At 37.3% G+C, this 122,879-nt stretch overlaps 8 protein-coding genes and 1 pseudogene across 19 annotated transcripts; 4 read left to right on the top strand and 5 right to left on the bottom strand.

The window, feature by feature from the left end:
- Positions 1-2,391: 2,391 nt before the first annotated feature.
- On the top strand, positions 2,392-93,995 carry LOC143452423 (uncharacterized). Its single transcript, XM_076953386.1, has 20 exons — positions 2,392-2,758; positions 3,095-3,550; positions 3,634-3,881; positions 4,192-4,377; positions 4,520-4,660; positions 4,969-5,067; positions 5,342-5,431; positions 5,595-5,789; positions 6,288-6,437; positions 6,604-6,684; positions 38,420-38,503; positions 40,992-41,069; positions 42,302-42,526; positions 88,733-89,095; positions 89,275-89,406; positions 91,377-91,707; positions 91,856-91,926; positions 92,698-92,796; positions 93,083-93,163; positions 93,395-93,995. The coding sequence occupies exons 1-20, from the start codon at positions 2,535-2,537 to the stop codon at positions 93,541-93,543; spliced, it is 3,483 nt and encodes a 1,160-aa protein (XP_076809501.1). The 5' UTR covers positions 2,392-2,534; the 3' UTR covers positions 93,544-93,995.
- Positions 33,388-70,556, top strand: LOC143452429 (uncharacterized). Of its 12 annotated transcripts, none has more exons than XM_076953405.1 (15): positions 57,104-58,447; positions 60,280-60,467; positions 61,280-61,436; positions 61,976-62,437; positions 62,594-62,841; positions 63,126-63,311; positions 63,961-64,059; positions 64,306-64,395; positions 64,486-64,611; positions 64,950-65,030; positions 65,513-65,617; positions 67,581-67,805; positions 67,885-68,247; positions 68,422-68,553; positions 69,754-70,556. In XM_076953405.1, the coding sequence occupies exons 3-15, from the start codon at positions 61,417-61,419 to the stop codon at positions 70,086-70,088; spliced, it is 2,472 nt and encodes an 823-aa protein (XP_076809520.1). In that variant the 5' UTR covers positions 57,104-58,447; positions 60,280-60,467; positions 61,280-61,416; the 3' UTR covers positions 70,089-70,556. The 12 variants fall into 12 exon arrangements, with proteins under 12 accessions (XP_076809518.1, XP_076809520.1, XP_076809515.1 ...); XM_076953400.1 differs by having other exon boundaries at positions 57,105-58,447; positions 61,194-61,436; XM_076953402.1 differs by lacking the exon at positions 57,104-58,447 and adding an exon at positions 58,469-58,817 and having other exon boundaries at positions 61,194-61,436.
- Positions 47,990-55,080, bottom strand: LOC143451685 (alpha-tectorin-like). Its single transcript, XM_076952401.1, has 9 exons — positions 55,076-55,080; positions 54,622-54,784; positions 54,354-54,514; positions 54,102-54,273; positions 53,914-53,987; positions 48,949-49,132; positions 48,737-48,844; positions 48,570-48,672; positions 47,990-48,510 (listed from the first exon to the last, which is right to left on the bottom strand). The coding sequence occupies exons 1-9, from the start codon at positions 55,078-55,080 to the stop codon at positions 48,362-48,364; spliced, it is 1,119 nt and encodes a 372-aa protein (XP_076808516.1). The 3' UTR covers positions 47,990-48,361.
- LOC143451689 (uncharacterized) lies at positions 53,078-53,901 on the bottom strand. The gene is made up of 4 exons (XM_076952404.1): positions 53,661-53,901; positions 53,450-53,557; positions 53,286-53,388; positions 53,078-53,226 (listed from the first exon to the last, which is right to left on the bottom strand). Exons 1-4 carry the CDS (start codon positions 53,784-53,786, stop codon positions 53,078-53,080), a joined length of 486 nt encoding a protein of 161 aa, XP_076808519.1. The 5' UTR covers positions 53,787-53,901.
- LOC143451929 (tetratricopeptide repeat protein 36-like) lies at positions 73,145-76,362 on the bottom strand. The gene is made up of 4 exons (XM_076952715.1): positions 76,181-76,362; positions 75,213-75,407; positions 74,913-75,085; positions 73,145-74,463 (listed from the first exon to the last, which is right to left on the bottom strand). Exons 1-4 carry the CDS (start codon positions 76,281-76,283, stop codon positions 74,374-74,376), a joined length of 561 nt encoding a protein of 186 aa, XP_076808830.1. The 5' UTR covers positions 76,284-76,362; the 3' UTR covers positions 73,145-74,373.
- LOC143451684 (zinc finger MYM-type protein 1-like) lies at positions 83,626-85,531 on the top strand (annotated as a pseudogene).
- Positions 93,996-94,144: 149 nt separating the features above from the next.
- Positions 94,145-108,952, top strand: LOC143452304 (uncharacterized). Its single transcript, XM_076953217.1, has 15 exons — positions 94,145-94,418; positions 96,263-96,324; positions 96,392-96,511; positions 96,584-96,703; positions 96,962-97,056; positions 98,452-98,607; positions 98,698-98,936; positions 100,929-101,215; positions 101,827-102,006; positions 102,127-102,214; positions 105,221-105,355; positions 105,508-105,555; positions 105,672-105,761; positions 106,005-106,111; positions 107,765-108,952. Exons 1-15 carry the CDS (start codon positions 94,298-94,300, stop codon positions 107,951-107,953), a joined length of 2,037 nt encoding a protein of 678 aa, XP_076809332.1. The 5' UTR covers positions 94,145-94,297; the 3' UTR covers positions 107,954-108,952.
- Positions 108,953-113,212: 4,260 nt separating this feature from the next.
- On the bottom strand, positions 113,213-115,431 carry LOC143453079 (alpha-tectorin-like). Its single transcript, XM_076954227.1, has 10 exons — positions 115,200-115,431; positions 115,060-115,138; positions 114,751-114,913; positions 114,483-114,643; positions 114,250-114,421; positions 114,062-114,135; positions 113,809-113,992; positions 113,597-113,704; positions 113,430-113,532; positions 113,213-113,370 (listed from the first exon to the last, which is right to left on the bottom strand). The coding sequence occupies exons 1-10, from the start codon at positions 115,354-115,356 to the stop codon at positions 113,213-113,215; spliced, it is 1,359 nt and encodes a 452-aa protein (XP_076810342.1). The 5' UTR covers positions 115,357-115,431.
- A 54-nt stretch (positions 115,432-115,485) lies between these two features.
- LOC143453237 (uncharacterized) lies at positions 115,486-117,632 on the bottom strand. The gene is made up of 3 exons (XM_076954430.1): positions 117,389-117,632; positions 117,080-117,242; positions 115,486-115,849 (listed from the first exon to the last, which is right to left on the bottom strand). The coding sequence occupies exons 1-3, from the start codon at positions 117,611-117,613 to the stop codon at positions 115,584-115,586; spliced, it is 654 nt and encodes a 217-aa protein (XP_076810545.1). The 5' UTR covers positions 117,614-117,632; the 3' UTR covers positions 115,486-115,583.
- Positions 117,633-122,879: the final 5,247 nt, after the last annotated feature.

Below are 122,879 nucleotides of genomic sequence, written 5' to 3'. Positions count from 1 at the left end.
GCAGAGAAAACACTGTAATTGCCCAATTAAAGTCTTTTGAAAACACAAAGCAATGAAAATAAAAACGTCGAAGACCAAACGTTCTCAGGAATGACGTAACATAGCTGTAGGATAGTCTTGTCGAAAGTTATTTCTAACCAATCATGAACCTTTTGTGCATGTTCTGGTTGTCATAAATTTTTATTTCTTTTGTTATTTTTTAATCGAATTTAGAATTGTTCATCAGATGCAAGCGTCGTTAATTCCTTGCCCTAGGACATTACAACGGTTTATCGCATCCTGGTATCGAACACGGAACACAACCCGCATTATTGCAAGCCAAGTTCTCCAACCAACCACTCAGCTACCGAGCCGACAAATCATAAAAGGTTATTTCCCTGTGACGCTACCATTGTTTATGTTTACATGAAAACATGGTAAGGATAGAGTACCGGTAAAGTTTTGGCTGATTTTTACTTTCCCGTTTTAAATCTTATCAACCGTGGCTACATACAACTCTCTTGGCATGTTAACAAGTCCAACTGACAGGTTGTCGATTAAAATTTCATTTGGATATGCTCATCACTATAATTGTCTGCATTAAAAACGTACAAACTCCAATGTCATAACAGAGTCTTTGTGCGGACAGTATTATAGACTCTGTATATATAGACCTAGCTTATGTATCGTAGCCTAGCTTATATAAAGACTGTGGTCAAAATATGACAGTGGTTAATTCTAACAGAATATAGATCAGTTGTTAATGATGTCTATCATTTTACTCTTTTGAGGCGAACTTCTGTTTGCTTAACAAGTTAAAGATTAATCCAAGGCTGTAATATATCAGAGTTCAGTGTGACGCCCTTCACAAATAGGCTGCGTTACCTTACATTTGCTATATTGTAACGAATTAGATAGCGATATACGGCTCAGGTTATATTCCAGATAGGAAAATTAGCTAGGCCAAGTGGTGCTAAGTGCTAAGCGGAGGATTAAGATTAATTGGGGATATAATGGTTGTTGTTTCACCTTGTTTGCTTGGGGATTTCTCACCCAAAAACAGCAAACTTTCCAATCTGGCCGATATTTTTATGAAGTAACAAAGTCTAGTACCGATAATGCTTGAAGCTAAGGTCATCTATGAAAGTCTTTGAAGTTTAGTTGTTAGTGTTTTACACAGCTTACAATCCATTATTATTAAAATGCTTTTCATGGACAGTCATTGAAAATTTTCCTTTACTTATGCTAGTTTGTATTTCTTATTTTTTGTGTAAACTTTTGCGGATTCTTTTTCTTATCTTAATTCATATATTTTTGTGTCTGCTTGCAGGGAAGATGTTTTACATTGGTCAATGAAGCTTTTGTCACCGTACAGCAGAGTACGATAGTTTTCGCCAAGATATCAGGTGTGAAGAAGCAAAATTACGTTGCGCTTTGCACAAAAAATGCGATGTCTTCTCCTGACCTGCATTTAGTGGCAGCTGCACCCCAGGGATAGGTTTCAAGTAGGCCTAAACTTTTTACACGTTTAACTTTGTACAAGCTTTAATTTTGGAGCCAAATATGTAGCCGCTTAGTAAGTCTAACTTTGCTTTTTCATTTGAATGTTAATTAATTTTTAGCCGCGACTTTGCGTTTGTGGTACCTACAAAAGTGAGATACTATAACGCTTTGCACAGAAAACAAACTTAAGTTTAGTTTGTTAAACAAACTTAAACAAACAGCTTAGTTTTGAATGAGAATCAATGAAGATTTATCCGGCCTCAGGAGATTAGATAAATGTGCAGTTGCAAGTGTTAGCCGAGATATGCACTGGAGAAAGATTAAATAGGTGGATACTTGGCTAGGCATTGCACACCTGAGTTAAAGGGTCTGTACACACTAGAGCTCGGTTGATTTAGCCCATTAATGCACTAACATGCAATGCCGACAAATTTCCGAGTGTGCATCTGCCATACTATGCCGTCTAATTTTATGATATACTTTTTAGGTTTACTTCTACAAACCTAAGGTTACACAGAAAAGCTTGTGTTACATCTTTGTGTGTTGTTTGTTTGCAGCTGTTTTGTGTTTTTAACCTCCAGTACAAAGTTTGTATTCATGATGCACTTGATTCTTCTGTGACAAATTGATGTATTTGCTAATTCAACAAAATTATTGACTCGATTGTAAGCTGCCCTTGAACATAAGATGATCTGTAAGCCTCAGCAACATAGATAACATAGGTACACAATTACCAAACTCGTATCACACCTCCATCCTACATGTGTTGATCTGTTTGTGAAAATCGCGAAGAAAACAGAATAGAGAAGAATAGAGAACATAACATAATAGAGAACAAGAATAGAGAAGAAAACATAACTAGAGGTTGATAAAATCAACAGCAGTCAACAAAAAAAAGCCTAATATAAAATTTAAGCCATCCATGAGATTCATCCAACTAATATATCCATAAGCTCGTCAGCTAATTTCTAAGTTTTATGATGTAGTAAAAATTTTAAGTATGTAAATTTTGGAATACTTCTAAATATTGAAGAATTCTGAATTATCCAAACATGGCTCAAGTTTTGAGTGCTACGAAACAAAAAACAAAAGTGACTACGTCATTTCAATCTTACAAAGCATCCAGTTTGAAGACGAGTTGGGATAAAGAGGATTTATTGGGCAGAGGAAGTTTTGCTACAGCTAGAAGATGCATCCATGATCAACTGGGAAGAGTCGTTGCTAAATGTTTTAAAGTTGAAGGACTTTCCAAAGAGATGGAAAAAGTTATGAAAAAGTAAGAAGAAACAACTTTATTTTACATTAATACGGTTACGTAACAGAATCTAACAAAATGACTTGTTGACTTGGCATATAATGCAGTCAGTTCTGAAAAATTTTCAAGAAAATGCAAAAAGTAAACAGTATATTCCTGTAGATCACAACGTACACTTTAAGGGATTTGAAATAAACAAGGATATGAAACAATAACCTGATTAGACTTGATTCATTCAAACTCAATTTGATTACAACTATAGTTGTAGTTGGATGTCTATGTGCATAAGTTACAGGCTATGCTCACCTTATATATAACATTTATCGGCACTTAGCTTTAACCTTTTCATATTTTCAGTGTTGAGAGAGAAATGAAAGTTCTTTATCGACTCGAACACATTGTTGCTATTCATGGCATCACAGAATGGAACAATTGTGTTGGAATCATCATGGAATATGTTGAAGCTGGCAACTTGGATGATTGTCTGTGGCTCCAAGGAGATATAGCGGACATTCCATTGCTCCTACAGCTCCGATTTGCCCATCAAATAAGTGACGGCTTAGGTTACTTGCACCACCATGATAAGAAGAGATCCTACGTACATTGTGACCTGAAACCAGAAAACATTTTGCTCACACCAGACCTGATGCTGAAGATTGCAGATTTTGGCTCCGTTGCTATTACCACGGCAACAGGAGTTACCGGAGGATCTTTTACGATAACTTCAACTACTCAGCATACTCCATTCTACACTGCACCAGAGCTTTTGGGAAACATACAAAGTGATAAAAAGCCAAGTATGGATGTGTATAGGTGGGAAAAAGTTTTCTTATTTTTGTGAATGAAACAGTGAAGTAAAAGTAAAACAACAGCATTTCTTGTATTTTATATGTTAGCTATGGGATGGTGCTCTATGCAATCCTCACCAGGCATCCTGCATTTTCTTCTGATGAACCTGTCAACCCTGGTATAATTATCAACCTAATTATCCATCGTGGCCAAAAGCCAAACCAAAAATATCTTGATGACGTTGAGTCATCATTGAAAGATAAACCTGAAGATCTTGAGATATTTAAGTTCTTAAAAGATATCATGGTTCGATGCTGGGATTTCGAGGCGAAGAATCGACCAGATATACAACAAGGTAAATAGCACGTATTAAGTATGCTATCATATTATTCCTAAATACAAAGCATGTCATATAACTATATTGCCGTTATGTTTAGTATTAAGTACCAGTTACAATTGAAAGTAAATTTGGATGATTGTGTTGTTCTTTATTTGTTGTTATTAATGCAATGTTTTTTTGTTTTCATGATTTTCAGTTTATGATGAAATTGATAATTTTATGATGAATTGATAAAGCACTATTTAAATTTGAATGTAAATTTGGATAAAATGTGTTTTTTTTTTCTTTATTTGTCGTCGTCATTTTTGTGTTTTGTGATTTCCAGTCTATGATGAAATTGATGAAAAGCTGCGTTCGTTGAACAAATCTGACATCACCTACCACATATCTGATCTTAAAAAGAATGAGGAGCCTGAACCAACACCAAGCAGTGTGAAAATAGAGCTGAGTGAATTCTCATCTCCGTTTGAAGTAGGACCACAACCATCTACTGCTTATTTGCCAACATCAGGTGTTCCGGTTGCTTCAATGTTTGACTTTTTAATCAAATGTTGCAATCTTATTATATTGTAAAGTTTTAAACACAAACAATTTATAAGCTTAGTATTTATTCATTAAAAATTTTTTCAAAGTTTTATTCTCAAAACCAACAGAGCAATCTTCCTCAACGTCTGTTACATCCATCCAGGATGAAGTAAATGCAGGTCCCTCTAGTCTCACAACCCGGGAATCCCCAGCTATGAAACAAGCAACATCCCCTGATCAAATTAGTTTGGTGGAAAATGTTCAAACTGGTATATGATTTATTATCAATTATATGATTTGTACCTATCAACCTACACTATATACATTTCCAACAGTACACTACTATACTACATATGCTATGCCAACCTATACCCTTAACAACCAATACCAATTATCCACCAAGATCAGGTTTTTTCGGTTGTTATTACCTATTTAACATATATTATGTTGTTCATTTGTTTAACGTTTTGAAACAAACCGTTCCTCTTAACTTTAAAGGTTTATTCATTGAACTATGTCCAACATAAGTGTAATGATACAGATTTTTATTGTTTACTCTTCCTTGTTTCATCTACAGAGCAATCAACTTCTGCCACGTCCATCCAGGATGAAGTAAATGAAGGTTTCTCCACTCTCACAATCTGGGAATCCCCAATTCAAAAGCAAATTATACCAAGTCAGTATTTCGTTTAAGTATTTATTTGTATTTTTTTTATTCAAGTGCTTTTACAAAAGTCTACAATAGAAGTTGATTGCTTAACCGTTTCATCATCGTTAGTTTTCAAGTTACCAACTTTAGATAGATAAAAGTTAAACCCATGATTGCTCTTCACACCCCAGAAATAACAACCTAACAAGTTTAGAGACTGAAGTAGATGTGAGCTTAAAACAAGACGCACAATTTACTGTGAATTCTTTTCGTAATCGATTTATTTTAAAATCATTTCTAGATCTTCATGCTGTCACAAAAATAAAACCAAAAAATGAGCCAGCAGATGGAGCTGGTGGGACTGCAAGTGATGTTGCCAAAATATCTTCAGGTAAATAGAGAAATTCAGAGAAAAACATCTAAGTAATTAAAAATAGTGAAAAAATAAAAACATTATGTTTGCTTGTGCTCTTCCTTGACAGTTACATCCGACATATGCAATTATGCATGTTGACACATATTTTCATCCCTGACTTTACTTGTTTAACCAACAGAGAAATCTTCCTCAACCTCTTCCACATCCATCCAGGATGAAGTAAATGCAGGTTCTTCTACTCTCACAACCCGGGAATCCCCAGATGTAAAAGAAGAAATTTCTGGGCATTTAAAATCTATTCCAGCTGCTGAGACTGTAAAAGACTTCAAGCAGAATAATGAACCAGCAGATGGTGATGACGAAATATTTCAAGGTAAGCGGAAAATGCTGGCGAAGTAAGCAACAATGCTCTTATATTGGTAGTATAGTTTGCAACAATCATGTTTGGAAGAAATTTCAATAGAAGATAAATGATTAGATATTAGAGTTAGGAACAAACTGTTGGACACCAGTTGGTTGTGAAAAATAAATACTAAAGTCAAGGAACTAGCAACCGTTTTATTTGAGTTTGTTTTTACTTGTTTTTGTTTAATCTTAAATCGATATTAAACATCAGGCTAACAACATTTTAACATTTTAACAACAGGCTAACAACATACGTCATATGTGACCATCCTCGATTACTAGAAATTATTTTTTCTAGCATTTGACTTTTGTTTTAACAAAAACATTTCTAATTTTCCAAAATGCGTTGCCAGTTTCAATACAAGTTTTTTCTTCTGCTCTTGTACAGAGAAATTTGCATCATATACTGCTCCTACACAGCTGAAATTTTAGTTGATATGATTTTTCTCATCCATGTTATTTCTAGAGCAAACAACGTCGACTATAAAATCGTCGACTGGAAGAACATCAGTCAAAGATCGCATCAAATTATTTGAAGCATCATCGGGTCAATCTAAAACGATGCCTGGATTTCCAAAGCGCTCAGTTGTATGGAACACACCCAATACACGTGCAGGTCTAACTTTTCACATGTGTCTAAGTTGTCTCTCTGTAAACACGAGACTTTGCAAGTGTCTCTTTAGTGTTAGTGCTTATCATAATTAATTGTTCACCATAATTTGGTCTTTGTACTATTTCTATTTTTTATTTTTATGTCAGTTTATTCTGAAATTCATTTCCAGCTGCTCCTAACGCAGAACTGACAAGAAAGGAACCAGCAGATGGAGCTGGTGAGACTTCAAGTGATGTTAAAACGTCTTCAGGTAAAAGGGGAAAGCTGTTAAAGTAAGAAAAATATCTGGAAAATTGCAGATAAGGAATAAAATATGATTATGTTTCCTTGTGCTCTTCCATGAAATGATGATGTGCTCTTCCGTGATGCACTTATCGTCATATAACGCACAATTGGCACAGTTGTTGCATTTTACGATTGTTAGTTTTTCGATATGTGTTTACCACAGCACACTTTTACACACACACACACACTTTCCCGCTGGAGCCGAAAGAACTGGATTTTTTTCTGCATGACACAAACTTTTACTCTCTTTTTTCAACTCTTTTCTTTTCCAACCTTGGTGTACTTCAACAAGTGTACTTTGTTTTTCGAGCTTGGTGTGTTTTAGCACTGGTAGCTGCAGTGCTGTATGTCTGAACCACTGCTGGGGAGGAAGTTATGGAGCACATTCCATCTTTTGGCTTGCAAAGTTCTTCTATGAGCTCAAGCAAAAACTGTCTCCTTGATATCTTCAATTTCGTTGTTAGACAGTATTTGATGTAAGCATTTATGCAGGCACAGTCGAGTATGTTGAAAAACACAGCAACCGGCCACCGTCTGGTGGAACTTTTGCTGGTGTGGTATCAAGCCATCTGGTCCACGCCTACCTTGGATTTGTTATAGTACTGTCTCTGGAAGTTTCTTTCTGTGGCCTTCATCGACGTTTACATTTTTGTGCATTGAACTGAGGGTGTACACAAGTTTGTTTTTCTTAGCTTTGTATATTGTCAAGTTAAAATCGGATGGTAAAGAAAAGATCTCAGAAGCATGTAATGACTTGTCTTTTATTACCAGGTCACCGTTTGGCACCTCTCGTCATTGTTTTCGTATAGTGCCTAGAATTATTGTTTTTCTCTGCTTGATTTCTTCCGCTAGTTTTAAACTGGAAAAATAGTTGTCAGTTGTTACATGGTAGCCCTTTTCGTAATGTGGCTGTAAAGTGTCAAGCACACATCACCCGGAAGATCGTTACATCTGCTTCAGCGAGCATCTTTTCCTAAATACAATTTTCCGTTACACAGGTATTTTATCTGAGTGTCGGCCAAAAGCCAGAACTTCATTCCAAATTTATCAAGCTTGTTAGCCATATATTGTATAAAAGGGCATCTGGCTTTACATGGGAAAAGTTGTTCATCAATAGCCAAATCGAAGCTTGTCACGTAGCATTTCTGACAATTTTCTATAAATTAATTCCACACCTGGGAAATCAAGCAAAACTTGTCAGTTTGTCTCGTTCGTCATCATTGAAAAAAATTATTGAATCTCAAATACTTCATAATTTTGTTGAACCTATCACGGCTCATGGTATTTCCAAAGATTGGTTGTCCCAATCCCTTGCTCCAAAGTTGCTTTCCTTGCATATTCTTCCCAATCAACATGCCTCGAGTAACTTGGAAACCTCACGCACCTTAGAGACCTATAAAACTTTCCAGGCTCATCGAGGGATCAATCAAAATTGTCATCATCCTTCTTTCCGTGGTTGATGCTTTTGGACTCTCCTGAACATTTCTTTATCTATAAACAGATAAAAAGCACTGTGACTACCGTTCACAACAAATCTGTGACAATAAGACGTTGAGCCAGGACGTTCTGAAAACACATTAGCCGCACAAACTCTTCCCACAGCTGGAACACCCGTTATGTTCTTCAACACAGTTCCGCTTCGTGCTGTCAAGTGCCCGAAAGTATTTTGAGATGCAGATTTATCACTTCCAGAAGGAATATTTACAGAAACTGAGCTTTTCTCATTGTCACCGCTGTCTGAATCACTGGCAGAACTTTCTACTTCAGCATTGCGAGTAGGAACAAACTCCTCATCTTGCAATTAAATTTATTCATCCTCATCACAAGAGTCATCAAGCTGATTGGTTTGCAACTGTTGAAGTACTTGTCGGACGATACGATACTTATGATAGTTGCCACGATCTATGATAGGAACAGAACGTAACAAATAACACGTAATAAATAATTTACTCTCAATCGTAGTATTGTGCGCCATCTTGCGGTAATCGTAGTTAGTAGTTTAAATCGTAGTTAGCTCCAAACAATGGTTGACAATGACATTACTGTCCAAACTATACCGTAGCACAGCGCAGTGAAAAACCAGACTATCTACTCCGATTCTATCTACTTTTTGAGGTTTATTCATTGAATCATGCCTCACATGTAATGATTATGTATTTAATAATTATCTACAGATCAAAGTCCATGTGTTGTTTTTAGATAAGTTTAAACTATTTCTGTAAACAGGTAACTTATCAATGATAAGTTATCATGAATCATATTCACGTGCACGCTTATCATAAACACCACTACACTTATGATTTCATCGTTTATTTTGTTCTTAATCTTATTTCTAGCTGCCCAGACTGTCACAGAAGCAATGCCAGAGGATAAACCAGCAGATGGAGCTAGTGATGATGATGGAAGGTCTCAAGGTAAATAAATAATCTTGTTAGAGTAAGAAACATTGCTAGGACATTTCCTTTGATAAATGAGTGGTATATAGCAATTCCCATTATACGACACAAAGCTGCTGGGAACGGATTTCTTCCTATGATGCATTTTACCCATTTAATCCGGAAACCCCGCTGTCCGACTCCGAAACAAATGTTTTGGAACAAATGTGCAAATAAATAGCAATAAAATCCGATAAACCGGATTATTAAGAGTGAAGCGAAAATGATTCACGATTGTCCTAGATACAGTAGTTAGTTAATGAAAATAATAACCCATTAACTACGCATAATAATGTTGCAATTTCACTCTTTAAACTTCTCCAACAGTCTTTATTGATTTGAAATTTGTTTTAGTGTCAAGCAGTGCAACACAGCATTGGGCTTTGTAAATAAAATTTAGTTGTGGAGATAACTTCGTGATTAGAGCATTCGTCTTTAATACGGTAGTTCTGTGGTTCGACACTGGGTTGAATCATACAAAAAAATATAATTTTGTTTTATTTGCTGTCCAGCCGGAAACTCGGTACTTAGAATTGGAGTAAGATGCATACTGCTTTTTAAACACGGAGCTGCATTTGCTAGATTGATCAATTTTTTGCTTTCCGATAATCCAGATACCCCGCTAAAGCGACACTTTATGACGAAACAAAGTGGTCCGGATGAACGAGGTCTGACTTATATGAAGGATATGTGATTGCAGGCAATAGACCTAAGGTGGCCAAAGTTAAGAAATGCAAGAAACACAATTAGCAAATCAAAAATGTTCCAAAGCCAAAACATTTGCAACGAAAACAATAAACCTAAGAGAATTATATAATAACAAATGATGCTTTTCGCTCGTTTTTTCGAAAACGTTTTAAAGTTATTTTTGCGTTTGCAACTTATCCAATGTGAATGGCAAAAAGTAACATCACGAAAATTATTTCATTCTGACAACTCTCAAATCCCCAACGACAAGTTTAATCAGTTTCGGCTTACGTCCGGGACTTTCACTAATATAATCCAACTGTTATCTTTAGTTAAGACCTTGCTTATGACGTCACTAACAATAAAATCGGCCTGTTCAGATAAAGGATAATTTTATTACAGAGATGTAACATGCCTATTTCTCATCGCTGTATAATACAGAGCAAAAAATTATATTTAAAGCATCGATATTAAAACATGGTTAAAAATTGATTATTTGAAAGTAAATCTTTTGATTCCTTTTCAATGCAGGGTTGGAAATTATGAGTGGAAAAATCTCATCCATAAATGATCTGATTTCAAATCAAAAAATAGACGAAGCACTGACGGTTTGTGAAAGTTTAATTTCCACCATCAAGAGCACTTCTTTAACCGGAAAAGACGCGTTCGATGTCGGAAATGACATCATCGATCTCATGTCGACTCTGAGTCATGAGAAATATTCATCGACAATATTGACACTTCTGTTGCTTGCAGGTGATCTTACTCAAACGTTAAACATTCTTAAGCACTGAACAAACTCAAGTAAGATTACTCAAACTTGTATTGTGCGCAGGTGATCTTCACAAACAGATTGATGATCCTACTGAGAAAGTGAAACTGATGGGGAGATGCGCATTTGAATGTCACCAATTTATATTCCGATACAAAAAACTGCAACGAACCACATGTCGTCCTGTGATTTCACATATGACTGACTTCGTTCAATCCATCCAATCAGTGAAAGTCGATGATGAAAAGTTGGCGGCAATATCGAAAGTTCAATGTTGGATGATCATCGCATTGTGCCGTTGTTATCGTTCTGAATACTCGCACGCAATCGAAGTTCTCCAACCGGCCATCACCACATTGGAATCCACATTCGGCGATGAATGTAGGAAGATGTGGTTGTACTCAACATGCTGCCATAATATAGGTTCGTATGTTAATTTACAACTTCGTGGCCAAATAGCAATTTATGTTTTAAAATAACAATTAATTCATTGTTGGTTTATGAATTGATGATTATGACGTCATTGTTGATTATGATTGACAATCAATTTTTTAAATTTTAAAATATTTTATCATATAATCATTGATTTATAATTATTTAGGTGTTTTTTACAAACGCAACAAACAACACGAGGAAGCTGAGACGTTTTTCATCAAATCATTTCACGCAAAGCAGGAAGTGGAAGGTGAGAGCGAGCAATTGAAGATGAAAGAGATTCACAGCGCAATTAATAGTAAGAAATAAAAATACTTGTTGTCTATGTTTGAACTTGGATGCTATTGTCATTTATTACGTCATAGATATATACGTAATTGAACCCAATTCCTCCCATTGAACATTTCAGGAAATGACATCACTATGACACAATTGCAATATAAATTCTTACGTTTTATTAAATTATGTTGCAAAGTATCTGCACAGCGCGTCATATCCGTTTCTTTATTTTCTACATATTACGTAATAAATAAAATCTTAGCGTTACGATTGTCTCGTCTTAATTACGTCATAATAAGCAAATCAAACATGCGACCTGTAAAACCAGCGGTTCCCAAACTTTTTTGAGCTCGACCCAAGTTCGAGTTTGATGAACATTTCGCGGTCCAAGCTTCAAACAACGCATTTTTAGACGAAAAAATAGCGATTGCATAACCTAACAGTTGCTAAGTTCGTTTGCAATGTCAGCAATCTACTCTTTTCTCAACTAGCTATGGGCCTACGCTACAGACATACAGACAAGCATTGGTGATTTGATCCACTCACTATGGAACAATGTATTTTATTACAAACATAGGTTTGCATCGCCTTGGTGCGACCCATTATTTGACGCTTCGCGACCCTTGTTTGGGAACCAACATGTTGTTTATTTGTGTTAGCGACCCATACTTTAGCAACCGCTGTGTTAGACTGTTGCAATCGCTTGAAAGTGGCAATTTGTTCTCTTTTGGACATATTTGTGTATATTATGACGTCACCTTTGTTTAATCGCGCTCTACTTAACTGGATGACTTGTTTTGTTCATTGTTTTGCGAACAATAGTGGAGAAAAAGTTTTGTTTGATGTACCCGCACCCACTTTCTTGCGTTCCCTCACGGTCTAGACCAGTGGTTCTCAAAGTTTTTTTTCGATTCCTCCCTTAACAACCCAAACACCGTCAATTCCCCCCCCAAAAAAAGTCTGTTTCTTGGCATTTTGAGTTTAAAATACTCTACAGTCTACGTATATATTTGAGTATTGCTTTCGCACTGCTGAAAAGTAAAAGCGAAGTATCTGTAATAAGTACTTAACATTAGGAAAGCAATTATTACTCGTTACTGTTGAGTTTTGTTAAAAACTACTGTCCATTAGAAAAAATTAGCTAGCAGTCTATTTCTTCCCCTTTTTGAATGCTGCAGCCATTTACACAATGAAAGCGAAGCAATTTAAATGTAACCAATCTAATAAACCTCCTAATCCTGATCTATCTAATCTACTGTACCTTACCTACTAGCTAGTGCTATACGTACCTTACTAACAATAAAGAGAAAACAACAGCCATTATGAACCAAACAGACACGTTTATAACGTCAGTCACTGCAGTTAAGCTTGTCCTCACGCACTATTGCAGACATCTATCTAAACAACCTCTTCGTGCGGATTTTTCTGTTACAAATAAAATTAAAAGATTATGGTTTTTTTCATCTTCAGTTTTTCCTCCCCAATTCCTCCCTAGTGCAAATTTCCTTCCTGGAACTCAAAATTCCCCCTTTAGTGAGCCAAGTGGCCCGGTTTGAGAAGCACTGGTCTACACTTTTTGAATCTCGCCTTTTTCTGTTACGTTACTTTTTCGTCTTGAATTAACACGGCAAGTAATAAATTACTTGTGGTGAGTTAGCAACTTTAAAGTAAGTGTTGGATGGAGTCAGGGTTTTCTAAAACGTCATGAACTCTCAATTCGTCGTCGCACCCACATAGCCCAGAAACTACCGTCCGATTTCGAACATGAGCTAGGACAATTCCAGCGGTTCATAATCAAACGACGTGCCGAGAAGAAATACGATTTCTCTCAAATTGGAAACGCTGACCAGACCTCGGTGACCTTCGATATTCCACATCAACCAACACTCAATTTCAAGGGTGGAAAATCTGTCCACATAAGAACGACAGGCAATGATAAAAATCATTTTACTGTGATGCTTCCGGTAACTGGTGACGGCGCAAAACTGCCACCTTGTGTTGTTTTCAAGCGGAAAAGCGAAAGAGAAGCTACCAACCGGCATTGATGTACGAGTGAACGAAAAAGGTGGTTCGATCCCAGTCTAACACGTGATTGGATTGAAACTGTTTGAGCAGACGACCAGGAGGGCTACGTAAGCAACGATCGTTGTTTGTTTTGCTTCCGATGCCACCGATAAAGCGAGGTCAAAGATCAGTTAAAGAAAATGAAAACCGACTTTGCAATTATTCCCGGGGACATGACACGTATGTTACAACCACTGGACGTTAGTTTAAACAAATCTTTAAGTCGAAATTGCGTGAACAGTGGAATCGGTGGATAGCGGAAGGCCAAAAAAGTGTTACAAAGAATTAGTTAGTTAGTTAGAATTAGCGAGTTATTTTTTTCTCTGTTGTAAATATTTTTGTATATTGTGACGTCACGTTTGTTACTGAACCCTATTCTAACTAGGCTTGGCTTCTCCCGCACACAGTCATAGCAAAACGTGACGTACAGTTGCATTGTTTGCTGTAGAAACTTGAAATTTGGTGACTTTTCTTAAAAAATGTTCAGCTATCTGTCCATGTTTGTTTGATAAAGTTGGATTTTGTAATTTTTAAGATATTGCGATGTTTTCATAATTTTCCTCTGCTTTGCTCTGCTCTCCGCATTGAAGCGTATTACTCATTTACGCACCAATAACTTGACTAACTATTCTCTTTCGTTCTCTTCTCGCGGTCAGCTGGTTTTCCGCACAGCGGGGGCGCGGCGTAACAAGAAGAATTTCTAGAAATGTATTACTTTTAGAAATACTGAATTTACACTAAATTCACTTTCTTTAGTTTTACAATTATGATGTATACAGGAAGCCAGATGATTTTTCTACTAACGTGTCAAAATCTCATCAGTCTACGACGCATAGTTTTCTAGTAATTAACGATTGAAAATGTGTGTGCGGGGTCGGCCACACCTAATTTTTTAGTAAACTCGTAAGCCTGGTTAGGATAGGGTTAACTGAATGTCCTTGCAAAACACATGTTATGACGTACCAGGCTGAGACGGGAAGCATCTGGAGAAATCGCCACTAATTTGCAGTTAACAACGAGATAATCTTTACTTGTGTCAATAACCTGAATGATTTCTGACTGTAGCGATCTTTATCTCGCGAGTAAACTTTGTTCTTATTGCACGTGCTCAGTTATTTATTATGGAAAATGACAGGCACCATGTCTATATGTGGTTAATTGTTAAATTTTTTCGTATTTTTCATTCGACTAAATTATCTGTTTAATTATTTCAGTTGTTACGTCAGAATATATTTATTGTGACGTCAACATGCATTTGGACACCTTTGTCCCAGCTATACAAGCTTTTGGATAAATTACTTTTCATCAATATTAGCTTTGTATAATTGTGACTATAATTGTTTTTGTTTCATAGATTTGTGCGACTTGTACCAAGACCATCCAACCGTGACGAGGAAGAAAAAAAGTGACGTTTACAACTTCCTTCAAAAACAAAAGCACTTGACGGGACTTCCCCGCTTCTGGAACATGTTATCAAGCTTACGATTGATGATTCTTCTCAATCTGGATGGTGACATCAAATCTATCTGCAATGAACTCGTCACCATGGCAACGAGCTTATCACCACCAACTGATGAACGCAATGACTTATGCTTTAGTCTCATAGCAGCCGCCGAACTTTTATTTTCTAAGAATGATGAAGAATCAGCAAAGTCTTTACTAGAATGTGTGGATAAATTTAAAAAGTGATTTGAATGTAACCACCACATTACGTCAATATTACGTCATTATTATCATGAAATATGTGTGTGAGTCTTTGATTGTTGTACAAACATATTCAGCGTCATCATGAGTTTCATTATGAGCGTTATTACGTCATTATTACGTGTGTATTTGAGCTGTTTGATTTTTAATGACGTTATTTTAAGTTACTCAAGTGCTGGCTGCTTCCTACCACGTAGCAAGGAAAGAAACTACAAGAACTTTTTATTCCTTCCAGAGTTTCTAAAACTATGTCACATGCGCACTGCTGTTATATTGTGATGTATCTATTACGTAAATAATGATGATTGTTTAATGACGTAACACCATCGATTCTTTGCTATCTTATGTCAACAATTGTGAAATAATATTTAATAAGGGTTATGTGAATTTATTAGTTTTCATTGTGACGTAATAATCGTCGAATAATCAATGAGAGTATCTTGACTATTCCTACTCTATAGTTAGAAGTTTCATTACAGAAGCATATACGTCATCATTTCCGTTATATTTCAGCATTTTTTGGTCCCAACAACCATGTATTGCCTTTATAAAGCTTGAGGCGTTTATTTTGTTTTAAATAACTCGTTGGCCACCGGTTAAATTTAAAATTTATTTGTTGCTCCTGGTGGTTCCGACTCCTTTGGTAGAAACCTGGTCTTCCCAGGCAGCACTTTCTGTCGTTTGCCTCGAACTGACAAAATAGTCGACTCAGAGATGTTGAGTCTAGAACGTGTACCGCCTGTGACGGCATCAGCGGTAGAATGATTTGTCACCACAGCAAGGTTTGTGTCCGTACTGTTGAACAACCTTTCTTGAGGTTTGCCTTAGTCTTTACAAAACGTTAATTTGAAAAGTTCAGTGTGATGTGGCGATTGTAATAAGTTATATAATTGGCATTTTAATAAGCGATTGTGTGTTCTCCAGTTAGATGAAACGTAATATTTAGTAAGTTCTATTGTCCTTGGTTAAACATGTTATTCAAACAGTGAATCCCTAAACCGACATATTGACGTAGCATATGAGTGTTTTTAAGTAGCGTCACATTTTAAAGTGTATGAAGTTAGATGGTACTGGTGGTAAAGAACCTCGGTGACATAGAAAATGTTAGATTTTAGTTATTATTGTAAAAATACGATCTATTCGTAATCGCTCTCTTCAGTCTTTTATGTTTTTCCCTTCTCGCTTATTCATTATTCAATTCAAGTGATAGCTCTATTCGGAATAGAAAATTGATATGAAATTGTTTCTGATGTGACTACGACTATACTTTGGAATATAACAATTTAGACTTTATGAATGTTGTGCTAATTTGAAGAAACGAGCAGAGATAGCATATGCAACAGGGTCGAAGATAAAATAGTCAAAGAGTTCTAAAAGGAAGACTAAAGCCTTTGGTTTTAGGCCAACCTAAAACAATCAACATCGCCATCCCCACATTTATGGTGACCCGACTTTCTTGTACACAGAACATAAACACTGCACTTCTGAAAAAATCGATTTATGAAAGGTATTTTTCTAAAAAGTGCAAATTGGAATCAGATAAGGATCGCGATACAAATTGCGTTTAACCGTTTGTTAACGAGCGACTTGCGGCAGAAATTTCAAAAAATTCTCGAAGTATCCAGTTGAAAGAATTTTTGCTGACGAACGATGACTGTCATGCTACTGGCGTTATGGATTACGGCTGATGACAATACTGGCCAACACCAGCAAGCTGCAAGCATAGCTCAAAGGAAGAATGGAAGACAAATTCATCAAGAAAAACGAAGCTATCAATCAGTGTGGACATCTCTACAACGTTTTGGATCGGCTTCCGATTAATTATTATTATCAGCCGGTAAAGTGCATTACTAATTTCTGAATAAATCGTAGCTCATTCTTGGTGTTAGTGTATATCAGCGCACATATTTCATGATAATATTAACATGATAAGACGCGGTTGTCATTGTCTTACAATTTGTGATTTTTTAATTATGCATCTATTTTATTTACCGCGGTTTTATTGCATAAGGTCATACTTGCTTTGATTCTGATTGTTCTTTCCGTTTTGTGATAATTTCAAAGCGAAATTGTACATCGCAAGAAGGAAATAGGCCTACAGTAGTAGAAAAATAATCATAGGGGCAATTTTGATCCAGAACTCCTAAAAAGAGGTGATTTCACAACAAAGGTTGAAGACCACTGGTTTAAAATAATCAACTAGAAGTAAATACAAGCCAAATTATTACATTCAAACGCGCCGTCCAATCAATCACACAATCTAATACCCAGAACATTTGTCGTTTAAAAATGAACCAAAGCTGTGGGTCGACAATTTCCGTTCCAAGTACGGACGATAGAAAAAATCTTGCCACCCAGACAGTAACTCGGAAAGGGTCTATTGCGTCACAGTTGAACTGACCGATCACCAAATCTACTGATCTTAAACTCAACCTAAATTTTGCGGACTTTCGAAACGTTGAACCAATTAAATTCTTTTGCAGGTAGCACAGCGTTCCCTAGTAGTAGTGGTTACCATTATTACCATTATTACGTAACATGTGTCGTAGAATAGACATTAGCCCACGAGTCTGTAGCATCTATTTATCACCTGCTAGTACTAAACTAGAGTTTTTATATATATTTATTATTTACAAAAAGATCCTGACATAAAAAGACTTCGTACTAAACTAATAGCATAAGACTGCAACACAATGTATGTACAATGCTACAGCTATTATTGCAACGTACAAGTGAATTTGGTCATTAATCAATCGATGTAAATATGCAGTTTGAAGTCGAGTGACAGAGAAGCAAGGAAACGTGTTATAAAAAGTCAAATAAAAGCGGGGAAACGCAGTTCCTGTTCCTTTCCACTTCCACTTCAAGAGGAACGAAAACAATTAAGGGCGTACTGTTACGAAAACACGTCCGTTTGGTCGCTCATCCAAACGTGGAATGAATTCCAACGCACTTGCGCACCAGACACAGGGATAGAACACGCACAGAAGCGGCAATTGCCTGAGGAGTGACGCACGAACACAAACAAAGTGAATTATCAAGAGCAACGAGGACAAACACGCAGCGCATAATTGGAAATATTTGCAGATTTCTCACAGAAACACATCAACGATGCAACCATAAAAACCGTCCAAAATGCATAAAACGTGATTCTAATCAATCCGCTAATATAAAATCTATAGATTAGTGGTGGCAGCGAATAAAAATATGTGATATCCAAACATAAAACTTCATATTTATAAAGTAAAAGCGATTGAATACTGGAACAAATTATTAAAATAATGCACATCATCACTAATACTGCATTACTTGTATTACTGTTCATACTTGTCATTACCGTATATTACAGTATTGTGTTACTTTTATGATAGTTAGAGTGTGTGTTCTTTTTTCGTCACACTAGCTATGTGCTACTATGCTATACTCTGTCAACAGCTTGTTAATAGCTGATGATTATCAAAACTCGTGCCCGCTCGTATCTATCGCCTGCACGTACAACACCATCACATGTGGTGTTGGCAAAAACAGCATTGATACGTCCCCCTCTCGCATTAGGTGATTTCCCTTTCACACGCTTATTTTTGAAATACTGAAAAAAAGCAACCACCTTAGTCCCTGGATATTTTTTTTTCAAAATAATTTCTTCTGCTGCACACCTGTCAATCAAACTATGCTGTCAATCAACCACCGAGTAGTTCATAACGCTGCCAATATAACTAAGCTAATACTTAGAAAATGTATTGGCACAGAATATCATGGAATCTGTGCTTAAAAACTCTACTTAGTTTGTTGTAAAATATGGTGCGATTTAATTTGGCAAACTTGGAAAAACATTGTTGTCGTCATTTTTTCTTTTTCTGGTAATTCGGTTCTGGTTATTAAATAAAACAATTCAGCTCTAATCTCGAGTTATGTGATGAATACATCACCAATATACTGTACTGACAAGACATTACCTGGTAGCTGTATGATGTCAAGTTAGACTAACCAAATATTTCTTCAGCAAAATGCCGGTTAATCTTCAATACAGCTGTAAAGTCTGCAAATTGAATCAGCAAAATTGCTAACCTCAAAGATATTAAGGTCATATTTAGGGTTTGACAAAACGATTGTGTAATCGGTTGTGACGTCAATATTGTGCTTCTATTACAAAACGATTATGCAACAAAGCGATTATTAACGCAGATATTTGTGAGTGCTGCAGGATCAAAACTATAGTCATTGAGTGTGTAAATAACTTAAGTTACTTTATCACACCAGTCCATTAGGTTACCAACAATTATGTCGTTTTCTTGGCTTGTTTATAGCGAGATGAATTTCGTTTAACAGTTCTCTAATTTTTTTCAAAATGAATGGATTAGTGTTAGTGTTAGTGGTACTTCTGCACATCAGTTGCATCGGTAAATGTAGTTCCTGTGGTTGTGGGGTTTTATGATATTTTTATAACATTGCCCGAATTTAAAACCGTCCACTTTGTCCACTGAACATAAGCAAGTGCCGTTCTTGCCTTGTATGTAAAAGATTAAACAGTTGTTTCAGGTTTCACGTCGCCATTCGAATATGAAACCATCTCAAAATTTTAAGGTACAATTTGAATTTCGTGTTTAACAATGAACTACAAGTGTAATAAAATTAATAAGAGTAGTCTATATATATCAAACACGTTGTTTCTCCATAGTCATAGGAGGCTGTACTATACTGTATATTCTATATACATGTACATTCTATATAGTATATACTGTATATTCCATATACTGTAGATTCTACTGTATATACATGTTCATTCCATATAATGTATATTCTATATACCGTACATTTCATATACTGTATATTCTATATACTGTCTATTCTATATACATGTACATTTTATGTACATCTGTATATTCTATTCTATACTGTAGTTACAAGAGACTTTGTAGTTCGTTTGTTTTAACTGCATTGTTACGTCATAATCGCTTCATCCAGGGACAGGATAATCGAATATACCGGTTACACGAGGTACGGACATTTGAGGAAGCTTTATATTACGGGAAATTATTTCTAGAACATTCTTTGGAGAAGTCAGGCTTCGGCTACAAAACGTTAAAGCTGACGATTGACAATCACATTATCACAATCAAAGCTCAATGCGATGCAAATCACGCAATAACAGCCCCACTGCTCAGTATAAAAATCTGTTGACCACTTGGTGTTGATAGAGCGTAATTGAGACAGCATTCTACACCCGATGGATCAGATTACCTCAACGTCGCATATTTTCGGTTTCGCACACACGCATAAATTATACACAACGTCATTTAACAGACGCACTGACAAGGCAAACCACGCACAAGTGCTGCGCGTAGCTCTAAAGCACTCTCTGTATAGAAACGTGGATGCTTTCCTGAATTCCTGATCAATCAGGTCTCCTTATGTGTTTCGTCACAACTTGTCCTCTCCAATACATTGTTATACTTATATATGAATATACGTAAGTGTATCGTATATGTATCGTAGATGATGTATACCGTGCTGTTAATGGCGAGACAGATGAAATGATGTGACAAGCCGTAGTTTGAAGACACCTGGCATAGACAAAACAACTTGCGACAGAGACTGGATTATCAAGTAACGATAGGAATGCTTCCCACAAATCACATCAACATGTTAACTGTCACACAAGCACCTAATTCCTTTTCACTGCGAATAACTGTCATAAATTGTCTTCTTCAATACATTGTTATATGTATATGACGTAATTCGGGCTGGTGATGCTGGCTGGTGAAAAGCTTCATTGTGATGTCACCTAATTCACTATTCTTGTTCCCTTCTTCCTGTTTACGCTGGCGACTTTAACCGCCATATCGTTAACTTGTGATATAACTACATTAAATAGAAGGTACAAAAGTTAATCTGAAAGCTTCATCGTGATGTCACCTAATTGGTGTCACCTAAGTCGTTGCCTCTGTTCCCTTCTTCCTGTTTACGCTGGCGACTTTATCTACCATCGTGGTAGCTTGAGAATATATCTTCACCGACACTGATGGAGAATGCCCCGAGAATGCTTCCTGGGCAGCCAACCACAACCTGGTGTTTCTCCTCAGCCAAGAGGAAGAAATCATCAGCGGAGCAAATCATGCAACGGACTGGAATATGATGTTTTATAAATTCGTTAAAAAATTTTGGGCCAATCATACTAAAGAAAGGTCGGAGTGGGTTACCGGGTTCGCTTTCACTGTGCCATAGATTTGCTCAGGGCAAGACCAACTAAGTGTGTAAAAAATGTATCTCGGTCGATTTAGCTTTTAATGTCACAGATTATTTTATCTTCACGTATTATGATAGAATGATTTTTCTTCGATCCTGATTGCGGACTGGACTGGATTGCGTTAAATCTACTTGCTGTGAAGGTGACTAATGGACTTCTTTATGACGAAATTGAGACGGGAGTAGATGTCTTAACGTTTGACTTCATATTTCGTGATATTTGATTTAAGTTGTTGAAGTTGGTTGTAGTTGGTCGGTAATAACGGATTTATTTGTATTTGATTTATTTATATGTCGCTTGTCTCTCAATACCGGTAAGTTTGGTGTCAACTGTCAAGAGCGGAAGATTTGTCTGACAAGTGTTGTTTGTTTTGTGGGAAGGAGGAGAGTGTTACACTTGTTTTTGCGCTGTATTTATTGTGTTTCCCCCTTGCGGCCGATTGCGCTTTTCGTGCTTAATTAAGCACATGTGTCTTTTTTCGATTTGTGTTCGACAGATAGTTGCACGGTCAGTTTTATATTGGAGCTCCTGAAATGAGCTGTGTCAATGAAAATTAACTAAACTGTTTTTAAATAAAAGATGAGCCTGTAAATCTGTAAATCTAAGAGTGAGGACAACAAAACGTCACAATAACATTGAATGGAATTTTTAAAGCGGTTCGTTATTGGGTGCTTGTCAAATCATAAGGTCAGGTGCTTGGAAATCACAGTAAGCCTGATGTTTATAATCAACATGCTATAAACGCATTATGATTGAATCAGTCCAGTACCAACTGTCCAGTCCGGTCATTTCCATGTTCACTTGACCATGAGGTCGTTTGACTTACAGTTGCCGGTGCTTCGTTATTTTTGAAGATGAAAGCAACCGGGTTCCAGCTTCTCCATCCAGAGTCACCCTGCAATAAACCAGAAGCACTGGGCTGTGAAATCAAACAAAAATGGTATGTGGAGGTCTACACCGGTTTTGCTGATGATGAAACTGAACGTTTTGTCGTTCTTAAAGAAATCTGCTCATGCGTACTAGTCGTACATTAGTCGTTGTTGACATGTATCGTTTATGTTCGGATGACCACGTCACAAAAGTGGCGATGATTTTAATATCGACGAAACATAGAACATACATTCCAACGTGCGCTTTCTTTCTTGTATAATATACATTTTCACCTTTGTATTGTGGAACAAAACATTGTTTAAAGTATTTAAAAGAACTAATAAAAACACGTTGAATTACTAGAATTATTATTCTCGGAAGAAGATTTTAGTCTTTGCACGACTTAAACTGAGCGATGAATTCTCACAAATCCACCCCCGGTTGCCCGTTATTGAGCTTCTCTGTTTGGCTCAATGGTCGGATAATGAACTTTTAGCGATGTGCTTATATGTTCACATACTGTACTCTGTACTTGACTTTGTATTTATTTGATTTCGATGTTGCTATAGCGATTTTATATTCAACGGTGTCGACATACGCTTAACAACGTTTATTCATGCTTTACCTACAAGGAACAGACGTTTCTTATGTGTGCACGGTTGACTGATAAAACTCCGAATCTGTTTGCGTTCTGTTGCGCTTTTCTGCTTACGATGCAAGCGCACAAGTTGTTTACAGCAACCAGACAGCCTTAAGGAGTCTATACAGCAGCCAGGAGCACCATGTGCTTTATTTTATTGTTTGCGCTGTAGGAAACGTCTAATTAAGGGAGTCCCGATTTGAGACACGAGGTTTTATTTCGTTAAGTTTACATTGCAATGCAGTTTACATTGCATTCAGCTTTGTCAAATTCAATGAGCAAAGCATTCGGGAATTTTTATTAAGATTTTTTATTTATGTCCTAGTTGTTGCGTTCGCTCAAAAGTTGTCTGTGACAGGCGGCAAGATGGCGGGTTGCAAATACATTTAATTATGGATTCAAGTATTCCAATTACCAATTGGATTAAAGATATATAGGTAATAGATTGGTAGCCCATAGCGCATAATTATTAACAAATGAGCTACAAGTAGGCCTATAAACGATTTGTCTAGGGTCCATAATGTGTAAACGACGTCAGTTAACAAGCTATATGTTTTCAGTACAAAATCAGTTATGTTTATTGTGTCGTATTTTGGATATAACTCATCTCAGTTCAGTGCAACGTGTCCTTTGAAATTGTACAACTGTATGTACAGCACAGTGCGTAATTGTAATGCAAAACGATAAGTTTTTTCGTTTAAAACAGTGCGTTGTCGTTTGATTCGGTTGAGTCGTCGACTACAATAGTTCACGAAGTGTTTTAATATAACCGAGTGCCCTATTCTGTTGCATATTCGTTTGACGTTCTGACTAGGGAGTTCGTGCAGTAAGAAATTGACGCTTGATTAATGTCTCTGTGACAAACACGAAAATTTAAAACAGTTTTTTCAACATTTATCGCACACTGACCCAAAATGACGCAACAAATCCTTTACAAGAAGGTCGACTCAAACAAATGCGTCGTTGTTGAATACAAAAAGTAAACGATGATAATATCCTGAACAAAAACATCAATATGGTTTGATAAACGCTGAAAGTCTTTTAAGCTTTAATGATTGCGTAGGTTCGGTTGAATGGGCTTTTAAGCAAAGTAAACAGTGCGGCTATTCAGTGCCATCAGAGATGACGACGACAAGCCCATATTCTCCTATTATATCCACTGACTCGCAAGATCGTTTAAACTCTGAATAATCTAAGATCCAGAATTCCACTAGATAATCGGTGACGAATGCGATAGAGTTTAAATGATGTTTAAAATAATTTTTGTTATGTTGTTGTACAGAATAAGAGACTCGCTTGCCGCTCGCCCGCTATCACTATAAAAAGATGTCACAAAAGGCAAAGTCTTCGCAGCTTAGAAATATGTACACTCGAAAAATTGTTAATATCCATTAAGGTGTCAGTTATGTTGCTTTGGATATTATCGAGTGGCAGGCGAGCCCAATTGCTATAGATGGTGAGACTGGATGAGCTGCACCCGCAACTTTTCTCTCTTATCTTCCACACTCTCATTGCGCTTTTCAAAAGCACTCATCTCTCTCTACTCTAGACCCAGCCAGCCGGGAATATCTGCAGTCAAACGCCGGAGAACATGCCCTTCGAAAGGGAGAAGATGAGCCCCGGTTACCGAGCTAGCCCTTGTGCATGTTCCGATCCCGCACGTTTTGTATTTGTTTTTTTGTTATTATTTCAATCTAATTGCCCGAATCTAGAACTACCCACTGAACAGGAGCATCTGTTTCATTAATTCCTTTCCCAAGAGCATTATAACGGTAGCGCGAAACACGAGCCGCATTATTTCGATTCCTGCGCTTGAACCACTTGCCACCGAGCTCACTTCATTTCGTTTTCTTGCACAAGCCGCCATGTTCCAGTAAACTTGATTTGGCGCCTGAAAATGGAGACTGGCTTCTGGCTGTTTTTTTGTTTTGGTCATCTGCGAGTGTTGGGCTGAGTTGGTCGCCAGATTTGAGGTTTAGTTGCATCGCTGTAGCCTGCAGGCCTAGTGTGGTCTTGTTTCTCAAGCACATTCTGGAAACGGCGCTATGTGTTGGAGATTGCTGGTACTAAGTAATATATAAGTACGGTGTACACTGTACAGCATATGCTAAGCCTAGTTTGGGCTTGTAGAGGTTGCTAGTTTGTCGAGGTTGTTGGAATGCAGAGGTTGATGCCGACAGATGCAGATGCAGAGTTTATCGATCTTATCTTACGTTATTGACTTTAGTTAACCTACTACATTAATATCTGACTCTATTGTTGCGTGCGGTTAGAATTCTCTAACCTTATTGACAGCCGAACTTTCTTATTATTTTATAACAAATACAGTTTACCAGAAAAGGCTTTTATTGTAGGTGCTGTACACTTTCTCAATTTACGCATAACCAGAAGTATAGCAAAACCACTGCTATTAAGATGTCTATTGATTTGCAATCACCACGGCTACCGTAGTACGGTATTACATCTGTCTATAACTTTACGTCTGCGCTATCTTGCACAGAAGTTCGAGCTTATAAAACATTGTGCGATGTGCCGGAAATATATGACAAAAAAGGCATGAACATTTCAAAGCGTGTGAACGAGAAAAACAGTGCGTTTGCAATGCAATTTACATTCGGTTAAAGCTGGAAACAGTTTCTTGGAAGCGACTTGGTAACGTACAAGAAGGAGTTTTCACACGAAGTTATTCAGAGCAAGTTTCCAAATATTCCAACGATAATTGCAGTGTTTATGAAAGCTAGTTCATTAACTCAAATAAGTAACTGGAAAACACATTTCCAAGAATGATGTGGCGGAACTGAAAGTTTAAAAACTCCAATTGTTAACTGGAAAACACGTTTCCAAGAATGACGTAATGGTATTACAAAAGCCACCCAGGCCGCCACATTCCTCCCCCGCTACGGAAGGAAAAAGATAACAAGTAAAATGTAACATACTGAAGATGGCAATGGCGAGGCAAGCACAAACAACAAAATGAAGTTATATACAAATGAATGAACTCTTACAGATGGTAAAATAACTACATAACAGAGGGTACCTCCGAGAGCAACAGGGTATGCAAATATAGTTTGAACAGGTCGTACAGCAGAAGTTTATCTGAAATTCTGCCTGCTTTGTCGTTAAGCGTCTCCAGCAAGTTGACAGAATGGACAGCAGGTGTGGGTTGAGACAGCTAAACTCATGCGCGGGAATAGTGAACATGCAAGAAGGCTGGACCATTGAAAACGATACAAGCACAGGAATAAGCTACTAAGCATGCAACGAAGCAAAACAGTTACAAAATTGAAAGCGGCGACAAGGGAAAACGGCAAAAAGGTACATGCACAAGACATTAACGGTATTGAAAAGCAAGGTGATACACATAGTGAAACTTAAAGTGTGTGGGTGTTTGCGAAATCATCACGAGAAGATGAAGCGGGTGGTGCGTCATCCGAAGATCCAGACGGAGACGGTTCATCACGAGAACGCCGAGGCAAGGGCAACGGTCGTGGTAGCTGTGGACTTGCAACTGGCGCCTGCTGTTGGTGGCGCCAAGCGTGGATACGGGATACAAGGGATCTGGCATACTGCAAATGGTGCGGAGTCGATCGGATAAACCCGATGGTATGGAAGAGGGCCCACATCATGGCAAGGAGTTGCAGGATGAATATAAGGGCTGAGAGAAATGGATTCGTAATCTGCGACAGAGCAAGGAGTAACGTTTGTTTCGCGGCGTGTGCGAATGTGTCTGCGACGTAGGATCCGTTGATCATAGTTTCATCAGTAGTAGTAAGGCTTGTCATGACATGTCGCATTTGTTCCTTGAGAAGGTTGGCTTCAGACATAGAGCTGAGCAGCGATTGTAGATCAGTAAACGAGTCAGAGTCAGTTAGCTCGTTGAGAATTTTCTCGTAGTCGGGTGCCTTGTAGTTGACGTGTATAGGCGACAAAGGTAAGTTGAGTTGGTGCACCTGCACATGTTCGTGCGATAGAGTATAGTTGTGATAAAGGACAGTGTGTCCCAGAACTCGGAAGACAAAACTTCTTGCTGGTCGATACGATTCCAGCAGGTGTACTCCCGGTAGGACAATGTTGTCTGAAATGAGTTGGCCGTATTGACTGTGGCCGTTTTGATCGCGATATTTGATGAGAGGACGTTGGCTGAATGCGTTTCGGTACGCAAGTGACGGTAAGACGGTACCGTTGATAGAGTGACATGCTGCTCTGGACATAAAATCTCCAAGGCTGGAACCCATGGTTTGATGTCCAAGAGTAGTAGTGAGTATCTCAGTAGGGAAGATCTTCCCAATTGCTTTGTAGAGTGTGCCAATTAGCTTCGTGAGTTGGCAATGTAGGAACTTGTTCTCTTCGTTGAAGGTAGTGAGAACTTCTGAAATAAGGTCGTCCTGTTGTGTGTCGAAGGTTGCAAAAAGTCGCTCGAATTGAGAGTATTGCGTGTGAGAAGGTCCACGCCTTAGCCGGTTAGGACGAAAAAGAGCGAGTCTGTCGAGCTCTGTACATTGTTGGTAGCGAAAGATAAAGTTGTTGTTGTCGCAGTGAATATGTTTGCCATAGCAGGTTTTCGCACGAGAGGAGCATTTCCTCCAGTGATGTACCGAGATCCCGAGATCAGGTAAGGAAACTCTATATAAGGACGTAGAGTTGTAATGGAGGAGCATCTTGTGAGACCCAAGAGGCTTGGTTGGTGGGCAGTTGATATGCGAAGGTACTCGCCATATAAACATACGATTGCCCGTTAAGCAGTATCCACGCTCGATTGAGCACGATGCAAGAGATCCAAGAGACGACGTCATCGTGTCCGTGACGTAATCGTAGTAAATTGTAGTGTGAAACAAGAAGTCGTTGGTTACTGTTCCAGAAGCTGAAGTCGGCCAGACAAACTTATAATGGACTGCATTGCGTGTTGAGTACGCCGCAGGGTTAGACAGGATCAGTGGGCCATGTGATGAAACTTTGGTTTCATTCCACGATGAACATTCTGGGTTGTACGGTGGGTGTGCGTCAAAGGTGTTGGCCGATTTTTGATAACCCCCAAAAAAGAAGTAAGTTGTGCTCCAGGAAGTAATCTGTGAAGTGCAAACTGTTGCAGGAATCTTCTGGAGATGCAGATCTGGAGCAAACACGGTAGCAGAGCAGTTATGTATGTAGAAGGGTGTCTGCGTTTGACAATGTATGTCGTCATCAAAGGTATATAACCCAAGAGAATGCGAACGCTGACATAACAGAAATTTCTGTGTGTCCGGATGAAGATTCGTCTGAGCGGCGGATGTGAACAAAAAGAAACACGTAAGCAGCAGACAAACGAACATGTTGTGTTTTCAGTCAGAGAAACGTTTCGGTAGAATGATTTTGCGACCGGTCCGAGAAGTCTTTACAACTTCAGGCGGTTTTATAGAATCAGGAGCAGTGACAGTAGGTGGTGTCGTTTGCTGTTTCGCTGAAGTAGCGGAGACTGACTGAGGAGCAGGATGTCGAGTTTGCAAAGAAAAATTTTGTTGATGCGAGGAGGATGATGGTGAGGGAGCATCAATATCAATTGTATAGCTAGGTTTGAGACGGTCAAGTGAGACGCGATCCGGTTTGCCATGGCGGGATATTACAAAATATTTTTCGTATCTTTCCAATACTGGAAAAGGACCAACATAAGGGCGTTCTAACGCACGTTTGACATGATCGCATCTAACATAAACGCGGTCACAATGTTTCAAATCCGGATGCACGTAGGACTGCATGAATTTTGTATGAGCTGTCGTTGGAGTAAACTGAAGGTCGTTGATGAAGTCTCGGTAGGCACCGAGGTAGCTGGATGTAGGAACTGCAGAGGTAAGCTTGGAATCAGAAAAGAAACCACCTGGGAGCCGTAAAGTGTGTCCAAAAGCTAACTCAGCAGGTGTACATTTCAAATCCTGAAGATAGCGATTACGCAGGGCCAAGACAATAAAACCCAATTTGTGAAACCAACGTTCAGGTTCGTCTGAACACTTGATGGCGCGCTTGATTTCTGCATTTGCACGTTCTGTAATTCCATTGGAAGTGGGGTGGTAAGCTGTAGTCAGATTGTGTTGAATACCAAGCGAGCGCATAATTTCCGCCCAAGCGGAACTTATGAAACATGGTCCACGATCACTTGTGAGGATGATTGGAACACCGACCAAGGAACACCAGTGATTTACAAAGTAAGCGGCGACGGTTTCCGTGGTGGCATCAGGGATTGGTATGGCTTGAACGAAACGCGTATATCGGTCTATACACGTAAGGATGTATTTGTAACCGTGTGAGGTTGGAAGTGGTCCAATCAAGTCAATTGCAACATCAGAAAATCGTCCGTAGGGAATTTTAAATGTCCCTGGTGCGGTTTTTGTGTGGCGGAAAATTTTTCCTTTCTGGCAGTTTGGGCATTGTTGAACCCAGGTAGCGATTTGCTTGCACATCCCTATCCATATAAATCTTTCCTTGATGAGCTTAATTGTGGCTTTTTTTCCAGGATGCGATAAATTATGTAAGTGCAGAAAGACTTGACGTTGGAAAGAGGAAGGAACCAGAACACGCTCTGCGTCAGTGGACACGTTACAAAGAATAGTAAAGTCATTATTGGGCAGCTTGCAGTCTTGCAGTTTGAGTGATGTTGTTGCGGTGCGTAGTCTTTGAATAGCAGGATCATTGGCTTGTGCTTGTGCTATTTTCTCATACTCTAAAGGAGGCGGAAGAACGGAGAGAGTATTAATGTTGGGTGCCGAAGGTTGAGACCTTGACAAGAGGTCCGCCACAACATTGGCAGAGCCTTTGATGTGCTCAATGGTTGTTGTATATTCTGAAACGAACAACAATTGTCGGAACTGTCTTGGAGAGTAATGTTCAGAGAGCTTACTGAGACTAGAAACCAGAGGGAGGTGGTCTGTACGCAAAGTGAATTGTCGGCCTGTCAAGAAGTAGCGGAAATGACGTATTGACTTGTAAGCGGCCAACAGCTCTCGGTCAAAGCAACTGTATTTACGTTGACTAGCGTTCAGCTGTCTTGAAAAGAAGGCCAAAGGAACAAGTTGATTTCCTTGCAATTGCTCTAATGTCGCTCCAATACCGGTCAATGAAGCGTCTACTGTTAGATAAGTTGGAGCATGGAGTTTCGGAAACGCTAATGTGCTAGCATTTGCAATAGCTTGTTTGCTGTTGGCGAAGGCGCGTTCGGCTTCGACATTCCATGTTAAAGGGGCCGCGCGCTTGCTGCGACTGTTCGGAACCAGCTTGTAAAGCGGTTGTAAGGTTGTGGAACAATGCTTCAGAAAACGAAAATAATAGCAATAAATTCCCAAGTAACGTTTCAGCTGTTTGCAGGTTTGTGGCTGTGGGTAATCAAGAATGGCCTGCACTTTTTCTTGAGTAGGTCGTATACCTTCAGAATTTATGTGATGGCCAAGGTAGTCAAGAGACTTGCGGTTGAATTCACTTTTGTCTAAATTCAGCGTTAAGCCAAATTCCTCAAGACGTTGAAAAAGCAGCTTAAGATGTTCAAGATGTTCTGACAGGTTACTACTTCCAATGATGATATCATCGAGGTAAGCAAAGATTCCAAGGTGCTGAAGGGGACGTACCACTTCTTCTATGAGTCTGGAAAACGTCCGTGGGGCGCCGGACAAACCGAACGGAAGTCTTGTATATTCAAATTGTCCAAGAGGGCAAACAAACGCCGTTTTATGGACGTCTTCTGGAGCCACTTTTATTTGATGAAATGCAGCTTGAAGATCGCACTTAGAGAAGACAGTTTTACCATACAAAACATCGGAAAAACTATGTAAGAACGGAAGAGGATAACAGCTGTCGATTGTTTGTTTATTGACTAATTTATAATCAACGACAAGACGATATTTATTGCCAGAAGAGCCTTTAGGAACGAGCAAAGCCGGACTTCCATAAGGAGAATCACTGTAGCGGATAATTTCACGTTCCAGCAAGCTGTCAATTTCTTTCTTCAAGATCTGCATTGTTTCTGGGCTATATCGACGTGGACGCGCACGTACAGGAGAACCTGTGGTATGGATGTGGTGAACAATGGAATGCTTCACCGGTTTAACAGCTGACATGGGTTTTTGCAAGTCCGGAAATTGATGTAAAAGGTCTGCAACAGGATCTATTTGGCTGAGAATGGATATGTGAACAGGATCACTTTCAACAGGCTCTAACGTATATTGCTGTTGGTTTGGTACATCGATCAGATGCTTGGCTTTAAGATCCAAAACAAAGTTGTATTCAGTGAGAAAGTCCAACCCCAATATGCAGAAAGGTGTGTCCGCAAGCACAAATTCAAAGGGATAAGAAAAACGAGGGTGAAGAGAAACATTAAGTTGTGTAGTGCCATACGTAGTAATTGGCGTGCTGTTAGCGGCGAAAAGCGGAGTTTGCGGTTTGCGGTTTGATACGTCAGCTAAACTAGCGGACAAAAGCGAAGTTGCTGCCGCGCTATCTACATAAAAGTGAATACTATTTGCGTGATCATATACAGTTAACAAGGGGCAGCCTCTTTTTATAGTTGATGCGACCGACGGGACTGACGGGGTTAACGTTGCGTCGATCGCCACGCGTTTTTTGTTGGGCGGGATTGGTTCTGCCACATGCTACAAGTTGGGTGACAGCGGCGCGCATCTCTACCGAAGCGGGCGTGGTAATAACATAAGCCATTAGAAGCATCAGACGCGCAAGGGTAATTGCTACGTTGGTAGTCTGGTTTCTGAAATGTGGGGGATGAATGTGAAAAATTATATTGGCGTTTATTAGGAAAAGAAGAACCATTTTGTCGGCGATCATCTCGATTAAAACCGTTGTTGCTGTATGATTTGTGAAACTGTCCCTTGTTTGTGCGTGGTGAACGTTGTTGCCATGTTGAGTTAAATGAATTTCGTTGGTTTGGTGAATTATGATTTGTGAAATTTGTATTTCCTTGTCCGGAACTCTTTGTTGCATTGTTAGCGTTAGATCGTGTATAATGCGGTGGTTCAGACAATTGAATTTGCTGTATTTGTGGTTGCATTGGGTAATCAATGTCATCCGTATCAGTGATAGCAAGAGAAAGGCTGTGAGAAGAAGTTTTTGGTTGTTTAAGCAGCAAGATTTCGTGGGCTTTGCTTGCAAGGTTCTGGAGATCTTGGTTTTCCACGCTGGCTAACGCAATTGCGACGTCTGGTGGTAACGCTTTAAGAAACTTAGCACGAATTAGTTTGACGACTGGCGGAGTAAGATTCTCTTGACCTACCGCACTCATTAATTCGCGCATTAAATGTTTGGGGGACTGATCGTGCAGCGTCAGGTCTGCCAACAAAAAATCTAAATGGTCCTCACGTTTATCAAAGTTTCTCAAGATTTCATTAATCAATATGTCGTAGCAGTTTTGTGCCGACGCAGAAGGTAACCGAAGCAGCGCGAGGCTTGTCGCAGGGATTGCCTCTACCGCTAACAAGTAACGATTAGTTTGAGAAGTGATTTGATAAAGAGAAAATTTATGTTCAAGGTGAGAAATCCACGCTTCGGGATTGAATTTCCAAAAGGTAGGAAGTTTAACGTGTGAAAACAAATCGTTTCGCAAAGTATTGTTATGTGGTTGCGCGTTTGTTGGTAATTGGTTACTAGTACCCAGACCAGACGGTCCAGCGGTGTCATTATCGGGAGGATTTGCAGATTCCTCCCCGTTTTCGTTCGACATAGTTGTATTATTAATTGACTCGTTGGAACGGTCGGTTGATCGTGTGCTCATGTGGAATTCTGTCTTAGCTCTGCCAGTCACCGAAGTAACTTTTCGTTGTGTCGGCGTGGGGTGTGACATTTATCAAAACCGATGAAAAATGTTTTAGGCGGCGCACCGCAAAAATTGTTCACAATTGAACCAAAAAATATTTTACAACAAGAAAACTTTTATTTCAAACTGCAGCACAATGCAGCACAATAAGAATAGCCTAAGCTAAGTTAATAAGGTACAGGCCGATGAGCATGCATTACAAGCTATGGTTGCAACTAGTTGCATAAAAAGTGAAAAATCCACTTACCAGTGAAGAGCGGCTGTAAGGATTGGAACGCGTCGTTTTTGACACAAGAACGTCGGTGGTCACTGGGAATGTCGGTGGCTATTAGAACGTCGGTGGTCACTAGAAATGTCGGAACGTCGGGTTGTCACCAGAAATGTAGAGGTTGCTAGTTTGTCGAGGTTGTTGGAATGCAGAGGTTGATGCCGACAGATGCAGATGCAGAGTTTATCGATCTTATCTTACGTTATTGACTTTAGTTAACCTACTACATTAATATCTGACTCTATTGTTGCGTGCGGTTAGAATTCTCTAACCTTATTGACAGCCGAACTTTCTTATTATTTTATAACAAATACAGTTTACCAGAAAAGGCTTTTATTGTAGGTGCTGTACACTTTCTCAATTTACGCATAACCAGAAGTATAGCAAAACCACTGCTATTAAGATGTCTATTGATTTGCAATCACCACGGCTACCGTAGTACGGTATTACATCTGTCTATAACTTTACGTCTGCGCTATCTTGCACAGAAGTTCGAGCTTATAAAACATTGTGCGATGTGCCGGAAATATATGACAAAAAAGGCATGAACATTTCAAAGCGTGTGAACGAGAAAAACAGTGCGTTTGCAATGCAATTTACATTCGGTTAAAGCTGGAAACAGTTTCTTGGAAGCGACTTGGTAACGTACAAGAAGGAGTTTTCACACGAAGTTATTCAGAGCAAGTTTCCAAATATTCCAACGATAATTGCAGTGTTTATGAAAGCTAGTTCATTAACTCAAATAAGTAACTGGAAAACACATTTCCAAGAATGATGTGGCGGAACTGAAAGTTTAAAAACTCCAATTGTTAACTGGAAAACACGTTTCCAAGAATGACGTAATGGTATTACAAAAGCCACCCAGGCCGCCACAGGCTTGGCTTTCTAGTCAAGACTGCATGATGTCTGATTAATGACCGTTCTAAGGCTTTTCCTACGGTATGTTCCGATTAATGATTTAAAGACCGTTTTTAACTTATTGCTATTTATTTTAGGCCATGTACTGTGTTTGTAGCGCTGAGCTGGCGTGGGAAAAAGTTTGTTTTTCTTCCCTATGAAGTATGTCACAAGTTGCATGTTTGGTTGGTGTGCGGCACAAATTTTTTAATAATATTTATTGGTGCAATTATATCCGGCGTGCTGGAAGTAAACTTTCCAGTAGGGTCTTTAGCCTGTACTTTGTTATGCAACTAATACTTTATCTACTTAAGTAGTTGGCGGCTGATAAAGTAGTTACTTATTTCACTGGCTGCTGAAGGCTAGGCTATGGCTATACTATACCGGCTAGGGCTATACCGCTACTTTTTCATGCAACTATGCCTAATACTTTATCTACTGCGGCAGTCATCTACTGGTGAAGTAGATATTTATTTTACAGGTGGCTGAAGTTTTTTTCCCAAATTTTCCACCTAAAATGACATAGAATAGCCTACTAGGCTACATTATAGCTTGTACTTAGTTAATTTAAAACTTATTTCCTCAAACCAAACTCTCACCCTACTGGAAAGTTTGTTTAAAAAACTCTTAAATAGTAAAACCAACTTTTTGCATACCCATTCTCCTAACCAATGTTCCCTCTAATTTTTCACGAGTCTGAGCAAACACGCTAACTCCCTGAGAGGTCCCTTGGACCACTGTGAGCAGCATCAGACGTGCGCACTGCGGCCATTATTATGCGTTTATTTTATTTTCAATTCAGGTTGGAATTTTTTCTTGTGCGCAGAGACTGTGTCAGCGCATTTGCGCACGCACACAGTTTAGAGGGAACAGTGCTCCTAACCTAACCTCTTACCTTTAACAACTGGCTGCGTGACCTAAAAACGTTGAAATAGTCACTCTCCAAATTAAATGAATGCGCTTAGAGTCTGCTTCCTATTTCGTATCTATCTTTTATTTTCTTTCATTTTTAACAAAGTATTAGTGTTTCAAAGTAATAAAATATCTTATTTTGTTCAATGTTGAATCTATCTAGATTAACAGTAAAATGATTTAATTTTGTGAAAGCTTCAATTAAGTTATTTTGCTAAACATGTGTTTGCTCGATTTGTTCTCGTAGATAAGGTCGTTTACCATTGTTGTGTCGGGTGTTCACAAGTTGTGGGTGGCTCTTTCGCATGGCTCAAGTTTTGAGTGCCAGGAAATACAATTCAAGAATTACGTCAACATGTCAATCTTACGAGGCATCCAGTTTGAAGACGAGTTGGGATAAAGAGGATTTATTGGGCAGAGGAAGTTTTGCTACAGCTAGAAGATGCATCCACGATCAACTGGGAAGAGTCGTTACTAAATGTTTCAAAGTTGAAGGACTTTCCAAAGACAAAGATAAAGCCATAATGAAGTAAGTTTAACTTATCATACATTAGATTATTTTTATACAGTCGAAACCGGTTAATCGCATAGTCAATTTTCCAAGCTATTTTATGCGATTAACCGTTATAAACAGTAGCCTAAGTGTTGTCAGAAGTTCTTCTTAAACATTAGCTTGAAAGCAGATTGCTAAAGTCATTAACTGCTCACGCCATCATCTTTTACTATTCAAAACACATGTAATCGAAGTGTACTGCATATGATAATGAGGCATCTTGTATTTTCAGTGTTGAGAGAGAGATGAAAGTTCTTTATCGACTCAAACATCAACACATTGTTGCTGTTCATGGCATCACAGAATGGAGCAATTGTGTTGGAATCATCATGGAATATGTTGAAGCTGGCAACTTGGATGATTTTCTGTGGCTACAAGGAGATATAGCGGACATTCCATTGCTCCTACAGCTCCGATTTGCCCATCAAATAAGTGACGGCTTACGTTACTTGCACCACCATGATAAGAAAAGGTCCTACGTACATTGTGACCTGAAACCAGAAAACATTTTGCTCACACCAAACCTGATGGTGAAGATTGCAGATTTTGGCTCTGTTGCTATTGCCACGGCAACAGGAGTTACAGGAGGATCTTTTACAATAACTTCAACTACTCAGCATACTCCATTCTACACTGCACCAGAGCTTTTGGGAGACATGCTAAGTGATAAAAAGCCAAGTATGGATGTGTACAGGTGAGTACATTAATGGTTGTAATAGCAGTACTTCCCGGCATGAAGCTCAGTACATTTGTACTGGTGTCGTATTTTTTTCAAGAAAATTACGTTCACAACTATAATTACTACAACCAGCAGTTTTCTGTATTTTTTAAAGCTATGGGGTGGTGCTCTATGCAATCCTCACCAGGCATCCTGCATTTTCATCTGATGAACCTGTCAACCTTGGTATAATTATTAACGTAATAATTCATCGTGGCCAAAAACCAAAACAAAAATATCTTGATGACGTTGAGTCATCATTAAAGGACAAACCTGAAGATCTTGATATCTTTAAGTTCTTAAAAGATATCATGGTTCGATGCTGGGATTTCGAGGCGAAGAATCGACCAGATATACACGAAGGTATGTATAGCATGCATCAATACATCGAGTCGAAACATCGACCAGATTTATGTGAAGATAAGTAGCAAACTATAATTTATTTCCAAATTACATAATTACAGCATATACTGTATTTAATTTGCCATACTATTATGCGCACCACTGGATGGTTTGTAATCATGAGTTATCCACTTATCATAGCTGGTGATTGGAGGCTGCACTATTAGTTGAAGTAAATATAAACAGCTTAAATTTTTGTTTGCTTCTGTTTCGATTTTTTTATGATTTCCAGTTTATGACGAGATTGATGAAAAGTTGAATTCTTTGAACAAATCTGACGTCACCTACCACATATCTGATCTTAAAAAGAACGAGGAACCTGAACCAACACCAAGCAGTGTGAAAATAGACCTGAGTGAATTCTCGTTTCCGTTTGAAGTAGGACCACAACCATCTACTGCATATTTGCCAACATCAGGTTTTTTGGTTACTTTTGTCTATTTGGCTTCATTAATGAAATGTTGGGCAGTTGTTTTAAGTTTTTCAGCTTCATTAACTTTTACCTTCATGGATTAACGTTTTGAAACAAACCATTCCTTAAGCTCATTTATTTTTAAAGGCTTATTCATGGAGCTATATCTAACATAAATATGATGATAAAAATTGTACATGTACTGTAGAACTCTTTCGGTTAAGTCGTCAGTTCGCCAAAGCCGCCGCCTATTGCTTGGTCCCGGCAGAAAGCCTATTGTAGTGTCAAGTTTGGCGAAGTCATCTTTTCCTAACTCGTCTATTCGTTTAACTCGCCACCGTTCTTGTTACTATGACCAAAATAATTCGCATAAGTAGTCAGACCTTGAAACGTTTGTCAGCATGATTACAAACTTAATCTGCTACGACTACACTACAGCTGTATCGCCCAGCTGTCTGCGATCCTTGTTAACAGCACAACTTTATTACAATGTACATTTATGAAGGACCCGGAAACCTTGTCATTGTAGACTGTTTTATCAATTTTAGTTTGTCTTTCGGTTAGCCACAGAACTACAGTCAGGTAAAGCGGTTTAGCCAGAGATTACAGAATAACGATGAGAATGAGACTAGCTATATTACATAGGTAATTTCGTTTTATAGTGCAGTTTTGCTTTTGCTATCGAGTGTATGGCTGTTAGATACAAGGTAGTGCCTGTTAAGTAGATTTTGGCTTTTTATGGAAGCTATTCTATGTACAAAATTAAAATCTTAAAATGTCGACAAGCATTAAGTTTTAACCAAAAAAATTTACGGAGTTTTTAATCTAAATGTAATACCCAAAAAATGCAATAAAAAATTTGATTTTGTGTTGTTTACGTAAGTCACCACTTTTTCTGTTCCTTTTAAGATGGCGACTTAAGCAAATTTTACTTTAAATAAATTTTCTCTTGTTTCATCTACAGAGCAATCAACTTCTGCCACGCCCATCCAGGATGAAGTGAATGAAGGTCTCCCTGCTCTCGAAATCCAAGAGCCTTTTGATACAGAACAAGTGACATCAGGTTCAATGTTTGTTTTTTTGAAGTAAAATCCATTAAACTTTAAGTTGATTAGTCAAGACCAGCTTTGGTGACAAATTTTTATGCGTTTTAAATGATTTTATTTGGAAAATCAAACAAGTTTAAAGAAGGAAGTAGATGTGAGCATAAATCAGTGCGTGTTCAGTTTACTGTAAACACTCATCACATTCAATCACTACTTTTTATGATTTTAACAGTTGTTTTGATCTTAAACTCATTTTCAGCAGCTCACACTGTCACAGAAATGAAACCAAAAAGTGAACCAGCAGATGGAGCTGGTGAGACTGCAAGTGAGTTTGCCAAAACATCTTCAGGTAAATAGAGAAAGTCGGAGAAAAAATATCTAAGTAATTGCAAATAATAAATAAAATAAGACCATGTTTGCTTGTACTCTTCCGTGACCATGATGCGCGTAACATCATATAATGCACAATATCTTTTCTAAAGTTTGATCTATTTCTTTACGTTTGTTCAGTTACATCTGACATATGCATGTTGACACAGATTTTCATCCTTCACTTTAACTTGTTTAATCAACAGAGCAATCTTCCTCAACCTCTGCCACATCCATCCAGGATGAAGTAAATGCAGGTTCCTCTACTCTCACAACCCGGGAATCCCCAGGTATAAAACAAGGGACATCCCCTGAAGAAATTGTTTAGCTGACATCTGATCAAACTGGTCTATGATTAATTATCAGTTATATGATTTATACCTAACCATAGCCCGAAGTGTTTAGAAGCCCTGAAATATTTCCCTACCTGTAAGGACGATTGCGGTCATTTTTGACTGGTTATCTGTAAACAGGTTTTTCAACGTTTTCTCTTAATTAAATTCAAATATTGGTACGAGACAAGCCAGGCAATCATTTTTGCGTGTTTTGTTTTGACTAAAATGTGCACAGAAAGCAATCTATTAACGAAAAGACGAAAGTTAATGAAAACAGTCTATTAACACTCAATTGGCACAGTTGTTGCATTTCACGGTTGTTAGTTTTTCGGATATGTGTTTACCACAGCACACTTTTACACACACACACTTACCCGCAGCTGGAGGAGAAAGAACTAGATTTGTTTCTGCATGACACAAACTGGCACTCTTTTCTATTCCGAGCTTAGTGTACTTCAACACTGGTTGCTGCAGTGCTGGATGTCTGAGCTACTGCTGGGTAGGAAGTTATGGAGCACATTCCATCTTTTGACTTGCAAAGTTCTTTTATGAGCTCAAGCAGAAACTGTCTCCTTGATATCTTCAGTTTCGTTGTTAGACAGTAAACAATGTAAGCATTTATGCAGGCACAGTCGAGTATGTTGAAAAACACAGCAACTGGCCACCGTCTGGTGGAACTTTTGCTGGTGTGGTATCTAGCCGTCTGGTCCAGCATGTCCACGCCTGCCTTGGATTTGTTATAGTACTGTCTCTGGAAGTTTCTTTCTGTGGCCTTGATCGACATTTACGTTTTTGTGCATTGAACTGAGGATGTACACAAGTTTCTTTTTCTTGGCTTTGTATATTGTCAAGTTAAAATCGGATGGTAAAGAAAAGATCTCAGAAGCATGTAATGACTTGTCTTTCATTACCAGATCACCGTTTGGCACCTCTCGTCATTGTTTTCGTATAGTGCCTAGAATTGTTGTTCTTCTATGCTTGAGTTCTTCCGCTAGCTTTAGACTGGTAAAATAGTTGTCGGTTGTGAAATTGTAGCCCTTTTTGTAATATGGCTGTAAAGTGTCAAGCACACATCACCCGGAAGATCGTTACATCTGCTTCGGCTGTGATATTTTCCTAGATACAGTTTTCCGTTACACAGGCATTTTGTCTGAGTGTTAGCCAAAAGCCAGAACTTTATTCCAAATTTATCAGGCTTGTTAGCCATATATTGTATAAAAGGGCATCTGGTTTTACATGGGAAAAGTTGTTCATCAATAGCCAAATCGAAGTTTGGCACGTAGCATTTCTGACAATTTTCTATAAAGCAATTCCACACCTCAGAAATCAAGCAAAACTTGTCAGTTTGTCTCGTTCGTCATCATTGAAGAAAATTATTGAATCTCAAATACTTCATAATTTTGTGGTACCTATCACGGCTCATGGTATTTCCAAAGATTTGTTGTCCCAATTCCTTGCTCCAAAATTGCTTTGCTGGCATATTCTTCCCAGTCAACATGCCTCACGCAACTTGGAGAACTATAAAACTTTCCAGGCTCATCGAGGGATCAATCAAAATTGTAATCATCCTTCTTTCTGTGGTTGATGCTTCTGGACACTCCTGAACATTTGTTTATCTATAAACAGATGAAAAGCACTGTAGTGACTACCGTGCACGAAAGATCTGTGACAATACGACGTTGGGCCAGGCCGTTCCGAAAACACATTAGCCGCACAAACTCTTTCCACACCTGGAACACCCGTTATGTTCTTCCACACAGTTTCACTTCGTGCTGTCAAGTGCTCAAAAGTATTTTGAGATGCAGAATTATCACTTCCAGAAGGAATATTTACAGAAACTGAGCTTTTCTCATTGCCACCACTGTCTGAATCACTGGCAGAACTTTTTACTTCAGCATTGCGAGTAGGAACAAACTCCTCATCTTGCAGTTCAGTTTCTTCATCCTCATCACAAGAGTCATCAAGCTGATTGGTTTGCAACTGTTGAAGTACTTTTTGGACGATACGATACTTATGATAGTTGCAACGATCCATAATAGGAGCAGAACGTAACAAATAACACGTAATAAATAATTTACGCTCAATCGTAGTATTCTGCGCCATCTTGCGGTAATCGTAGTTAGCAGTTTAAATCGTAGTTAGCTCCAAACAATTGTTGGCATTACTGTCCAAACTATACCGTAGTACAGCGCAGTGTAAAACCAGACTATCTACTCCAATTTTATCTACTTTTTGAGGTTTATTCATTGAATCATACCTCACATGTAATGATTATGTATTTATTAATTATTTACAGAGCAAAGTCCAAGTGTTGCTTTAAGATAAGTTTAAACTATTTTTGAAGGAGGTAACTTATCATGAATCATATTCACGTGCATGCTTATCATAAACACCACTACACTTATGATTTCATCGTTTATTTTGTTCTTTATTTTACTTCTAGCTACACAGACTGTCACAGAAGCAATGCCAGAAAATAAACCAGCAGATGGAACAAGTGATGATGATCGAAGGTCTCAAGGTAAATAAATAATCTTGATAGAGTAAGAAACATTGCTAGGACATTTCCTTTGATAAATGTGAGGTATATAGCAATTCCCATTATACGACACAAACTGCTGGGAACGGATTTCTTCCTATGATGCATTTTACCCCTTTAATCCGGAAACCCTGCTATCCGACTCCGACACAAAAGTTTTGGAACAAATGTGCAAATAAATAGCAATAAAATCCGATAAACCGGATTATTAAGAGTGAAGCGAAAATGATTCACGATTGTCCTAGATACAGTGGTTAGTTGACGAAACAATAACCCATTATCTACGTATAATAATGTTGCAATTTCACTCTTTAAACTTCTCCAACAGTCTTTATTGATTTGAAATTTGTTTGAGTGTCAAGCAGTACAGCACAGCATTGGGCTTTGTAAATAAATTTAATTGTGGAGATAACTTAGTGATTGGAGCATTCGTCTTTAATACGGTAGTTCTGGGGTTCGACACTGGGTTGAATCATACAAAAAATATAATTTTGTTTTAGTTGCTGTCCAGCCAGAAACTCGATACTTTGAATAGGAGTAAAATGCATCTGCTTTTTAAACAAGGAGCTGCATTTGCAAGACTGATTAATTTTTCGCTTTCCGATAATCCAGATTCCCCGCTAAACCGACACTTTATGACGAAACAAAGTGTTCCGCATGAACGAGGTCTGACTTATATGAAGGATATGTGATTGCAGGCAATAGACCTGAGGTAGCCAAAGTTAAGAAATGCAAGAACCACAATTAGAAAATCAAAAATTTTTCAAAGCCAAAACATTTGCAACGAAAACAATAAACCTAAGAGAATTATATAATAACAAATGTTGCTTTTCGCTCATTTTTTCGAAAACGTTTTAAACTTATTTATGCATTTGCAGCTTATCCTATGTGAATGGCAAAAAAGTAACATCACGAAAATTATTTCTTTCTGACAACTCAAATGCCCAACGACAATTTAATCAGTTTCGGCTTACGTCCGGGACTTCCCCTAATATAATCCAACTGTTATCTTTAGTTAAGACCTTGCGTATGACGTCACTAACAATAAAATCGGCCTGTTCAGATAAAAGATAATTTTATTACAGAGATGTAACATGCCTATTTCTCATCGCTGTATAATACAGAGCAAAAAATTATATTTAATGCATCAATATTAAAACAGGGTTAAAAATTGATTATTTGAGACTAAAATTTTTGACTCCTTTTCATTGCAGGGTTGGAAATTATGAGTGAAAAAATCTCATCCATAAATGATCTGATTTCAAAACAAAAAATAGACGAAGCACTGACGGTTTGTGAAGATCTAAAGTCTGCAATGAAGACCACCTTCGTAACCGGTGATGATGCAATCGATATCGGAAATGACATCATCAATGTCATGTCGACTCTGATTCCTGAGAAATATTCACCGACAATATTGACACTTCTGTTGCTTTCAGGTGATCTTACTCAAACGTTAAACATTCTCAAGCACTCAACAAACTCAAGTAAGATTACTCAAACTTGTATTGTGCGCAGGTGATCTTCAAAAACAGATTGATATTTCTACTGAGAAAGTGAAACTGATGGAGAGATGCGCAGATGAATGTTACAACTTTGTATTACGATACAAAAAAAATCTGCTACGAACCACATATCGTCATGTGATTTCACGCATGACTGACTTCGTTTATTCCATCCAATCAGTAAAAGTCGATGATGAAAAGTTGGCGGCAACATCGAAAGCTCGATGTTGGTTGATCATCGCATCGTGCCATAGTTATCTCGCTGAATACTCGCGCGCAATCGAAGTTCTCCAACTGGCCATCACCATATTGGAATCCACATTCGGCGATGGATGTAGGAAGATGTGGTTGTACTCAATATGCTGCAATAATATAGGTTCGTATGTTAATTTACAACGTCGTGACCAAATAGCAATTTATGTTTTAAAATAATAATTAATTCATTGTTGGTTTATGAATTGATCATTATGACGTCATTGTAAGTATAGTTGGAAACCGAGTTTTTTATTTTTAAAATATTTTATCGTAATCATTGATTTACAATTATTTAGGTACTTATTACTACTTCAACAACCAACCTGAGGAAGCTGAGGCGTTCTTCATCAAATCATTTCACGCACATCAGAAAGTGGAAGATAGGAGCGAGCAATGGAAGATGGAAAATATTCACTACACAATTAATAGTAAGAAATAAAAATATTTGTTGTCTTTGTTTAACCTTGGATGATGCTGTCATTGATTACGTCATAGATATTTACGTAATTGAACCCATTCTTCTTATTAAAGGTCTTGGAAATAGACGTCACCATGACGCAATTAAGTATAAATTTTTTAGTTTTGTTAATTTACGTTGCAAAGCATCTACACAGCGCGTCATACCCGTTTCTTTGTCTTCTACGTATTACGTAATAGATAAAATCTTAGTGTTACGATTGTCTCGTCTTAATGACGTCATAATAAGCAGATTAAACATGCGACCTGTTAGACTGTTACAATCGCTTGAAAGTGGCAATTTTATTTCTGTTTTAAATATATCTGTATATTATGACGTCACTTTTGTTACTTATCTGAATGTCCTCGCACAACGCATGTTATGATGTACCAGGCTGAGATGGGAAGCATCTGGAGAAATTGCCACTAATTTGCAGTTAACATCGAGATAATCTTTACTTGTGTCAATAACCTGAATGATTTCTGACTGTAGCGATCTTTATCTCGCGAGTAAACTTTGTTCTTATTGCACGTGATCAGTTATTTATTATGGAAAATGACAGGCACCATGTCTATATGTGGTTAATTGTTAAATTTTTTTGTATTTTTAATTCGACTAAACTATCTGTTTAATTATTTCAGTTGTTACGTCAAAATATATTTATGGTGACGTCAACATGCGTTTAGACACATTTGTCCCAGCTATACAAGCTTTTGGATAATTCACTCTTTATCAATATTAGTTATGTATAATTGTGACTATAATTGTTTTTGTTTCTTAGATTTGTGCAGATTGTACCAAGACCATCCAACCATGACGAGGGAGAAAGGAAGTGACGTTTACAACATCCTTCAGAAACAAAAGCACCTGACGGGACTTTCCCGTTTCTGGAACATGTTATTAAGCTTACGATTGATGATTCTTCTCAATCTGTATGGTGACGTCAAATTAGTCTGCAATGAACTCGCCACCATGGCAACGAACATATCACCACCAACTTATCAATGTAATGAGTTACGTATCAATCTCAGAGCAACCGCCGAACTTTTATCATCAAAGAATGATGACGAATCAGCGATGTCTTTATTAGAATGTGTGGATAAATTTGAAAAGTGATTTTTTCTAATTTGAATGTAACCACCACATTACGTCAATATTACGTCATTATTATCATGAAACATGTGTGTGAGTCTTTGATTGTTGTACAAACATATTCAGCGTCATCATGAGTTCTATTATGAACATTGATACGTGTGTACTGTATTTAAGTTGATTGATTTTCAATGACGTTATTTTGTGTTACTCAAGTGCTGGCTGCTTCCTACCACGTAGCAAGGAAAGAAACCACAAGAACTTTTTATTCGTTTCAAAGTTTCTAAAGCTATGTCACATGCGCACTGCTGTTGTATTGTAATGTATCTATTACGTAAATAATGATGTTTGTTTAATGACGTAAAACTATCAGTCATGTATCCTTTTGCTGAGATATCTTATGCCAATAGTTTTTAATCTTGTTTAAACTGGAGTGTGTAGATTAATTACTTTTTATTGTGACGTAATAATCGTTGATTAAAAAAATGACGGTATCTTGACTATTCTTAACCTATAGTTAAAAGCTTCATCACACGAGCTTATGTAACGAAATTATGTCACGAGTTATTCACAGTATTTTGTATTTTACCGTTTTTGTGAGTTTGTTAACTAGTGCGTTTATTGGTTGCAATTACCGTTGTTTGTCTCACGTTTTGTGCACTTTTATCTTATCACTAATTTGGCGCCTTGCCTTTCGTGCACTATAAAAGCCGTTCGTTAAGTGATTTGAGCAGGTCGGTTTTGGTTTTGGGTCGAAAAGGCTGTTGAATAAAATGACTTGATTTCTTGGGTTTTACTGGTGGTGTCGCGGTTCACCGTGAATGTGGAAATTGAGCCTGGCTACACGAAAGAAAAAGTTCTGTTACACTTATACATCATCATTTCAAGGTCATGGTCACAACAAGCATGTATTGCCTTTAGCTTTAGCTTGAAACGTTTGACTCTATGTAAGAAAGTTTATCTTCATATGTCATGTCTGATTTTTTAGAGAGACCTGGTTCTGCTGTTTGCCTCAAACTGACGAAATAGTCTACTCAGAGATGCTGAGTCTAGAACGTGTATTAAGTCAATTTGCTCGCTTTGTCAGAGTAGAAACGCTACCGCCTGTGACGGCATCAGCGGTAAAATGATTGGTCGCCACAGCAAGTTCAGTGACTTTACTGTTGAACAACCTTCCTTGAGGTTTGCCTTATTCTTTACAAAAATTTATTATTATATTCATTACAGAAGGTACAAAAGTTAATCTGAAAACTTCATTGTGAAGTCACCTAATTCGTTGCCCCTGTTCCCTTCTTTCTGTTTACGCTCCTCACTTTATCTATCATCGTGTTAACTTGGAATATAACTACACCGACCCTGATGGAGAATGCCTGGCTTATTGGGCAGCCAACCATCAACCTGGTCCTTCTCTTCAGCCAGGAGGAGGAAGCCAATCATCGGGCTATGAGCGTTTTACGTCATAATTCCTTTTCGTTAACCACATCTTCTAGTTTGCGACGCATTATTATCTGCTATTATACCTAGGTTCTAAGTAAATAGGTTATCACAACAATCAAGTATCGATTGCAGCTATTCTTATTAATATGATTAATTATAGGTTAAGTATGAATAGCGATTGTGGAGTTAAAAGTGTTGAAAGTTAGCGCTTTACTTGCTGCCGGTATCTTACACAACTAAAGACTAAGATATTAATTTGATATCTATGAATCCTTGGTTATATGTGCTGACGTCATACAGGTTCCTAATTTATTCCTTAATTGACAAACTTTCCATCGCAGATGCGACACAACACGTATGAAATAAAATGCAACAAAAGTATAAAAGCAAACAACAAATTTACTTTTGAGAATAACCCGATGATGATGTATCCCATAATGACCCTGATGCTTTGCTTCTCAGTAGCTCGGGTTTTTGCAGATTTTCTTCAAGGCGTGACGGGATTTTAGAATTTACGGTGTTGTCTGGGCTCCGTTTAAACGAGATCGAGTGAAGGATATTTCGGGATCATGTAGTGCAGGAGAGGGAGGGACTGAAAACCCTTGAGAGTCATTGCAGGAGACTGAAGGACCAGAATTTTACTGCTAACAGACGTTCACATTCAATCAATATTTTTATTTTTCGTGATTGGCAAGGTGGGGACGAATAAACAGTGCTAGTTTCTAATTTCATGTGATAAGTTGTCAAATATCAAAAAATGGTATAAAATATTTGTTTGTTTTATTTTACAGTAAATTCACTAAACAACTGATTACTGGAAACTGCATGGGGCTCTGAAATTTAGCATCGCATGCTTTGACCTATCAGTCCATAAAATGCCATCGAGAAACCATTCATTCATTTATTTTTCGTCAAACGCGCGGTGGGGACGAAAAAATCAAGCCAGTTGTAACTAACACGCGCCAATGAACAGGAAAAAGTGGCAAAGCCGAAAAGGCTTAAAACGTGCTCAAGAGAAATAACGTTAATAATTGCTGGTAACAACTAGCATAGCCACTAAATCCATTGTTCAAACTTTTTTAACAGTAGTGCGAAATAGACACTAGAATTTTTGGCCTAAAAACCCAATTTTAGCTACTTTCATGCCAATTTTTAGCCTAATTCTGCATGCGACCAGGGACATTGAAGCGCGCCAACTGCTTGGGTCATTCCCAGGCTAGAAAACAACATCAACCATGCTTCATTCTGATTGGTTTAAATAGGTTCTTTAAAGCCCTACGTAAGGCGTCCAACAGAATCATAGAAGTTTTAGTTTTAAGTAATTCACGCCTCCTCCTATCTGGAGCTGATGGATTGAACGGTGTTGGTGGATCATTTTTCAATTAAGTAACTTGATCCGGAAGTAATTATTTTAATTATATAAAAATAACACCTGTAATAATAACAATGAATTTTATCTTGGAGCTTTAAGATCTTGTTTTAATTTCATTTTTCTCATTATATATTTCACTTTTTATGCAACCTGATCACGCCATGGCATGTTGGCTCGATGGCATTTATTGGTGCACATGTGATGGCCATGGACGGACTACTTCTCTTCAAATGTTGGCCAATCACTAGTTCGCATTACAATGTTTATACACAAATGCAGTCTTTGCTTTCTGGATTTCTCTAAACTTCTCTAAGCGCTTTGAAACATTTCGGAAACATTGAAACAGCAGCAAACGTGGGTGGATATATTTTTGCACGTGGCCTAGTCTTAGCCCATTTGCGTCGCTTTTAACAATTGCAAAGTTCGAAAACTAATTTAATTTGATTAAAACCAAGCGGTAAAGAAATTTGTAGCATTCATACAAACAATGTACTGTAACTTGCAAACTGACATTTTTACTGGACATTTTGACGTCAAATTAACTTTCCACAGTATAAAAAAATAAAGTATCGGTGGTAGTTTATTTCCACAGCATAAGCTTACATATAAGCTTTCAGTACTATTCAATATTATTACTTCAGTATTATTTACGTTGAAGACTCATCGAATTTAAATCAAGCTGAGAGAATAAGATGTCGGTGGTAGTTTATGCCACGGTGGCTCAGTTAGTATTAAATCCCCACGATGCCTTGTACCTTGTAAAACTTAGGCGCTTTCCTTTTGAGCTTACAACGACAACACGACTCAGAAGTACAAAGGACACCGACTTATACGAACAGACGATACAATACAGAATTTATTCACGGGAAAGTGAAGCCATGGACAAGTTAAACCTGAAGTTATGTTGAAACTTGATGTCGCATATATTCTGATCATAGGCTGAAAATCACTACGTCATAGGCATTGTTTTGTGTGATGCAATAAACACAATTGTTTCACATGGGCCAGATTGCCTCAAGAAGCAGTTGACACGGATATTAAACTTGATTACATAAATGACGTCACTAAGGATAATATTAGTCCTTTGCAAAAGCACACAACAATAATTCTTCCGTTTAAAGTAGACATGACCCGGTCTCAGTTTATTTCATCGATTTCAAATAAGACTTGGGAAGCCATCTTTGCTCTTTCCATCTTTCTTGCTCCACACAAACAAGCATCCAACCACGATGACGAAAGCAGCGATGACGTAAACCAAGAATGTCCAATCGTCACCCACTGCTACAACTTCGTACTTCTCGACATCTGACGTAATAAATGACGTCAATACAGTATAAAGAATGGAAAAATCGTTTTGACTTTACCTTGACATGTTTCTCCATCTTCAGCAAGAGACCTTCTCTCATAACACATACATATGACGTCATCGTTACGCATCTCACACACGTCACTGCAGCCACCGTTTGACTATAAAGAAAAGTAACAACGATAAGTTGAAAGTCTTCCTCAAGTATGTCGGGTGAGATGTTACCTCTTCACAACTCTTCTTCTTGCTCTTGCTGATGAAGATAGGTCCGGATGCAACAAGGAGCGAATCAGATGATGACACGTCACGTTTCTTCGTCTGGTTACCACTTGGCTGATTGTGACATGAAAATTAAAAACTTCATGAACGAACACAATTAGAATTTTCAAATAAAGGTAAAACACAAAAATCCGTCATTACAAGCGACCACTGCTTACCCCGGCTGGACATCCAGAGTCAACATCCTCGTGACATATTGTGACGCGACAATAGACGTAGATTGCTCCTTCTAAATTATTTGACCACACAAAGGCCTTGAAATTGAAAGCAGCATACTCTTCCATGTAGTTCCGGTCAATTTCAATTGCGTCATCAGATTCAAATGGGTTATTAGCTGGAAAACTTTTAAAACAAAATAGAAAAATCAAGAAATGCGTAACAATACTTATTATTACATCTTAATCAGGTCACCCGTCTTTAATGATGTCATATCTTGTTCCTTCATCATCAGGGTCTTCACTTGGTGTCGCCCAACATTCTTTTAACTGAATTGAAAATATTATCATAAAATTGTAATAACTTGAAATAAGAGTAGGCTGTATAGGCCTACAGTACTGTATATCAAACACATTGTTTGGTCATAATTGCAAGAGTCTTTATAGTTCGTTTGTTGTTACTACATTGTGACGTCATACCCGCTTTATCAGGTGACTGGATAATCGAACACAGTTTAAGAGGTGCGGATATTCGAGGAAGCTCTCTTGGGCAGCCAATAACAACCTGGTGCTACTCTTCAACGAAGAGGAGGAGCCACAGGAAGCAATCATCATCGTAACTGTATGGAATGTGCAGTTTTATGAGTCAAGATATTTTGAGAGTTTGTACAAGGACAATTTCTGACTTGGACAATCCATGATGTCGCACGATGACGTTAAAGTGGATTATGTGCTATCAGTAATAATTAGGTATACAACAACAACAAGAACCCAAATCCGAATGGATTCGCCAAATAGTGTATCCGTGGGAGATTCGGGTGAACCCGAATACTATACATATACTTACACATTTTTCGACTTTAGTATGAAATAATGATCTTTTTTCTTAACTGAGCTAAACTAAAATAACTATTTCTTACCGGAAATCATTTACTTAAAGAAAAGAAAACATGAAAGAAAATTATGATCAGAGCCAAAAGTCAACATTCAAGTCAAGTTTGAAACAAAACGAGTTGTGAAGAGTCTCAAAAACATTTCCACGCATCGCTTCACTGAGCATGGCCACTCATCGGGTGATGACAGTGATGATGTCACCACAAAGCTCAATGAAGAGCTGAAGTTTTATCCAGATCAAGTAGATGAAGGTCCTCCTGTTGATGGGGGAAGTGTCTTCCGATTTACATCTCATCCTCACACACTTCCTCGCATCCGCACAGATTCCGGATCAAAGAAAGAGGGGATTGAAGAAGATTTATCCACTGATGATGAGGACAAAATCCTCCAGCGAATCATCAAGAAGACTCCCAGTCCAATAAGAAGTTCAAATCCTCTGCTCAAAGTGTCCAGGGGCTTCAATGACGTTGACAAGGATGTGAAGCAACTGATGCAGCCGCAATCTTCTCTGTCGCCGGACATATCGAGATTATCTTCATCTCCGGCTTATGACAGCGCTCGTTACATGGATGCTTCCCGATCAAACAAAACCTTTACCAAGCCACCTGTCAATAGAAGTATTGTATCGTTGAGAAGTTCAGATGCAACGTTGACTCCATCGGTTGATACTCTCGTCCAAAGTTCAATCAACGAGCCTCAAAGTGACGACAGAACTTCAAATATTTCACAGAAGAATCTTCTAGGAAGCGACACTACTCCTCCACAATCTGAGGTTTGTTCAATATTCTGGAGCTTGGACACATGCACTTGAGATAAGCTGGAGCACCTATCGCCACCGATAAAGTCTGAAGTTTCCTTGCACATCCCATATCACAGGCATGTGATAAATTTCAGGCCTACGAAGCAGAGATGCGACGAAATGATCCATCGAGTGAAGCTAATCGAGCTCTCGACGGTTTGCTATTGGACCATTCAAACCCACGTGATTGGGCAAACCTTCTCAGCCCGCCGATCATACTTCCCTCCACCAGGACTCAGCAGGTACCTGTGACGTCATAAAGACCATTTCTCTACGTCATACCGACGCATTAATTGTACCTGTTGACAGAAGAAGGAGAGTTATTGGGATGTGGAGTCCGGCGGGAACGAGTCAGACGCGATGGGGTTGTCTGATGGAAGTAGTTCGGTTTCGATTAAAAGGAGCTGAAACTGATGAAGAAGAGATGCTGGACCTGATGTACGATCCCTGTCTCAACTGCTACTTTGATCCCAAGAACGGAAAGTATTACGAACTGAAGAATTGAATTTTCTTCATCTCGCTCCATCTACTCCTACCGCATCATTTATATGATATCTATTTATAAAAGCATTGTCTTGTATATTCTTATAGATTTTTTGTATAATTTCTTCAATAGAATTGAATTTCTAGGACTTTGTACTAATTCCTACTTTATACTGTGTCGAGCCAATAAAACTGTGCACCCTGCACTGTGCTTGTTTCTTGTTAGAACTTGAGCTGAATCTGCTTCTAAGTTAGTAAAATGAAGCACAAATTGTAATAACTAATAAGTAATTTCTCACTTGATCCAAGCCCTAATGGTAGGTTACCGAGTCTATAATCGTCCGCATCAACGCTCGTCAGTCATGTGGACACTTTTGCAGCGGAACGTTATTTACGAGCAGAGGGTAAGGACTGAATAGACTGGTCGTAACCCTCATTGTGCCACTGGGGGGAGCACGAGGTGACTGAGCAGGTTTATGCGGCATCAAGAGCTCGTTTTCACGTTGGTTGGTTTCTGTGCAACAACATTTTGTCGAATATTGATGCCAGATCCAATGTCGATCTTTCATGCATGAGCAGAAGCTTTGATGAGCACGCTTGGGTTGGCGACCTTTAAAACTGGTGACCCCAGAGATAATTAGTTGAGGTCCAGTTTTCTCAAAGTTTCTGTTTTTGGCGAAAGCGTGTTTGTTGCTTGAGGTCAAATGCCCCCAGGACCCGCTGAACTCTTATTCTGTGTTTCCTTTGTTCAGTTTTGAACCTCGCGTGACGTGACGAGCAGCAAGTCGCGATCTCGCTCATCATGTTCGATCGAATCCTTCTCTATGATGTCATCCCATTGATCTGTCAACGCTGTTAAAGCGTGCAATGAATATGTGGCGGTTAATACCAATCATTCCAGTCTGGGCACTTCCATTTAAAAACTCTACATTCTTCACATATTTCTACGAACCTCTAAAAGTCTAAATTAGCGTATAAGCATCTTGCATTAACGCGTGTCTATGCAGATTTTCATTCTATCGTTCATTTTATCGAGTCCGTTCTACTTTGCTTTTATACAACTTAGATCAACATGACTTTTTTATGGAATAGGTGTATATCAAGGGCGGGCAACATACGGCCCGCGGGATTTTGAGCTGCCCGCAGACAGTTTCCAGTCTTACATGATAATGTGGCCTGTAGCCAAATTCTGCCGCAATCCCTGTATTGCGTCACTGAATAAGTCCAAGTTTGCCAACCTGAGAAAGATGACCATGAATCTACTTGTTCTGTTCGGGTCTACATACATTTGTGAAGAAACATTTTCGACCATGAACATTAATAAGACAAAGCGGCGTTCCAATCTATTCAGGAAGTAATTCATTTTCTAATAACATGCCCGCCGACCGAAGAAGTTGCCCGCCCTGGTGCATATGGTTGTTCAACTTGACAGCTTGACCCACAGCTCGATGGTACATGAGGTTGTTGTTTGCTTTTCTCAATCTTATACTTATTTGTTCAACTTAACGAATTATTGTCTGAAGATGAAAACAAACTTGTCTAACTTGACACTGAACATTTTCTGAAAGTTTTCACAAGAATGGCAACTGTTTAAACTGATTATATTGAAGCTTCTTTGAACGATTACAATTAGACAAAACATTGGCTCAGAACAGCATAAAGACGTCCATTTTACAGCATTGATCTTAGTAGACATTTTACTTATTGATAACTGCATAACAATAAACGCTAATGAAAACTTATACTGCAAATTAAACGCATGCAAAAAAGGCAAGCACCACATCTACGTCACCACTTTAATACAATAATCAAGAAATTATTGTGACGCAGTGTTACGCTTCGCTGATTCGATACTTAAAGACGAGATTTCCAAATCTTATTTAACCCGTATATTACAATAATTATAAAATGATCACAAAAGTAGACATGACGTGGTCTTCGTTTATTTCATCGATTTCAAATAAGACTTTGGAAGCCATCTTTGCTCTTCCCATCTTTCTTGCTCCACACAAGCAAGCATACAACCACGATGACGAATGCTGCGATGACGTAAACTAGGAACGACCAATCGCCTTCACTTGCTACAACTTCGTACTTCTCAACATCTGACGTAATAAATGACGTCAATACAGTATAAAGAATGGAAAAATCGTTTTGACTTTACCTTGACATGTTTCTCCATCTTCAGCGAGAGATTTTCTCTCATAACACATGCACATGACGTCATCATTACGCATCTCACACATGTCACTGCAGCCACCGTTTGACTACAAAGAAACGTTTCAAAAATAAGTTGAAAATCTTCAAGTATGTCACATGAGATGTTACCTCTTCACAACTCTTCTTTTTGCTCTTGCTGATGAAGATAGGTCTGGATGCAACAAGGAGCGAATCAGGTGATGCCACGTCACGTTTCTTCGTCGAGTTACCACTTGGCTGATTGTGACATGAAAATTAAAAACTTCATGAACGAACGTAATTCGAAGTTTCAAACAAAGGTAAAACAAAAGAAATCGTTGTCACAAGCGACCATTGTTACCCCGGCTGGACATCCAGAGTCAACATCCTCGTGACATATTGTGACGCGACAATAGACGTAGATTGCTGCCTCTAAAGTATTTGTCCACAAAAAGGCCTTGAAATTGAAAGCAGCATACTCTTCCATGTAGTTCCGGTCAATTTCAATTGCGTCATCAGATTCAAATGGGTTATTGGCTGGGAAACTTTTAAAATAAAATAGAAAAATCAAGAAATGCGTAACAAGGCTTATTATTACATATTAACCAGGTCACCTGTCCTTAATGATGTCATATCTTGTTCCTTCATCATCAGGATCTTCACTTGGTGTCGCCCAACATTCCTTTAACTGAATTAAAAATATTATCATGAAATTACGTCATCACTGACGTATAATGGCAATCTCAGGGAAAGTATTTGTAAGGATCGAGATTAGGTAATTCCAGGGCACATCGTTACAAACCTGAACATGCAGAGCTTCGTCAGGTGTAATCAGTTCCACTTTTGTGTAGACGAGATCCGGAACCTTGACCTCAGCCCCCGCATCCAGTTTATCAGAATAAGACTGATTTTTTGTGAAGTAAATTTTAACTCCGAATCTTCCTTCTTGTTCAACAGAATCCAGCGCCACTTTCCTGTTGAAAGTTGTTCAATGCAACTTGCGTCGACATGTTGCGTGAGCGTCAACATGTTGCAACAGACGTCGAACACTCACTTGATCTCGGGAACAATCGCTCCAGCTTCAAGCAGTTCTGTCCTGTTGTACTCGCACGTCTGGTTGAGGCATCCATCAACGTAGCGCTGGATCGGTGCAGATTCGTTCAATTTGGAAAGACATCGTACAGAAAAATCCGCTTTGATGACGTCGTCTGTGACCTAAGTTGTACGTCATAAAACAATTTTTAGTATAAAAAGGCTGAGGTCATTATAAAATTTGATTTAATTTTCTTCATGAATTGGATAAATGATGATGAATGAATTACCTTCAATATAGAACATTTGGACAGGTCAAGATTGAAATTTGGATCACTCGCATCTGCCCTACATTCGGGGTCAACTGAGTTCACATCGTCAACAGGAGTTGCGCTGATGATGACGTAGCCATCATCATTTTCGCACAAGTCGTCGATAGTTTGCGTTGATAAACTGAAAACACCAACAGCATGGTTATGAGTATGAGGCAGATAAGTCAATTTTTGTCAAAATAAGAAACACAGTTATGTTTTTGGTTAAAATAATTTTGTTAAAAATTTAACATTAAACGTCAAAACTACCTGATATTGACATGGCCTTGACTGCCGCAAAAAAGTTCATTTGCTGCTGGTAGAGTTGTTGGAACTTGTGGCAAAATATCATAAAAACCACGGTTAAGCAAGAATTGACGTTATACTGCGGTATAAATGGTCGGTAGGGCGCCACCCATCGGTGTTCATATACCACATCTGTGGGATTGGAGTAACGGGCTTTGTAGCCCTGGCAAGTTCACCGATACAATTTTCATTTATATCTAAATACTATAATTTGCTTAAAACGCTTCAAAACTTGAGGGTTTTTACTTCAGGTGGATGATACTATGTTTTACTTGGCTTGTTGGCGGCTTTATACGGCTCTTCCGAGTCCATTGTTTTTATATAGGTAAGCACAACTCGAGGTAGGTGAAAAGATTTACCTTATGCTACATTTTCAGTTTCTATTGTTGGTTGGTTGGTTGGTTATTATTGGTTTTCTATTTCAGAGTCATGGTTCGTCTGCTTGAATTGGATGGCACCACCGTTGGTGTGAAACTGAGAAGGATATTCTTTGGTATTGACATTTGCTGCAGAGTTTGCCTTACTCCGGTTTATCACTTGTTCTACAGCTCTATATTGGAGGCTGTCTCAGAACCTAACCAGTAAGTCTTGATTCAACTATTTTCAATCTTGGTTACTCTTCGTGAAGCTGGCAAATTATTCTTGTTTATAATGAATTCTCTATAATGTCTATAAATAAAAGATTCTGTTCCGTAATTCTTCAGTAGTCGGTAAGCTATGCTTGAATCTTTTGGGTTACTTATTCTCAACTTTATACCTTTAATGAATTCTCCTATATTATAAAGATATATTTTAAGCAGCTGTTAGTATTGGGTTCATCTCTGCAGGGTAAGTATCGCCATATTCGTTTGCTGGTTGGTCAGCGCATTGACGATTGACCTCATCAATGTTTACTGGTTTGTTCAAATTTTCAAAACTCAGTTGACATGAATTGAATCTTCAAGAAACGAAAGAAACAATCCAAGGTATGAAGGTTTGTTGAAACCTGTTCAGTAGCTTTTTGAACTATTACATGTCCCTGGTTCTACTCCTTGTGTTTAGATGTTACGGATTTTGGTCTTAACCAGAAGGATATTTGTTGTTTTGGATCCTTTGCAAAGAATCTTTTCCTAGATTTCGCTTGAAGTGGTCGCTCATTGATGTTTTTGTTAAGAATAAATTCCATGTAGGCCTACAACTGTTTTATAAACAATTAATATTTCTTACTTAAAATCGTGTTGTAAACCAATCGCTGGAGTTAACGTGAATACAAAATTTCTGTCAATTGGTTCCACGTTTCTCGCTACAGTACTTTTACTGTGAAGTCTGCGTTAAACATATATGATCGAGTACAGTGATCCAACTGGCCTCCTGTACATTCCTCCCAAACATGGATTGTCTTTTTCATCATTACATGTACTCCCCAGATGATAAAGCAATTCGATGCGAAACTTAAGTCACAACTGATGGAAAGTTCGTTTGAATTATCTTCATCCCGCAATCGAAAATGGAATCGCAGTAGAAAATCCCCGCAGTCGAAACTCGAAACACCAACTCTTGTAACTGGGTGTAAGTTTCGGGTCATGACATCATTCCTAGCACCCCAATAAAAGGATTAAACTGCAGAAAGGTTGATTGGAAGGTTTATCTTACTAAAACTGCATTCGCATCAGCTTTAATTATTGCCGCATGATTTTACAAACGTGAACCATCGTACTTAACTGTACTGCATTGTTGCACATTCCAACATAAGCTTACATGTTCCTTGCAAACCCGACAAAACACAGACTGCATGATAAATTATGGACTGCTAGGACTAGACCAAAAAGTGAATACTTGCAAGATAGGAAACTGGCATTGTCAAGCAAGGCTGCCACTCGTAGGGATTTCACCCTACGGTAGGGTTTTTTGGCCGCTTGTAGGGTGTAGGTTGACCCTACGGGTTTTTTACTTTTATTTATAGATTTCCTTTTGTTTAAAGTAAAGTAAAATAAAAATAAATTCAAATAATAAATTTACTGAATAATGGCAAAAACATAGTCTAAGCCTAGACGAGTTGTTTGATCAGATTATGAAACAATGCGTTCTAGCCTATCTCATGTAGTAACAACGGACTCATTGTAGTAACAATGGACTCATCATAGTAACAATGGACACTTTAGTTAAGTAAATTGTCAGATTGAAGCTGTACCTCAGGGCTGACCTAGTTTTAAGTCTGGGTCTTGTTTTTGTGATGTTAGTTATGAGTAGGTCCATCTTTATTTTGACCTAAAAAATTTTTTTTTTGACTTTATTTTTATCAAATTTTGACTTTATTTTGACCTAACGAAATTGCTTTATTTGTAGAGGCCACAGTTCTTCCTCCAGTTACCCAAACATAATATTTTGTCGATTTTAAACCCAAACGTAATATTTTGTCGAAAAGTCAAGGTGTTTTATGGATTATTATAAAAAGTGTGTCGTGTTTTTTGGCGATAGATTTAGGTATAGCTTTAGTATAGGTATAGCTTTATATATATAGATTTAGGTGTTATCTTGTGAAAAGAGCACTTTGCCTCAATTTTCTCCGCATGGTAAATTCTAATAAACAGCAAATTAAACAGGGAATGCTTGTTGTTGCTCCAATCCAGCTTGATGGTGTTTACTTTTCCTGTGGCCTTCAACAAAATACTTTTTATCGCACTTCACTATAACCTCGCAAAAATTGCACCTTAAATCACCCCGGTAGTTGCATTAAATTCATCAGAAAAATATTGACAAATCTGTCTAACTTTTGCTGAAGACAATTTAGCTTGCTTAGGCATTTTTGTATTACAGAATGTCAGAAGGCTATTCCTAATATCCGAACTGTTGATCTTAGAAAATACTATGTTTATGAAGAGGAAGTGTTTTATAAGAATTATTTAAATACGTAACAATCAATAAACAATGGGCAATTTGCGATAAAAGTTACTGCTGATCCAAGTGGGCATTGTGACTTATTTCCTGCTTTTATGGGTTAATATGGTTTAATTGTCTCGCACTTCCTGATTTATAATGCTTCCACGAGGCTTTTTACAAGAATTACTCTCAAGAAACACAAAAACCTTGTAAAAGGCCATATTTTGACAAATTTTGACTTTATTGTAAATTTTGACTTTATTTTGACCTATAAACTTCTTAGAAACAATCCCCTAGGTGCTGAAAACAACTTTATTCTTTGATTCGTGGTCAGACGAGGTCCTTAAAAATTTTTGACTTTATTAACTTTTGCGGGCCCTATTTATGAGTTATGACATTTGGCAGTCTGATGTACTTGTAAAGGAATGTTTCGTACTGTGAGTTGTTTACTGTGATGCTGTATCGTGAGTTGTTTACTGTGATGCTGTATCGTACTGTGAAATGTTTTATTTTTTTTTAAATATTTTTTGGGTTAGAAGATGTCTTATGATGGGCTTTAGTTTGATAGAGTTTGCTTGGTGTATATAGGGTATGATAACATGTATGGCTCAGCTTCACCACTAAAATTCAGAAAATTGAGGTAAGATAACCCTGGTTATGGTTTATGTATTCTGACAATCTGACTTAGTTGTTGAGTACAAGCACCAAAGAATGTTATCTGCTATTGCTCTTGTTATAAATTCAACATTACTGATATATTCAATTAGTGGAAACACAAACGTCAGTAAAATTTTGAACTACTTTAGTTCTGTTGCTTTTGAACTGAAACTAAAGTAGTTATAAAGTGCCATAAAACTGCCAAAATTTCTTTTTTTTTTGTTCAAACTGCGTAGGGAGATGTAGGGTTTTTTTAGGTGTGCTGGTAGGGTTAATTTCTTTTTTTGAGTGGCAACACTGAAGCCAAGTTCTCCAACCAACGACTCATTTAACGAACCAACAAATCGTAAAAGGTTATTTCCCTGTGACGTTACCATTGTTTATATTTACATGAAAACATGGTAAGGATAGAATACCCGTAAAGTTTTGTCTGATTTTTACTTTCCCATTTTAAATCTTAATTATCAACTGTGGCTACAAACAACTCTCTTGACATGTTAACAAGTCCAACTGACAGGTTTTCGATTACAATTTTATTTGGATATGCTCATCACTATAATTGTCTGCATTAAAAACGTACAAACTCCAATGTCATAACAGAATCTTTGTGCGAACAGTATTATCGAGTCGTAACCTAGCTTATATAAAGACTGTGGTCAAAATGTGACAGTGATTAATTCTAACAGAATATAGATCAGTTGTTAATGATGTCTATCATTTTACGTTTTTGAGGCGAACTTCTGTTTGCTTAACCCTATCCTAACCAGGCTCGCGAGTTTACTAAAAAAATAGGTGTGGCCGACCCAGCACACACATTTTCAATCGTTAATTACTAGAAAACTATACGTCGTAAACTGATCGGATTTTGACAGGTTAGTAGAAAAATCACCTGGCTTCCTGTATACATCATAATTGTAAAACTACAGAAAGTGAATTTAGTGTAAATTAAGTATTTCTAAAAGTGACACATTTCTAGAAATTCCACTTGTTATGCCGCGCCCCCGCTGTGCAGAAAACCAGCTGACCGGGAGAAGAGAACGCAAGAGAATAGTTAGTCGAGCTATTGGTGCGTAAATGAGTAATACGCTTCAATGCGGAGAGCAGAGCAAAATTATGAAAACATCGCAATATCTTAAAAATTACAAAATCCAACGTTATCAAACAAACATGGACAGATAGCTGAACATTTTTTAGGAAAAGTCACGAAATTTCAAGTTTCTACAGCTAACAATGCAACTGTACGCCACGTTTTGCTATGACAGTGTGCGGGAGAAGCCAAGCCTAGTTAGAATAGGGTTAACAAGTTAAAGATTAATCCAAGGCTGTAAAATATCTGAGTTGATTGTGACGCCTTTCACAAATATGCTGCGTTACCTCATATTTGCTATATTGCAACGAATTAGATAGCGATATGCTGCTTAGGTTATATTCCAGATAGGAAAATTTTGCTAGGCTAAGTGGTGCTAAGTGCTAAGCGAAGGATTAAGATTAATTGCGAGTATAATGGCTGTTGTTTCGCCTTGTTTGGTCGGGGGTTTCTCACCCAAAAACAGCAAACTTTCCAATCTGGCCGATATTTTTATGAAGTAACAAAGTCTAGTACCGATAATGCTTGAAGCTAAGGTTGTCTATGAAAGTATTTGAAGTTTAGTTGTTAGTGTTTTACACAGCTTGCAATCCATTCTTATTAAAATGCTTTTCATAGACAGTCGTTGAAAGTTTTCCTTTACTTATGCTAGTTTGTATTTCTTATTTTTTGTGTAAACCTTGGCGGATTCTTTTTCTTTATCTCATATGTTTTGTGTCTGCTTACAGGGAAGATGTTTTACATCAGTCAATGAAGATAAAGTTTTTGTGACTGTACAGCTGAGCTGGACAGCAGGTAGTTTTCGCCAAGATATCAGGTGTGCAGAAGCAAAATTACGTTGCGCTTTACAAAAAGAATGCAATGTCTTCTCCTGATCTGCATTTTGTGGCAGCTGCACCCCAGAGATAAGTTTCAAGTAGGCCTAAACTTTTTGTACGTTTAACTTTGTAGCCTACAAGCCTTAATTTTTGAACCAAATATGTAGCCGCTTAATAAGTCTAATTTTGCTTTTTCATTTGAATGTTATCTAATTTTTAGCTGCGACTTTGCGTTACAAAAGCAAGATACTACAATGCTTTGCACAGAAAACAAACTTAAGTCGTAATCATATTGGTCAAGGAAAAAGTGACTGTTAAAACTTTGAAAAATCCTTAGAATCATCGAAGTATGACGAATAGACACAACTTTACCCATTTAATCATAATGACTGAATGATTGGCTGGTTTTCGATGAGAATCAATGAAGATTTATCCGTCCTCAGGATGTTAAATAAATGTGCAGGTACAAGTGTTAGCCGCGACATGCACTGGAGAAAGATTAAATAGGTGGATAGTTGGCATTGCACACCTGGGTTAATGGGTCTGTACATACGAGAGCTTGGTTGATTTAGCCCACTGATGCACTAACATGCAATGCCGACAAATTTCCGAGTGTGCGTCTGCCATACTATGCCGTCTAATTTTATGACGATAGGTCGATAAAGTGTACAAAAGTCAACAAAATAAAACCCGATAAAAAATTTAAGCCATCCATGCAATTCATCCAATCAATATATCCTTAAGCTTGTCAGATAATTTGTTAAGTTTTCAGTGAAGCAAAAATTATAAGTATGTAAATTTTGGAATACTTCTAAATATTGAAGGATTTTGATTTATTCAAACATGGCTCAAGTTTTGAGTGCTACAAAACAGAAGACAAAAGTGACAACATCATTTCAATCTTACGAAGCATCCAATTTGAAGACGAGTTGGGATAAAGAGGATTTATTGGGCAGAGGAAGTTTTGCTACAGCTAGAAGATGCATCCACGATCAACTGGGAAGAGTCGTTGCTAAATGTTTCAAAGTTGAAGGACCTTCCAAAGACATGGAAAAAGTCATGAGAAAGTAAGAAGAAACTGCTTTATTCTACACTAAGATGGTTAAGTAAGAAAACTTAACAAAATGACTTGTTGACTTGGCATATAATGCAGTCAATTCTGAAAAATGAAACAAGAATCATTCATTGTGACAATCATAAAGTTTATCAATGTGTATTGTATCAACTTTATACTTTAGGGCAGTTAAACTTTGAAAACTATTTCAAATTATCGGAATAAAGAAAAATTCTGTTAAAAGAAAGCTTTTTTAATTGTATGGGTGTTAAGTTATCCGATGTTCTTTAAGCCCTACTTAATATCTAAGCAGAATTATGGCAAATGATACCCATGAAAATGCAAAAAAGTGTATTCCTGTAGATCACAACTTTAAAGGATTAGAAATCATCATAAGATATGAAACAATAACTTGACTTGATTCATTAAAATTCCGTTTGATTAACACTATGGTTATAGTTGGATGTCTATGTGCATAAGTTACAGGTTATGCTCATCTTACATATAACATTTATTGGCACTTAACTTTGATCAGGTCATTTGTATTTTCAGTGTTGAGAGAGAAATGAAAGTTCTTTATCGACTCAAACATCAACACATTGTTGCTGTTCATGGCATCACAGAATGGAGCAATTGTGTTGGAATCATCATGGAATATGCTGAAGCTGGCAGCTTAGACTTTTTTCTCTGGCTCCAAGGAGATATAGCGGACATTCCATTGCTCCTACAGCTCAGATTTGCCCATCAAATAAGTGACGGCTTACGTTACTTGCACCACCATGATAAGAAGAGATCCTACTTACATTGCGACCTGAAACCACAAAACATTTTGCTCACACCAGACTTGATGGTGAAGATTGCAGATTTTGGCTCCGTTGCTATTGCCACGGCAACAGGAGTTACAGGAGGATCTTTTATAGTAACTTCAACTACTCAGCATACTCCATTCTACACTGCACCAGAGCTTTTGGGAAACATACTAAGTGATAAAAAGCCAAGCATGGATGTGTATAGGTGAGTGCATTAACGGTTGTAATGATTCAAATAGCAGCACTTCCCGGCATAAAAGCTTGGTACATTTGTATTAGTAATTGGTATCGTATTTTTTTCAAGCAGATTACCTTAACAACTATAATTATTACAACCAGCAATTTTCTGTATTTTTTAAAGCTATGGGATGGTGCTCTATGCAATCCTCACCAAGCATCCTGCATTTTCTTCTGATGAACCTGTCAACCCTGGTATAATTATTGAAGTAATAATAAATCGTGGCCAAAAACCAAAACAAAAATATCTTGATGACGTTGAGTCATCATTGAAAGACAAACCTGAAGATCTTGAAATGTTTAAGTTCTTAAAAGCCATCATGGTTCGAAGCTGGGATTTCGAGGCGAAGAATCGACCAGATGTACAAGAAGGTATGTATAGCATGCATCAATGGATCGTGTCGAAATATCAACCCGATTTATGTGAAGATAATTAGCAAACTATAATTTATTTCTAAATTACATATTTACAGCATATATCGTATTTAATTTGCCATACTATTATGCGCACCACTGGACGGTTTACAACCATGAGTTATCCACTTGGCCTAGCTGGTGATTGGCCGTTGTACTATTACTGTAGTTGAAGTAAATATAAACCGCTTAAATTTTTGTTTGCTTCTGTTTCGATTTATTTAGTTTATTATGAATTCCAGTTTATGACGAGATTGATGAAAAGTTGAATTCTTTGAACAAATCTGACGTCACCTACCACATATCTGATCTTAAAATGAATGAGGAACCTGAACCAACACCAAGCAGTGTGAAAATAGAGCTGAGTGAATTCTCATTTCCGTTTGAAGTAGGACCACAACCATCTACTTCTTATCCATCAGCATCAGGTTTTTTGGTTGCTTTTGTCTATTTGGCTCCATTAATGAAATGTTGGTTGGTTGTTTAATGTTTTTTAGCTTGATTAATTTTTAACTTCATGAAGTAACGTTTTGAAACAAACCATTCCTTAATCTCATTAATTTTTAAAGGCTTATTCATGGAGCTATATCTAACATAAATATAATGATAAAGATTGTACATGTACTGTAGAAGTCTTTTGGTTAAGTCGTCAGTTCGTTTAAGCCGCCACCTATTGCTTGGTCCCGGCAGAAAGCCTATTGTAGTGTCAAGTTTGGCGAAGTCATCTTTGCCCAACTCGTCTATTCGTTTAACTTGACCCTACTTTGTCAGCATGATTACAAACTTAATCTGCTTCGACAGCTGTATCACCCAGCTGTCAGTGCCTGTTAAGTAGATTTTGGCTTTTTATGGAAGCTATTCTTTGTACAAAATTAAAATCTTAAAATCTCGACAAGCATTAAAGTTTTGATCAAAAACAATTTATAGAGTTTTTAATCTAAATGTTGTACCCAAAAAAATGCAATAAAAAATTTGATTTTGTGTTGTTTGGGTAAATCATCACTTTTTCTGTGCTTCTTAAGATGACGACTTACGCAAATTTTACTGTCTATAAATTTTCCCTTGTTTCATCCACAGAGCAATCAACTTCTGCCACATCCACCCAGGATGAAGTGTATGAAGGTCTCTCTGCTCTCACAATCCAAGAGCCTTCAGATACAGAACAAGTGACATCAGGTTCAATGTTTGTTTTTTTGAAGTGAAATCCTTTAAATTTTAAGTTGATTAGTCAAGACCAGCTTTGGTGACAAATTTTTATGCGATTTAAATGATTTTATTTGGAAAATTAAACAAGTTTAAAAAAGGAAGTAGATGTGAGCATAAATCAGTGCATGTTCAGTTTCCTGTAAACTCTCATCACATTCATTCATTCACTACTCTTTATGATTTTACCGACTGTTTTGATCTTAAACTCATTTTTAGCAGCTCAGACTGTCACAGAAATAAAACCAAAATCTGAACCACCAGATGGAGCTGGTGGGACTGCAAGTGATGTTGCCAAAACATCTTCAGGTAAATAGAAAACGTCGGAGAAAAATTATCTAAGTAATTGCAAATAATGAATACAAAAACATTATGTTTGCTTGTGCTCTTCCTTGACAGTTGCTGTTACTTGTTCAGTTACATCAGTAAATGCAGGTTCCACTACTACTAAAACTCGGGAATCTCCAGGAATAAAAAAATGGACAACCCCTGAAAAAAGCAGCTTGTTGACGAATGTTCAAACTGGTATATGATTAATTATCAGTTATATGATTTATACCTAACCTGTTAACCATAGTCCTACGTATTCGAAATGACATTCTTAAAAATTGAAAAAAATTGACCGAGATAAACCGATATTGACACAAAATGTAGAGAGGTTGTAAAATGTGTCATGATGTCATATAATATACATACTTTGATGCCAGTATGTATACTTGGAATATTTTCCATTAATTTCATAAAATAATTGAGTATGTCAAGTTAGTAGAACTTATTCCACAAGCACCATTTTTACTGTGTGTGATTAACATGAGCAGTTTTCATGATCTTGCCAACTATGTTTTTACTAAATTCACTTCCAGTTGCTCCGACTGTCACAGAATTAAAGCCGGAACATGAACCACCTGATGGAGCCAGAGAAACACGTGAGGGAGAATCCCAGGGTAAATGGAAATTCCAATCATTGAGGCGTAGGCTGAGATTGTGGTTCTGAAATAGTGTAGAGTAAAAACGTTTAAGGAATTGTTATCGAGGGGGATAGTTTCAGTTGAAACATCAAAAGTTATGCATTTATAGCTATATAGCTTACGTAACAGGCTATCAGCATTATAACACAGTCGTTGAAACACCAAAATGTGCTAACTGGTTTCGATAACTGCTGGTACAATGTAATCAATGTAATCAATTCTAAATTCGGGCATAAACTAAAAACTGAAAATCAAAAAATTTGTGTCAGTCGAATAATACACAGCAACCAGCTCCTCATACCAGGCTGGAGCATTAAAGATTGAATGCCAGATTGCATTTTCCCAATCCTTGGACAAATATTTCGATACTTTACAATTTCACTTTCATACACTGCTGGAACACCTTGCAAATTATGAGCACTATGATTTATTTCATCTTCTCTTATTTTGATTCACAGAGCAGATAACGTTGACTGGTACAGAGACAATGATGAGTCGATTCAGAAAATTTTTCGGATTTTCAAATCGCTCGGTTGATGCAAAGAAACCCAATAATCGTTCAGGTATCTTAACTTACGTTTAAACTGTTTTCTGTAAACAAATAAATTACCAAGTATCGCTTTTTCTGTCGCAGTGATTTACAAATCATTTGTATATGTATTTAGCTGAATATATCCTGTTTCATAAGAGCACAACAGGTTTGTGGAGTCAACTTAACAAGCATCACTTTACTCTGTAGGTTTATCATAACCAGTCACTACATGTCACCTGACTTACCAACTATCCTGCGCGTATTAGTTGTAATATCTTTTATCATACGACCTGTGATATCCATCTTCTATATTCATAAGCATCCTGTTTTCGACTTCGCTTATTTAAATGTGGTCAAAGATCTAGGAAGAAATTTCACATTCACAGCATGGAAAAGTTAAACTTTGTTGAAAAGTGAACGTGTGTTGGTTAAAATCATTATTTGTTTAACAACTTGAAATGCAAAAACGCACAACTCTGATAAATTACTTGTTCTTTGCAAAAGTTTACAAAAGATCTGGCTTCCTGTTTAATTACTGAATTGCTAAGACCTGTTAAATTATCGCTGAACTAAATCGTAGTATTGTGCGCCATCTTGCGGTAAAAACTGCATATCGTAGTTAGCTCCAAACAATGGTTGGCATTACTGTCCAAACTATACCGTAGCACAGCGCAGTGTAAAACCAGACTATCTACTCCAATTCTATCTACTTTTTGAGGTTTATTCATTGAATTATGCCTCACATATAATGATTATGTATTTATTAATTATCTACGGAGCAAAGTCCAGGTGTTGTTTTAAGATAAGTTTAAATAGTCTTCATACTGTAGAGTAAGAAACATTGCTAGGACATTTCCTTTGATAAATGTGTAGTATATAGCAATTCCCATTATACGACACAAAGCTACTGGGAACGGATTTCTTCTTATGATGCATTTTACCCATTTAATACGGAAACCCCGCTGTCCGACTCTCACACAAAAGTTTTGGAACAAATGTGCAAATAAATAGCAATAAAATCCGATAAACCGGATCATTAAGAGTAAAGCGAAAATGATTCACGATTGTCTTAGATACAGTAGTTAGTTGATGAAGCAATAACCCATTATCTACGCATAATAATGTTGCAGTTTCACTCTTTAAACTTCTCCAACAGTCTTTATCGATTTGAAATTTGTTTGAATGTCAATTAGCAGTACAGCACAGCATCGGGATTTGTAAAACAATTTAATTGTGGAGATAACGTCGTGATTGGAGCATTCGTCTTTAATACGGTGGTTCTGGGGTTCGACACTGGGTTGGATCATACAAAAAAATATAATTTTATTTTAGTTGCTGTCCAGCCTGAAACTCGGTGCTTTGAATTGGATAAGATGCATCTGCTTTTTAAACACGGAGCTGCATTTGAAAGATTGATTAATTTTTCGCTTTCCGATAATCCAGATTCCCCGCTAAACCGACACTTTATGACGAAACAAAGTGGTCCGGATTAACGAGGTCTGACTTATATGAAGGATATGTGATTGCAGGCAATAGACCTGAGGTGACCAAAGTTAAGAAATGCAAGAACGACAGTTAGCAAATCAAAAATCTTCCAAAGCCAAAACATTTGCAACGAAAACAATAAACAATAAAAGTTATTTATTCGTTTATAGCTTATCCAATGTGAAAGAGCAAAAAGTAAAATCACGAAAATTATTTCTTTCTGACAACTCTCAAATCCCAAACGACAAGTTTAATCAGTTTCGGCTTACGCCCGGGACTCCCCCTAATATAATCCAACTGTTATCTTTAGTTAAGACCTTGCTTATGACGTCACTAACAATAAAATTGGCCTGTTCAGATGAAGGATAATTTTATTAGAGAGATGTAACATGTCTATTTCTCATCACTGTATAACACAGAGCAAAAAATTATATTTAATACATAAATATTAAAGCAGGTTTAAAAATTGATTATTTGAAACTAAAATTTTTGAATCTTTTTCAATACAGGGTTGGAAAATATGACTGAAAAAATCTCATCCATAAATGATCTGATTTCGAAGCGAAAAATAGACGAAGCACTGACGGTTTGTGAAAGTTTGATTTCCACGATCAAGACCAATTCTTTAACCGGAAGAGATGCATTCGATATCGGAAATGACATCATCGATCTCATGCCGACTCTGAGACGTGTGAAGTATTCACCGACAATATTGACACTTCTGTTGCTTGCAGGTGATCTTACTCAAACGTTAAACATTCTTAAGCACTCAACAAACTCAAGTAAGATTACTCAAACTTGTATTGTGCGCAGTTGATCTTCACAAACAGATTGATGATCCTACTGAGAAAGTGAAACTGATGGAGAGATGCGCATTTGAATGTTACCAATTTGTATGGCGATACTACAAAAATCTGCAACGAACCACATGTCGTCCTGTGATTTCACGCATGACTGGCTTCGTTCAATCCATCCAATCAGTGAAAGTCGATGATGAAAAGTTGGAGGTAACATCGAAAGCTCAATGTTGGTTGACCATCGCATCGTGCCATAGTTATCTTGCTGAATACTCGCGCGCAATCGAAGTTCTCCAACTGGTCATCACCACATTTGAATCCACATTCGGCGATGGATGTAGGAAGATGGGGTTGTACTCAGCATGCTGCAGTAATATAGGTTCGTATGTTAATTTACAACGTCGTGACCAAATAGCAATTTATGTTTTAAAATAATAATTAATTCATTGTTGGTTTATGAATTGGTAATTATGACGTCATTGTTAATTGTGATTAACAATCGGGTTTTATATTTTAATATATTCATCGTAATCATTGATTTATAATTGTTTAGGTATTTATTACCACCTCAACAACCAACCTGAGGAAGCTGAGGCGTTCTACATCAAATCATTTCACGCACATCAGGAAGTGGAAGATAGGAACGAGCAATGGAAGATGGAAAATATTCACCAAACAATTAATAGTAAGAAATAAAAATATTTGTTGTCTTTGTTTAACCTTGGATGATGTTGTCATTGATTACGTCATGGATATTTACGTAATTGAACATATTCCTCCCATTGAACGTTTCAAGGAATGACATCAGTATGACGCAATTACAATATGAATTCTTACGTTTTGTTAATTTACGTTGCAAGGCATCTGCACAGCGCGTCATATCCGTTTCTTTATCTTCTACATATTACGTAATAAATAAAATCTTAGCGTTACGATTGTCTCGTCTTAATGACGTCATAATAAGCAAATCAAACATGTGACCTGTTAAACCAGCGCTTTCCAAACTTTTCGAGCGCGATCCAAATCCGAGTTTGATGAACATCTCGCGGCCTAAGCTTCAAACAACGCATTTTAACACGAAAAAATAACGATTGCACCAAGGTAAATTGTTAAGGTAAACGATTGCACATAACAGTTGCTAAGTTCGTTTGCAATGTCAGCAATCTAATCTTTTCTCAAATAGCTATTGGCCTACGCTACAGACAGACAAGCAAGGGTAATCTGATCCACTCACTATGGAACAATGTGTTTTATTACAAACATAGGTTTGCATCGCCTTGGTGCGACCCATTATTTGACTCTTCGCGACCCTTGTTTGGGAACCAACATGTTGTTTATTTGTGTTAGCGACCCATACTTTAGCAACCGCTGTGTTAGACTGTTGCAATCGCTTGAAAGTGGCAATTTTATCTCTATAGTAAATATTTCTGTATATTATGACGTCACGTTTGTTATTTAATTCAATGTCCTCGCACAACACATGTTATGACGTACCAGGCTGAGATGGGAAGCATCTGGAGAAATAGCCACTAATTTGCAGTTAACAAAGAGATAATCTTTACTTGTGTCAATAACCTGAATGATTTCTGACTGTAGCGATCTTTATCTCGCGAGTAAACTTTGTTCTTATTGCACGTGATCAGTTATTTATTATGGAAAATGACAGGCACCATGTCTATATGTGGTTAATTGTTAATTTCTTTGTATTTTTAATTCGACTGAATTATCTGTTTAATTATTTCAGTTGTTACGTCAGAATATATTTATTGTGACGTCAACATGCGTTTGGACACATTCGTCCCAGCTATACAAGCTTTTTGGATCAACTACTCTTTATCAATGTTAGTTTTGTATAATTGTGACTATAATTGTTTTTGTTTGTTAGATTTGTGCTTGTTGTACCAAAACCATCCAACCATGACGAGGGGGAAAGGAAGTGACGTTTACAACTTCCTTCAAAAACAAAAGCACCTTGCGGGACTTTCCCGTTTCTGGAACATGTTATTAAGCTTACGATTGACGATTCTTCTCGATCTGGATGGTGACTTCAAATCCATCTGCAATGAACTGGTTACCATGGCAACGGACATATCACCACCAGCTGATCAACGCAATGGATTATGTTTTAGTCTCAGAGCAACCGCCGAACATTTATCTTCAAAGAATGATAACGAATCAGCGAAGTCTTTACTAGAATGTGTGGATAAATTTGAAAAGTAAATTTTCCTGATTTGAATGTAACTTCCACATTACATCAATATTACGTCATTAGTATCATGAAATATGTGTGTGAGTTTTTGATTGTTGTACAAACATTATCAGCGTCATCATGAGTTTCATTATGAGCGTTATTACGTCATTATTACGTGTATATTTGAGCTGTTTGATTTTCGATGACGTTATTTTAAGTTACTCAAGTGCTGGCTGCTTCCTACCAGGTAGCAAGGAAAGAAACCACAAGAAATTTTTATTCGTTCCAAAGTTTCTAAAACTATGTCACATTCGCACTGCTGTTGTATTGTGATGTATCTATTATGTAAATAATGATGTTTGTATAATGACGTAACACCATCAGTCCCTTGCTAACATATTTTATGTCAACAATTAAGAAATAATATTTAATATGGGGTATGTGAATTTATTAGTTCTTATTGTGACGTAATAATGGTCGATTAAAGATTGAGAGTATCTTGAGTCTTGACTATTCCTAGTATATAGTTAGAAGTTTCATTACAGAAACTTATAGGTCATCATTTCAGTATTTCATGGTCACAACAATCATGTATTCCCTTTACAAAGCTTGAGGCGTTTATTTAGTTTGTTGATAACTCGTTGACCACCGGTTAAATTTAAAATTTATTTGTTGCTCCTGGTGGTTCCGACTCCTTTGGTAGAAACCTGGTCTTCCCAGGCAGGACTTTCTGTCCTCTGTCTCAAACTGACGAAATAGTCGACTGAGAGAAGTTGAGTCTAGAACCTGTATAAAGGAAATTTGCTCGCTTTGTCAGAGTAGAAGCACTACCGCATGTGACGACATCAGCGGTAGAATGATTGGTCGCCACAACAAGGTCAGTGACCGTACTGTTGAACTTTCTTGTGGTTTACCTGGTTCCTTAGAAAAAGTTAATCTGAAAGCTTCATTGTGATGTCACCTAATTCGTTGCCGTTTTCAACGGCTTCAGCTATTGTTAATACATATTGTTAATTATAGGTTAAGTATATGAATAGCGATTGTAGAGTTAAAAGCGTTGAAAGTCAATGCTTTACTTGCTGCCGGTATCTTCCACAATTAGAGACTAAGATTTTAAATTGATATCTATAAATATAATCGTTGGTTATATGTGGTGACGTCATACAGATTCATAATTTATTTCTTTGTTGTCAAACTTTCATCGCAGATACGACACAACACGTATGAAATAAAATGCAACACAAGTAAAAAGCGAACAACAAAGTTACTTTTGAGAATAACACGACGATGATGTATCCCATAATAACCCTGGTACTTTGCTTCTCAGTAGCTCGGGTATTTTTATATTTCTATCAAGTCGTTATGAGATTTCAAAATTTTCAGGATTTTCTGGGCTCCGTTCAAACGAGATCGATTAAAGGATATTTCGGGATCATGTAGCGCAGGAGAGGGAGGGGTTGAAAAAACCCTGAGAGTTATTGCAGGAGACTGAGGGAGGACACCAACAAGATAACCTGGTATCAAATATCACTTCCCTTAATCAACCTCCACGTATAAGGTCACACAACCAGGGAGTTTCTCTGATTCAAAACGAAATTTATTTTGCTGCTGCACCATGCAGTACAATATGTTCTTTGATTCACTGTAAAGTTATGAAACTTCAACAAATTAATAAGAGCAAAGTTATAAAACGATGCGGTGTTGAACGTAGATTAGCAACAACGCTGTTGAATCATATTCAACTCATATTAGACTTCGCGCGAGAAAGTTTAATCGAAAAATAAACTTTATTTAGAAATTTATATTTATCGTATTAAGCGAAGGATTTATGCGAAGAGAATCTGCCAAAACCTGTTGTTCGCTTCGAGCTCGAGTTGCTCAAATGTGCTCGACTGCAGGTAACTTGGCTTGAAAACAGTCGCCGCGTGCTTCCTCTTCCGCACACACGCACAAATGAGGCGCATCGTGCATCTGTGTTGTAATAACCAACTGTTACTAAATTACGTCATTATATTGCTGCGGGTTGAAGTCTTAAGCATTGATGGTTGAGCTCACGTCATAGTCTTACCACCGATATAAGTCTTTAAGATATAAGATATCTTTATATCGTTGGTCTTACGATTGCTCCCATATAATTAATAGGCCTAATAAGATTTCAATTAAGCAAATTAAACAAATTTTAATTGAATTAAAAATCTTCAATTAAACACAAGTCGTATAATCGCTCCGTCACCAAACCGATGATGCAATTAAAAGAAAGAATGTGCACAAACTTCAATTTATTATTGCGTTAAACTTGAGCAAAAATTGATTAGAGAGTGCTGACTTTATAATGTGTCTATTGGAGAAACGCTTAAATTTGATGTTTCGTGATTGTCAAACTTTGTGATAGTTGGTTGCTGTATCATGAATCGATCTTGATCACGAAATGGTGACGTTCGTGAAAGTTGAAAATTTTACTGGTTTGAATCGGCTTGAGCGCAGAAATAGCCTAAAACCCCAGGGGCAACTATGTTAGATTTTGCTTGTATGTCCTAGGGTCCTAGCCAGAAGTAAAGACGAGAATGATTTCAGGAAACAGCTTGAACTGAAGCTTGTTGGATTTTTTCCCCCCGTTCTGAAGAAGGATTCTTTTCTCTTAATTGACAATGATCAGTAAAAAAGTGATCAAAATTACAGCTCGGTAGCGCCACCAATGTTTAAAGACGAAGTTTGTAAAAACGCAACAAGCATTCCCAAGACAATTCTAATACTGTACACAATATTCTGAGAAAATTAATGAACTACCAGCAAATTATAAATAAATTACGAGGGTATAAGCAAATAGTGGTAAAGCTGAAGTAGATAATCAGCAGGTTTCAAGCTACTGCTTGAGACTGTTGGTGCTTAGGCTTATAAATCGTGCTGTTGTGTCGTTTTCGCAGATGCTGACAAGCAGTCATTAATATCTGTGCAGTATATTTGACATATGAAAAAGCTCAACCACCTTACTGTAGCTTGATCGACTGACTCTGACAGTTGTCTGGTTGTTTTGACATCAATTAACATTCAATAACATTCATTTAGTTTATTTGACGGAGTTTTTTTAAAAGAATAAAATTAAGGCTTTATAGTCTAAAGCAGGGGTGTGCAACCCGCGGCCCGCGGGCCAAATGCGGCCCGCAAAGGAAAAATATGCGGCCCGCGGAGAAGTGACAATTTTGAACGGTGTGCGGCCCGCGAAACGAGTTTTAATTTAGTTTAGTCTGCTATGTGCAATCAATTCCAATCCCCTTGCAGTGCTGAATCAAACCTTGGCTGAATGTCTGTGACGCAACAATACCCTAACCGTTAGGGCATTGTTGCGTCACAGACAGACGATTAGGGCCTAACGGCTAGCTTGTGCAAAGCAAGAACGCAATTCACAAAGATGTCAATTGCTGAGCAGTTAGTTAATAAAGTCACAAGACCAATAACGAAAGAAACTGTTATTGATTTTGTGCTTTTAACTACGTGTATGTTAATTAAAGGTGTGGCCCGCGGTTTCAACCAGTTGTTGGGATCTGGCCCTCTTGTACAAAAGGTTGCACACCCCTGGTCTAAAGCTTTATTTGGCGTTCGTCTAAAGTTTAGACGAACGTCAAATGAATAATACATATCTATGGTGCCATAAAGCATCTTGTTAAAAACATGCACTTTTACACATTTGCGGCAACATGTTGTACGTTTCAACATTTGTAGTTCCACGTCATAAAGATAAAACCACTGACAGCAGTACAGTGGTACTATAATTATAATACCAAGATATTGTACCGTGGTCCATGGAACATATAAAACTACCAACCACCAATCTCTGGCTATCATCTACAATATACATGACACAAAACAGTTTGTGACTATATCAACGACTGAACTAAAAACATTATAAAAAAACCAGCTAGTTCACTAAAATTTTAAAAAGGTCATGACAAATTACCATAAGTGTACAGGAACCACACCCATTAAAATTTACATGATATCGGTCATGCCACTGACGGTAAGTCTGTAAAATATGCATTTGAAATGAATTGATCGCGAATAGATAGCTAGCTTATGAAAAGCGAGAAAGATTTTGTGATTTGTTATTGTTAAAATTTAAGATAACAACAATCTATCTATGGCTTGTGTATTGGCAAGCTTGTGTGTATATCAAGAAAAATAATGCACAAAAATCAGAACTAAGAACAAATAAATAATTGGTTGACATAAAAATTACCAAAATTATGAGCAGTGCACAGCATTGCGCTTGCCTTAACACTGGCAAGTTGTTAACTTAAGCAACATCCGCCTCTGCATTTAGCTCTCATCAGATTTTCCTTGAAGTTCACCAATGACCTGTGAAAGCATCTGGTTGCAGAGAGCGGCGTACGGATTCCTCTGGACCAACTACAATAGAAACAGTGTGTCAGTGTCTACCGGTTACTTTCGTATAAATCAGCTTATTTTGCATCAGTGTAACAGCGACATCAAATTAAGCAAATCAAAGAAAAACAAATAGGAATGAAACTCAAAGAAACACTTTTTCCCTAACTTCAGTAAAAATGTATCGTATGTACATTTTCCAGCATTGTTTTGCTTATTATATGATAACATAAACATTCGCAAATTATTAATACCAGTGCTCAAACATATATTGTATAATGTGAGTTTTCTTAATCATACTAATTACCACAAATTCATTATTAAACGTACAGCAAAACACTTTTAAAACTTTCAGCATAATGTTAAATGATATTATGGAAATAATTGATTAAAATTCTGTGTATGCTAATTCCACAAAGAATATTACGGCTCATGCAGTAATATTGGTCACAAATTAGTTTAATTTTCTTAACCTCTTGTTTAGCGAATTTATTCCCGAGCTCTGCAGCTCGTTTGAGATCTTTTGTTGACTCCTCGTCATCACCTTTCAACTTCATGATGATGGAGCGTTGAGCAAATGCAAGTCCGGCAACTTTTCCACGATTGTCGCCGAGTGATATCGCCCGATTCAAATCTTCGAGTGCTCCTTTAATTAACAATTAGAATTCTTTAGTCCACTAGCTCACGGAACAATTGGTGAACACTTGGCATCAGATTTATTCTTCTACTATGTTCTATATAGAGAATACATACAAGGCTCTAGAATGACCAACCATCTATGTCGTTATTGAAGCGTTTGGTTTGTGCACGGTTATTGTAAGCGGATGCGCGTTCCGGTAAAATTTGAATCGCTTCATCGAAACAAGATAAGGATTCAACAATCTTCTTGTTTTCAGCGAGTTTCACTCCTTCTCTTTCCAGCTCTTTGACCTTTTCCACTTTTACGGCATCAAATTGGGCATCTGGGTCTGTCCATGCAACAAAAAATCGAGTTTGCTTTAAAGTATGAATACAAGTTAATGCTGTTTAATTCTATTCTTCATAGAAGTTAATACAATCAGTGTGGGGGTTTGGCAAAACCACATTTATCTGAAACTCATTTACTCACCTAAGTTCTTAAGAAAAAGTTTTGCATATATACTTGATATCTATGTCTACACTATTATAATATTTCATCAAGACTCGGAAAATCATAAACCCAGAGCAATCTATGTCAATATCTTGGACAATATGCAAAGGACACAGTGTTGTTTGTATGGGCTCCATGTTAAACACAACACCAAATTTGAAAAGAAATATTTACAATCAATGTAAATAATATATTAATAGAATAAAAAGAGCAATTTAACCGAGATATAAAATTGAAGCAGAAAAAACATGCACAGGCGGTTGGACACAAAGTCAACTGTTTGGTTTGGAACTTAATCCCGACCTCAAGTGATAAGTTAAAAGGTTTTCACCGTTTCTACAATCACAAGAATCCATGCAGTTAATTAAATGGTCTAGTTCACACTTGTTCAATGAACTAGAAAGCTCGTGAACATGCCAATAAGGTTCTGAAAGCTGATAGATGGAGCGAGGGAAACCAAGAAAAATTGCAAACACAGATATATATTATTATTTTACATGAAGTGGTGAACTAGGGTCTAGACCTAACAAGTGAGCTTTATACTAACAAAAAATTCAGAACATCTCGTTGATAACATTATCCCCAGGGAATAGACATCCTATATATATATACCTTCTACTGAGTCAATATTGTCTTCTTCTTTGGTGAATGGAAGATTAGGATTTAGTATCATCTGCAACACGCTCTTGTCATTTTTTGAAATAAGCGAATCCATAATTAACAATCTTGCACAAAAGCCTAGGTAATTCCAAATTCCAGAACATAATATTTACAATGCATTTTACATCAAAAAGCAAATATAAGCTACAATATACAGCATCATCTGTACGCTGCCATGTATTAGTAACATTGCTATATAAACTAAAATGGGGCAAAGTGAATAAATTTTCATATTTTATAGAGCTCAGAAAATTTAGGAGTTGTTTTTAAAAAAAATTCCCCGCTATTACCGTGAACTTTTTATTATCCTACAAACTGAACAAACATTTGAGATTTACAACAACTGTTAAAACTAACTTTGATTTAATTAGAACGGTATTTTAGCATAAAATTAGCCTTTTCTTAAAACGCTTTGGTAGTTCACTTCATCCTGATATATAAAGCTGCTGCCTGCTAGCCTATATCGCATTTCACGATCAACTGTCACTTTACCTTCAGTATAGTCAGCGCATGGGTTAAAACGAAACACTACCTATGTTTTGGTATAAACATTACAGAACACTCTAGGCCTATACCAATATATGCTGCAATGTTATGGTAGGCCTATACGGTACCACCCATGTAACTGCAGCCCTACTAGGCCTTTATACCGGCGGTATATAATTTAGAACTGTTCATAAAGACCACATGACCAAAGGCTACAGAACAGACTAACACGAGCAAACATTCTTCAAGTAATAAAGATTTCATTTGATTATTTTTATGTCAGTATTTCGCTAACAATCTGAATACAGGCTTAGAGACTGCGAAACGGGCTTGTGCCATAGCCCATATCTATGGCTTGTACTCACTGAGCCAAGGTTATGCGAAAGTGGCGCACAAAACATTTGAGCCACAGTGTGGCGCACCTGCCTCGCAGCACTCCGGGTCTAGTATAAAAGGTGTGAGATGTTGTGCGTAAAAAATTGACGCTACAAAAAGTCATTATCCAGGGCTATTAACTTTCAGGAGAAATCTTTATGAAAAGTCGAAAAAGCGCATTAGTTGTAGCCTTTAAACAACGTTTTCGCACCACTAGCTCAGAAATGTTTGTGGCTTCTCTGAAAAACGGCATCACACCGCATTAAACTCTGATTGGTTACTTATATGACAGCATTGTCAATGTCGTCCCTAGTGGGAGATGGACGCACAAACCTACTTGCTCGAAGAACGTGGCTCAATGTAGTGGTAAAATATCTAACGTGGAGTTTGTCGGTGATGCCATAATAAAAATAGGACTGTTAACTTTTTGCTGACTGGTCTTCATTGTCACTTTGCAACGTCGGTATATGTAGAGACCTCCTACATGTAAAAGTTGGTATTTACGCAGAATTTAATGGCAAAACAACTAAACTAAAACTCAAGTAAAGTAGCGTTGTGACGTAAAAATATTTGGACATACAAGGGCTATTTTTACACAATCTTGACAATTTATTTGTACAAGGTCTCAACCGTTTTTAGACTTAATTAGCGGCAATTTTGCAAATTTACGCAGCGGAAATGGCAGACACACCAAAAATTTAAATAAAATATAATTAGAATTCGAGCCCCGGTTACCAAGTCAGTCTTTTTGCAAGTTTCCATTGTTACACATTTTTTATTTTGGTTTTATAATTTCTTTTATAGTATTGCCCGAATTTAGAACTGTCCACCAGATCAACTGAAAAGGAGCATGTGCCCTCAATGCCTTGCCCCAGGGTATTAGAGAGGTATGGCGCCACTGGGTGTCGAACAAGGAACAAAAGCTAACATTTCTTTCGACTCCAGCGCTCAAACCACTCAGTTATTGAGCCAAGCCAATTAAAAATTAAAGTCAAAATTAAACACGTGTAGCCTATTTGGTAAAGAAGAGGTAATTTGGCTTATTTAAAAAAGCAATCATTTTAGATTGATGTGAAGACAACAGAAATGAAACAAAAACTATTAACACTTTTATTTCATCGAATCTTTTATTCACACCATGTTATTAAATAAAAAACTTTTCAAAACTTTGGAAACATCTGCCTGTAAGTTATTAAAAAATAGCCAACGAAGTTTAGGTTTCAATAAGAATATTTAACTTATGATAACATTTCGATATTTTGTTAGATTTCAACTCGCACAAGAAAAACGCTGTTGCGATTAAAATCTGTTTAGAGTGTAACCTGCAAATTTATAAAATGCTGATTACCTAAGGGGCGTCCTTTAGGCCAGCAAAGCCTGCATTCCACCCTAACCTAGATATTAGAAAAGTGCACGGAACACGCAAGGATTTCCTAAAAGTCTGCTACAAAGAAATGATCACTTGAACAGAACAGCTGCAAATGATGGCAAATCTCTATGCTACATTAAACGTGAGCGCGCGTTTTTCTAACATATCAGGGCTAGGGTGGAATTATCAATACCCAGGCTAGGGTGGAATTCAGGCTTTGCTGGCCTAAAGGACGACCCTTAGTTGATCAGCATTTTATAAATTTGCCGATCACATAAATGTGTGTAAATTAATGGTGGTAGGCAACTGGTCGGTTATGAATTGTGTTTGTGGCGGTTGGCAACATGTCACCGCCAGGTTCTGATCACTTGCTTTGTATTCCGCTCACCGAGTGTTAATTCCTTCAGTCGTTTATTTGTTTCATAAGTTCGTTACTGGCTCAATACGATTTTCTTCCCTCACGTTTTGGCCGATCGGTCTCTGCGAAAGTGCTGACGAGAAACAACGTCACAAGCAATCGAGTTTCTTGCAATCGGACTTGAGTTTCTCGTTCTCTAGGTTTTGACGACGGTCAAGAAAGCTCTGTCACCCGTCGTCAATGTAAAAAAGAGTGCGTCGAAGGAACGTACAGAAAATGTCGTCGCCAGTCGGCAGGAACAGCCTCATATATTGAGGAATTTTTGCAAGGGCTCAAATTTTCTTTCAGGCCCGGGCCCATACTACGCTCTTCACGGTCCTGCGTGCGTTGGCACCTCGCAGTTGTAATTATATTTCTTAGAAGTCTCAATTAGATTTCAGTTTGAATTCTCAGCAAAATTATAAGTGCAAAGCTTATCCTTGTATTTAAACAATCTACAGAGAGATTCAGTAAGCGCGTTGTTTATCAATCGAAAAACTTCGTTAATATTTAACCAGCTTTTTAACTTAGCTTTATAACCAACCTCTCATAACGACAATGAGTGCAATCTCAGTTACATATAAAGCACTTTACGGTGTTAGCGCTGTTTCTATTCTTTTACGCTTAGGCTTTCCATTTACTTTGGGCGTCAACTTTTCCAAAGGTAGTTACCAGTTTACAACTGGTTGCAGGCTTCTGCGAATTATTATCTAAAACCAGATTCAAGTTTTTCCCAAAGTACTTAGCTTCTACCAATTGGTTTGTTGGAGTTAAGGTATAGTGATTAAATTGGTTGGCTTTTACCCACAAATTGCATACAACCGTAACGATCTAAATTTATATGCAATAGTTTGTCGTGTCTTTTAGGATCCAGTGTCTTTTAAGGTTGGGTTAATGCAGTAACTGCTTGCAGGAGAATGTTGTGCAATATTTAACAAATCTAACTTAAACGTAAAATCAGTTGGCGAGGATTTTTGTGTTAACCAAAGCTATAGAGTCTGGCACAGTGACTTACAACTAGCTTTTAGCTATTTAACGTTAGCTCAACAATATGTGGCGGACGATGAAATCTCTCGCATGGCGTTTTGTCTCAAGTCAAGTCGTTCTTTCACTGAACTCGAGAAAGTGTTGTTAAACTAACAGCTTAACTCTCCGATCATCAAACTGAAATACCGACGACAGTCAGTTGATAAAGTTTATTAATGATCCCTGCCAGGGCCGGCCTAAGCAAGCGCTGGACCCAATGAATTAGTTGATGCCTGGTACTAGCGATGCCTTTGGCAATTTTGAATAATTTGATTACGTATTAATAATCGTGACAACCCATTATTCAAATGCGGAGCTCGTAGCAAAATTCCGGAAGCCTTTGGAAATTGTAAGTTTTCGGACATATTCGGCGCGAAAGAGGAACTCTTTCCTTTTCCTTTCTCTTTTACCTTCTGAATAATAGTTAAAAATATTTTTATTGTGGTGTTGTTGAAACCCGCTAGCCTACACCACTTTGAAAAGGTAACACAAACGCAAAGTAGGCTATAAGCAGATAGTTAATATCCATTAAAGTGTCAGGTGGCCACATCTCTTTGGATATTATCGAGTGGCAGGCGAACCCAATCGCTACAGAAGTACAGATGGTGAGACTGGATAAGCTGCTCACGCAACTTTTCTCTCTTATCTCCCTTATGCAAGTGCAGTGCAGCTAACCAGTCGAGTATCCCTGCAGTCAAACGCCGGAGAACATGCCCTCCGAAAGGGGAAGATGAGCCCAGGTTACCGAGCTAGCCCTTGTGCAAGTTCCGATTGTTACACATTTTTTATTTGTTTTTTGGATTATTTGAATCGTATAGCCCGAATTTAGAACTACCCACTGAACAGGAGCTATTTTTTCGTTAATTCCTTGCCCAAGAACATTGTGACTGGATGTCAAACACGAGCCGCATTAATGCAATTGCAGCGCTCGAACCACTTGCCACCAGGCTGACTTAACTTGTTTTCCTTTGCCTTGAACAGGCGCCTTGTGCCAGTAAACTTAATTGGCGCCTTATAACTGGCAACTGGCGCTTTGTTGTTTTCAGTCATCTGCGAGTGCTGGGCTGAGTTGGTCGCCAGATTTGAGATTTAGTTGCATCGCTGTAGCCTGCTGGCCTGGTGTGGTCTTGTATCTCGCAAGCACATTCTGGAAACGGCGTTGTGTGTTGGAGATTGGTTGTACTAAGTCATAAATCAGGATGGTGTACTCTGTACAGCATATACTAAGCCTAGTTAGGACTTGGCTTTCTAGTCAAGACTATTGCTTGATTAATGACCGTTTTAAAGCTATTCCCATGGTATATTCTGAACTTATGGTTATAAGCTATGTACTGCGTTTGTAGTGGCGAGGTCGCGTGGGAAGAAATTTGATATTTTGCCCTTCGTTCTATGTTACAAGTATGCATATTAAATTGACTTGGCGTAAATTTTGGCATCTTGTTTATTGGTGCAATTATCCGGCGAACTAACTTTCCAGTAGAAGCTACAGGCTACTGATACTCGTTCACGCAACTAATACTTAATCTGCAAGCTGGAAGCTGGTGAAGTAGAGTTATTTTATCGGCCGCCGGCTACCAAAGTAGCCCAGAAAAATTGGGACCTTTCATGATCAAATTACCTTGAACATAAATATGAAAAATAACTTGACATTAGCCGAATTCAAATTCTAAACCTCCAGCATAGTAGCAGGTTAGATCTGAGAACAAACTGTTACGCCACAGAATTACCTTTTTCATTAACAGAAATCTACCAACTTTCACATGGTGGTTTTTCAACTTAGGTATATGGTTGCCGGTGAAGTAATCACTCTGAAAAGCAAATTGAATATAATTATTTATTTGTATAAAGTAAATTAAATGGGTAAATTAGTACATTAAATGTAAAGTAAATTTATGGGAAAAAGTTTGCTGTCCCATTCCCTTTGAGACATAACAATGTAAAAAATGTCTTATATAGTGGATCCGTTCACCTAACAAAGATTTTGATTGTTGGCACTTGAAAATATGGTTGCTATTTGAGAAGATAAAACTGTGGTTCTTAACCTTTGCAACCCCGAAGACCCAACTTCTCAGAAATAGTAGCCTTGAGAACCCCTCGTTTGCGCAACCTTCAAAGGATTTAATGTTGAAAAGAATTTAGGCACTTCTTCTTAAGACCCCATTGTGAAGCGGTGTTCTACAATCATAACTTAGTGAATGCAGTGTTGCGATTCCTCTCGTTCAGCATGTTTCATATATACAGTGATAAACCTATGTGGTGTCATAGATAAAATTAAATCCGGCATTTCTTCACACTTTATTCGATTTTTCACTTATGTTATATTGTGTACTACAGTTTAGTGTTAATCAGTTGGCAAAAAGAAAAAAACAAATTATATGAAGAAAAATTAACAACTTCAAAGTTAATCAAAGATAACTCAGATATACATAAATGTAAAGAGATCCAACATCTTCAGTCGATAAATCAATGTAAAATTTTGTAACATTTTGCTGACTTGAACAGAAAATAAAACACAGTGTGCTGTTTTGCACTGGAATATGAGTTTTAATTAACTGAGGAGTGGGAGATATAATGCATGGGACCTAGGAAGCTTGCATGGTGTGCCTTGGGTTAGTTTTGTATGCAACGGAGATCGCATATAATGGGTGAATATTGTTGGTCTTGACTTCTTCATTTTATGTGAAGTCTACTTTGTATTTATTTGCCACATCCCTTTTCTACTGAAGCACAACACAAAAGTATGCATGAAACTGTGCATTAAAAGTTATGATTTAAAGTGTTCAATAATCTTCACTTGTGTTTGTGTTTGCAGGAAAACGAAACCATGAGCAGTCCATCAAGTACGAATGTTTTGGCTATAGCAAAAGGTGAGTATCTAAAAGCAGAACAACAAGACTTATAAACAACATCGGTGTCTTTGGATACCTGATTTTTAATCCTGCATGAAGTTGTAGATAGCTATGTACACGGGCGGCGAACTTGGGTGGACAAGGCGGATTTTTCTAATCGACTCGACTAAGACTAAGAATCGACTAAGATTTCCTCATAGCTTGCTCGTCGTGATAGCAGATGCGACAAGCTTTGCAGACTTAACATTTTTATCAATGCGATCCAAAACTAATGGACTTTCTGCACTCACCCATTTACTTGTTACACATTACATAATAAACTTTATGACGTAACACGTGACTTTCTCGCGATACAATAACCATTATTACAACAATGCAATTTAATTTTAAATGAACTCTAAATTAAACACGTCATACAATAAGATGACCAGTGGAAAATTCTAAACGAAAAATAGGGAAATAAAGTTTTCCACTGTTCAATTTTCCAAAACGGAATTTTACAATTTGGAAAATTGTGATCACAAAATTTTCCTACGTCTACTAATTTAATACGGAATTTTACAAGTAGGAGTATGCCAAGATTAGGCTAAATTTTCAAACGTCTTTCAAATAAATTTATAAGTCTTCAATTAAATTCGTTTAGACATGATCAATGCGAGTAAAATGAGCTTTGTTAAACGTAATGATGTAGAAAGGTCAGGGAGGTAAACATCTATTAGGTCGTTTTTCGCTCAGAATAGACCAGGGAAACGACAAAAGAACGACAACGAAGTTAGTTTGCCGCATGAGAAAGAAGACGTTTTGACTTCAGATCCGTCTATTCCTGGTTGTTCCGAAAGTTTGAATATTAGTGTTTCAGCGGAAACTTTAACAACTTCGGGCACTGCAGAGAAATATGCTTTGCGATTGCTTGAACAGCACGAATTTGGGTATTTGTGCAGTGTGCAATTGGGCTTCTTCAGCAAATCATGTGACCCCTGATGTTATTTCGACTTTCAAACATAAGTATCCAGTTTGGCTGACAGGATACAAAGATTGGAAGCACATCAAAGGGGCCGCCAAGAAACACAGCGAGAGTTCCCTTCAAAAGCTCTGTCTTGACGCAAAGCTGAACTACGCCGGAAAAAGTCAGGTTGCCGCTTTAGTTAATTCAAAAGCACAAGAAAATCTCAAGCGAAATAGGGTTGCACTTGAGGCAATAATTGAGAGTATAAGATTTCTCGCTCAGCCAGGTCTAGCTTTGAGAGGACATGACGATAGCAAGTCGAACTTAGTGCAAACACTTATACTACTGAGGAAACGTAATGAAGATGTGTCACTCTGGTTTGAAAGATTAGCAAAACCGAAATGGATCAGCCATGATGCACAAAATGAAATGTTGCAAATGATAGCAGAGGCAGTAATCCGAGGTGTCGTAGCTGATATTAATAAAGCAAAGTTTTTCAGTATAATTGCAGATGAAACTACTGATGTTTCAAATCAGGAACAGGTTTCCATCTGCGTTCTGTATGTTGACGAGAATTTATGTGTCCAAGAACATATTTTAGGGCTTTATGCAACTGATAGCACGGATTTTCTCACCTTATTTAACGTTATTAAGAGCTGCGTTACTTCAGTTGAACTAGACTTGAAAAATTGTCGAGGGCAAACATATGATGGCGCAGCTAACATGCGTGGCCGTCTCACCGGTGTGCAAGCACGGTTTAAGCAGATTAATCCAGCGATGACATTTATTTACTGTGCAGGTCATCAAATAAATCTTGTTATACAAGATGCTTTCAACACAACCATTGAGAGTATTGCTGCCATTAGAATCTTAAGTGCTGTGGTGAATTTTATCATGGCTTCTTCTAAACGATAATTAAGCTAAAATCAGTTTAAACTCAATAGCGGCTGCAGCTCATTTAAATCTCTCCGGCCGTTGTGTACCACAAGGTGGGTTTTACGCCTTCCTGCTCTGGATTTATTCCTTTCTCAGTATCAAAGCGTTCTGGATTCGTTGGCGAGTTTGTCAAACGACTTCTCAGTTGACAGTTCCACACGTAGTAATGCAAATTCTCATCTTCATTCTATGGAGAAATTTTCAACTTATTTCATGCTTCGAGTTTTACAACTTCTTCTGATGCATGTGGTACCAATTCATGTTAAAGTCCAACGTCGTGGCATGAGCGTAGGCCATTTTCGCAATCTTAGCAAAAATCTGCTTATGATCTTGTTTGGTTTTGGCGATGAACAGCATGCGAAGCAGTTTTTTGAAAAATGTAAATCAGAATCACGAGACTTGGGCCTCAAACTTCCAAGTTTACCTCGTCGATCAGGATCTAGAAGCGTTATGCTTCAGCAGACAGGAAATGCTTCTGCGAAAGAATACTATGCGTCTCTCTACGTGAAAGTTTTCCAGGAATGCTGCGCTGCATTGAAGAAGAGGTACCCTCAGGAAGATTTGACGTCAGCTTCAGCGGTTGAAGATGCATTACTTCAACCAAGCAATCCTATTTCTAGTTGCATTGCAGAGCTGTATGGCAACGATTTGGACACAAATCGTCTTAATCTTGAAATGCAACAGCTTAGAATAGTTGCTGAGGAAAAGTTATTTGAGCTAGTTTCTGTGAATGACTTTTGTGAGTTTTTTAAGACCGATGTATGCTATAAAAATTTATTTCCAAATGTTCTGACCTTGCTCCGCATTTATCTGTCATTAGTCATTACCATGTACCGCCTGTGAAGCAGAACGATCTTTCAGTACATTATGTCGTTTGAAAACTTATTTGCGTACGACCATGTGTCAGAAATGGGCTTAATCACGTTTGTATATTAAATATGTTTAAGAAACGAGCAGACAAACTTGACTTAAATTCTTTAAGAAATGAATGGATTGATTGCAGTTCCTTTGGCCAGAATATTTTTTCCAAGTGAGATTATTTGAACTTCTCAGTGTGTTTTATTATGTACTTTTCATTACTCTTGTTTTGAATGTTATGTCTGTGTGTATGTTTCAAATGAATACAGTTTGAGTCAAAAGGTTATATATGCTTTTGTTGGAAGTGTTTTCCCATCCCTAGTGTTACGGAAGTTACGTCTGTACAGACAAATATAATGATAAAAAATAACCTTGGGACAACGCATGCAAAGAGTTTAAAGAGAATAGCGAGTGCAAAGCTAGAAGAGGGTGCGGAAAATCACAGACGAGATACTTTACTGCAGGGTTAAAAATTTTAACGTTCTTGAATATGTGTCAAATAGAAGTATATTCAGTAATCGTTCCTGCTAATTTTGTTAGATCTGTTTCGTTTTTTTGATGCGAATAAAATAAAAAACGAACAATAATTAAATAATAGATAATGAATGAATAATGCGTAAAAGAATGTTTTTCATTTTTTGCCGTAAACTTCACAGAACAAAAGTAGGACATATTGTAGAACAAAGAACATGCTCCCAGCGATTCGTAGGAAGAAAAAAATGGCAAAGCACTAAGACATGAATAGAAATACAATTGTGCTATAAGTGGTAGGTTAGCATAACCAACAAGTCTAGAAATTTTATAAAAAGTAAAAACTTGTAGCAGGGCTGTTGTTGCAAATAACGTTGATTAGAAGTATATGTTATCTTAGGCTTACAATATTTTTGTGATTGAAAACCGGGACGCTTCAGAACAACGAGCCCTATCAGATAAATGTGGTTCATATTTTACTAGAAGTATGAGACTATTTCAGATTCCTATCGTCAGGGACAACCGAAGTAGTAAGACACCAAGAAAAACTAAAATAATGGATTTTACTAGGAAACAAAACAATGTTCAAGCATTTGTAAATTTACATAATCGTCCAATCATACTTTTCTGTAGACAATACTTTCTTCCAGAAGTCTATATTCGACTTTATCTTCTCATAAAAATCAAAGCAGGAAAAGTCAGTTTTAATTTTGCAGGTGATAAGGACTTTCACATTCAAATGGTTTTTGCAGAAGAAAATGCAAACAAGTAACGGTACCGTACGAAATAAGTTCTTTCAATAACCTAACTGCAAAAAGATCATCTCCTCCTCCTAGGCTACTATTACTGAACAAGCGAATGCGCTAACAAACAACTCACTACTGGACCAATTACCCGCTATAATGACGTAACAATTACTTTTAAATTTAACACAACGAAACAAGAACACGCATCGGGTATTGCTTTTCAGCAAATTGGCTAAACAGACCAATCACAACCTGATAATATTCGTGTAGTGTAAGGCAATGCTGGCTGAGTAAATGCCAAAGCGGGACTTTTAGTTGACTGATCGGGACAAAGCCTTTAAAAGCGGGACTGTCCCGGCTAAAACTTGACGTATGGTAAGCCTATTTATCTTATTTTGTGTTTTTACAACAATCCTTGACACGGGGAATTCCCAAACATCTGAACCTATTAACTTTTCCGCCCTACATTTTGTAAACTTCTGTGCTCTTCCACATCCATCCAGGATGAAGTAAATGCAGGTTCCACTACTACTACAAACCTGGAATCCCCAGGTATAAAACAAGGAACATCCCTTGATCAAATTGGTTTAGTTACAAATGAGCAAACTGGTATATGATTTATTATCAATTATATGATTTATTCCTAACAACCTATACCACATATACTATATATATACCGTACTACACTACATATGCTATAACAACCTATACCCTGAACAACCAATACCAATTATCCACCAATATCAGGTTGATTTTGCCAATTTAACATCATTAATGATATGTTGGTCAGTTGTTTAGCGTTTTGAAACAAACCAATCCTCTTAACTTTTAAAGCTTATTCATTGCACTTTGTCCAACATAAGTGTAATGATAAAGATTTTTATTCTGTGCTTTTCCTTGTTTCATCTACAGAGCAATCAACTTCTGCTGCGTCCATCCAGGATAAAGTGAATGAAGGTCTCTCTGCTTTCCAAATCCAATATCCTTATGATACAGAACAAGTGACATCACTTTCCACTCTCACAATCCGGGAATCCCCAATGCTAAAACTACTCAGGCCAAGTCAGTATTTCGTTAAAATATTTATTTGTGTTTTTTCATTCAATTGCTTTTACAAAATGTTTAAGATAGCAGCTGATTGCTTAAACGCGTGTATCATCGCTTATCGTTATTTTTCAAGTTACCAACTTCATAAAAATAAAAGTTTAAAGTCCATGATTGCTGCTTACACCCCAGAAATAATAACGCAACAAGTTTAGAGGCTGAAGTAGATGTGAGCTTAAAATAAGCCGCACAATTTACTGTGAATGCTTTTCATAATCGATTGATTTTAAAATCATTTCTAGCTCTTCACACTGCCACAGAAATAAAACCAAAAACTGAACCAGCAGATGGAGCTGGTGAGACTGCAAGTGATGTTGCCAAAACATCTTCAGGTAAATAGAAAAAGTCGGAGAAAAATATCTAAGTAATTGCAAATAATGAATAAAAAGAGACATTATCTTGACATTATCGTGACAAGCGATAAACGGTGACACACGATGGATCAATAACACCTATATATTACGTCACTAACAATCATGTTAACCGCTCTATTCAAGAATAATTCTGCCACAGTGGTGTGACAAACATATTTCTCATCGCTGTATAATGCAGAGAGAATTATGTTCAATGCATCCATATTAAAGCAGAGTTGAAAATGAATTATTTGAAATTTAACTTTTGAATTTCTTCAATGCAGGGTTGGAAATTATGAGTGAAAAAATCTCATCCATAAATAATCTGATTTCAGAGCAAAAATTAGACGAAGCACTGACGGTTTGTAAAAATTTAATTACCACGATGAAGAGCACTTCTTTGACCGGAAAAGACGCATTCGATGTCGGAAATGACATCATCAATCTCATGCTGACTCTGAGTCGTGAGAAATATTCATCGAAAATATTGACACTTCTGTTGCTTGCAGGTGATCTTACTCAAACGTTAAACATTCTTAAGCACTCAACAAACTCAAGTAAGATTACTCAAACTTGTATTGTGCGCAGGTGATCTTCACAAACAGATTGATGATCCTACTGAGAAAGTGAAACTGATGGAGAGATACGCATTTGAATGTTACGAATTTGTATTGCGATACAACAAACATCTGCAACGAACCACATATCGTCATTTGATTTCACGCATGACTGACTTCGTTCATTGCATCCAATCAGTGAAAGTCGATGATGAAAAGTTGGCGGCAACATCGAAAGCTCAATGTTGGATGACCATCGCAGAGTGCCATAGATATCTTGCTGAATACTCGCGCGCAATCAAAGTTCTCCAACTGGCCATTGCCACATTGGAATTGACATTCGGCGATGGATGTAGGAAGATGTGGTTGTACTCAGCATGCTGCAATAATATAGGTTCGTATGTTAATTGACAACGTCATCACCATATAGCAATTTATGTTTTAAAATAATAATTAATTCATTGTTGGTTTATGAATTGGTGATTATGACGTCAATGTTAATTATGATTGATAATTAATCAAGTTTTTTATTTTATAAATATTTATCCTAATCATTGATTTATAATTCTTTAGGTTTTTATTACGCACTCAACAACCAACCTGAGGAAGCTGAGACGTTCTACATCAAAGCATTTCACGCACATCAGGAAGTGGAAGATAGGAGCGAGCAATGGAAGATGAAAAATATTCATCTCACATTTAATAGTAAGAAATAAAAATAATTGTTGTCTATGTTTAACCTTGGGTGATGCTGTCATTGATTACGTCATAGATATTTACGTAATTGAACCCATTCTTCCCATTGAACGTTTAAGGAAATGACATCACTATGACGCAATTAAAATATAAATTCTTACGTTTTGTTAATATATATAAAATAATAATAAAATATAAATAAAGTCTTAGTGTTACGATTATCTTGTCTTGGTAACGTCATAATAAACAAATCAAACATGCGACCTGTTAGACTGTCACAATCGCTTGAAAGTGGCAATTTTACCTCTGTTTTAAAGATTTCTGTATATTATGACATCATCTTGGTTTAATCGTACTCAACTTAACTGAATGTCCTCGCACAAAGCTGCAGAAAATTTAAAGTGGTTGTTTGCTGTTGTATATATGCTGTATATATATGATTTATTGGGTATTTTATTTGCTGTTCCTACAAGTTTATATCGCATCATTTCAACAACGTGAGTATCTTATACTGCTGCAGAAAAGTTAAAGTGGTTGTGTTTTGCTGAACAATGTGGTAATCGCTCTTCTGGTGGTCACTTTGATATCTGACCGCAACGTAAGAACGTGGCGAAAAGGCGAAGCTGAACAAGAAACGTTACCGAAATTGAAGAAAGCAAAGCATCTGCAGCTTTCCCACGTTTCCCGTGAAGACACGAAGTCAGGGTTTTCTAAAACGTCATGAATTCTCAATTCGTCGTCGCACCTACATAGCCCAGAAACTACCGTCCGATTTCGAACATAAGCTAGGAAAATTCCAACGGTTCATAATTATAAACGACGTGCCGAGAAGAAATACGATTTCTCTCAAATTGGAAACGCTGACCAGACCCCGGTGACCTTCGATATTCCACATCAACCAACACTCGATTTCAAGGGTGGAAAATCTGTCCACATAAGAACGACAGGCAATGATGAAAATCATTTTACTGTGATGCTTCCGGTAACTGGTGATGGCGCAAAACTGCCACTTTGTGTTGTTTTCAAGTGGAAAACCAAAAAAAAGCTACCAACTGGCATTGAGGTACGAGTGAACGAAAAATGTGGTTCGATCCCAGTCTAACACGTAATTGGATTGAAACTGTTTGGAGCAGACGACCAGGAGGGCTACGTAAGCAACGATCGTTGCTTGTTTTGCTTCCGATGCCACCGATAAAGCGAGGTCAAAGATCAGTTAAAGAAAATGAAAACCGACTTTGCAATTATTCCCGGGGACATGACAAGTATGCTACAACCACTGGACGTTAGTTTAAGCAAATCTTTAAGTCGAAATTGCGTGAGCAGTGGAATCGGTGGATGGCGGAAGGCCAAAAAATGTATTACAAAGAATGGCCCAATTTGTTGGCCTTCAATCACAGAAATTTGTCAGTGGTTTAAGGATGCATGGCAATGCATACCTGAAGATATGATGGCATCGTGATTTAAAAAATTGTTGCGTAACAAATGTTCTAGATGACACCGAAGACCACCTAATCTACGAAGACAATGACTTCATTGATGATTGCGCTGACAACGAAAGTGAATTAAACATCTTTCGTGCAGACGATGCTGACCAAGATATTTTAAAATCTATTTTTGAAGCAAGCGATAAAGATGGCGAGTTTAAAGATATTTGGACCCACGAGTTATTTTTCTCTATTCTTCTTTATAGTAAAGATTTTTGTGTTTTATGACGTCACCTTTGTTACTTAACTGAATGCCCTCGCACAACGCATGTTATGACGTACCAGGCTGAGATGGGAAGCATCTATAAAAATCGCCACTAATTTGCGGTTAACAAAGAGATAATCTTTCATATGTTACGTCAGAATATATTTATTGTGACGTCAACATGCGTGTGGACACAATTAGTTGTCCCAGCTATTCAAGCTTTTGGATCAATTACTTTTTATCAATGTTAATTTTGTATAATTGTGACTATAATTGTTTTTGTTTCTTAGATTTGTGCGAATTGTACCAACACCATCCAACCATGACGAGGGATAAAGGAAGTGACGTTTACAACATCCTTCAAAAACAAAAGCACCTGACGGGACTTCTCCGCTTCTGGAACATGTTATTGAGCTTACGATTGATGATTGTTCTCAATCTGGATGGTGACGTCAAATCCATCTGCAATGAACTCGCCACCATGGCAACGGACATATCACCACCAACTGATCAACGCATTGTATTATGTATCGATCTCAGAGCAATCGCCGAACTTTTATCGTCAAAGAATGATGATGAATCAGCGAAGTCTTTACTAGAATGTGTGGATAAATTTAAAAAGTAATTTTTCTTGATTTAAATATAACTTCCACATTACGTCAATATTACGTCATTATTATCATAAAATATATGTGTGAGTCTTTGATTGTTGTAAAAACATATTCAATGTCTGAAATTGTGAAGTGAAAACAAAATTATATTGTTGCAGATTTTTTTCCAAAGTTGACGAATCATCTAAAGGAAATGTATCACATCACCAGGCAAATGATGACGTCACTAGTAAGAATTTATTGCAATTGTAACATGTGACATACGTCAGCTAATTATTTTTGGTGTTTGCAAAACTTTTGATATAGCTTTATGTATGTCATGTTCATCTACAACTCATGTTGGCATGAACATTATATTTATGGAGTTGTGTTTGAAATTTTAAACAAACCACTGAAAAAGAAAAGGTGGCAAAATCGTGCAAAGATGATTTTAAGCGTCAAAGAACACGTTCAGCAGTGAAGAGTAAGTTATAACTAAAATGAACCCGGTTGTTATAATTTTCCAGGATTACTTGCTATGGCAAAATTTTTGTAAAGTTGCAGCTTGGTGCACAAGTAAAACGGGTTTTAGTAACCAGGGATGATAGCCTAATAGGGCAAGAGGTCAAACAATTTTTAATTTATTCACTCCTAATAAAATTCAAGTATTATCTGGCTGTGGGTACAGGTTTGGTCAGAAAAACGGCGAGCCCGCGTAGCAATCTAATTCTCTGAGTTCAAACACCCTTATACTGTACATACCCTACTATATACCGTACTACACTAGATATGCATACCTATATGATATACTAACCTATACCCTGAACAACCAATACCAATTATCCACAAATATCAGGTTGATTTTGCCAATTTAACATCATTAATGATATGTTGGTCAGTTGTTTAGCGTTTTGAAACAAACCATTCCTCTTAACTTTTAAAGCTTATTCATTGAACTTTGTCCAACATAAGTGTAATGATAAAGATTTTTATTCTGTGCTTTTCCTTGTTTCATCTACAGAGCAATCAACTTCTGCCACGTCCATCCAGGATAAAGTGAATGAAGGTCTCTCCACTCTCACAATCCGAGAATCCCCAATTCAAAAACAAATCATGCCAAGTCAGTATTTCGTTAAAATATTTATTTGTGTTTTTTCATTCAATTGCTTTTACAAAATGTTTAAGATAGCAGCTGATTGCTTAAACGCGTGTATCATCGCTTATCGTTATTTTTCAAGTTACCAACTTCATAAAAATAAAAGTTTAAAGTCCATGATTGCTGCTTACACCCCAGAAATAATAACGCAACAAGTTTAGAGGCTGAAGTAGATGTGAGCTTAAAACAAGGCGCACAATTTACTGTGAATGCTTTTCATATAATCGATTGATTTTTAAATCTTTTCTAGCTCTTCACACTGTCACAGAAATAAAACCAAAAACTGATGGAGCTGGTGAGACTGCAAGTGATGTAAAAAAAACATCTTCAGGTAAAAAGGGGAAAACTGTTAAAATAAGAAAAATATCTCGGTAATTGCAAATAGTGAATAAAAAGATCATGTTTGCTTGTGTACTTCCATCAGCATGATGCACTTAACATCATATAACACACAATATCTTTTCTACAATTTCATCTATTTCTTTACATTTGTTCAGTCACATCCGACATATGTATGTTGACACAGATTTCTATCCCTGACTTTAATTTGTTTAACCAACAGAGCAATCTTCCTCAACCTCTGCCACATCCATCCAAGATGAAGTAAACGCAGACTCCTCTACTCTCACAACCCGGGAATCTCCAGCTGTGAAACAAGGGGCATCCCCTGAAAAAAGCGGTTTGGTGACGAATGTTCAAACTGGTATATGATTTATTATCAGTTATATGATTTATATCTATCCATAGCCCTAAGTATTAAAAATGACATTCTTGAAAATTGAAAAAAAATTGACCGAGGTAAACCGATGTCAACACAAAATGTAGCAGCAGCAGCAGCAGGTCCCTGCAAAGTTGATGTGAGTTTCACTGATGAGTCAGAAATTAAAATGAAAGTAAGAAAATTTACTTTTAAAACGTTTTACTTAAATTAAGTGTTGAATTTTTAATGAAATGCCGCAGATAATATAATTGTTTTTAATGTAAACAGAAATACATAAATATATGCTAATCACCTCAGACTCATGCAACTGGTGACCGGACACATATGGAACAAGCTCAAGTGCACACATTTGGGGATTGACACTTTGTCATTTTGGGCACAATCACAGCATAATTAATTAGCAAAGAGTAGACCGACAACATTAAGTTAGGCGTATGATTATTTGTTCGCTCCTATTTGTGGTGTCTTGTTTTGATATAGTTTTATAAAAAATTCTTGCCACAAAGTTAACTGCCAATGTTTTAATGTTATTATCTCAGACTAACATGAGTTTCAATAAAACAAAGAAAACAAAAGAATAGCTAATATATCTTATATTAAATATATATAAAAAATAATCTTCATTTTAATGACTCGACTGCAAATTGTTAATGAACAATTGAGAACAAAGCATGCGAAGTCACAGCAAAAGAAATTAAAGTTGAAACGAGTAACATGCGTTGCATGTAGATTGTAGAATGCACAATGAAAAAATGCATTTATAACATCGTAAGATCAACATTAACTAGAACTATTGTGTTTCAGCATCTTTTAGATTCTACAAACACTGAGAGTGTAGAGAAAAGCAAGACTTTTGTTGATGAAGGTGAGAATATTTTGACAATGTTAAATTTCTATTGAAGTGCTTTGATTTATAATGTATCCTAAAAAGCTTGACAGATTTGTGTAAGAAATTAAAACGTGTATGTTATGGCCAAAAACGGAAAAAGCTTATGGTCAAAGTTTTAAATAATATGGAATTCGGCTATTACTTATGTCGAACTAATTTTTAAGAAATCAAATTTAATTAAATTTACTCAAAATTCTCAATTCACCCAAGCCCTTTAAAATAACGTTAAATAGTACAACAAATGATTTTCATACCTTCTTTTTGAATAAGTAGTTTTGTTGGTAATGTTTAAACTTTTTATTAATTTAATTTTTTGGCTACTTTACTAAGGTTTATTTTTATGACATATTTTCAATCCATTAACACATTTTTTAATGTAAGTTATCCCTGGCATATAAGCCCCCTCACATTTTTCTAATGTGACAAACGTTTTGCGTCATTAAAAAGTTACCTGTTTACCAACTTTATTAACTTTTGTGTTAACTTTTGTGTAGTCCTCTCTTGTCACTGCTGCTAAAAGGTTCCCCTCTGTTGTAAACGCTCATATTCGACAATTATCGCAAGACAAACTGCCCAAGGCATGTCTAATTTTACTCACCTTTTTCTTTGTTTTAATGAAAGCAAAGAAGCAACGGCTTTAAATGGCAGGTGTGTAGCATTTGCATTGACACCATAACACAAAGTTAAGGGTCCACAGAGACAAATAAGCTTTTGCTTGTAAATCCGTCACCTGTCAATCAATTGTAGGCAGTAGGCCAAGAGCTGTGTTAAGCAAAGCTATTGTCGTCTCTGTGATGATGCAGTTGTAGCACCTGGCTTGTTGTAATGCAACCCGTGTTCAAAACCCATCCCACTTTCATTGTAATGCCCTTGAATAAGGTATTAATGACCTTATTTAAATGCTTCGCTTATTTCACATTGCAACTTTGTTGCAAATAACGTCAAAAAAATTTTTGTTTCTTTTTTCTCGTCTATATAGTAAACTATGAAATATAATTCCTACATCACTTTGCTTCACTCTGAATGTGGACTATTGAAAAGTCTGAAACATGTTAGTGTTTTTTTTGTGTAATAAAATATTATTATGGATATCTCTGATGTAGTTGTATTAATTACAACAGTTTGGTATAAAGTTTGAATTAGTGGTTTGTCTTATTAAATTATATTATATTATATTGTCTTAGTTATGTGGCAGAGTTAGCAGATGTGGCTTTATATTGTAGCATTTTGCACTTTTCTTTGATATATCATTAGCATATACTGTATTCTATATTTAGTGGGACTTCACGCAATATACATATCTTCTTAAATACACCTATGCACTCTTACTGTATATTAATACCAAAATGATGCAATAATCCATATACTTTGCATCATGCATAAAGCAAGACAAAAAAGTATAGGTAAATATAATTTAAACCAGACATAGTGACTTGAACAAATCAAAGCACCAAACAAAACTCTGCTTTTAACGATAAAAATTAGGCTCATGTTGTTTTCTTTTGTAAATAATTTTGCACTTATAAAAAGTCCAAGGCAAATTTTGCTGATATTATTAATGTTACTATTTAGTGTTCTCATCGTATCTACTGGATAATAATCACAATCATGTTGGAACAGAAATACAGTACAAAGTTTTAGGATTTAGGGAATTTTTGGCAATTTTGTAGATATATCAGATTTTGTAGTACATTTATCATAATAAATCCAATGCGATAATTAAAAGTTACTACGAAGAAGATTGCCAAGATGTTTAAAGTAAATTCTATTTAATTTTTTTTGCATTGCCAATGACATTTGTTGCATTGTTATTTTGTTAGGAATAGTAGAAGTGAAACAATCAGGAACTCCATATGAATACATGCCACTCCAAGGAATAGTGGTGGGTATTGGCCAGATGTCTTGTACTCAGTTATAATTTCCATATTTTTTTGGTTTTTTTGTTGCAGGCGATTGGAAAAGACGGTGGTCATGTCCAGATTGATAAAACTGAAATTAACATCCCACCTGGAGCTGTCGATGATTACATAGCCTTTGTTTTCACATTATTCTACACAGCTGATGCAAAGGTTTCAGACATGATTTGTTTCTCTTTTTATCATAATTTTTTACTTCATATGACACGAAGAGTTGTAACACAGGACAATGAAAGCTTGGCAATCTCTCCAACGCTCGAATGCAAACCTTTCTATGCGTTTAGCAAAGCAGTGAAAATATCGTTGCCTACTTGCTACTTGCCCTATGATAGCGTCACGGCCACGGCAAGTACTTTGCTTAAACGGGAGTAGGCCAGTGGTGAGATTCAGCCAGTTGGCCCGGTTCTTGGAATTTTAATGACCTCCGAAAACCGGTTGTTAACAAGCGTATGTATAGGCCTATGTGTATATCGGCCCCGGGTCACTATGGCATGCTGCTAGTGAGAGAACCGGATGTTAAAATATTTGAATCCCACCACTGGAGTTTTGCATTTTTTACATTTTAATTTGCGATGTCAGTATAAAAAAAATCTTTACATGCAGCCTGTAGTAGAAACTGAAGGAAGCAAGGTCAGCTTGAACCCTGTGACATGGAAGCACCAAAACACGATTCAATGTGAAATTACATCTGTGCTGAGGTAAAGAAAATGTTTACTTTTGCTTGATGTGGTTTATTGCGCGTGAATTGCTACCGTGTAGTTAGTTCAGGAAAACATGCACGGGCGCCGAACTTGGGTGGACAGGGTGGATTTTTCCGCCCTGGATTTTTCTAACAAATAATAGCGATTTTATGTTCAAAAGGTTATACAGTCAAATCCGGTTAATTGCATTCTGGATAATCGCATAATTCGTTTTATCGCATACAGGGCGCAAGTCCCAAACCGTAGGCGTAGTTTATCATTTGTAAAGACAATACTTCGGTTTATCGCATAACGGTTTATTGCATAATCCGCTTAATTGAATAAAAATGAAGATAATTTATTCGATTATTCAAAAGTTTTTAAAAGATAAAATTGAAAACAACACGCACTGGGAGCAGACACGCAATGCGTAAGCTTTGTGACTTGTAGTGCGCTTTGTGACGAAACAATCAAACCAACAATGCTCAATTTAAGCATTAACACGTGGCTGTCAATAGGCTCACATTAACATTCGCACTGTTTTAGTTTCATTTAAGCGTTGCGTTAAGATGATGCCGTAATATGTGAAGAAGTTTTACGAAACAAACAAGTTGAAAAAGACGACAACAATAAAGAAAGCTCTGCTGACGCAATCGTTGTGACAACACCAAAAAATAAAGAAGTTCTGCATGTACTTCATACAATTCGCCAACGACTACAGTTTGAAGGGGCGGACATGGCCACATTTGTTCCCTTAAAAACACAAATGCAAGAAAGCATGTTTTCATCTTTTGCGTGCTTGAATGAATGAATGATCGCTATACACAATGAATAAACGTTAGTGTTTTGCGTGTTGACGTCTTTACACGTGACCAGCGTCGCACGTCAAGTAAGAAAATAAGTGGAATTTGCACTTTCGCATAAACGCATAATTCGTTTAATCGCATAAAAAGGCTTGGCAAATTGACTATGCAATTAACCGGATTCGACTGATATGCTTTTGTTGGAAGTGCTTTCCCATCTCTGGTGTTACGTCTGTACGGACAAACATAATGACCAAAAATAACCTTGGGACGACACATGCGAAGAGTTTAAAGAGAATAGGGAGAGCAAAACCAGAAGAGGTGCAGAAAATCACGGACGATAAATACAATTGAGCTATAAGTGTTAGGTTAGCATAACCAACAAGTCTAGAATTTTTATAAAAAGCAAAAACTTGTAGCATGGCTGTTGTCGCAGATAACGTTGATTAGAAGTATATTTTATGTTATTTTGTGTTTTTACAACAATCCTTGACACGGGGAATTCCCTAACATATGAACCTATTAACTTTTCCGCCCTACATTTTGTAAACTTCGGCGCCTATGAAGACATGTGTTTATCATCATACTGATGTTCAGATTTTTATCAAAGGCTTCAGTTTAAAACGGAAAGAAGCAGCATTAAAGCCAAGCAGATACTTTTCAAATATTTCAAAAGCTCAAACTGCAGAGAAGTGATTTGGGAGATTCTGGATGGATTCCAAGATGAACAAACAAACGAACAGCAACAGTTCATTGCTTCAATGTGGTATATCGAACAATATACAACACATGATAAGATATTATTCTGCTGTAGCAATGGTTTCTGGATTACTATTTTTTCTAATTTCTGTTTCAGCCGAAATCAAGATCTTGTTCTGCAGATGATGAACAAAGGGGGTGCCATTGTTGCATCAAAATTACTTGAAACCAAGCACGTCTTTTTTCATCGAAACATTGCGTTGCGATACTCGTACAGCTTACAAGAAGAAGATGACTTTGACGATACTTTCACTTATTCTGTGATTGACAGGACAACAAGTGAAATTCTTCATTCTGATATTTTCACTTTTTCATCTTTACAGTTTTCTGAACAAGGTATTTCGTCGTATTAAGTTATACAGTGTGACATAAAGTGAGCTGAGGAAAGAAATTTAACTAAATATTACAATTTTGCACTGTCATTTGTTTGTCGTTTTTCTACTGCGTCTTCACTTTTGTCTGTGATTTGTCAAACTTAGATAGATTGCTTAGAAATTTTGTGTGATGACTGGGACAGATCCTATTGTTTGTGATATTGGTCACAAATAACTTTTTTGAAATACCTAGCTAACGTCCGATACTAGTCATATGCTTGGACACTTGTTTCTGCACCAATGATTTTGGCATAAAATACTCTTCTACATAACCTGGCTTACTTGCTGACAATTTTCACCAAAACAGTCATTTTTGAACAAAGTCATGCTCTGACTTATCACACATTTAAAGGTTTAGATCAGGGATGTCCAACCTTTTATTATAGTGGGCCGCATTGTCACTTGAAATAATTGAATGGGCCGCAAAACCTATTAAATTTCAAGAAAAATAGGTACATAAAGTACATACTTTTGGAGTGAAAATGACTAGCGGGCCGCACAAAAATCTCAGGCGGGCCGCACTGTGGCCCGCGGGCCGCAGGTTGGACATCCCTGGTTTAGATGTTAACCTACAAAACTTGAAATATCTGTTTTTTCAAGCCATGTTGGTTATGTGATTGTACCCTGGCTTTTAATCAACTCGTTAGTCTTAAACCAGTTGCTGTGGCAAGCATGTCACTTTTCTGAGGCGTTCTGACAACCTCACTATAATACCATCATAGTTGGGCCCATCAAATTTGAAGAAGTATAAGTATTTGATGATTTTTTGAACTGAACTGAACCTCTGAACTTCTTCATTGATGTCATGAAGAGCATATCTAAGGACGCTGGTGAAGAAGTGAAGAACGGATCGAATAAAATAGGGACCAAGATACACCATTGTCTGTCACCATTTTTGATTATAAAGGTATCTAAAATTTCACCCCTAAAGAGAACAAAGTTGTTCATGTTGTCAACGAACAAGCGGATCTAGGTTGTGAATCTTGATAGACAGCCAAATATCAGGAGAATGGTTGAACAGAACCTGCCTGTTGACTGCGATGAACGCCTTTGTCGAAGAAGGATGCGTCCAGGTCTAAGTCTTTATTCTGCATTTCTTTTGTGCTTGGCAAACAGTAAAAATCATGTCAATAGTGGTTAACTGGGGTTCAAACTCAGGAATGATTGCCAGACATTACTTATGCAATGATTTTTTGAATGATGAGAATTTTAAATTACTCAGTACCATATTATCATTACAACATATAAGTTATTGTCTAGACTCTAGAGCTTCAACGTAGATTGTAACATTTCAACTTGCATTTTCGTCAGCCAAATCACAAAGAAATATTTAATTGACTGTGTAACTTTTTAACTTTTGAAATTTTTGTAACACATCTGTAAGCGGTTCCGTTTGCTGCTGCAAATACTTTATGGCAATGCTTTCCAAACTTTTCATTCTATCAACGCCCTTTGAAAAGTTATCTTTGACAACACTTGCAGCACCTAGTAGACCCTAAATTTGAAAGTATTTCAAAAGACCAAACAATAGTTTTATTCAATCACTTTCAGTGAACAATAGAACAGTTTCTGATGGAGATTTTTTAGTTCAGTTTTACTTCTGCCTGCTTCTTAATTGGATTTACATTCTTGAATATGTAGGTAAAGAGAAATAGAACGATTTTGGTTAAATTTTCACAGCGTCCCTGTCAAAGTCTCGCTACACCCAATATGGGAACTGCTACTTTATCATACTTAATAGTGTAGGAAGAAAAAATTACTGGTCCACCATGATTGTTGTAAAAATACTGCACTATAATTATATACATGAAATAGAAGCTTGTGCACATTTGCTATGAACACTTTCCAGTTTCCACTACTACTGACTGTCGTGTACTTAGTCAGTACAGATATCTGGTACATTAGCTTTGATACATTAATTATGTTAAACGTATTGTCTTGTACATTATCATAGATGGCAATCACGATGGCGGCAATCACGATGGCGGCAATCACGATGGCGGCAATCAAGATGGCGGCAATGACGAAGGCGGCAATCACGATGGCGGCAATCACGATGGCGGCAATCACGATGGCGGCAATCACGATGGCGGCAATCACGATGGCGGCAATCACGAAGGCGGCAAGCACGAAGGCGGCAAGCACGAACGCGGCAAGCATGATGGCGACAATCACGAAGGCGGCAAGCATGATGATGGTGGTGATGACAGAATGGGCGGCAAGCATGATATTGTCAAAGAAGTAGGAAAGTATTATGACATTTAAGCATGTGTCCTGCACTACTAGACGTGTAACAGTAACATCAGACCTTGACACATGGCGACTTCTATCCTTTAGCCGAGCGAGATGAACGGTGAAGGTTGATGACGTGTATGGCTAATCATCGTTACGTACGAACCTCATTTCAAGGCGTGATTATTGCCAATAAGCCATTGTCCTAAGAATGATTTGTATACGTCAGATAAAAACATATTAATTTTCCAGTTGTTTTATAAGTTCCACGGTCTGAGATAAAAAAAATCTCGACATGTAAAACTGGTCAATACAAGTACTACATCGTGAATTAACTGTTTAATAGAAATAGCTGTCCCGAGATGCTCTGATTTTCCAACACCTCTCAGACATAGCGTTTATAGCAAAAATATGTTGTAAGTCCAGTTTTGAGTATGACTTGCACGAGGGTAAATCTTATGTAATAACTAAGATTTGCAACCAAACACGGGCATCGTGATGTAATTAATATACTCACTGTGACAGTTACGTCTCAGTATATTTGCAATAATTTTATTCATGGGAATGACTGTACAGAGCGTGTCAGGCTTTGTTTACATTTACATTTCACTTTTCTAAAGGGATATGAAATGATATCAAAGCATCGGAATACAGTACTTGTAATAAGCAATTACGAGTTTCCTGAAAGAACTGGACTGACACCTTTACCATGCCACGAAGAAGATCAAGCATCTATAGAAATATTGTTTAAAAATTACCTGTTCTGTAACGTCCTTGTTTTGAAAAACAAAAAAAAACAGGCAAGTTACTGAAAATGTTATGATGTTTATCGATTTTTCACAACTTCGTTTGTACTGTTAGTACTTATGTTTTGTTGTTGATGGCTGACTTCGACATTCTTGTTACGCCATGTTTTCCAGGAAATGTGGGATTATTTAAAAGAGTTTTCACAAGATATTCTTCATCACGATTTTTGTGCTGTGTTTATTCTTAGTCATGGGGCACAAAGTAAGTATTTAAGAACAAAATTCTGGCAAGATTGAATAATTCGAAGCAAAAATACTAAAGCCTGAGTTAATGCAAACATTTTAATTGCTGGTGTTTGAGTATAGAATTAATCTTAGACCGTGTGATTATTTGCTACTTATTTGTAGACTTGAGTCTTCATTTTGAGTTTAATTTTTTACTTATGATAAGTTTGTAAAAGATTTCTTAACCAAAAAGTTGTTTTGAAGGAATGAAGTCTGTATTTTTAAAATATGTTTATTTTTTTATTTGTATTAGTATGAGCCATTTGTAAAATTTGTTTTGAAATCAACTTTGTGTATTCAGCCTGGCATCATTTATTTAGAACAGTGGTTCCCAACACGTTTTTAAAGCGACCCATTTTTTAAAAAAATTCCGATTTATAAAATCTTGCGACCCAAGTAAATTGTCGTAAGATTTTAAAAGTTACCCAAGATTGCGTTGGAAACACACAGCACTTCAAAAGCAGCAACTTTTTCTGAAAATAATATGTTTATCAAATCACTTCATATATCACACTAATGAGATAACTGTGCTCGCTTGCTGTCAGTGAGTTTTTGAAATCGAGGCTTATTTTACTTAAGCATAGCCGCAAATCAGCTTCAACTTCCAGCCGGTTTCGCTGTTTAGTTTTCAATGCACACATGGCGCTAAATCCAGTCTCACAAAGCCAAGTTGTTGCAAATGGAATCAGTTTTTGAATCACAAATTTTGAAATTATGGGATACACTTTGTGCATGGAAGCCCAAAAGTGGATATTTGCAGAATATTTGGGGTATTTGTCTTTGAAGGACGCAAAAGAAATACGATTTGCTGCTTCTGTCGTCATGTCCATAAACTGTTCTGCTACATGGATGGGAAGTTAAGGCAGGTCCTTTCCAGCAAATGGGTCAATTATCCAATCATTTTGGCTATTAGGTGTTGGAGATTCACCATCGTAGTGCACAAACTTTTGGGCAAGTTGTTCCAAGTGTCAAATTATAGTTTGCTTGATATCAACTTCCTTGCCACAAATATATTGCGTTAGCTCAGGAAACATATCTTACTCATCTCTAGTGACATAAATTTTCCAGAGTATGAGTTTTTTGTGGAAAGCAGAAACTTTGGCGGCGTGATCAATCACCGTAAAACAATTGCCTTGCATAGATAAATTTAGAGAATTCATACAGTCAAATATATAGGCAAGGTAAGCAAATTTTGCGTTGAAATCTTTTTTCCAAAAACTTCTCGGCTAATCCTACATAGTTCTGTTGCTTCAGGAAGATAGCAATCTCCTCCCGCAAACCACAAACACGCTTTAGAACAAGACCTCGTGACAACCATCGCACTTCCGTGTGCAGCAGCAGAGCTTGATAATCTGAATCCATGTCAGTGCACAAAAACGAAAACAAACGCTGATTTAGTGGCCTTGCTTTGATGAAGTTTACACACTTCACAACATTATTCAACACTTCGTGCTGCTCTTGAGACATTTTTTTTGCAGCAACGGCCTTTCTGGCGAGAAAGCAATGAGTCCACAAAGTATTTGGGGCTTCGTCTTTGATTCGTTTTACCACACCAGACTTGATGCCAGTACAAGCTGCTGCGCCATCGGTGCAAATGCCAGCACATTTATCCCAAGGAATTGAATACTCCGTAAAGAAATAATCCAACAATTGAAAAATATCTTCACCTTTGGTGTGCAGTTTTAGCGGTTTGCAAAATAGCATATCTTCATTCATACAGCTTCATTGTTGATAAAGCTGATAAAGACGGAAAGTTGGGGCAAACATTCAATGTCGGCAGATTCATCCAATTGAATGGAATAAAAGGGAGACTCCTTCACTTGGATAAAAATCTGCTCGACAACATCATCAGTCATGTCTACTATGCGTCTTTTCACTGTGTTGTTGGATGAAGAAATTGCATTTAACTTTTCACTTTCTTTCTCACCAATCATTATTTTTACTACTTCTTTCATAACTGGCATTAACAAATTCTCACCGTCTGTAGTTTTTCTGCTTAGCAATTTGATAGGCCGCAACATACGAAGAGTAAACAGCAACGGTATTTTTAACAGTACTTTTTTTTATCTTGAATCGATTTCAACTTGCTCTTAAAAAATTCAACAGACTTGTTCACACAGTTTGGATCATTTGCGGATTGCATGAAATAAGTTTGCGGTCTTCAGTGTTCACACGACGCGCTCAAAACTTTTTCACTGCGGGAGCTCTTTGTACGACAAAATGCAACTGATGCGAAATTACTCAAGCGTCACGCAGAACAGCTTCCTCATTTCACGACATAAAATTCTTCATGTCTTGGAGTTTATATTTTCAAGTTTTGTGATCTCTTCAAGTTTTCAATTTTTTTATTGTAATTTTTCGCTCAAGATACAATATGCCTAAAAAACAAGCGACCCAAAAAAATTAACCTGGCGACCCAACTTTGGGTCGCGACCCATGCGTTGGGAACCACGGATTTAGAATGTTTCTCATACTGTTACTTGTTAAAACGTTTGGGTCTCGTGACAATGGGGAAAAGGTTTTACTGCATTTTGTGATTAAGTTTGATTGATAAGAACAGTGTGAGTGAGATGTAACTTAATTTATGAATTAGCGCAATAGTTAGTTAATGCTTAATTTATCTTAATAGTTTGGCAAAACACAGTAGTTTTTACACTTTGCAATTTTGGCCTAATTTTTCCAATCATTTTATGTTTTAGATGTTTTCAGTGGTTTAAATCTTTTGCTTAGATGAACTCTATCAAACATGTTTAATCTGTTTTGTTAATATTTTTAAAATTTGTAAATAATCTCAAGAACACACTTTAGTTTGACCAAATGGTACATCAATTAATTATTTTAAAGATTTAATGAAACTTGTTCATTATTATTCATATAATTAATGTCATTGTTATGGTGTTGTTAATGCAGCTTTATGAAACACTTAATTACAACTACATTTTTCACAGCTTGCAGTACATTGTTGTGTTATTTGTTATTGTAGCACCCAAGAAAGACGAAGTGATTGTAGGAACAGATAATGGAACAATTCATGTCTCAGAAGTAATAAAACTCTTCACTAGGGGTTACAACAAAACATTGGAGAATAAACCAAAGTTGCTCTTTTTAGATTGCTGCCGTAAGTTTTAAGATTCAAGATAAGATATTTGTAACTTTATATTGAAAATAGTTCATAAATAGCTGTTGAAAAAGCTGTACAAAGTTGTACCTAATTACCTTTTAGTTGTACTTTTCAGTTGTACCTTTTCACAAAGTTGTACCTAATTACAGGAAACAAGCCGAAAGGAGTTCTACACGCAAGAATGCGGTTTATTTTTTGTAAGTTTTGGTAAAGCTTTTCTGAATTTTAATAATTAGCTAAATCATTCAGCATTTTAGGAAAAAGCACATTTTTTTAAATGTTTGAGAGATTCAATTTTGTGTTAACTGTGTAGCAAAAATTACCTCACCATCGAAAGTTGATGAAGAATATTCCCAGATGTCTGCTGGCATTGATCTTTTAGTAGCTTATGCAACAAAACCAGGTAACAATGATTTAGCTTCTTTATACGACTTGATACCTATATTTCGACTAAAAATGCAATTACCACTTTGTAATTTTAGTTTGGACATAACTGAGCTTATCTGCATCAATTTTTCCATATATGCTATTTTTTAATTTTTCATGCCATGTGCAATAATGTAAAGGTAACGTGTATTTTGTAGACTGAGAATATAGCTTTTGTTGTATTTCACTGGTTGAAAAACACATTATATAAAAATCATAGGTCAGGTATCGTATGAAACGACCAGAGAAATCAGTTTTGCAGCACTAATTCTTGATGTGTTCCAAAAGCATGCAGATCGTGAACATCTATTGGATATGCTAATCAAGGTAAGATGAATTATAGAACACAGTTAAAATAGTTTACACTAAAACAGAGACTCAAAGAGTATTTTTACTGCCATGGACAGGTTACACATTCACAGCATCATGATCGGGAGACCACAAGTTTTATAAAAAATATACCTCGTTTTGGTGTTGGTTAAATTCGGTTACCGATTCTATTCTTCCATTTTTCATACCAAACTGTCCAAGTTTTAAAGACAAACAAACAACGTCATGGAGTTTAACATCACTTTTGTTTTGTTCTACTATATTTGACAAAGCATAACTGAGACATGCTGCTGCATTTAGTGAAATAATCTTGATACAAATTATAAACGGGTCGAAACATTTCAAGATGTGCTTTACTGAAAGCAAAATTGATCAGGTTAATCTTTTGTAGTCTCGGATTAAATTAGAGATTATGTCCTAATTGGTATGCAAAAGTTGAATTAACATTAATCTTGGAATATAAAGCCCAAAGGTAATCCATCGATTTAGCCTGATTGCACTCGGATTAACGTTACATTAGCCATGTTCACTGCTGGAAATTACTTAAGTATAACTTTCTGCTCTGACCGAAAAAAGTAACTTAACTAAACCATTAGTGGGGTCCTTGTGTCATTGTCTCTCTATGTAGTGGGGGCCGGGGTTTGCATGTAGAAAAGCAAAGGAATGTACTCAAGTGAGCTGCAATGTTGTTTTCATTTCATTTTTGTTGTTTGTGGCATTACAGTGATTGTAATTGAAATGATGGAATATATGTTTTAAAACAGTTTGTCATCATTTCTTCAAAATTTAGGTCTCTTTTTTGAGTGCGGTCCTCAGTCCAATAAGGTTTTGGCTCATGAATTAAATAAAACATTTTTATTTCTGTTTCTTTAAGTCTAAAGCTTTACATATTTTATTGATTGTATAATTTTTTGTGGATCGGACTAGAAGAATGTCCGAGTCATTTGTAGCTCTGTGGTTAGTTCTTCGTCCCCGTATCAAGGAAATAAAGTTAAGCGTCTGCTCGCTTAAATTTTAATTTGTTCGTTAGTTTTGAAGACCTAGCTTTAACCAACCATAGAACTTTTTTACTGTGGACTGTTGTTTTTAGGTATTGTCTTTGTTGCTTGTTGTATTTTTAGTTTGAATGTAAAATACGGTTTGCTTTTATGGAAAAACGTTTTAAGAAATGTAAAAACTTGCAAAAAGTCAAGAAACCCTACCCCCAATTGGGCTACCCCCAATAAAATTTATAAACTTTTCTGTTTAAAGCATAATGACATATTTTGTTTTCAAGTTTGTCTTAGTTTGAAATGACAAGCATTGCATTGCGACAAACAAACATTGCACAACACACATATAACATACATTTGCATTTTATGTGCAGAATAAGCAGATTTTATTCAAACCTTTGCAGTTTCGCTTCATAACAAGCTGTAGAAAGACTAGATTACTTAAAAAACTTTTACTGGTGTCATTGTACCTAAACCTAGGAAGCAACGGCCAAGTTAACAGAAACTGGAACCGGAACTTTCGTACAGAATATGAGCATATCATATTAATAGTGGTACTAAATTTTACTATTAATGCATAATTTCAAGTTTCACAAGTTCAAGTTCAATGTGATGTCACAGTTTCAATTGTTAACATTTCTTAATTTTGTTATTTTAGGTAAATGCGAGATTGACCAAGGAAAGAAACAGCAACGTTCAGCAACTAGCTGACTACCGGCCATTCCTGTTAAACAAACTGTATTTCGACTACAACCCTGACCGCGGCGAACACTCTGACAGCGGCTATTCTGAACAATGTCCTATTTGTTTGAAAACAACCGAATTTGAACAGAAATGTAAATCTTGAAATGTTAATCCAAGACTTAACATTACAACAATTTTTATATCTTTATTTTGATTTTTCTGATGGAATAATATTAATGCACCTTTCCGTTGATATTGCGAAGAACGATTTGCGACTTCAAGCCCTCATTCAACATTTTAAAGTAATTTCAAAAGAGCAGCCTGGTGTTTTGGATGATGTCGTATCCATGACGTCACCATAAATAAAGTAGGAACATTTTCGCTTTAGCGCACACGGGACGTCAATGTAGATGATGTTTTCATTTTTAAGACTTACTGATTGCAAGTCCAGTCTACGGTTTGTTGGTTTTCGAATCTTTTTGAATCTTAAGAAGGTATAGAGGTGACAGCAACTGTTTGTTTGTTCCAATTTGTCATGAGATTAATATCATGGTATCTTATGGCTATGCAGCCGACTCTCGTTATTGTGCCCTGTTGTGTAGTTTTATTCATTAACCTTGCACTGTCGCAAAATATTTGTTGTGCTTTATTGTTTGTGTTTCAGCAGCCTATGTAACCGCATGTTAGGAATGAATGAATGTATAATGAAGTATATGTTAATTATTGTCCACTAGTTAATGCATCATCCAGTTGTGATTGTGGTTTTTATCTTAGATGGTTTTAGTTTGCTTTTTAACTTACGGCTCGAGTTTTATATTATGTGTCACGTGAACTTAGTCATTTACGCATCTCCTCTCCGAAGTGAGAGGCGCAGTTTTGCTTTTAATGTGATTGTAAATATTTTGATTGGTTGTGACTTGTGTTATGCTCGGTGGGTAGGTCAGTCTGTGTTGGCGTTCAAGCAGGACTGATCTTTACTTATGAGACGGTGCCTTAAGTCAGCATCACGCTACATGTGAGCATTTATACTCTTGTTATCTTCGCCTCCTATCACCGATCCTTGCTGTAAACATTTAGCTCTCTGTCTTATCCCGTGTTCAGACTTAATTGGCCAATCAGTCTCTTCAAGGCTCTTCAAGTCACTTGGCTTATTTAACTTAATTGTGCTCTGCGGTCTGGGCAATTGAGCTCTGTATATAATAAAAGTTATTCTTGTAAACGAAAATCTGAGTTAATTTGTTTAACTGATAGTTTAGGAGTTTTTTTAAACCTGACACCGTATAGCAATCTAGGAGTCAGATAACAGGCAGGTTATCACAGGAGTTGGATAATTTTACAAATTTAATTATATCTTAAGACTAATAGATACAAATTATAGCTTAGTTATACATTAGTGAGATGAGTAAATGTAATAGCACGAAACAAACAGTCTCTAATAGAAGAAAAGTAGCTTTGTTTATTTTGTGCAAAGTGCTCGCTTTTGTACCGAAGTCATAACTTTGAGACTTTCTTAATTTGTAATGCGAGTGCTGAAAGTTTTTGGCATTGTATAGTGCGTAATTTTAATGCAAAAAGATAAGTTTGTTCGTTTATAACTGTGCGTCGCTGTTTGATTTGATTGTGTCGCCGACTATAGTAGTTCACGGGATCACGACATATGGCCGTGAACAAACTCACCGGCGACAACTGGTAGTGGACAACTAACCGGCAACAAATTGGCCGGCGATCAAATTAACCGTGACGTAAATTGGCCAGCGATGAAATTGACCGTCGATAAATTGACCGGCGATCAAATTAACCGGTGACAAATTGGCCGGCAAAAAGTCAAAATTCTAATTCACTATCTAGTTGCTATCTAGTCACTATCCAATTTAGTATGTGTATTGCAGTCAAGGTTGCCACTCGTAGAGTTTTTTGGCCCCTTGTAGGGTGTAGGGTGACCCTACGGGTTTTTCACCTTTATTCATAGATTTCCTATTGTTACATGCATTTTCCCGGTCTAGACGAGTTGTTTGATGAGATTATGAAACAATGCGTTGTAGCCTATCTCATGTAGTAACAATGGACTCATTGCAATAACAATGGACACTTTAGTTAAGTAAATTGTCAGATTGAAGCTGTACGTCAGGACTCCCACGGTCAATTTACCTCCCGGTCAATTTTCATTCCGGTAAGTCTGTTCCCGGTTAGTTTGTTCGCGGTCAATTTACATCACAGTCAGTTTGTTCGCGGTCAATTTACGTCACGTTCAGTTGTCCCCGGTGAGTTTGTTCGCGGCCATATGTCGTGGAACCGTAGTTCACGAAGCGTTTTGATACAACTGAGTGCCGTATTCTATTGCATATTCCTTTGACGTTTCTGACAATGGAGTTCCTAAGAAATTGATACTTGACCAATGTCTCCGTTTCATTGGCAAACTCCATGTTCATCATTGACGCGGTTGAGAAACCATGCATCTACATAGAAATCAAATACACCACTATCTTTTATACAAACGAGACGAGCTTGCAAAGAAATTAATGTTCACTCCACAAACATGTTTTGGAAAAAGCAGCTGGTTCAACCCCAGCTAAAATTACACCATATTCTCACAACGCTCTTTCTAGCATCTGTAGCCAACATTACTGCTGACCTCCTGGTTCCCAAAGTTTTCTCCACTTTGGGATAAGCAGGAGGGGAGGTCACGTGAGAGCTGGTCACGTGAGCTGGTCTGCTGATCAGCTGGTCAGCTGAGGTCACGTATGAGCTTTTTTATATTTTGAACAAAGATTGAAACAATAGACTGGAATTGACTACGAACTGTATTATTATATTTTAATCGGTATTTGCACCAAAGCAAACTCGGTAACCAGGTTTAAGCGATTAGAAATCTTTGCCGGGTTTAAGTCTGTATTCGGATGAATACAAAGCTGATTATGAAAATCCAACTGACATTTAATTCTTTGAAAGTCCATTCTATCCAGCAGCAGACACGAGAGACCACAACTCCTTTGCTTCCGCATAAACTTGATTCTTTTCGTCTTCATTGTGTCGCATGCTTCCATTTGAGCTAGAGTAGCCTACATTAACATCTTCAGAAGTAGATTTTTTGTTTAAAACTCGAGGTAATGCTTACTAAGCTTACCAATGTGCTCAGTTGGCCATATTATGTGGTTAGGCAACCAAAATCAGCAGCTAATTCAGCATTCTAAAACTTTGAAATAGTTTGTGGCGTAACCGTCTCGGTTATTGCTAACCTTACATAACTATTTAATGTCGGTCCAATTGTATGCACAAGGGATCGTATCTCTCTCTTGACACCCCTTACTTTTGAAACGAGTTAACACAGTATATAGTATTCGCTTTGACCTCTTCACATGTCTGGTTATTGTAGTCCAGACAGTCGAACTAATGAAACAACCTGAAGTTTATATGTGTCTATCTGACCGTATGCAAGTAGGCCCTAATTCTTAAGACAGCTACTAGCCAGCAATAATTCCCGATGTGAGATGAGATTCGTCAATATCGAGGGATAGCGTCGAAACAGCATCAAATTCATTGTTTAATTCACTCAGCTTTTTAGAATGACGGCCGCAAGTCCACATACAACATTGACCGATGTTAGTGCAATATAGGCCTGTGATGATAATATAAAATTGCTTGCAAATCGAATGCCGCATAGAATTCTTGTGTACGGAAATCGGCAAAGCAAAGCATTGCGTTACGTAATCAATTACTCTCTGTTTATCGTATTAAGTCGTGACAAAAATGTCGTGCATGCCTGCATTGCGTGTGTTGTTATTCATAGTTGTTCAATGCGACACAGTCTACGAAGTTAACCCTAGAAAGTGGTCGACTTTATTATGTAGCTGTCCCAATGTCTTATTTAATGTAATCGTTTAAACAAGAAACAATATAAACAGTTTATACAGTTGTCATGGTATACAATTGATTCTAAGATTAAGAGAAGCGAAACAACGACCTGAGACTCATTTCACTTCGAGGACATTAAGCAATTCTACAGACAAACATTGTAATTGAAGTGGTCGTCCTTACAAGCTAAGGAACAATAAACAATCATTTCATTACAGGCCTACTTACGTCAGTAGAGTAGTAAACATTTACAAAACGTTACAAGTTTTGCGATGTTATGAGACGAAGTCAAAAGTTACTGAACGAAGATAGCCTAGTTAGACTTAAATAAAAGTAATTTAAATTTAAATAAGCTTATTTTAGGCTTAAGCATGGTACCGTACCCTAGATACCGGACCAGCAGTAGGCGGTGATATAAATCATGCGACTGTTTCTTTTAGTTGGAATGTTTTGCGGAAAAATTATACGTAGAGTGTCCAATCAAAGTTTGAATAAACTTCAAAACTTTACTGTTCCTCAAGATTAAAAAGCTAACAAAGAGAAATCTGCTTTGCAAAAGATAGACGAAGCGGCGAAACAGCCAATCGTCGTCGAAAAGTGTCACGTGACCGACATTAAAGCGTGCAATGAATAAGTGGCGGTTTATGCCATACATTGGTGTCAGTCTTGGCACTTCCCTTTAAAAACTCTGCATTCTTCACATTTTTATACCCACCTCTAACAGCTTAAATTAGTGTATAAGCATCTTACATAAACGCGTGTCTATGCAGATTTTCATTCAGTTTATTTTATCCAGTTCGTTCTACTTTGTTTCAATTCAACTTTTATCAACATTTCTCATATTGCAGGCAACGTCGGTTTACTTGCAGTGCCAGTCGAGAAGAGAACGAAACTTTTATTGGAGTCAGATCATCTCGAAGTTGTAATGAGAATATCTCTCTCTCTTCTATTTTCTTGCGTTAATTGCAACGTAACTATTGTAAGTGGACATTTCCACAGTATAAGCTTTCAACAGTCGGGATTTAAACGCCAGCGGTACTCCCAGGAAAGCAGTTTTAGCAAGGTCACATTTACCTTGAAGAATCATCGAATTTAAATCACGCTGAGAGAATAAGATGTCGGTTGTAGTTAATGCCACTGTGGCTCGGTTTCTATTAAATCCCCACGATGCCTTGTACCTTGTAAAACTTAGGCGCTTTCCTTTTGAGCTTACAATGACAACACGACTCAGAAGTACAAAGGACACCGACTTACACGAACAGACGATACAATACAGAATTTATTCACGGGAAAGTGAAGCCATGGACAAGTTAAACCTGAAGTTATGTTGAAACTTGATGTCGCATATATTATGATCATAGGTTGAAAATCACTACGTCATAGGCATTGTTTTGTGTGATGCAATAAACAAAATTGTTTCACATGGGCCATATTGCCTCAAGAAGCAGTTGACACGGATATTAAACTTGATTACATAAATGACGTCACTAAGGATAATATTAGTCCTTTGCAAAAGCACACAACAATAATTCTTCTGTTTAAAGTAGACATGACCCGGGCTCAGTTTATTTCATCGATTTAAATAAGACGTTGGGAAGCCATCTTTGCTCTTTCCATCTTTCTTGCTCCACACAAACAAGCATCCAACCACGATGACGAAAGCAGCGATGACGTAAACCAAGAATGTCCAATCGTCACCCACTGCTACAACTTCGTACTTCTCGACATCTGACGTAATAAATGACGTCAATACAGTATAAAGAATGGAAAAATCGTTTTGACTTTACCTTGACATGTTTCTCCATCTTCAGCAAGAGATCTTCTCTCATAACACATACATATGACGTCATCGTTACGCATCTCACACACGTCACTGCAGCCACCGTTTGACTATAAAGAAAAGTAACAACGATAAGTTGAAAGTCTTCCTCAAGTATGTCGGGTGAGATGTTACCTCTTCACAACTCTTCTTCTTGCTCTTGCTGATGAAGATAGGTCCGGATGCAACAAGGAGCGAATCAGGTGATGCCACGTCACGTTTCTTCGTCTGGTTACCACTTGGCTGATTGTGACATGAAAATTAAAAGCTTCATGAACAAACACAATTAGAATTTTCAAACAAAGGGAAAACACAAAAATCCGTCGTTACAAGCGACCACTGCTTACCCCGGCTGGACATCCAGAGTCAACATCCTCGTGACATATTGTGACGCGACAATAGACGTAGATTGCTCCTTCTAAATTATTTGACCACACAAAGGCCTTGAAATTGAAAGCAGCATACTCTTCCATGTAGTTCCGGTCAATTTCAATTGCGTCATCAGATTCAAATGGGTTATTAGCTGGAAAACTTTTAAAACAAAATAGAAAAATCAAGAAATGCGTAACAATACTTATTATTACAACTTAATCAGGTCACCCGTCTTTAATGATGTCATATCTTGTTCCTTCATCATCAGGGTCTTCACTTGGTGTCGCCCAACATTCTTTTAACTGAATTGAAAATATTATCATAAAATGACGTCATCACTGACGTATAATGGCAATCTCAGGGAAAGTATTTGTAAGGATCGAGATTAGGTAATTCCAAGGCACATCGTTTCAAACCTGAACATGCAGAGCTTCGTCAGGTGTACTCAGTTCCACTTTTGTGTAGACGAGATCCGGAACCTTGACCTCAGCCCCCGCATCCAGTTTATCAGAATAAGATTGATTTTTTGTGAAGTAAATTTTAACTCCGAATCTTCCTTCTTGTTCAACAGAATCCAGCGCCACTTTCCTGTTGAAAGTTGTTCAATGCAACGAGCGTCAACATGTTGCAACAGACGTCGAACACTCACTTGATCTCGGGAACAATCGCTCCAGCTTCAATCAGTTCTGTCCTGTTGTACTCGCACGTCAGATTGAGGCATCCATCAACGTAGCGCTGGATCGGTTCAGATTCGTTCAATTTAGAAAGACATCGCAGAGGAAAATGTGCTTTGATGACGTCGCCTGTGACCTAAGTTGTACGTCATACAAACATTTTTAGTATAAAAAGGCTGAGGACATAATAAAATTTGATTTAATTTTCTTAATGAATTGGATGAATGATGATAAATGAATTACCTCCAATATACAACAGTTGGACAGGTCAAGATTGAAATTTGGATCACTCGCATCTGCCTTACATTCGGGGTCAACTGAGTTCACATCGTCAACAAGAGTTGCGCTGATGATGACGTAATCATCATCATTTCCGCACAAGTCGTTGACAGTTTGGTTTGATAAACTAAAAACTCCAACAGCATGGTTATGACGCAGAGAAGTCAATTTTTTTATAACAGGAAACACAATTTTAACAAGAATTATAAATTCAGTTATATTTTTTGGTCAAAATAATTTCATTAAAAATTTAACATTAAACATCAAAACTACCTGATATTGACCTGTCCTTGACTGCCGCAAAAAAGTTCGGTTGCTGCTGGTGGAGTTGTTGTAACTTGTGGCAAAATATCTTATAAACGACGGTTAAGCAAGAATTGTAAATCTTACATTTTAAAAATAAATATGCTTACTTGCTTCAAATGTGATTTGAAATCCTTTATCTCTAACACTACCGTCAGAGGAAAATTGTATCTTAATTTCTTTTCCTGTGATGTTGAACGGGGCCGGAACGACGCTTGTTGAAAGATAAGCGAATCCCGTTCCTTCATCCGATATTATCTGCGTCATTGTTTGGGAAAATGACGTTCAATATACTAAGCTAACAAAGTTGAAGTAGATGTTGTTTGAACCGCGTTAACCAAAATTTAAAGTAAAATAAAATCGCAGGATATAGTTTGGCACTCTGAAGGTTAACTTTATTTATATTTTACTACACGAGCTTTCGCAAGCTTAAGCTTCTTCAGGTGTACTGTGAGGTGGCAAAAAATATTTAAAATTGCTCGGCAAAGGTCTGCTTAGAAACAACAAACGCAATTGTGACGTAACATACACATGCATGCAAGCAATATTGAAGCAATTGTTCTTATTATTCTTACAGAAAGTTGATCATCAGAAATTTCAAACGTGGAATTAAAAGACACGGTGTAAGTTGTTGATCGGCTGCTCTTTATCACCGTCTCCTGGACGTAATCCGACGGATAATTTTGAGGAAATGATGGTGACTGCACTTCTATCAGTGGCACGTCCTCGAAAACTTCCGATTCTACGTTCGAAGATGGCACTAAAATATAAAATCATGCAATTTTGATTAATTAATAATCCTCAATTTCATTTTCTAGATTTGTTTTCCTCAATTATTTAAGTGAATAAACCAACTCAGAAATTTCATGTTTCCAAAGTTTAGAGCAACTCAGCATTTCTCGAGTATAAAGCAAAGGCGCTCGCAAAGCGGTTAAATTTAGGTAAAAACTAAACTAATTGATAATGAGCAGCATCAAGAGCTGTTTGGAGCAAATTAACAATGATTACAACAAATTAACTTTCTATTTGTGGCCGTATCGACTTTCTTGTGAAATTTAAATCTTATAACTTGTGGTCAACCGCAAAACCAATGAAAAACGCCACAACTCTTATTATAAGGGTCAAGGCAGGAAATAGCAGCCAATGAGCGAAGATAACAACGAGACCATAATAACAAGAGCACAATCTCAACCAACCAATGAACATTCAGGCATCACAACAACCAGCAGACATTAAATGATTGTTGGCACTACAAGGTTTAACTCAGTAAATGTTAGTAACTTAAGTTTGTGGTAAATTGAAGCTTTCCTTGACTATATCAATAAAACATATCAATAAAATCCTTTCACTGATGGATTTACTGACAACTACTTTTTTAATTGTTTCTGTTATTGTGATGTAATAAGAACCGCCATCTTCGTCATAATTGAGCGATAAATGTACGTTTTATGGCACTTATGGGCACTAACTGCTTAGCCACTACATAATATTAATAAAATTCCTTTCACCAGTATATTTGCTGACAACTACATTTTTATTTAAGGCTAACTTGTGCTAGGACATATCTCTCGCTTTAACCATTTAATAAATTTCACTTTCAAAGCTCCGGTTAAGTTATTACAATAACTCGATTAATCTCATAAAAATTTATGAAAGTGACTTGAAACAAGCTATCATGATATTCATGATATGATATGATATGATAACATGATGACAACTCGGCTCATCTTCGTAAATTTTTCCGTTGCTGACCATCGCAGTCGTTCAAAGAACAAACCTTTATATCGAACCGCCATCTTATGGTTTTAAGCAGAGTTGCATAACGTATTGTTTAGTTTTTTCCATTAACTGTGCGGAGCCAATGTTGTCAGTAATTACAAATTGAAATACTCATACAAGGTTAGGCGTATAATTCAGCTTTTTAATTTCATTTTAACAGGACCAAGCCTCCAAAACAAATTTATGTCTAAATAATACCATCAGCACCCACCGGTAAGAAAGCCGACGAAGGCGGAGGTGACGTCAAGCTGTGTTCCGGTGCCAACACATCGCACAAATGCATTTGCGGAATTTTGAAACAACTCGACCAAACCGGCCAACGAATCTCCAATTGTACCCAAAAGTTGGTCAGAGGTGGATGTTCCGTTATAAAACTAAACAAAGTTATATTGTTACAAAATAAATTGGGAAAAAACTTACGTTATTATCATTGTATATCAATAGAGCGATTAATAAACTGTTCTTATGTATTTGGACAAAATTTTAAATCATCGACTCTGAATATTTCAAATTAACTCACCGAGCATTGGAATCCGGAAGAAACTGATGTTGAAAAATATTTCGGCAAAAAACTGAAGGTTCTTCCAGTTATGCTTCTTGTAAAAGAGGCGTCGTACGCAGAGCACGATGAACGAATGGAAACAAAGGTAGCTCCGGTAATATCACGAGAGTTACCTGTACATTGCGCATCCACTTCAGCTCCAAGCAATCCAACAAGAACAAAAATTATGAAATCGAAAAACATTTTACTCGCGTCTGGTTCCCTCGCCTGATACAACTGAAATGATGGAAGATCTTAAGCGATTGACGGATGTGGCATGATGTGTCGTATAAGATACAAACAAAGAATGACTGTTCAAGGAAATAAACATCTGTGATGAAACAATGCAATTATAGCAATCAGCGTTACATCTGCAATATTGTCTACTTGTAGCGTTCTTTGCACCAACACGCAGTATGTTGCTGGCATAATTGTAACGAAATTATGTCAATCGTTATTTACAGTTTTTTGTATTTTTCCGTTTTTGTGGTGAGTTTGTTCTCTAGTGCGTTCATTGCTTCGCGGTGGTTTTGGTTAATTGCAATTAACGTTGTTTGTCTCACGTTTTGTGCACTTTTATCTTATCACTAATTTGGCGCCTTGCCTTTTGAACTCCATAAAAGCCGTTTGCTGAATGATTTGTGAAGCTCGGTTTTGGTTTTGGGTCGTAGAGGCTGTTGAATGAAATGAGTTGATTTCTTGGGTTTTACTGGTGGTGTCGCGGTTCACCGTGAGTGTGGGAAGGCAGCTTGGCGCACGAAAGCAAGAATACTCTGTTACATAATCACTCCAGTAGCAACAAACGTTACAGGCAAGTTCACAATTAACTGGTTGGTTTGGTAATTTCTGGTTTGCACAATGAGGTCTCGACCTGACCAGCCATACCGCCAATGACGAACATAACTCGCATCATTTCTTTCTGTTAGTGACAAAAGTGAATCGCCATGAACGGTCGAAGATGATATTCGCGATTCCAGGTCAAACCGTTTCACAGAACCCGTAAGTAATTGTCACGTGCCAAACAAGACTGTGAATTATTGCCAACTGAACAAAAAAGGATTTTCTTTGGTTCGTGACTTAAGGGCTCACTTCCCAATATAAAGACAATTTTGAGCCGGCAACACAGTGATTATTACGTGTTCGTACTCAATGCGTCATATTAAAAAAAGTAAGAAAATTTCCGGTCCAATGCGCATGTGACGTCGATGTGAACTAGTTTTGTTGTTGTTTTGGCGACAGCTGGTTCCAGGTTTAGGCTAAATTGTACATTTTTTGAGGGTTTGATTTTTCGGTTTTTAGGAGTATTTGTGCTAAATTTTTAAGTTCAAAACTTGCTGTAAAGTTTAGGTAGCTGTTATAGAAAACTGAGTACATGGATTTTGTCCAAATTAAGACTGCAGACAGGCCTGACCTAGATGACATTGCAAGCCAAAATTCAGTGTAGGTTTATGATGTGAATTTGCGACAGTAGCGTCTTGATTTAATGTACTTTGCATTGAAAAGCCTATCTCTTTGAAAAGGGTAGGGACCCCTTAAGCCAAAAATTTATTATGAATGTAAAACTCAGTTTTTAGGCTTACTTAACTTGCTAGCTTGTCTTTGGGCTACGCTATTAACTAAAATTTGATTGCACACTTTCCAGAAATACTTTTGGCTGGCTTTTTTTGTATTTAACGGCGTTTAGTTCTTTGTTTATTCATTTTATTTACAAAACTGGTAGGACAGTTATAGTTTTCGTGCTATAATGAAGTGTACGTATTTTTCTGACAGAATGGATGCGTTTTAAGTTAATAAAAGCATAAAGCACTAATATTTTATTAAAATGTACGCAGACAAACGATGAAAAAGTTGATAGAAAATTTAACAAAGGAGTGAAAGGACATGGTTCGGCTGGCTTCTAACGAGTCTTGTCTCTCTGGATTAGCACAATGACCGATAACGGAATGGTAGCATCAACTTTGACGGCCAGGGGCTGGGCGATCATTGACTGACATATATGCTAGTAGTACATAAATCAATTTTACCGCTTGCATGTGATTTGCAAGTAAGTCATTTCCGGCTTTGCGTCGATCCATATCGCCTCATTTTAGAGCCAGCCGACGTGAACATTTCAAGTTAGTGATGCAACCATCATCAATACTGTTTTGGCCATGATGTTTTAAAAATTGCCTTTACAGACTCTGAGCATTAGGTACTAAAATAGTTGCTATGGTTATTTTTGTAAGTTTCTACTACTGTTCCGCCTAAATCATGCTATTTCAATGGCCCTTTATTTCAGAATTTCCGTCTTCGACGAGCGACTGCATCCATTTTGTTGCTGGGAAGCCTGACTGTAAACGAAAGCCCTATGCATCGCAAGCCATTGGCACTGCTGATGGCGCTACCAAAACCATTGTTTCGACATAAAGCTGCAAGCTGCAATCGACCAGGTATTGTGTTTTCAAAATGGCTGCCTGTCGGCAGCGTTTTCGAAAATGTATCGTTTACACTTTTGCATTTTTTGGTGGTTTTACCTCAACATATTACACCCAAAATTCATTGATTGAAGTATTTGGCAACGGTCTGTTTGCAAAGCAATTATGATTTGTCATTTAGTACAAGACGTATTTTGTTGTTGTTCCATAACAGTGGTCGCGGTTTACCACGGCGAACGAAAGAAAACCGTCGACATTCATTCGCTGTGATCATCTTGCAGGCCGGCTAAAACAGCTTCTGTTGTGTTGTTTAGCAGACTTGTCACAGTTTGAAGATCCTTTTCAAGTGATTTTCGATGCAGGCTTCGTACTGAGCAAACAACCTCGACTGAAAATGGATGGCAAACTTTTTTCGCGAACGTGCTTTCATCGCGCTGCTAGTGTCTTCTTTTGTAAAGAACTTACCTATGCAAAGCTTTCGAAAACGCCGACCAAGGAATTGAAAGGTATGGACACAGCTTGTCTCACGTGTTACTGGTTGTTCTTGAGTTGATTGCATTTGCTTGGAAAATTCGTTAAAAACCTTTAAATCGTTGTCAGAACGTTAACGACCAAGCCATCCCTTGCATATCTTTGGCAAGCTTCTCCCCTAGGGCATAGGTCGCGCTCCATGTTGATTTACAAAACGGAAATAAATACGATTGCAGTTTTTATGTTATCAGTAGGTGTGTCTTGTCTATATTACTGCTAGACGTCGTCTTCCTACGACTTTCCTGCGAGCGCTCCTAAGATAATCTGGCAACACATAAAATCGCCTTTTTGCCAGATCCTGCTAGCGTATTGTTGAATTATAATCTTGTTCCAGGCTTCCTGCGTTTCGCCATGTCGTACACAACGCATAGATTTTCAATGGGACTAAATTACTTGTGGCTGGTTCAGAATTTTAACCTTAATTGATGTCTTTTGACCAATTAAGGATGTCTGTGCTCTAATCGCCATCTAGCGGATAGTGTAAATTTGATCTATTTGATAAACATTCAAGCTCTTTTCGATAGAGATGGCCAATCTTTCGCGCACGTTGGACTTTCAGTTGGTATGTTCTAATGCAAGCGTCTTCAACCTTAGACAGTCGGATTAAAAAATTCCCTATAAGGGCTCACTTCCCAATATAAAGACAATTTTGAGCCGGCAACACAGTGATTATTACGTGTTCGTACTCAATGCGTCATATTAAAAAAAGTAAGAAAATTTCCGGTCCAATGCGCATGTGACGTCGATGTGAACTAGTTTTGTTGTTGTTTTGGCGACAGCTGGTTCCAGGTTTAGGCTAAATTGTACATTTTTTGAGGGTTTGATTTTTCGGTTTTTAGGAGTATTTGTGCTAAATTTTTAAGTTCAAAACTTGCTGTAAAGTTTAGGTAGCTGTTATAGAAAACTGAGTACATGGATTTTGTCCAAATTAAGACTGCAGACAGGCCTGACCTAGATGACATTGCAAGCCAAAATTCAGTGTAGGTTTATGATGTGAATTTGCGACAGTAGCGTCTTGATTTAATGTACTTTGCATTGAAAAGCCTATCTCTTTGAAAAGGGTAGGGACCCCTTAAGCCAAAAATTTATTATGAATGTAAAACTCAGTTTTTAGGCTTACTTAACTTGCTAGCTTGTCTTTGGGCTACGCTATTAACTAAAATTTGATTGCACACTTTCCAGAAATACTTTTGGCTGGCTTTTTTTGTATTTAACGGCGTTTAGTTCTTTGTTTATTCATTTTATTTACAAAACTGGTAGGACAGTTATAGTTTTCGTGCTATAATGAAGTGTACGTATTTTTCTGACAGAATGGATGCGTTTTAAGTTAATAAAAGCATAAAGCACTAATATTTTATTAAAATGTACGCAGACAAACGATGAAAAAGTTGATAGAAAATTTAACAAAGGAGTGAAAGGACATGGTTCGGCTGGCTTCTAACGAGTCTTGTCTCTCTGGATTAGCACAATGACCGATAACGGAATGGTAGCATCAACTTTGACGGCCAGGGGCTGGGCGATCATTGACTGACATATATGCTAGTAGTACATAAATCAATTTTACCGCTTGCATGTGATTTGCAAGTAAGTCATTTCCGGCTTTGCGTCGATCCATATCGCCTCATTTTAGAGCCAGCCGACGTGAACATTTCAAGTTAGTGATGCAACCATCATCAATACTGTTTTGGCCATGATGTTTTAAAAATTGCCTTTACAGACTCTGAGCATTAGGTACTAAAATAGTTGCTATGGTTATTTTTGTAAGTTTCTACTACTGTTCCGCCTAAATCATGCTATTTCAATGGCCCTTTATTTCAGAATTTCCGTCTTCGACGAGCGACTGCATCCATTTTGTTGCTGGGAAGCCTGACTGTAAACGAAAGCCCTATGCATCGCAAGCCATTGGCACTGCTGATGGCGCTACCAAAACCATTGTTTCGACATAAAGCTGCAAGCTGCAATCGACCAGGTATTGTGTTTTCAAAATGGCTGCCTGTCGGCAGCGTTTTCGAAAATGTATCGTTTACACTTTTGCATTTTTTGGTGGTTTTACCTCAACATATTACACCCAAAATTCATTGATTGAAGTATTTGGCAACGGTCTGTTTGCAAAGCAATTATGATTTGTCATTTAGTACAAGACGTATTTTGTTGTTGTTCCATAACAGTGGTCGCGGTTTACCACGGCGAACGAAAGAAAACCGTCGACATTCATTCGCTGTGATCATCTTGCAGGCCGGCTAAAACAGCTTCTGTTGTGTTGTTTAGCAGACTTGTCACAGTTTGAAGATCCTTTTCAAGTGATTTTCGATGCAGGCTTCGTACTGAGCAAACAACCTCGACTGAAAATGGATGGCAAACTTTTTTCGCGAACGTGCTTTCATCGCGCTGCTAGTGTCTTCTTTTGTAAAGAACTTACCTATGCAAAGCTTTCGAAAACGCCGACCAAGGAATTGAAAGGTATGGACACAGCTTGTCTCACGTGTTACTGGTTGTTCTTGAGTTGATTGCATTTGCTTGGAAAA

The sequence above is a fragment of the Clavelina lepadiformis genome, chromosome 4, assembly GCF_947623445.1.
Source record: "Clavelina lepadiformis chromosome 4, kaClaLepa1.1, whole genome shotgun sequence".
Classification (NCBI taxonomy): domain Eukaryota; kingdom Metazoa; phylum Chordata; class Ascidiacea; order Aplousobranchia; family Clavelinidae; genus Clavelina; species Clavelina lepadiformis.
Note: the sequence above shows the minus strand (reverse complement) of the source record. Positions and strands in the feature narration are given on the sequence as shown.

Coding starts and splice junctions, on each gene's coding strand:
- LOC143452423 (XM_076953386.1), top strand. CDS start 2,535: ATGGCTCAAGTTTTGAGTGCTACGAAACAAAAAACAAAAGTGACTACG. Junction 42,527..88,732: donor GACACTTCTGTTGCTTTCAG/GTGATCTTACTC, acceptor TATTGTGCGCAG/GTGATCTTCACAAACAGATT. Junction 89,096..89,274: donor AGCATGCTGCAATAATATAG/GTTCGTATGTTA, acceptor ATAATTCTTTAG/GTTTTTATTACGCACTCAAC.
- LOC143451689 (XM_076952404.1), bottom strand. CDS start 53,786: ATGGAAGAGTATGCTGCTTTCAATTTCAAGGCCTTTTTGTGGACAAAT. Junction 53,558..53,660: donor ACTCTGGATGTCCAGCCGGG/GTAACAATGGTC, acceptor TGTCACAATCAG/CCAAGTGGTAACTCGACGAA. Junction 53,227..53,285: donor AGATGGAGAAACATGTCAAG/GTAAAGTCAAAA, acceptor TTATTACGTCAG/ATGTTGAGAAGTACGAAGTT.
- LOC143451685 (XM_076952401.1), bottom strand. Junction 49,133..53,913: donor TATGACATCATTAAGGACAG/GTGACCTGGTTA, acceptor TTGTTTTAAAAG/TTTTCCAGCTAATAACCCAT. Junction 48,673..48,736: donor AGAAGAAGAGTTGTGAAGAG/GTAACATCTCAC, acceptor TTTTCTTTATAG/TCAAACGGTGGCTGCAGTGA.
- LOC143452429 (XM_076953393.1), top strand. Junction 62,438..62,593: donor CCAAGCATGGATGTGTATAG/GTGAGTGCATTA, acceptor TATTTTTTAAAG/CTATGGGATGGTGCTCTATG. Junction 63,312..63,960: donor TTCTTATCCATCAGCATCAG/GTTTTTTGGTTG, acceptor TTTCATCCACAG/AGCAATCAACTTCTGCCACA.
- LOC143451929 (XM_076952715.1), bottom strand. CDS start 76,283: ATGGATTCGCTTATTTCAAAAAATGACAAGAGCGTGTTGCAGATGATA. Junction 75,408..76,180: donor CAATATTGACTCAGTAGAAG/GTATATATATAT, acceptor TTGCATGGACAG/ACCCAGATGCCCAATTTGAT. Junction 75,086..75,212: donor CTTCAATAACGACATAGATG/GTTGGTCATTCT, acceptor TGTTAATTAAAG/GAGCACTCGAAGATTTGAAT.
- LOC143452304 (XM_076953217.1), top strand. CDS start 94,298: ATGAAAAAATGCATTTATAACATCGTAAGATCAACATTAACTAGAACT. Junction 94,419..96,262: donor CAAGACTTTTGTTGATGAAG/GTGAGAATATTT, acceptor TTATTTTGTTAG/GAATAGTAGAAGTGAAACAA. Junction 105,556..105,671: donor AAGAATGCGGTTTATTTTTT/GTAAGTTTTGGT, acceptor TTAACTGTGTAG/CAAAAATTACCTCACCATCG.
- LOC143453079 (XM_076954227.1), bottom strand. CDS start 115,356: ATGACGCAGATAATATCGGATGAAGGAACGGGATTCGCTTATCTTTCA. Junction 114,422..114,482: donor GCGATTGTTCCCGAGATCAA/GTGAGTGTTCGA, acceptor AACTTTCAACAG/GAAAGTGGCGCTGGATTCTG. Junction 113,993..114,061: donor TATGACATCATTAAAGACGG/GTGACCTGATTA, acceptor TTGTTTTAAAAG/TTTTCCAGCTAATAACCCAT.
- LOC143453237 (XM_076954430.1), bottom strand. CDS start 117,613: ATGTTTTTCGATTTCATAATTTTTGTTCTTGTTGGATTGCTTGGAGCT. Junction 117,243..117,388: donor CTTCCGGATTCCAATGCTCG/GTGAGTTAATTT, acceptor AACTTTGTTTAG/TTTTATAACGGAACATCCAC. Junction 115,850..117,079: donor CTTCGTCGGCTTTCTTACCG/GTGGGTGCTGAT, acceptor TTTATATTTTAG/TGCCATCTTCGAACGTAGAA.